Here is a 132644-nt window from a genome sequence, read left to right as displayed (position 1 = left end):
TCGTTTGTGCCTCGTTTGCTGTTCTGCTGGCGTTTCGTTCAAACATTTAAACGCATTCCACACACACGACGATTGGACTCATTTGTCTTTTGGCGTCGTCCGAACATCACAGCAAACGAGGACGATCGGTAACGAAAAATAGAAAAACATTCCCCCTCCAACCCTCTTTGCTAATTACTACGTGATTGTGATATAAAATATACACAGGCAAACAAAAAAAAAAAAAAAAAAAAAAAAAAAAAGCTTTTTGTTTTGCGATTTTTCATTTCATTTCGTTTGTACGTTGTCACTGACCTTCCTTTGATGATCGGCCAATTTCACGTTAGCCTCTTTTTTATTATTCATTTTTTTTTTCATCATGTCCCACACTTGATTCTCCTTGTTACCTTTGCTGTATAGCCAATTGAAGGTGGGTCGAACGCAGATTTGTACATAGTTGATTTTGAAAGAGGCCGAAATCAAAAGAAACAGCGACACATTTTTTTTTGAAAAATACAAAAAGAATTTTTCATCACAGATTCAAAAACTCTTTTAAACTGAGGCTCGACAAAAGCTCCCGTTTCCAATAAACACACATTAGATCTCATTTGAAATCAAAATGAGACGCAAAAAGACATGTTTGGGCACGTCCAACAGTTGGCGTCATCTTTCCTAATGGGCCAGGGACTTTTATCATTCCCCTTTTCTTTTCTTTTTTTTCGAAATCATCCAATTTGAACCGGCTCCGCTTTGTACCTCATCATTGCTCAAACCGTTTTCCACTTCACCCCCTTCGTCTTTTCATCAGTTTAAACATTTCGCCAACGTCCCAACGTCCGAGGACCTAAAGAAAAAAAGAAAAAGCGGTTCCATTTGACTTGCGTTAATACGATCGAGTTCACGAGATAATCGGATGTGTTAACGACATTCGTCCATGACGAGACGTAATACACGAAAAAAAAAAAATAATGAAATAACGTGAAGAGCATCGAGAACGAGCGGCCATGCCGCGTGACTTCCTTTTTTTGTTGTTGTTGTACGGTGGACATCCGCGTCTGAGTCTTTTTCATCAAGTTTATAGTTGCCACTGTTGTACATAAAAAAGAGAGAGAGAGAGAGATGACAACCGCCACTTTGTCAGCTTTAAAAAAAGATGAAAAAAAAAAAAAAAACTATTATCATCATCGTCATCAAACTTTTTGGCTTTTCAATTTCCCTTTTGTCCGCTGTCTGTTGCCTTTAAAATATAAAACTATAAAAAGCCGTGAATAGAAAGAAATTCACGGGCTCCTCTTTTCTTCGTGATTAAGTAAAATTCTAGTCAATCGTAATTTCTATTTATCGGCCTTCAATCGATAGACACGTTTTTTTTTTGTTTTTTGTTTTAATCGAATACGATGGGAGGGAGAGGGGAGAAGAAAGATAATTTTTAATCCTCACACATCTTTTATGTATCCAATCTCTTATGAAAAGCTTATACACATTTAGCTGCTGGCCATTGTATGTGTAAAATATATATTTTAAAGAAAAAGAGTAGTCGACCATTTTTCTCTATGAAACAAAAAACCCCGAAAAAATTACATCAACACACCCCCAACTGGGAAGGAGATGCCATCACCGTTCTTATTTTTATTCAAATTTTTCTGCTTGCTGAAAAAAAAAAGCTCCCCCCCCCCTCCCTTCTCACAAAAAAAAAAAAAAAATAGATATGATGAAGTGTAATGGATCCAACAGGTAGCCGAATCAGACGAGGAATAGCTGCCCCTTCTATCTCCTTATTGTTGTTATGTGAGTGAAGGATATATATATTTATAATATATAAAAGGAGATGAAAAAAAAAGAAAGAAAGAAGGGGCCTCTTTTGTTTTCTTTCATATAGACCCAACTAGCTACCGCATCAGAAGCTGATGGCCCTTTCACTGTGTGTCCTGATAGCCTCTTTTGCTTTTTTTTTTTTTTTTGTGTGTGTGTGTTTCATTTTTGCTACCAAAAAAAAAAAAAAAAAAAAATGAATAATTTCTTTGGGGGTTGTTTTAAAAGGAGGCAGACAGGAGCCATCCAGTAGCCCCTATATATCGGATCGGTCGAAAAAGGGAAACAAAAAAAAAATAAATAAATAAATAAAAAATCAAAAGAGGAGGAAAGAAAAAAAAAGAGAAGTTGTGTGATTTGCATAGTTGCACGCGAGATGATGGATCACTTTTTATTTCTTCCAACTTCCACCTTGTCCGTGCTGCTTTGTGACTGTAGACATAACACGCGCAAGCCGCCCAGACGACACCTGAGGGGTGGCGATGATGACGAGCTAAAGGCAACCTTTTTTTTTTTTTTTTTATTCGAATTTTTTTTTTATTTTTAAAGAAAATTCGATAACAAAATGGTCGGCAGCTGTTGACGGCCTTTGGTCATCACGTTTTTACAATCCAACAGGACACACATATCTAACTAAGACAAAAAGCCCCTCAAAGTATTTCTTTTTTATAGAACGTTTAATTTCTTATCACGTATAAAAATAACGAACAAGCTTCATGACTCAATGTCACCTGACTTTATAATAAAAAAAAAAAAAAGAAGGAGAAATGATTATTTCGGAGAATGAGGTGAAAAATACATAATTAAACTGAAAATGATGGGGGGGGAAGGAGAGCTGGCCTATATGGCATGTATAGTGCCGACACGAAAATGATGGAGGGAAAGTTTGTAGTTGCTCGTTGTGATGAGATGACAGCGGGAGGTACTGTATAAAAAGAAAAAAAAAACCGGTGGCTTTCAAACGATGTGCTTTAAATAAAAAAAAAAAATTTAGAAAAATATTTACTTCTTTTGATTACGATGGTCCTATATTCTTCCTTAGTTAAGAGATTGACTGCGTATAAGGGGGGCCAATGAAACTTTTGTTTTCTTTTTTTTTTTTTCTAAACCGCCTTTTTTTTTTTTTTTAAACTATACACAAAAATTGTGTGCATATATAAACACCCAATTCAGCGGCCAAAAAAAGAGAAGCGGCAGTTTGACCCCTGCCTCTCTATCGGCGTTTGAACCCCGCGGGAACAAAAACAATCGAAATTTATAGTACATATATATATATATATTTTTTTTAACCGCTAAAAAGACATTATTCTAATTACAGGTTGGCTAATGGGCCATATCTCGGTCTCTCCGAAAAGCAAAAAATAAAAATGAAAAGCGGATATGTTTAACTTATTATGTATGTAATACCTCAGTTTTTATTATGCTTTGCACTCTATATTTTCCTATGGGGGGGGGGGGGGGGGGGTAAGACAAAAAGGAAAAGAAAAGATGTGTATGTGTGCGTATAGAAGAGCCGCTCCTATTAGAGAGTGAACATCCATGAGAAAGAAAAAAAAAACGCATGGAATAATTGCAAGTTCTCGTCATTAACGCGATAATGAATGTATCGTATCCTCCAATCATTTGCGTTTGTAAATCGGCTGTCTGTTTGAATTCAAATTTCTATTGTTTAAATTGCCTTTTGTTCGATCCGTTTGGCGCTAAATATACACAGTTTAAATCAACGTCTTATTTTTGAGTGGGGAGGGGGGGGGCTTTCAATTGTTTAAGGAACCTTTTATCTAGTTACCTGAGGCGATTTCGATAAAAGTCTATTTCAAGCTTGTTATAGGCACAAGAAATTTAGATTCAAAAAAAAAAAAAGCCCCCGACTTTCCTTTCGGAGGCCTACATTAGATATACATAAATCTCTGAAGAGCTAAACGTTTTGTGTATGTTGTTATCTAGTCTGAAGACGATTCATTACAAACAGAGAAGGGGGGGGGAACGAAAATAGAAGAAGTTAATTGCCTTTGAAAAAAAACTCTTGTTTTCTTGTCTCGTTCTTAATGCGCAGGTTTCTTTCCGTTCACGAATCGAGTTCATTTAGTGGGGCATCGGGTTCAAACGCCAGATGACTACCAAAAAATCGAATCCTAGCAATATACACGTTCACCCTCCCAAATGTTTTACGGTTTAAAAATAGGGGATGGGAGAGGGAGCTCTTGTGAACCGCAATCAAGAACAGCAGGTGCGATATCTCGTTATTGTGCAGTGCGCATCGACATCCGGTCCAAAAAAAAAAAAAAAAAAAAAAAAAATTAATACAATGAATTTCAAAGAAACTAAAATGGGAAGAGCCAAAATTTTTGGCCCCCTTTCAATCCCCCCCCCCCCCCTCTCTGTTTCCTCGTTTACATCGTATAACGAAAAGAACTGCTGTTATTATAACAGACGTCAGGCAATCTATACCGGATCGGTTCAGTATTAAATGCTTTTGGGTTCGCTCATCAACGAAAACAAGTCACACAAACACAAAAACGAACAATTTTTTTTTTTCGTTTGAAAACGAACCTCCCCCCCCCCCCTCATCCTGTTATGTGTCTATTATTACCGTAATTGGTCAGAAGCTGCCCAAGGTTTTTAAGGCCAATTAAAAAAAGACATGATCCATCAGTTTACAAAAAAATAAAATAAAAATAAAATAAATAAATACTCTTGACTAAAACTCTAATAGTTTATAATAAACCTGGGTCCATGAAAATAAAACATTTTGAAAAATCTTTTGTGTTTCTTAAATTCAGACGCGTCAAACGACAACAGGCGGCTCGGACGTGTATCGACGTAGGACAAAAAAAAAACAGAAAGGAATGAGAAACTGAAAAAAGAAAAGGTCCTTTTCTTTTTTTTTTTTTTTTATGTACGTACATAACATCGCCGACAAAAAGGCTTATACCGACAAGCGGTAGCATCACGCTGCGACAGCGATTACACGTTGAAACTAAACGGAGTATATAACATAAAAAAGAAAAAGAAAAAGAAATGGTAAAGAAAGGAGACAATTAGCTGGGCGGCAATGAGGTATATATATACGAACCTACAAAGAAGACAATCTTATTATGTATACACAAAAATGGTGGATATTTTCTTTTATTTTATTTATTAATTTTTTTTTTTTCTTGCTAGTCATTTTCATTTATCACGCTATTATATGCGAGTGAAGTGCTGAACTGCAATTGAAAATACGTGCCGTAGCAGTTTGGCCATCAATTCGTGCACACAAGAAAAAGGGGACAAATCTTTCTCGTTTAAATGTTGTATAAAGTCGATTGTGCTGGCTGCCCTTTTTTTTATTTTTTCTCTCCTTTTAATCATCTCGGATATTTAAATTTTTAAACAAGAAAAAGAGGGGAAAAAAAAAAGAAAAAATGGCTCTATGAATGTTTGAATGGAGCCGTGCTGAGAGATTCACGACCGGTAGGCTGCCACATAAGACTCCCTGCTGATCTTTATATACATGTGATGTATAAAGGATCATCTAAAGAAAAAATACAGATTTGTTTTGTTTTGTTTTGTTTTGTTTTTTTTTTTTTTTTCAAAAAATAAAGAGCGACTGGGGCACTGAAAGAAAAAGGTTAAACAACACCAAAATATTGATATGAAAATGGGTACCATTTCGACGCACGTTGCATTTTCATTGTAAACTGGTGAGTTAAAAATAAGGCGATTGCCAATACGCAAATCTACGCAACTACGGCCGATAAAAAAAAAAAAAAAAAAAAAAAAAATGGAGCATTTCCGTCTCGGATACAAACGATTGATCGTTTGCTATCCATTTGCAATTGAAAAACGACGTGCAGTTCGATGGACGAAGTAAACAAACAAACAAAAAGGGAACCTTTTGAAATTTCTATTTTGCGCTGATTGCGTTAGCGATCCGCAATTACACCCTTGATTGCAGCAAACGTTATTGATGTGTAATGCTGTCCATAAGGGTCTTTATACAGATTGTTGTTTCTCAATTAAATTATGGGGCGTTTCCGACTTTCTAAGCTCGTGCCATAGACAATTGACGTCTAAATATACACACACATACACACTAATCGAACGTTGATGCAATTCCATGGAAATTAGTCGTGAATCAGGGGCTATTAATAAAGCACACGCAAATATATATATATATCCTTTTATGTCCATCTATAAATACTTTTTTATCCGCGTTTACCTCTTTATTTTCATACCTTTTTTTTTCCCCTCTTCTTTCCTGTTATACATATCTATAAATACCAAACGTCGTTAGTTCATTTAAGGTATAAAAAACAAAAACTAAGTGAAACTGTTTTGGCCAAAACAAAAAAAAAAAAAAAAAGGACAATTTTTTCCTACTCAATTTAATCGCACGCTTTTAGATTTAGAGCACACAAAAAATGCATTTAACGATGAATACATATTTATAAAAGTGATACACATTCATGCGAACTCCCCCCCCCCTCTCTCTCTCTCTCTCTCATAGAGAAAGAGAAAAACAATAGCTGTTTTACACTTGGAATAAATAAATAGATCCCCAATAAGGTAGAAAACGATCGACAGAAATTTAAAAACAACAACACACACACACACACACACACACCATCTATATATAAATACATATCGGAATAAAAGAAGTGAGTGGGGGGGGGGGGGGGAACGAGTTTTGTATTCCTTTTTTTTTTTTTTATCGATTGCGAAAGCTCAGCGTTGCGTTGCGAGAACAAGTCGACTGTTTTGTTTTTTTGGTTCGCTCATTGAAATTCGTTGCTACAGTTGGCGCAGCACGCGTCTTTAATTTTCGTTCGCCCTTTATGTCGATCGACCTTTTTGCTTTTGTTTTTTTTTTTTTCTTAGGAGGAGCTTTTACATTCTTTGATCGGCGAAAAACGATTGCCAACAGGACTCAAAATTCTTTAAAAAATAAATATAAATAAATAAATAAATAAGGGAACACTTTGCCGCCGCCGCGGACACATCACCAAACTTTATTTTGTTTTGTTTTTTTCTATTCCGCTGTTTTTTTTTTTTGAAATATATAAAAGCCGATGCCGCTTCTATTGGTTTTTCGTTCGGCAAGTTGACTAATGACCATCCGTCAGCCATGACTACACGTAGAAATGTAAGAGACGTGCCTCTTTTAAGAAGCCATTCAATAAACAGATACAAAAAAATATAAATAACGGCAAGAGAGAGAGAAGGACGGCCGCTTTATTATCTTATAGACTCCAAATACAAAGACACACACACGCGTGCCTCCGTCTTTTCGCTGGTCAGTCGGTGAATAACCTGAGGTTATTTAGAGGCCAGCAACCGTTTTGAAAAAAAAAAAAAAAAAAAAAACTCAAATTCGGTCTTCAGTTTGCCTTTTGAAAATTCTTTTCCTTGTCGGGTCGGGGCTTATATAGGAGGAAAAAACAAAATGGATAGGCCGCGCACAAATGATATACATCAATGAAAATGGCCGATGGAAGCATGGATACATCCATGTCCTCTATTATATATGTATTGTGTATAAAGCTACTGGGCAAAAGAGCACGCCATCTTCAGCGTTTGTGATCGCTCCAGCAGTCCGATAGGACCCCAACGTCATAGGGCCGACAGGTCTTTCGATTTGATGTCAACCCTGTCTGGACGTGCAATATTCAAAGCACGAAGGAAGCGCGTTGGCATTCGACGCCTACGAGGGGAATAGAATAAAAAAAAAATAATATTTTTCGTGAAATCAACTGTGTTACACGTTTTAAAAAAAACGTGAAGTGAATTATCCGGCATGAAATTAGATATAGGCAAATGCTAGGCCAATTTTATGCGCGACTCACTTTCAAAATAAGCCGGGCAAGATAAAGAAAAAACAAAACAAACAAGTGTCGTAATCGCTTGTTAAGAAAGTAACCTATTTTAAATGTATATATATATATACACATACGTACTTTCCCATGTATAAAGAAAAAAATAAATAAATAAATAAAGGTCTAATATTTAATGGTAATGGAGCACCGGTGGCGAATCCGGTGGTTTCTCGTATAGACCCAATGACCGAACAGCTCAACGTGAACGTGAATTTTATTTATCTCAAAAAGTACATCTACTCTTGCATGTCGGTTATATTTATATATGTATATATAATCGAATTTTAATTTTTTTTTTTTTTCACTAGCCCAGTTCTTTTTTTTTTTTTTCTCTTCTATAAAACTGCTCTTAAAAGAAAATACAAATACAATTTTTTTTATAGTTTTCTCGTTGGGACGACAAAGGTTTTCCTTTTTCTATAGCGAAATGCTTTTATTGGCTATTTTCTTATAGACAATATTGCCACCAACAGAGGCTGCTCTAAACAGAGCAATAAACTATAATAGAAAAACAAACACGAAAGTTGTTTTCTTTTTATGTACGAAAAACAAAAATGGGTGACATAAAAATCGAATAGGAAAGAGGCTCATTTTTTATGGAAGCTCGTGTGTAAAAAATAAAAAAAAAATATTAAAAAATATTGTTTTTAAAATATTGGATCGATCTGTAATAGCCAATGACGTGTAGACAAAAAGCGAGTGCCATTTTTTAAAAGGGGCAAGACCGACGTGAAACGCGTAACACAATCTGAATATGTTCCAGCCACAACAGTTGAGGGCCTTGAAATGTAGGTTATATACGCACGCGTCTCATTCGCTTCTCCAATTGGAATTGACAGCTCATCGTGTTGCCTTCATTATCGGTGTGAGAAAGTAAAAGCGGTGGTGAGTCACGTTACGTCACACGTTCCGCGACACACACACACACCTGCGCCAAGCAAAATTAAAAAAGCTGTCTCAATATGTGTTTTACACCATTTATGGTCGTGTAATATCGTCGAATCATTTTGCACCGCAGCATTTTGATGCCAATATCGAAAATCCGATAAATTGACCACAATGCTTTTAATTATTTATTTTTTTTTTTTTTCGGTTAGACGTTAACACTGCCAACCGATAAACACACACAGACATTCACGAACTTTTGAGACGTGAAACGCCCGAGGATGTTTTCAAGCATTTCACATCGTCTCGTCTTGCACTTTCATTTCTCACCTATAAATCAGCTGTCCAGTTAACGTGCGATGCTCTAATGTACGTAAGCACAAGTTTTTTTGTTTTTTTTTTATTAAATAAAAATACATTTTTTTTAACTATCTCCCCTCCTTGTTTTTATTTGAAATTCCCATTGAATTTCACATGAACGCCCGTTTAAACTTTGACGCGCGGAAATGGGCCATTAGCTCCGTTCTATCTCAAATACACACACACAGAAAGAAAGAAAACCTGGCGGCTTATTTAACTCTTTTTATATTCACAACAATTTCCCAAGTTCTTCTTTTCTTTTTCTTTTTAAACCCCTCCCAGGGCTTTTTTGCTTTGAAAAAAAAAAACCCAAAAAAAAACAAAAACAAGAGAGACCGCGCTTCTATATACGCGTTCACTTTAAAAAACAAAACAAGAAGCTCCATCCTGTTATCTCTGTGAAGGGGCTCCTTTTATTTTAAAGGCGAGGGATGCCGCAACGCAGGTGAATTATTTTTTTTAAACGGGTAGTCCAATTAATAGCGTGAGATTTTCTTTATTTTTTTTTTTTTCTTTTCCCTAAAAAAATCTTTTGTTGCATTTCAACGCAACGGGAAGCTGAGAAAAAAAAAATGGGGAAACCGGAAAACGTCATTGAACGGTTAATGCAAAAGGTTTGAACTTTAGAAAGACGAGGGGGGGGGGAGGCGAGAAAAAATAAATGAGAGAGACAGAAAGGCAGGGGGGGGGGGTTGTTTTCTAAATGGAAGGAGACAGTAACGTCTCAGCAGGGAGAAGCTTCCGCTTATTTTTCAGGTGTTTTTTTTCTTTTCGAGAAAAAAAATCAAAAACGTTAGAAGGGAGGGGGGGGGGGGAGAGTAAGGACGTGATTTTGCTTCTGGCATTTCTAAATGTATACGTTTCTACGTAGTTCTCTCTCAACAAGTTGATTCACCATTCGTGCCTTATACGTGATATTACCATTCGTTACACACCTGCCGATCAATAATTCAATGAAACGCATTATAAGCCGACGGATTTAATAGCAGATGATCTTAACAGTCATACAGATCGAGCGGCTAAAAATGAAACGTAGTTTGACAAACAACAATAAACATCCGGTGGATGGGGGGGGGGGGGGTGGATTTTTCTGCGTGTGAATCAGCTGTGAACAAGAAAGCGAACGGTTTATGGAGCTGTTTGTGCGTGATGTGTATACGTGACGAGATAATGACAATGGCCGACCTGAAATGTGGAGTAAATACTTATAATAACACAAAACGATAGTTATATACTATAACATAACAATGACACACACAAAACTTGCAAGTTGTAAGTATAGAGCCCACCAAGTTGGGGAGGGGGGGGGATACACTAGAAAATGAAGGTGAGCACAGGAAATATCAGCCCCCTCCTTTTCTTTTTTTTTTTTTTTTGACGTAATCACCTACAAAACAGCAGCCGCTTTTTTTCTTTTCTACTTATCCCCTTCCATAAAGGGCTTATTCAATCTGAACGTCATTTCATTTTTCAATACAAAAAAAAATAATAAATAAATAAATAATAACAGAAGAAGATGGAATTAAACAAAGCGTCGAATCAAATGAGCATATCTTATATACGATCCATCATTTTCAACCAACGTCTGGGATCGGCTCTAAAGGGGCCACCGCACTCATCATCTTCTTCAATCTTCCCTTATTTTGTTTTTCAATTACCTTTTTTTTTTGTATTGTTTTGAAAATTACATTTGGGCTTTTGGAACGTTGGCGGTTTGTTGTGTGCCCCCGCGCGCGTGCGCGCTCACCGTCAAATACAAGAAAGCGAGAAATTCATTGGATTGGATGGATGGATTTCTTATTTGCTCGTCACCGCCGTTTCTTTTCGGTGAATGGCCCATCGCGTACGTGGAAACGAGGTAGAAGAAAACAATGGGAATGAATGATTACACACAGCCAACTGAGAAGAATGTTACCTTCTTTAACAATTGATTTTTCATAAATAATTCAATGTATTTATAACTCGAATCTGCGTCGTTTTGCTGAATTTTCAAATTTCAAACTCGAATCCACACCGAAATTGGACAATAAAGTTCTTATTTTTCCCTTATGTTCGTTACACATAGACGTCGAGTTCACATTCTTTTGCGGTAGTTTACTTGTATACATAAACGTCTTCCGCTGATGGTTAACGGGGGGAAAAAAAAATTAGACTAGTTAGTTAGAGAGCTACTTGGGAAAACACGTGACTCAATCTAACCAAATGTAACCAAACAACAGGGAGAGAACATGCAGCTCTCTCGAAAGCCGAATGGAACGTCTGCTTTGCCATGTGTAATGAACGTTGCACACACACACACACACACACACACACACACACACACAGCGCGTTTGTTTTGAAGGCCATGCAGTAAAGGCTAACACACACCTGTTACATCCACTCTCATATAACATGCTGCCGCACCAATCAAAGACCCTAAACCAAGCAAACTCATTAAGTCGTAATTAGATCCATTAGTTTTTTTTTTTCTTTTCTTGGTTAAATGTAACCAAACACGCCGCTCTGGTCGTCTTCTTTTTTTTTTTAAAGAAATACATAAAATAATTTTTAAAAATAAAAAAGTTCCTTTTTTGAGGAGGGCAAAAACGTTGTAGACGTGCTCACTTATGTATCGGGCGCTATAGTTAAACGCTAGTTTTGTAAAACGAGGACACAAGCGGCCGACCGTTTAACGTTTTAAAAAGAAGAACCGCCAAAAACACACACAAAAAAAAAAAAATGCGAGGAAGAGAGAAATAAAAATATAAGAAAAAAAAAAAAATAATAATAAGCCAATGAGAGTATGAAATGGGTTTAGTGCATTAGGAGTTTATCATTTAAACGAAAAAGCAAAAAAAACAAAAAAAACAAGCCAAAATAAAAGCAGTCTAAACAGGATGCTTGATATGTTTGAGCATTTATTACACTTGCTTTTTATATTCGGAGCAATAAAAAATTGTTCTTTCTTTTTTTCTTTTTTTGCTGCTTCCTCTCCTTATATAGTGAGCTGATAAACTATTTCACAAGTGGCCATTATTCAAACACGCACCCTCAATCTATAAAAAACTCAAAAACAAAAACTTTGTCACGCTAAATACATCGACCAGTCAGAGGCCCGTGCACACATTTTCTTACATCACATAGAACCCCAATTTTATTTTATTTTTTTAATACATCGAGAGAGCGGTCGGAACTTAATCGGCTGGAAACTTGTAATTCATAAAAAAAAAAAAAAAAAAAAAAAAAACTCGGTCCGGAAATTTCGGTGCTTACCAGTTTATTCTTTTTATTTTGTTTCTTTTTTTTTTTCATTCCTAAATAAAAGTAAAAATCCCACGCCCGTATTTTATAATAGCTTCTGAAAAAAAAAAAGGGAGCCGCCGCTTCTCGATGTTTTTTTTTCTCCTTTTAAAAAAAATCACGTTTAAAAAATGACGTCATCTATTTGAACAATGAAAACAAGGATAGAGAAAGAGAGAGAGAGAGAGAGAGCTTCTTCCTGTCTTCATCTTGCTTTCTCCAGTACACGGCCGTTTTCACGGCAGACATAATTTTCGAGTCGATTGCCCGCCCAATCGAACGTTAAGCGGCTTCTCGGTATGTACCCCAAAAAGAGCCGGGTTCGGCGATGAAAATTATTACATTTTTCAAATGGGCTTCGTGAAATTAACGGTAAATAGACACAAGACGGAGAAGAGAGGAGGAAGGGGGGGGGGGTAGAATAAAATGAGAATTAACGGTGGGAACTTTGAAACCTACTTATAATACGCTCGTTCAACACACTTGACTCTTTACAATAACCATTAAACAACATTATTATTATTATCAAGAGATTGCTATAAATTTGCTTTACTTAAAAAGATAAAAAAAAAAAAGAAAAAAGAAGGAGGGGTAATTTAAAAACCAAAAAAAAAAAAAAAAAACATGGAACGATGTCAGCATAAATTTGTTTTTGCTCCGAAATTTTTTTTTATATTTTTTCTTCAACGGGGTTGATGGCTGTGGATAGCTGTTAAAGAGACTGTCTCATTCCAACAGGGCCAAATAATGATAATGGCTCGCTGCTGTTCTCATAGACACAAGTCATTTAAAGAACAGAATGAATTTATAGAGAGGCACACACGCACAATGGCTTTTCCGCACTTCAACAGCAGTCCACAAAAAAAAAAAATATATATGTATATATCTATACACACAAGGAGATTACATTATACACTAAATCTTTTTGACCTAATGACTCTCTTTCTTTAAGGAAGAAGACAGTTGCATTGTATGTACACATATAAGTGTCACGGCTTTAGAAAACAAATAAGAACTTCAACGTGTTTGCGTATATGCGGATATATAGTGATGGCCCCATAAATAAGCATATTTCCCTATTCTGTCTATATCCATAAGAAAAAGAGCTTGAGGCTCTTATCTCTCAAATTCTTTTCTTTGTTGTCAGCTCTTTTTCAAGTTATTAAGTGGAAGGTTATATGGTTTATTTAATACATTTTTTTGTCTCTCTCTCTCTCTCTCTCTTTCTCTCTCTGTCTTGTGGTTGCAAATGAAATAGGCTCGATGGATCTCGCAGGTATAAGATATAAAAACAGGCAGCCACCCAACAAAAAAAAAAAAAAAATGGAAGGAGCGGCGCGGCCGAGCGGAACACACGATGATACGAGGCTTACTACCGCACTACTCGAAAGCAATTAAGTCCTTATCAAAAGAAACAAGAAAAAACAATTCTTTAAAGAGAGAAAGGTGTTTCTTGTTTGTCTCTCCGATTTTGACCCAAAAAAAAAATAAAAAAAAATACGAAATGAAATGAAAACACACGCGACAAAACAGCCCCCAAAAAGAAAAAAAAAAAAAAGCTTCTGTGTGTGTCGCATAGTGGGAAAAGTCAGTTCAATCATCTCACTCATCAGCGTTTCATATCTACGAATACAACAGGCTCCGTGTTTTGTCAACGGGATTTTTTGTTTGAAGAAAAGGAGGAGGGGGACCCGATTGTGTGTATAAAGCAAATCTTAAATTTTTTTTAATATTTTTCCCCTATTGTTGCAGGCCTATGAATTGTATACAGATTGACACGATGCTAATCGGCTCGAGCTGATGGTTTGAGAAGAAGATGGTCGCCAGCTTTTATTTCAACGCCTCTCTCTCTCTCTCTCTCTCTCTCTCTCTCCTCTTTGTTTTCTCTCTCTCGCATTTAAAACATCTTGTTCTTTCTTTTTCTTTTTCTATATACACACGTCTTAAATGAAGACGAAGAGCCGGTGACACGTTCGTGACGCAGATTAGAGTCGACCAAGAAGAAGAACGAGGAAAAAGGAAGACACCCTTCAGTTGTACCTGTATTTTCAAATTGAATTTTAGAGAGAAATGAGTTTTTTTTTTTGTTGTTGTTGTTGTTGTTGATCGCTCAGCTGCTTTAGTTGAAAGAGAATACAGTAGTCGGAGGGCAAAAACAAACCTATGGGGTCAGCTGGAACAGTCAATCCCAGTAGCAAAACAACGTTTCAAAATCTGACTCGTTTTGTGGTTTTGAACTTTCTTCTTCAGGTCTGTTGTTTTTTTGTTTTTTTTTCGATGTAGACGCTCCGTTGGCTAATCATTGAATTAAATCACTTTGATAATCACACAACTGAAACCGTTTCTCTGTCCCATTTTTTTTTTTTTTTGGGTTTTTTGTTCGCCCTCCACTAATTATTAATAAGTCCAAAATTGGATCTTCCAGGAGTTGGTTTGTCAAATGCGCAGTTTTGCCCTGTCCATAAGTTTAAAAAAATGATTTCAAAAACTCAGAACTGGATTTTTCTGTTTTGTTCTCATTTTTTTTTTTCTCTCTCTCTTGAAAGATTAGAAAAAAAGAAAAAAAAAATCTCTCAAAAAATTGAAACAAGCAGTTGAGAAACTAGCATGATGATGAACGCTCCAACTGGAAGGAAATTATCGCAGAGTTAGATCGTATAAATCATTGCGGTCAAGTGACCGTTTGCTGGGCTTCTCACTGATATAAGTCTATATGGCTCTATCCTTATATACACACACACACACACACACACACACACACGCATATTAATTCCCCATCCCCCCCCCCCCCCCCCTTTTTTTTTTCTTCTTCTCTATTCTTTCGCTCGGCTAACTCTTCAGCTGAGTTTGGATGGCGTGCCGAGGCAACGAGCCGTGCGAGATGAATGGCAACCAGTTAACGCACACATGCTGCCTCTATCTTTTTTATTTTTGAAGAAGAAAAAAGGAGAGCCAAAAGGAAAAAAAAAAAAAAAAATAATAATAAAAGGTAGCTATGAACCAAACTGGTTCTCATCGCCCTTAAATGGATAGGACACACACACACAGAGGAATCTATTTTTTTTTTTTTTTTTTTGATTTAATCAGGAGATTTTAGAAATAAAAGAAGAAAACGAAAAGAGAGAGAAAGAACAAGAGACACTCAAACGGCCCCCTTCTTTATTTGGGAACACGGACACGTGGTATATATAGAAACCAGTAGCCGTGTATTTCGATGTCCGATAACGTCACGAATCGAGTCCCCTCTTTTTTGTTCTCTTTTAACCTTTCCCCACACAATTTTAAATATTTTTTCATTATTTTTCAATAGAACTGGAATGTTGGGACGATGAAGGCAACGTTCAAACCATCATCACGCGATATGGAAAGGAGAGACTTGCAAAGTCGAATTTTTAAAAAAACAAACGACGAGCTATAGAATATACAGAAATGACACACACACACACACACACACGGCGATACAATCATCGTCTTGTACGCGTCTCGTTTTATTTATTTTGTGTTTTGTTTCGTTTTTCGAATAAGCGTAAATGGAAACCTGCCGCTTGGCTGGTGCCAACAGCAGCTAAAAGAGCATAGAGAATTTTGTACGTATTTATAATATATACACACACCTATTACTCACGAACGAGAAGGAGGAGCGTCCCTTTTCTTTTGCCCTGGCATTTCCAAAAAGCAAAAAACGGCAGCTTTTATGTACAAACCGTTTCTTGAAGAAAAGGATGGGCGGCAACGGATGATGGAAAGACCAGAAGGGGGGGGGGGGGGGGAGAAGCAAATAATATAAAAATGAGAGAATATAAATTTTTGTTTTTGAAATTATATATTTATTTATATTACACCACAACCCCCCTCCCCTGGAAAAAAAAAAAAAAGAATATTGAAAAAGAACCTTGATGGAAAGCCGCAGCATATTGTAACGAAAACGTGACCGTCATGCTAATGAAAGCTGATCGCATATAAAGACAGCAAAAGAAATTCATCATCATTATGGAACAAGAAGAAGAATGAGAATATAACAAAAAAAAAAAAAAAAAATATTTGAGTTTTAAAAAAATAAAAATGAAAGAATTTGAATACACCAGGAGGTTTGCCCCCCCCCCTCTTCGTTTATGTGTGTGTGTGTAGTTAAGCCTCCTATACACAGAGACCAACGAGATTGCCTATCTTTTCTAAAACGGCACTAAACTATTCATTTGTCACACAGGGAGGAGTGGGGGAGAAAAAAAAAAAAAAAAAGGTCCTTTTTAGCAAGTCAAATGTAAAGACGAGCTGCTTTTTGCCCTCTACCAATTACGTCAAATCGCCATCGGTATCAATCAATGGCCAACTGATGCGGAAAATGTTTTGCCTTTTTTTTTCTTTTTTCCCGAACGATTGCCATCTTCTTTGTATTTTTCATGAGATAGTTATAAGCGTGGGAAAATAACGAGACAGTATAACGAGAAGGGGGATTCTAAAGTGGGGACCCCCTTCTTCTTCCTAATTTTTGTTGTTGAGGGGGTTTGCATGTCGTGACTCGTGGGGTCAACCGCTACCCCCCCCCAAACATGTCGCCATTTCCGTCCGTGCTCCCATCTAGATTTCTCAGCTATATCCCCCAACTTTCCGTCTTCGGACACCTAATCTCTCCCCCCCCCCCCCTCCTACCTATGTTTCTAACTTGACGTTCACTCCATTCTGTTCCATGTTAACTGTTAAAAAATCAAAAAAAAAAAAAAAAATCTTACATATAAACACGGACCATCGTCAATTGGCTTCCCTGGTGGCGACGATCAACGTTAACGGATACGATTTCACATTTGCGCCCCGGCTGGTGGACAGCCAAAAACGAAATGGATCCCCTGAAATGAACAAGGGTATTATATAAAGGATGAGGGGGGAGGGGGGGGAGGGGTGCATTTTGAATCAGTGATGGTGGTCCTTGTGTATATATATATATATACCCCTTCTATAATTTTGTGACCAGAAGAGATCGTATGACTTTTTCTAAAGCTGCACGCAGCTCTGCTATTAGATAACAAATGGATAGATTTCCGCGGTTGACTTGTGTCTATGTGTGTGTATACGCGTACACAACAAACTCGTAGGGTGGTCCCGCCAACAGCGGCGGGTTCTGATTTTTTTTTTTTTTTTTTATTATGCATATACGTGTGTTTCTTATTTGTGACAATCCCCCCACCCCCCCTCTGTGATACGTGTTCCCTCCCAACTGTTATCATTTCAACGTCTTCTTTCTTCAATACATTTTTATTTTTCGGCATTCGAATTATCAGGTGAGGACGTAACAATGGGCGTATGGGTTTTTGTTTAAAATGTTTAAAATGAAATCTCGAGTCTCGAATTATATTCGTGACAGGTTGTGTTACGCAATAAACAAGGATACAATTCCAGACTATTTTTCACGAATTATAGAATATGTTTTTTTTTTTTATAATTTAAAGATAAGTGGTCATTCTTGTTTGTTTTTCTCACCTTAAAAGAATTATTAAGGGGGGGGGGGGGGGTACAAGAACTCTCTTCTTTTGTTTCACGCGTTTGGGTGACCGAGATTGCGAAACGTCACGCGCCTCGTTTGAAAATATGCCGCGCTCAATCTGAAAAAAACAAAAACAAATGCGCCGATGAATGGCGGACGGCGGTCCGTTTTTCCTATATGTAACTTGTAACGACTTGTGAGAATATGCGCATCACACCAACTACCAACGCGTTACGCCATTTTAAACATTCGGGGAAAAAAAAAGAAAGAAAAAGAAGTTTAGGAGAAATGGCTCGTCGACACAGTGCGGACATAATCGTCGTAAAAACGAGGCCACATTTATACCGACAAAAAAAAAAAAATAAATGTGCTCCCCGGTGCCCATAATTTTTTTTTTACTTCACATGGATATTTAAAAAAAAGCTTCTTTCAAAAGAGAAATATAAGAATACAAATGTTGTCTGTTTCGAACCGAAAATGCATACTGGCATGAAGTCATAAGGAACAATGGCGCATGGCGATGAGTTGCGGCATTTTCATTTCTTTCCGACGCAAAAAAGTGGGGAAAATGTGTTTGTTCAAGACGTTCTGTGTGCTGTGCTGTGTGTGTGCGTCTAAGTCTAATATAATCTATTCATCGTTTTTTTTTTACACCGTTTATTATTTCCGCTACGCCGCCGAGTATTAGAAGCGCATACGTGTGACGTCATGTATCCCTTATAAAACATACCCATGAGATATATAATTGTTCGGCATTTAAAAAAAAAAAAAAAAAGCAGATGTTGCACCGATATAATAAAAAAAAAAAAAAAGAGGCAATCAAAATTTCATTGAAAAATGAAACGTTTGCCTTCTTATTTTTATAAAGCGGGAAAAATAAAAGAGAAAAGAAATTGGACCCCATACTGAGCTGAGGCTTACGTAATGAAGACTTAAAACCTATTACAGCAGATACTCTTAATGATGTGGTACGAGATATTTATCGAAGCGAATATACAGAGAGCCGACACAAAATGAGACAAAAAGGCCCATGTAATCGAAGGGACTTTGTAATCGTATATAACAAAACAGCACACAGCATTGAGTTGTTGCCTGCAGGGCGAAAGTTGGACCTGTTTTTTATTGGTTTCTGACAGGTTTTTGCCGAAAAAAAAAAACGAAAACAGTTGTGCTGAATGTTTGACTATTATATGTTTCTGCTGACTTGTGTTTATGCTTTGAAAATGTGAGTTTAAAAGGCCGGCGGAGGAGGGGTTGAATAGAAATGTATGGCAGCCACAAATGAGTTACAGTCTGATCTAATTTCCTTATTGCTGATGTCATTGACGTCCAGGTGAATAGAACGTCGTTCATAGACGTTTTTCTCTCTTCGGAAACGACTTTGAAAAAAAACAAACAAAAAAACCAAACATAAACTGAAAGGTATTCAGCTTTTTTTTTCTTTGAGGCTTGTCTCTCTCTCTCTCTCTCTCCTGGACGCTAATTGCTCGTTTCATTACATCCTAATTAAGGTAGACATGAAACGGCGAGAAAAACAACAACAAACGAGCAGAAGGCCCGACAGGTAAAAACAGTTGCCCTTGGCAGATGACAATATCTCTCGTTGAGAAAAAAAAAATCATAAAAAACATGCGTTATGACTGTACTTTGAAGAATTCGAAAATAAATATTTAAAAAAAAAAAAGGCTCGTAAAGATTACGGGAAGCCGTTTAGAAAGAAACAGCTCCCAGTCCTATAACGAATGGATTGCTGGTTTTCAGGCCTATACAGCAGAATCGATGTTACTAAGGCGGAGGAAATATATAAACTATAGAAGGCAAAAAACGGAAATGGATCATCAACAATGTATACGTTAATAAACGTACAACATTCCAATTGAAAAAAAAAAAAAACAGAAGGAGAGCCATTTTTGTTGTTGTTGTTGTTGTTTGTCAAACGGAAGGAATGAAATGTTTCCAAGACAAAAAAGAAATGAAACAAGACATTGACTGCTTCATAAGTTCCCAACTATTTCCGGCCCGCATATATACAGGTATATGTATATATATATATATATATATATATATATATATATATATACACATAACAACAACGACACATACACAAAAAAAAATAAATAACACTAGTAAGAATAGTGTCCATAGCAAAGCGAGCCCAGCGTGGCATGACACGCTCGGCTTACTCTGTGTTACACACATACCGAGTTTCTGCTGATGTCTAAAATTTCTTATCAATTTTTGTCGATCACATTTTTATTAAGTCCTCGTATGTATACATCAAATAAGAAAAAAAAAATAAAAATAAAAAGGCATCCCTCTATTTGCCATCATATATAACCACCTGTCTTTTCTTTATATACGCTCTGCTTATTTTCGGGGCACACACGACCAACATTGTGCCCTGTGTACACACTGAATGACGTTTTCCAATATTTGATCAGTTCGATATTTTTTTTTCTCTTTTATCGAACAAAATAAGCATCCCCCCCCCTTTTTCTTTTGATATTGTGTTTATATCAGTCGTTCTTAGTTATTCCCGTTTTTCTTTTTTGTTTTATTGCTGTGTATGTACGATGACAGATAAACCTGGTGGAAACGGCCGAAGCAGGTGCGATTAACATCGGAACGTACGGTCTCTTGGTTGGCCGCATTCAAATTGAAACGAATGATTCATTTTTTTTTTTCGAAAAGAAAAGACGAGGGCAAGAGAGTCTAAAAAAAAAAAAAACAACCGCAATTCGGATCAAAGAAATTTAAAAAAAAAAAAAAAAAAAAAACGAAGTTTATTCCGGGTGGTTTAGTAACACGATATCTTCGTTTACATACATAGACACTGTTATGTCCTTCTTATTTTATTTTATTTTATTTTTTTTTTGGCATTAGGTATATAACAATGTACTGTGCTCGTTTCTTATCATATAACCCGAAGACAACAACAACAAACCCCCGAAAAAAAAAAAAAAAAAGAAGAGGGGAAGACAAGCTGATTGTAACTTCCCACGGAGCTGCTAACTACAAGGAGACACTTGGCGAGGGATAAGAGAGATGCACACCAAAAACCCAAGTTTGGCGCTGAAAAAAAGTTGGCTGTGGCTTTGTTTTGTATTTTTCTTATGAAAAAAAGAAAACAACAGGAAGATGTGTTCAGCTAAAAAAAAAAAAAAAAAAATGAAGAAAAAAAAAAAAAAACGAGGCAACCGATTAAGGATGATTGCTACCTCCATCGTCGTTCTTCTTCTCCCAGCTCGCACACATAGTTTGCTTAATATACCCAGCAAACGTCTTCTTATGTACACAACAAAAGCCCCTCTTTTGAATAATAAGCCTTAAAAGAGAAGAAGAAGAAGAAGAAGAAGAAAAAGTGTTTTTTTTTAAGAGAAATCAGAGAAGTAACAAGGGAGGTCTGATGGTGCGTAGGCGCTCTCTAGTTACAAGGTTTTTTTTTTTTTTTTTTTTTTTTTTTACTGACACCGTCACATTAAAAGCCACACTCTCCTTGTCTGTGCGTCTGTCTGTGTGTGTGTGTGTGCCACCAAAAAACCACCGACCACATCATCTCTATATGCAAACACCTGGAGAAGGGAGGCCAAGTAATGAAGGAGGAATAAAGGGGGGTTGCATTTTTTGTTTTGTTTTTTTTAAACCCTTTTTTTCTTTTTTAGCTTTCTTGAAAAACAGATAATTTTACACGCCCCCGTAATGACTGAAAAGTCTCAAGTTGTACGCAAATCCTCTTTCCAATGGTTTCTTTTATATCTTTTTTTTTTTCACTTTCTACTATTTTTTTTTTTTTTTTTTTGCGAATGTGGGGGGTGGGGAGAGATTTTCTTAGAACCATTTTTTTTTTTTTGTTTTGTTTTCGCCGCGGTTGTTTGATTTCAGTGTTCCTTATCGGCTTTTCTATTGCGGGTGGAAGGGGGGGACCCGCTCATTTTTTTTGCTTATCTTTCACTTAATGGGTGCGCGTATATACGAGAATTGTACCTGACGAATGATTGCAGGTTTCACACGGCTGTGTGAACAAGCTAAAAAGCGAAAGAAAAAAAAAAAAAAAAGGAAAAGAAACAGGGTGGTCATCATCTCAGTCTGGCGCTGCGGCAATAACAAACACAACGGTGAGACGAAAGTCCCATTTTGTGTTCGAGTCATTACCATCATAGAGTTTAGTTTGTTTCTATTTCTTTCTCAGTGTGTGTGTGTGTGGGTGTGTGTATACGTGGCGCTATAAGAAGCCCACACATCTGTCGGAGAAAGTGTCAATGATGTTTTAAACGTCTATGTCGGCGCCGGAAAAGGCTAACAAGATGCCGACTCTTTCATTTTTTCATTTAGATTTCTGGCTTATTCTTTTTAATTGCCACCTTTTTTTTTTTTTTTTTTTTGATGGGATGTTAAAAGAAAAAAAAAAACAACTTGAAATAATAAGGTATAGGCTCAGCAGACTGTCTCACTGTGTACAAATGTTTAATAGAATTTCACTATAAAATAAAAAATAAAAAAAGCGCGCTTGTGAAATTCAATTTTATAACTCTGATGATTACGCATTGAATTTAATCAATTCAATGCAGTAAAGATTGCGTTCGCATTTCGTGACTGTAATAATTAGATGAAATATTCGTCTTTGGAAATAACGGGAATGTCAGATCTAATACACCATTCGCATATTTAACAAAAAAAAATTGCGACAGCATAACTTTGTCTCGTTTCGCAAGCATTTCGGGACTGGCGTCTTCCTGTCCAAGTTGCAAAAAAACTGCCGAAAAAAAAAAAAAAAAAAAAAAATCAAACGTCAACACATCGCACCTGTCCACATTCCCCCGTCTCCGAATAAAAAAAAAGCAAAAATAAATCGATTGAAAAGACTTGGAAAGAAAAAAAGATTTACAGCTCCATCGAGTTGCCATTTGAATATTAAATCTTAATAAGGTTTATTTATTCTTTGTATGTACGTGTATATACTGGTGTGTTTGTTGCCACCCGTCGATACAATAACAAAACGAATTAAAAAAAAAAAAAAAAAAAAAAAAAAAGGAGGAAAACAAACAAAACAAAAAATGGGAATTTAAAAAAAAAAGAAATTAAAGGCGAGCCATTCTGGCGAATCGTTATAAATGAAGTGCATCAGCCTCAGCTCTTGTTTGCTGGAAGTTGTAAAGCGATTAAGTTCTTTTTTTTTTTCTTTTTACACCGCACCTTCAGAGAGTCGCTGTTGCGCTCACTTGTTATTTCAACGACTCCTTTGTGCGGTCCTATTTCGATTCCATTAGTTTTATAAGTACTATACGACTATAATTCCATTATACGACATCTCTTTCTAACTAACCCCCCCCCCTCAACGTCTGTATACTCTTTGCAAGCTCTCTATTGTCATCAATTAAGAGTTTGGTTTTCCCTTTTTCTTTTTTTTTTTTTAATGGAGATGGACGACCCTGGGTGGGATTAGTATTTCCTTTTTTTTTTTTTCACTTTAATTTGAAGAGGAAAAAAAAAATTGTAGTGTGTTTACTTGAGTTGTTGTTCTTCTTTCTATATACGTAGAGAGCGTTACACTAGATTAGTTCCTAATGGCCGGAAATGAGGGCACTCGCACCACAATAGAGAGGGAAGTTTGTGTGGGCGCAAAGGAACGTTTTCAGGTGAATCAGCGATGGGAGTTTTGTGTTTTTTTTTTTTTCCTTTAAAGGGAATTACAAAAACGCGTTTCCGAGTTGAAACATCCACCCCCATCTGGTTTTGAAAGAAGAGGGGTGGGGGGACGTATTTAAAGGGGTCTGTATACAAAAGCAATTAGAAGCAGCTCGAGTTTGATATCGAATTGATTTCTTAAATAAACGACTCAAAGTGATGGGTCAAGAGATGAAGAAAAGAGTTTTATTTGTCCCAGTGTGTGTCATGTCAAGCGTTAACTGGATATAATCTCACGATCGACTGCCGAATAATAACTGTGTCCTCGGCACCGAAATGCACACACACACACACACACAGACCACCAAGCCATCTGATTTAAACGGTTGTGCGCCGCTAAGCGTTCGTGTAAACTCGTCTGCGGTCTCTGGTCTAAAGTGGATTTTCAGAGGAAATCAAAGAACGAAACATTTCGGACGGCCGCACACTTCCCGTATACACATTAAAAAAAAAAAAAAAAAAAAAAAAAAGAAAACGAAGTGTGTTTAAACTATAATAACTCTTCCGAGTACTAGACGTGCATCGTATATATCAAACAGCTAGTTAACCTATACAAGTTGTTTTCCATTTTCCCTCGTTTTTTGATTTTGATTCGATTTTTGTCCTGTTTCGTTTTTGTTTTTAAAATAGATCTTTTCTCCTTATGCCACTTGCGTTCGATTTATGATAATGAAACAGCGGCCATTAGAATCTTCCAAAGCGTGACTGAAGCCCTAGCAAAAGGAAGTTTATCGTTTATAAGAGAGAAAAAAAAAAAAGAAATACACGATTGCGCGTTGGAAAGGGGGGCCTTAAGTCTTACGTAAGCGGATGTGACGAGCAAATGGAAGCCAACACACAGCACACATTCAAACGTACATGTATAAAGAAAAGCTATATCGATAAATCTCTGTCTACCGATGTCAAGTCCTTATTGTTTTTTTTTTCTTTTTCTACCTAATCCGAATGGGTTTGTGTGTGTGTGTGTGTGTGGCGATTCTGCCTTTTTGCCTGTTTGTCCGGAAACCGACTCTTATTTTTCTGGCTCTTTTTTTTTTTTTTTTTTTTTTACGTGATGAATCTCTTCCAATGTTTTCTCTCGTTGGCCCATTTTGCCCTTTTAGAGAAGCCAAAGAGGCCATTCAGTTGGAATTGAGAGTTCTCATTTGGCTTTGATCGACAGCAACAATAACGGCGATAGGCATTCGAAGATGAATGGCAGACGATTCGAATCACGCCTTGTAAGGTCACGACACATCCTCCATGGCCTCGCGTCGTTCCCGCTTACAACACTGAACGACGTGATGATCGACCGTCCTCCATTTCGAGCCAAACGATGAGGTGGCTATAAGGTTAACCAAAATCTTTTCCCCCTTTTTTTTTTGTTTGTTTCTTCAACTATGTAATATGTAAATATTTCTCTTTAATCTTTTATTTTTATCGTCTGCTCTCAAATGTTCCTCGCACACAACAGGCTGCTGCTCTCCTTTGAACAGACAGACAAACAAACCATTTAAAGCCGAGTCACGGCCAGTGTAAACTGCTTCTGGCCCGCACATGCACGCAGCCATCATCCAACTCATTCCTATACATAAAGTATATCCAATAATAATAAAAGCCAAGCGAACTTTATAGTACATATAGAACTCACTGAAAGTTTAAGTGATCAAGGTGCATGGCATTTTCTTTTTTCTTTTTTTTTTTTTTTTTTAGACCTATAGACCTTTTGGAGCTGAGGTCGGTTGTACTCATGATTGGCTATCAAAGAAACGAAACGATGGCCGCAAACACTAAAAGGCTGAATGGCCGAGGACCAATTACTCGGAGAGCAAAATCATGTTCGCTCTCATTAAAGTAAACAAGAGAGCAAACAAACAAACGTCTTCTCTCTCTCTTTACTTTTTTTTTTCCTCAAGCTCTTGCCAACCGTAAAGAAAGCCACCCCAATTCAAAAAAGGACCTGTAAGTGGGTGCGATCAGCGTATAAGAAAAGAGGCAATGACCATCGCACGCGATATGTCACACCGATGGCTACATTCGTACAATAGACGAAGGGGGCAGGCCACGCTACGAACCATCGGGGGCAACGATGATGGCGACGTCGCTTCGATACAATTTGTTTTCTTTCTTTCTTTTTTTTTTTTGAAAAATATATTTTCATCCTTAAAAGTGCTGGAGCTGACCAAAAGAGCGTAGGACGCAATTTGTGTTGACAGGCCGTGTTGCATGGCTGGACGCCGTCGTTACGCTGACCGATTGCGGCGAGGTCATCAACCATTCCGGAAATGAAAACGGTGAAAGACGCATTTCGGATATACAGAGATCACAATCAGAAATATAGTTTACAGTCGACTCGTGTGCTTTTTATATGGCGATGAGTGTTCCATTAATCATTCATTTTTTTTTTTTTTCAAGGTGCATGATAATCAATTGTAACGTGAATATTTTGCAATGATCTTTAAACTGCGATAAATAGTTTTCGTTTGAAAGCTTTTCGTGGCGCCCGCTTGCGCCATCGATGTCTATCGACCGAACGTGACGAAAATGAACGAAAATAATTGTGCGCAGCTTTGATTTTTTTTTCTTATAAGAAAAAGGTTATATAAGCGGCCTTGGCCAAAGATAAAAAAAAATGACCAAAGGTCTAGATCGATCGATCATATCAAACATTATAGACTAACTCACGCATTGGTTAACCTTCGTGAATTCCTTCCTGACTGAACTATAAGAACCGGATCGGGTCAGCGACAAAAAAAGCGTAACAAAAAAAAAAACAAAAAAAAAAACCCGGCCATTTAAAATGAAATGAAGAAATGAATAACCAAATGAGAAGTACAAAGAAATAAAGACAAACAAATAAATCAAAAAGGAAAAAAAAAAAAGAGAGAGACAATGGTTGATAAAATCGAGTGATTTCGATCAATTGATGCGAACGAACAAAGTCAAATTGAAAAAAATATAACAATAATAAAACAGAAATAAAACGAATTGAGAGAAACCGGACAAGACCGGTGAAACATAATAGGAGTTTTTCATAATAACAATGTATTATATAGAAGAAAAAAATAAATAAATGAATAAAAACAAAACATAAAGGAATCAAACGAGCGAGAACACGTGTAGGGAGCAGGTATATAATAAGAAGGAGAACGCGGCGAAAAGCAATCGGCCGGATCAGGTTTGAGTTGAATATAAAAAAAAAAAAAAAAAATAAGAATGACGTTCAGTCACGGTCCTTCCTCGCCGCTTCCTCAACTTTTCCAATCGTGCCCATCTCCTACCAGTTTGACTATTTGATTATTATTGGCATGTCGTTGATGGATGATTGGAGAGCTGCGACTCACTCGATTTCCAAGGGCACGCTGCGTTTTAACGTAGGAAATAAAAATGAGCCAACAAAACTGACTCGTTTGCTATGTTATCGTATTATTTATTTTTAGTTTTTCTTTTTTTTTTTTTTTTTGAGGAAGATGTAGTTTTGAGAAAAAACGTCTATCAGCGCCATCTGGCTCATATTGCGTGACCGGTTGATGTGTATGTGTATCGAAACGCAGGCACGAACGGGGTCGAACAAACACCTTGAAACACGAACCAATATCAAGTCAAAAACGAGAGGGGAAATGTGTCGTTGGAACGGACATCATCAAAATAAAAAAGGGAGACAAAAGAAAATGAGGATAAAGAAGACGGAATCGATTGGCATTCTTCGTGTATCGCATCGGGCCGTTTTGTCCGAGCTCAGCGGCGATGGAATGTCATCATCTTCTTTATTTGATCTACGATTCCATTTTCTTCTACTATTTATTTTTTGTATTCAGTTCCCATTTGCTACTGGAATCGAAGTTCCCTTAATTTATTCCTACACCGTCTGATGGCATGCAACGGACCGGAATCGTTTGACGTTGCCAGCGATAGACAACTGAACTGTCTGTCTTTTGTCAGAACGGCTATCAAAGCCAACCTATTAGAGGAGTTTGTTTTGTTATGGGAGAAGAATATTTACCTATTATGAAATCAGGTCAACATGCTCTTCACATTCCCCAAAAATCGAATCAAATAGTATATAAATGTGATGAAATATGATCATCCCAGACGATTGAATGAAATCTGGACGGCAGCCCGATTGAAAGTGAACGATCCAATAGATTGTTTGATTAATTTTTTTTTTAAATTCCACCAGAGATTGATGAACCATTAAAAAGAAAAAAACAAGATTAAAAGAAACGCCGCAAATGAAGAAATGAAGGGGGGGGGGGAGAATTCAACGAGAAGGAACAAAAAAAGAATGGGCGGGGCTGGATTTGAACGTTGGTGCCGCTTGTATATACAGGTATATAACAGACACACAGGTAGGATCCAAGCAGAGCGACAGCAAACGTAGGGGGGAGGGGGGGGGGACGATAGAAACAAATTTCTACCAGATGGTGTCAGTTACTTGTCGGTATTGTATTTCGCCCTCAATCCCCCCCCGCCTCTCTTTCCCCCTTCTGTTATTATTTTAAACAAAAAGAAAAAAAAAAGATTCATATATGCGGCCTATAGGCGACAGCTTGAACTCCACCCCCGCACCATCTTCGAATCCTGCTTTAAGCCTACAAAAGAGAAGAAAAAAAAAAAAAAGGGCATAACATAAGAAACAAAGACAACCTAGAAAATAAGGACCCCCCCTTTAGGTTATCTGTGTAAAGGTGTCAGGTGTGTGTAAGGTCGACCGCTTCACACTCAGAGTCAGTCTGTTCTATCTTTTCCCAATTTTATTTCTTTCTTTTTTTTCTCTTGTCTTTTTTTATCCCTCCTTCTTCTCTTTCTTGTTCCTGTTAATCTAATCATCATTAGTGAAACAAAACCCTCCCAAGTCGACTCTCGCATTCGAGGGCTGTAGTAGCATTATATTAACATATGCATTACACAACCACTGGCTGACTCGTTTTGAAAACTCGTCCCTCAAAAAACGGAAAAAGCAAGTTGAGGACAGAATCAGCGCATCTAACGGCGTATACCAGGAAAAGAGAATGGACACCTTGAAATGTCACATGAATTACGCATTTTTCAGTTCAATGAAAACTCAAAAGAACAAGAAGGTCTCAATTTCTATTTCTATTGTTTTAAATATAGACGAAAGGAAACGATCGCAATTACACGGTGGTAACGATCGAAATCATTTGCATACCAAATGCCTCCGTCAATGAACAAAATAAACTAAATGCAAGCAGAGTTTCCAGGAAACAGTCAATTCAAAATGAATCTACACTCGGACAAAAAGAGAAAATACTTATAAAGAAAGGAGAATTCCCCTTTTTTATTTTATTTTTTTTTTTGTTTCTCTTTCAAATGTGACAACCATTTTGGACTGTTTCAATGTTTTCTTCTATGTTCTATACAATACAGAAAGGCGGATGACACAAAGAACGGGGAGAAGGAACGGCAGAGGTACAACGTGAGCATATTAAAGGCTCCCGAAAAAGTCTCGCGGTGTTATTGTCTAAAAAAGAATGAACCGTTTTTATTTTCTTTTTCTTTTGAATGAAAAATAAAAATAAAAAAAAAATAGAAGGAAAGACAAGAAGGCAAAAGAAGAAAAGAAGAGAACAAGCCTCGGACACCGCCATTTGCCGGTTGTTATCGGGAATAATGGATTTGTGTCCGAGGCCATTAACAATGTCAGTCCGTCATTAATAGACGATGAATAAGGGTTCGGCGGGAGCGAGCGCAAACACACAGAGAGAGGGAGAAAAAAAAAAAAAATCAGTAGGAAACAACAACGACGAAACGTCGACAACTTGGGAGCAGGAAGAAAAAGTGGTTACAACACAAGAAAAGAGAGCTAGCTGCTGCCGTTTGAGAGAAGAAAAATCTAGCCGATTTGAATACTTGTTTTCATCGCGACATGTCGCGAGCCCCTGCCAAACCAGTTCTCCTTTTCGATTTTCGTTTTATTTTGTTTTATTTGTTTTTCCTCTACTTCTTCTTCTTCGAGGGGGACGTGCGTTTCGACGTCTCTCTGTGTGTGTGTGTGTGTGTGTGTAACTTGATTTATAGACAACCATCTCTTCGCTCATTTCTCTCCAACGAGGAAATAATCATAAGATAAAAGAGAGACAAACAAAAAAATATTTTACACAAACCCAACCAAAAAAAAAGGTAAGACAGTCTGCTTCATTTCTTTTTATTTTATTTTATTTTTTCGTTATTATCGACTTGACTTGTCTCATCGCACAGTTGTGTCCACCATTCTTCTTTGATCCCCCCCCCTCCTTTTTGTAACAGGTATTTGTAACGATTGCCCCCAACTATCAAAGCTCCCACGGCGACCCTTTCGGTCCCCGCCTCTTCACAAACAACTCACAAAGTAGTTACCTCATTTTTTTTTTTTTTTTTAAAGAAGACACAGAAGAAAAAAGAATGGAGATAGTATGGCGTGAGAGAGAGAGAGAGAAAGAGAGAATGATAGTTCATTCAAAGAACAATTGTCGGGGCCGAGAGAAAAGAAAAACTGTTTCAAGAATGGGGTCTACTCTTTTTTTTTTTTTTTTTTGAATGATTTGACGTGTTGGAGAATAGATACGAAAAAAAAAAAAAATCAAGTAGAGAAGTTACATAAATAAAATTTAAAAAAAGCCAAAGAGTGTAAGAAGAAGAAGTCATGCTGCTGGGAAGTTTGCGGCTCGGGCCCTCTCCTTGTGAAACAGAAACAAATGCGCTAACGTTTCGGAGTGCGGGGTGGGGGGGGGGGGGGGGGGGGGGGTGGACAGATACTCGACGTGTAACACCTTGTGGAAGCGTGGACAGGGCGGAACGAAAGGTAGAGGGCCGCAATCGGACCACTTATTGACTTTTTGGAATGGCCCAAAACACATTTACGTGTGAGGGGAGCCCAATCGCAACTTGGGGTTTACCACCTAATCCACCTGTGCGCAACTCGGACACACAGCTATTGTTAACGAGAAGGAAAACATCAGCCATTCTCACCTGTCTTATTCCATTTTCCTCTGTCATCGCCATTTTTGCCTTTTTACGCTGGGGCCCGCCATCTGGGCCGTTGCGTCGGTGTGAGCTACCAAAACGAGCATCGCTTTCTTGTCGGCATTGTCGTCACACAAACGCTTGAAAAAAGAAAAAAAACAAAAAACGGAAGGCCTTTTCTTTTGTGGTGGCTTATTATATCGAGGCCTCAAAACCCTTTTTTTTTAAGTTTAAGAACCGGGAGCCCCACCGGAACGTATATACCAAAGGGCTCTTTCGGTTTGTTTTCACACATCCATCATCAAACGCTATGCGTATATATATACTTGGGTTCTCTTTTTCTCTCTCTCTTTTTTCTTTTTTTTTTTTTTTTGTTTTTCTTCTTGATTATTTCGTGTTCAGTGAAGGTGTGTCTCCTTTAGGTGTGTATATAAATGCGTTTTCCCAACTAATCAGCATCGCGTGTTTTGTTAGCTCCTGGAATCCTGCAAGCACGGTCGTGTAATAATAATAATGGCGACCATAATAACAATCATGGTTTTTTATATAAATAACAAAAGAATTCTTGATTTTTTTTCTTTTCTTTTCGTATAAACTCTCACCGAGGGGAAAAGAAACAAACAACTGGCAACCAGATTTTGTTGTTGTTCATCCCAAATATCAAACCATTTGAGTTCTAATCTACTTTTTCTTGTTTTTTTTTTTTTTTTTTGCTTGTTATCGAATCGATCGCAACGCATTCAACACGCAACGAACAAGGGGCGTCATTTTTCCTTCGTTTTTAACCTCTTTTAAATTCACGGTAGGAGAAGAAAAGAAAACAAATGTATGTCCGTATCACCACCTACCGAATTCTTTCGTGAAACGATCCCCCCCATCAAAGAACAAAAAATATATAAGAATTTAAAGTTTCAAAGAAAGAAAAAACGAGAAGGGGGTCTCCCAGTATTTCGTTGTGTCCGGATGTTTGAAAGAGCCAAGTCACGGATCGAATCCGACACACCAACACATCAAAAGTTGCAATCGAAATGAAGTGGAATTAGAATCAGTAAGTCGTTATTTTAAACAGAGGCGCGTACCGAATTCCAGGGCTTCCAAACAAAACAAAAATAGGAAAAGAATTCATGTCCAACTGTGTGCGTTTCGTGCGCTACTCGGCCATAATGAATATGATCAGACCACAAGAGAAAAAAAAAAGAAGCGGAGAAAAACCAACAGACACGCTCCCTTCCACCCACCACACGCCGACAGTATATAAAAACAAAACCACCTGCTGGCGAGCTCGTTGATAAATCAAAAGAAAAGATGATGATCAGATTCCAAAACGGCAGCAAAACAAAAACAAGCGGCAGCCAACAGGGAACTTATGTCTGCCTCTTTCTCTCTCTTTATCCTATACGTCTTATAAAACATAACGAGCCGTTGGGGGTTGGGGGGAGGGAAAAAAAAAAAAGGAAAGGCTAACGTGCTTAAACCAACTGCTACTCCCGCGTTCCCGTCCTTAGCTACCGCCGATTTCTTTATACGTACAATCTAACACACCAAGACACCCATCTTCGCTGGCCACAACAGACGCACAACACGCACCAGGCGACGTGGAATGTTGGGACCGTTCGCCCCCGATGTTTGTTTTCAAAACCAGATAGCCCTGGAACGGAGCATTAAACTGTCGATCGCCGATGTTTGCCGGTGTAAAATACTAAGAACAATTCAAAAGCGAAGAAGAAAAGATATATATATATATATACGCAAACCCCCCGGATGGCAAAGCATCTTCACATTTCATGTGTTTTCTTTTTTTTTTTTTTCTTTTGTTTTTATCGGAGGAAACAAAAAGATAGCCAGTTGTGTTCCATCTATCGACATAACAGTTAAAATAAAACACAAAAAAAGAAAGAAAAAAGAGTGAAACGAGAGAGCGCACACGCCGGATACCACCCGTTGTGGGATAGTTTGAAGAGACGCGGGACGTGGGCTGCTGGTATCCTCCCTCGTTTCTCATTTTCTTATCCGCATGAATATAAAAATAAAACCGAGTATCGAGAGCTCTCTCGCTTAACCACCTAATCGCGGGCTGTATATCTTTCCACCATATTTGGCTTTTTCAACTGTTTGTCTTCCAGCATTTTCTCTCTATCCAGAAAAATGGGCAAAAAATAAAGAAAATATTTCAAAGAAAAGAAACGCCATTTACAATTTTTTTTTAGAACAAAACTTCGCTAGCAAAAGAAGTCGATGTAAATCGTCTGTTGTTGTTGTTTTGTCTAAGGAGAAATAGAATGAGAACTGTAAAGGAAGGGAAACGTTATTACATCGCTCGCATTTCACATTCAGGCACGCAAACCATTCGGCCACAAAAAAGAGAAAGAAAAAAAAAAGAAAAAGAGATGGTTGATTCATCGCTGCCGCCATTGCTGCCGCCGTCTTATCGCCGCCTTATCGAGATTCGAAATAATAACACGGGCGAAAAGGACATCAGCAAAGAAGTAAGAACCCAATGGATTGGAAAACATTTTTAGACGACATAACAGGACCTTCTGTTGTCGCCAAGCTACGTCCCTTTTTCAAAAGGGAACAGCGATTGATCAATCTATCCAATTCCAACTGGTCATATCAATAAAGTTAACTCGATCGAAACTTGTTTTTTTTTTTTATATTTTCATTTTTTTTTTATGTTAGATAAAACAGACAAAAAAGAAAATGAAAATAAGCTTTTTGATACTACAACAACTTGGCAACAATTATATCCCGACCTGCTCTCGCGTTTTTTAGCTTTTTTTTTTTCATTGCCGACCGAAAAGACTTATATATCTCATTTAAAGAAATCTAGTAATTTGGTCATGTAGTAACTCTCGTGACCATTCCCTTAAATTCGGAGCTGGTAATGGTCATGTCGACAGGCAATTATTTTCTTCGGGGCTCATCAAGAAAAACGGACGGCTGGTCGACCTCGCTCCCAAGTTGAACGGGCTCCCTCGCAGCAGGCAGAGGCAGGCGGGACTGGCGTTTGTAAGAATATATACCACTGGTCAAAAACAACGAAATTAAAAAAGGGAGAGGCTCATGTGATCAGTTTGTCAAGCCAAATCGGCTGACAAAGTGGCTTAGACGGAATGCTCAATTAACACCGCTTCCACCGTGCGCTCATCAAACGGGTCAACGAATGCATCCCAAATGTTTTCTAAACGCAAGAAGCCTATTTATTATTATAGTTGGCCTTTTATTTGTCTATTAAAATCTTTTTTTATTTTTCATCCCCATTACTTTGATGATAAAAGGGGTTTAAGAGAGCACTTCACTGCGTATGCAGCGAATGACTGATGAACAAAGACCTTGTTGCCATCTCTCATATATGTTTTGTTTGGTTTCGTTATGTGAGTTGACATTGTCATGGCAGAATGGCGAACAGTGCGCACCTGACCAATTTCTAACGTGCGCAACGGCACACGTACACCGATACTGCAACTGATTGCGTACGAATCAAAAAGAAAACTATGAATATTTTTTGGTGGATGTGTTCCAGTTCTCATCGGTCTGCTGTTGTATCTAATCCGGTCCAATGGAGCCCATCAGCGTCGAGCGAGAATGGAAACCCCAACCAAAAAAGGGCAAAAAATGGAAAACAAACACAAGAAAATCTAATTGTATATACATCGTATGTATAGATAATTGTGTTCGGTAGCTGAGAGCTTTGAAGGGGAACATTCCAATGACTCGAGGCGTGTTCGGCGCATGTTTCTGTCGAAAAAAATGAAGGGAAATTCGGGATGAAGTGAGCAAGCGTCCGACCGACCGAGTGACAATCTCATAGCGGGCCAGCACACACATAACGCATAATTGATTCGTCAGCGTCTCTCTCACGGAGGGAAAAGAGAAAGAAGACGGACAGCCAGAGACAGACAGGGAGAAGTGAGAGCGGGAGACGGACTCGACCACCAACACGTTAGTGAGATGTAAAGCGATAATAATAATAATAATAATAAAACGAATCAAAAATTCACTACACGAGAGTGGCAATTCAATTTCAACATTTTTTTGGGGTGAACATGAACAACCATATTATTATTTTTTTTAAATTTAACTACCGGATTGAGGTAAAAAAAAAATATATGTTTTTAAAGCCATCTTTAGAATGTTGCCTAGCCGAACAGAGTGAGTAATACGAGATGGCGTCTTAGCCGCTCGATTGAATCGCTTTTGATGTGAACATTGTCTTGGAAATGAAACACCAAACGCGCCGGTCCAGCGAACCGTCTGGTTACAGCAACGTTAGTAAAGAAATCAGGAATTTTGATGGTTTTTTGCTTATCGCTACTTTTTCCTTTTTGCTTCGAAACACAAAAAAAAAAACAAAAAAAAACAAAACAAAACGGCTTATCTCACTTTAAATTGAGGACTCAACAATATTCATCCATTCGAACAAGATGTTAATCACACTCTATAAAAAATCGTGGCGATTCGGTACTTTTTAGTTGTTAACCTGACTGTTATCACTTACCTGTTCCTTTTCTCATAAGAGAAAGCAAAAATCGTACGTAATATGGACTGAACAAAATGATTCATTAATGAGCCTTTACTTCTTCTCCATATCCTATATGTGAGTACGTGTCAGATTTGCGCGTGACGAACATTGCAGCAATTGAAACACTAATGCGTTCATAACAATAAGTTACAAAAGAAAAACAATGAGAGCACGACAGGTACAAAATGCGTTTCTTTTGTTTATTGTAAAACAATTCTACAAAAAAAAAAAAAAAAATGAAAGGATGACTTTTGAATTGATCAAAAAATGCGGGACAAAATGCAAGCTCTAGATTCGATTGCGTATACACACTTTGCCGCGTTCGTGCAAAGCTGCCAGCTGTGTTTCCGAGTAAACAAAATAGACGGAACACAAGTTGCCTAGTTGAAACTAATAATCTAGATTCCTATTTGCTATTGTTCGTTGTTGTTTTTTTTTTTTGTTTTGTTTTGTTTGTCTTCCTTTCTTGAACTACAAATAACGAATCCATTTTGAAAGAACGCGGCGGGCACGAGCGAGGCACCTGCTGAGATCTGACCAGACATCGTTCACGCTTCATCTCGTTCTCATTCTCTAAACAACAACAACAGCAACAAAAAAAAATAAATAAATAAATATACGGTAGTTATTTTTCTTGTCTGGACCGCTGCTGGATTATCATAAAGATCCAATGGTAAGCTGTTTGGGGCCAGGCATCCAGTTTAAATTCAAACAGACGCGCTTGGAATCGGAATCAACACGAAAGGTCATCATTCCGATCCATCCATTCGTCACTAAGCGGGAGATTTTCGTCGGTATAACTCTCACAACCTCGCGCTAACCTTAACATCGTAAAAAAAAAAAAGGTGCTGTGTGTGTGTGTTGCCGGAATGAAACTCTTTTGTCGCCCCCGGAGAGGAAATTCAAATAGCTATTGCGCATAGCTATATACTCAGCTATTGTTACGATTGTTACGAACAAAAAAAAAAAAGAAGAAGAAAAGACACCGGCGGGTATGTAACTCCCTTTTTGCTTCTTTGGGTACCTTCAAGTACACATCTTTTCTATCTGTTATCACTTCTCGTTTTTTTTTTAATTTCTCCTTTGGGCGCTTGTTTAAATGGCGACACCTGCGCACAACAAACCCCCACCAATGGTCCATTATCTTTTATTTTTTTTCTTTTTCTCTCTTGCTTGAGAGTTATTTTGACCACAAGGTGTCCGACAGTCTTTTGTCATTGGAATGGAACACAAAAGGCTTCAATCTGTTCTTTCGTTTTTCTTACATTGACCATCAGGCACAAACCCTTACAAAACATTCTGTTGTTCTGCGTTTCTTTCCTTTTAAGTGGACTAAAAATAGCTGACGAAAGCGGTGAAAGATGAGGATAAAGGAAAGGAAGAAAACACGCAAATTCTATCAACGCGTGAGGATGAAACATAATGACCACTTTACCTTACGCTGCAGGATACCGCTTTTCAGTGTCACGAAATTCCTTGAAGATGGCCGTCCGATCCTGACAATAGAAAAACAAAAAAACAGAAGAGAGAAGCTTATTATTAAAAATAAAAGGATACTTCTTCACACACATTAGCAACCGTCGGAACGCCCAGTCTTTTGGATTCGGGATCGTAAAAGAAAGAAAAACTACATCAAAACTGGCCGTCATTAGCACTCAAATGGTAATCGGTGGCGAATTGCCACATAATTCCAGGTATGACGTGAATCATAAAGACTCTTGGCCGGCAGTTATATACAGAAAAGGCGAGAAATGCTCGTGTATTTTTTTCGGGATTTAAATTTATCTCTCACGAACCGTCCCCCAAAGGGGTGTGCACGCCACCTATCGAGGGAACGAGGTTATCTTATGAATAGATATATATTTATAAAAAAAAAGAACAAACGAAAGAACTGGTCTGACGTACCTTCTGGTTTATATCGCCCTACAGTTTGTAAAAACTGATTGGAGTCCGACCTTCGAGTGGGCAACACCTGTGGTATTTTCGAGGGAAAAACGAGAGAAATAAACAACAATAAAAAAAGAAAAAAAAAACCATCAATGACTCAATCGATCCCACGGTAATTCCGCACACATACACACACACACACAATTTCCCTAATGGTCAATTAAAAGCGCCGCCGTCGCCTTTGGACTAGCGAAACCGCCGAGTTTTTTGCGTTGAATTTGTGTGAGGTAATACGTTCAACTAGAGAAAGAAACGTAAGGAAAATCTGTGGGCACGAGAAAACAGTAACTTACCTGGATAAAACGTTTAGTGTTGTAGCCTGCGAAATCTAGCGTCACCGCATTAAAAAAAAAATCCGCACTTTCTATTCTGAGGATGTGTCAAAAGACAAGATATGAAAACTAGCGAAATGTAAAAAGTTTGAAGGTTGCTCGTCAAGCGAAGCCAGCCGTAACTGATCATACACTTCCACAGGATGAAAGCTGATATTCCTCACCAGCCGGAGTTCTTGTGCTTCCGTTTTCGGGCAATATGTACGCCGGACGGAATTGGACTAGCAAAGAAAAGAGAGCGATTATCATCCAAGGTTCGTATTAACTTCTGAAGGATGTGAACCTCTATATCTTTGATGCAATTATCCGTTGTAAGATAGTTGTCTCCATTTTCAGGATTTACAGTTCCAGCTGCTGGTACACCACTTTCTGGATGAGTTCGTTAGGTGGCAGCAGAAGCTCAACTTACTATTTAAAATTTTTTTGAATATATTGCGCGATTCACGGTGTTTGCGAAATTTTTGATAGCCAAAATATGGTAAGATAGGAAAATGTGTGTAGTGCCATAAACATGGCTGTGATATAACCAATATGATAGCGGTTACTCCAAAAACTGCATAGCTAAGAGGAAAACTAATACGTCAGTCGATTTCAGCGTAAAATTTTGAGTATAATGCTTGCTTTTTTATTGCATTCCAGGAGATGTCATATTTTCATGATTTTGACAAAAATGAGAAGGCTATAGCCATCCCACTTTTTCATTTTTGACAAAATTTTAAATCTAGTTAAAAATAAATGTTCTCGATTCCAAATTGAACGTGAGTCATGAAAATTCAATTCGTTTTTAAGTTGGCCAACTGTTTTTGAAAAAAAAAACGCAAAAAACTCACAACGTAAGGCGCGCCAGTGCGCTCCAGCGTTACCGCGATGCAAAACAAAATTGTTGGAAAAAAATTGCAAATTCACTGCACCTGCACCCCACGGTTCATTCACGGTTTGTTTGCTTTTTTGCACCGGGTTGGGATTATTGTATCGGATAATGTAGTTCTGCTTTCATTGGTTTCATGCCAAGTATTAAGTTGATGCCGTTTTACTAACACTTACTACTTCTAAAATTAAAATAAAAAAAAAATTTTTGTATGTTTGCATGATCTTTTTTTAAAGTATGGTTTAGTAACTTGAATAATATATGAATCAAATAATAATCGCGTGCGATCGGGTTGCTAACCAAGATTTGACAACCCGCTAAATGGTGATGGGGCAGTAACCCTTCCACCCTGACCAATTGGCAAGAATGAGCAACCCGCTGAACAAGAAACCGGTTCGAGCGCTACGGGTGTGGGGCTCATCGGTCTTCCAGTTTTTCTCAACGGATTGGATGTATGGCAACGCTGTCTCACAAACATGTCTGCACATGAGTCCTCACCTCAGTTTTTGCCGAGTGCAGAAAGCTATGCAAACCAAGGATACCGGTACATATTTGCAAATTTCATGTTAACGATTCTTTATTTGACATTTAATTCACCTTTGATTGTTTTAGAATATTAAAGACTTGAAGTGAACGCGAAGATGTGGCAGAATCAAACTCCATTCACGAGGAACTGCCGCAGGATTAAAATGGTTGTGGGATATAGTTCAGCATGTAATCATAAAATACCAATATGTAAAGCCTTGAGCACAGAAAACAACGGAGTCTTAGAAATTCTCCTTGATCGCGAAATTCAGACCAGAACCGTGAGTTGCATTTCATTCAATTCAGCATTAAAAAAAATATTCAGTAGTTTTGTTCAACTGCAAGTGATATGCATTAATGTAGAATCTACACTAATGATGATCGATATTAATGATCTACACTGTAGATTATCGCTTGAGATGACAGAGAAGTGATTCAGAGAACATTTTTACGTCCATGTAGTTTTCGTCTACAAGCTGGAAATGTTCTTTTTTATATATACAAACTGACTAGAGTAAAAAAGTTGTTAAATGAACTGGGGATGTGAATGTTGGAAAGTGAGACATATTGTCATAAATTAAAAATTAATGCTCAGTGAAAAAAGATATTAGTAAGTAAGATATTAGCATTCCAGGAGATGTCATATTTTCATGATTTTGACAAAAATGAGAAGGCTTCCCACTTTTTCATTTTTGACAAAATTTTAAATCTAGTTAAAAATAGATGTTCTCGATTCTAAATTGAACGTGAATCATGAAAATTCAATTCGTTTTTACGTTGGCCAACTGTTTTTGAAAAAAAAAACGCAAAAAACTCACAACGTAAGGCGCGCCAGTGCGCTCCAGCGTTACCGTGATGCAAAACAAAATTGTTGGTAAATTACCTTTATTTCAAAAGCAGCTAACTTGACAAGAAAACAAATGGATTTTTCTGAATCAGCGTAAAATTTGGGTTGTACTGCGGGATTTTCATGGAATTCCACGTCATTTCGTTTTTTGACCGATTTTGACAAAAGTGGGAAGGCTATTGCCTTCTCACTTTTTCATTTTTTGCCAAAATTTAGATTTGATTTAAAATGGATGATTCTGATTCAAAATTGAACGAGAATCACTAAAATTAAGTTAGTTTTTGCGTTACGCTTATAGTTTTCTCAATAAACGGAAAAAACGGAGTGATAAATGCTGGCGCGCCAGCAGCATGTTAATTCCATTTATTACAAAAACGGCTAGTTTGACGAGAACATAAATATTTTTGCTGAAATCAGCGTTTTGTTTTTAGTTAAGCTAAATCAAATTAAATGTCAAAATTACAACACTGAATTTCTATAATAATCAAAATTAAGTACTTCAAGTTACTTTTATCAAAATCGGCCAAAAAACGAAATCACGTGGAATTCCATAAAAATCATGCGGTACAACCCAAATTTAAGGCTGATTCAGCAAAATCCTTTCGTTTTCTTGTCAAGTTAGCCGTTTTTGAAATAAACGTAATTTATCAACCATTTTTGCTAGCGCTTTAGCATACTGGCGCGATAGCGTGGACATTAAAAAAAACAGCGCTTTGACGAGAAAACGAATAATTTTGCTGAAATAAGCATTTAATTTCGAATATAAAGCGTAATTTTATTGTAGAATTGGAAGAGGTTAACCTTTTTCATGACTTGAAAATAAGCCCGACAAAATAAACTTATGGCAATCCGTTTTACATAAAAAAAAAAATGGCGGAAAAAAAAATCGCACTTTTTTCTTTTTTTTTCCGACACGTAGCCATCTACCGCTCAAACTCGTTATTACTGGCGTAAGCAATTTCAGTCCATTGGATGCCATTCGCATTTAGTTCAGTAGCGTGAATGGAGAGAATAACGCGTGGCTGGAGGAACAATTGAAAAATGATAAGATAATACAACAAAATGATGGTAAGTGTAAACATTATTATATTTGTTTTCAATTATTAATTATTGTTTATTAGATCAAATTATGAAGCTGCAGGCCCAATTATTGGAACAATACAAAATATTAGATAACAGCAAAGCTAAGGATGGTAAGGCCTAATACGTAATGATTCTATTTATTTGCTTTTATTCATTCGTGTTTTGTAGCTCAAATTTTGAGTCTACAAGCTCAGCTAGGGGAAAAGAACAAATTGGAACGGAACAGTTTCCAAACAGTGAAGGAGGTTTTTCCAAACTCATCCCTAACTGAACATGAGGATGAATTGGCATTAACCAAATAAGTATAGAATTTTAACAAACAATTATTTATTGTTTAGTTATTCAGTCCACCACCTGACAGTGTGTTAAATTTAAATTCTGTTAGTGCTGCACAAAAAGAATGGTTAGTTATAAGCCCATGCAGTGAAGGAAGTGAACAATTGTGGGACCGTATTTGGGCCGAAAATGGGTGTGGTACGGAAACCAAGATATGGGACAAGTTCAACATGAAACATGGATTAGGTACTTTTTGGTTTTATGTCTATTGAAAAAGTATTTTTAATGCTATTCTTTTGCATTCACAGAATTTAATTGGGGATCAAATCAAGTCTGGAAGTGTTACAGGATGGAAGAGTCAGCCTACAGATGAAAAAACACAGAGTGCATTACCATTAAGGTATGAGGTAAAGTAATAGAGTATGCACATTGTCTAATGAGAAGTACCATCTTGTGTTAATAAATCCAGTACAACAGCAATCCTTTATAGCTCTGTCACAGCTAGAAACCTCAAATAATTCTGCTTCTCTGTCTAAAGAACAACTTGTCCTTTACGTTCAGAGTGTTGGGGAAACTGGATACTTAAATGGCCCTAAAGATGTTTTAATTTTGCTGCCATTGCAGAGATGAACATCATACATGGACTCTTTAGGTATGAAAAGATTTTTCTTCAAATAATTTTGAATTTATGACGAAGAATTTCTCCTCTTTTTTGCAAACCATGTGTAACCTACCAAAAAAAATTTATCCAATAGGAAAGGATTTTCATGTACTGGGAACACAACTGTCAACAATGCAACATTGTACAGGTGCTAGTTTATCATTCAAGAGCCTTATACAATGATGTTAATCTGCAATTTGTATGTCCTTCCCCAAGCTTCCACCAGAAGTTGAATCTATGAGTCATGTAAGTTACATGATCAACAGTTGATATGTTTAACGGTGTTGTTTTTCTTTTCTCAATATAGGTTAATAGTAACATTGGATCTGAAAAAATTCTTGGTTGGGGCAAGACACTGAATAAATTGTATTGATTGGATGGATGACATGACATTTCTATACTTAATTCGGATTCCCCAGACGGTATTTGATATTAAAAAAATTGAAGTGCATATCTGGGCTCCCTTCTTTTCTGAAGCCCCGTTTCCCCTTGACTCGTAATAAGCCCGTAGGGGGTCATGCCCCTACTGTACGGTATATATAAAAACAACATATACCGAGGTTTGGAGGGCTCTGGCCGGAAAGGGGACGTGGGGTGCCGCTTAGTCCGATGATGTGTTCACGGAGGGCGATGTGGCTACCCACAAATCCGAACTAAAGGTTAATCGCTCCTGTAAAAATGTTCCAAATCTTCAGCTCTTCTTCCGGCTTCTCTTAGCCAATCACCGGGTAATCTCCCCGGTGGGTCAACAAGGCAGTGTCTCCCCCTGCCTGGGTTGACGGCAACTTTTGAAAGGACTATTGTGCCTTTTTAAAGTTGCAAAAATAGTTCTGTCACAGCTAGAAGCCTCAAATAATTCTGCTTCTGTTGCTAAAGAACAACTTGTCCATAACGTTCAGAGTGTTGGTGAAGCTGGGTACTTAAATGGCCCTAAAGATGTTTCATTTCATTGGCATTGCAGCGATGAACATCATACATGGACTTTTCAGGTATGAAAGTAATTTTCTTGAAAATTTTTTAAATTATGATAAAGCATTTCTCCTGCTTTTTGCCAACAATGTCTAATCTAAAAAAAAAGAAATTTATCTTATAGGAAAGGATTTTCAGCATACTGGGAACACAACTATCAACAATCCAACATTCTACGGATGTTATTTGATCATTCAAGAGCCTTATACAATGATTGTCATCTACAATTTGTATGGCCTTTCCCAAGCTTCTGTCAGAAGTTGAATCTATGAGTCATGTAAGTCACATGAGCAACAATTGAGGTGCTTAATGGTGTTGTTTTTCTTTTCTCAGTGTAGGTTAATAGTAACATTGGATCTGAAAATTTCTTGGTTGGGGCATGACACTGAATAAATTGTAATGATTGGATGGATGACATGATATTTGTATACTTCATTCGGATTCCCGAGACGGTATTTGATATTAAAAAAATTAAAGTGCATATCTGGGCTCCCTTCCTTTCCGAAGCCCCGTTTCCCCTTGACTCGTAATAAGCCCGTAGGGGGTCATGCCCCTACTGTACGGTATATATAAAAACAACATATACCGAGGTTTGGAGGGCTCTGGCCGGAAAGGGGACGTGGGGTGCCGCTTCGTCCGATGATGTGTTCACGGAGGGTGATGTGGCTGCCCACAAATCCGAACTAAAGGTTAATCGCTCCTGTAAAAATGTTCCAAATCTTCAGCTCTTCTTCCGGCTTCTCTTAGCCAATCACCGGGTAATCTCCCCGGTGGGTCAACAAGGCAGTGTCTCCCCCTGCCTGGGTTGACAGCAACTTTTGAAAGGGCTATTGTGCCTTTTTAAAGTTGCAAAAATAATTGTAATGTGCAGAGAATTGTCAATAAAATTTTTTTTTTATAAAAAATTTTTTGCAAAATTCGTTTCTTTCATTGTCTGTATTCGCTGTGTTCACACGTTACACTTTTTATATTTAGCTTGCTTAATTCACCTTTATTGTTTTTGTCACCTTTGATGGTAAGCATTGTTTCCATTGTTTTATCGTTTTTCTGTATTATATCTGTATTTATCTAGTATTATTTATTACACTCTTTGAATTCTTCAACTTAGATTCAAGGAACAATCTGGATATTTTATGAAGTAATTTTGTATTTTGTTTTACTCGTATGGGAACCGATCCCCAGACATTCAGCGTGTAACGCCGATGCTCTAACATTGAGCCACGAGATATATCTAAATATTTTATTATCGCATATCATATGTTATCGTCTAGGATGTTTATGCAGTCTTTCACAACTATATGTTTATCTTTCTATTGTTTCCATAAGGTTCTTAGCTCTGTGGTAGAGCTCTTATCTGCGATACCTGTTACCCTGGGTTCAAACCCTCAGTAGATGTTTAAAAATGAAGTAGAATAATGTAGAAGAGTATATTGCAGAATTGCATCTCAGTTTTATTCTAAGTGTAAATGCAAGTCCACAAGTGACTAGAAAAAAAAGCCATCTTAAAATCATATGATTCGTGGCTCATTGGTAGAGCATCGGCGAGGTATGCCGAACATCCAGGGTTCGATCCCTGTATAATAATAGAATGCTTACAGATAAACTATAAACCAATACCCGTCACCTTACCATTAAATGTGACAAAAAAAAAATTGATAAATGCAATGTGTGAACAAAGCTAACACAGACAATGAAAGAAACGAATTTTGCAAAAAATATTTTATAAAAAAAAATTTTATTGACAATTCTCTGCACATTACAATTATTTTTGCAACTTTAAAAAGGCACAATAGCCCTTTCAAAAGTTGCCGTCAACCCAGGCAGGGGGAGACACTGCCTTGTTGACCCACCGGGGAGATTACCCGGTGATTGGCTAAGAGAAGCCGGAAGAAGAGCTGAAGATTTGGAACATTTTTACAGGAGCGATTAACCTTTAGTTCGGATTTGTGGGTAGCCACATCGCCCTCCGTGAACACATCATCGGACTAAGCGGCACCCCACGTCCCCTTTCCGGCCAGAGCCCTCCAAACCTCGGTATATGTTGTTTTTATATATACCGTACAGTAGGGGCATGACCCCCTACGGGCTTATTACGAGTCAAGGGGAAACGGGGCTTCAGAAAAGAAGGGAGCCCAGATATGCACTTCAATTTTTTTAATATCAAATACCGTCTGGGGAATCCGAATTAAGTATAGAAATGTCATGTCATCCATCCAATCAATACAATTTATTCAGTGTCTTGCCCCAACCAAGAATTTTTTCAGATCCAATGTTACTATTAACCTATATTGAGAAAAGAAAAACAACACCGTTAAACATATCAACTGTTGATCATGTAACTTACATGACTCATAGATTCAACTTCTGGAAGCTTGGGGAAGGACATACAAATTGCAGATTAACATCATTGTATAAGGCTCTTGAATGATAAACTAGCACCTGTACAATGTTGCATTGTTGACAGTTGTGTTCCCAGTACATGAAAATCCTTTCCTATTGGATAAATTTTTTTTTTGGTAGGTTACACATGGTTTGCAAAAAAGAGGAGAAATTCTTCGTCATAAATTCAAAATTATTTGAAGAAAAATCCTTTCATACCTAAAGAGTCCATGTATGATGTTCATCTCTGCAATGGCAGCAAAATTAAAACATCTTTAGGGCCATTTAAGTACCCAGTTTCCCCAACACTCTGAACGTAAAGGACAAGATGTTCTTTAGACAGAGAAGCAGAATTATTTGAGGTTTCTAGCTGTGACAGAGCTATAAAGGATTGCTGTTGTACTGGATTTATTAACACAAGATGGTACTTCTCATTAGACAATGTGCATACTCTATTACTTTACCTCATACCTTAATGGTAATGCACTCTCAGTGTTTTTTCATCTGTAGGCTGACTCTTCCATCCTGTAACACTTCCAGACTTGATTTGATCCCCAATTAAATTCTGTGAATGCAAAATAATAGCATTAAAAATACTTTTTCAATAGACATAAAACCAAAAAGTACCTAATCCATGTTTCATGTTGAACTTGTCCCATATCTTGGTTTCCGTACCACACCCATTTTCGGCCCAAATACGGTCCCACAATTGTTCACTTCCTTCACTGCATGGGCTTATTACTAACCATTCTTTTTGTGCAGCACTAACAGAATTTAAATTTAACACACTGTCAGGTGGTGGACTGAATAACTAAACAATAAATAATTGTTTGTTAAAATTCTATACTTATTTGGTTAATGCCAATTCATCCTCATGTTCAGTTAGGGATGAGTTTGGAAAAACCTCCTTCACTGTTTGGAAACTGTTCCGTTCCAATTTGTTCTTTTCCCCTAGCTGAGCTTGTAGACTCAAACTTTGAGCTACAAAACACAAATGAATAAAAGCAAATAAATAGAATCATTATGTATTAGGCCTTACCATCCTTAGCTTTGCTGTTATCTAATATTTTGTGCTGTTGCAATAATTGAGCCTCCAGGTCCATAATTTGATCTAATAAACAATAAGTAATAATTCAAAACAAATATAATAATGTTTATACTTACCATCCTTTTGTTGTATTATCTTATCCATTTTTCAACTGTTCCTCCAGACACGCGTTATTTTCCATCCACGCTACTGAACTAACTGCGAATGGCATCCAATGGACTGAAATTGCCTACGCCAGTAATAACGAGTCTGAGCGGTAGATGGCTACGTGTCGGAAAAAAAGAAATAAGTGCGGATTTTTTTTTTCCCGACATTTTTTTTTCTTTTTTTATGTAAAACGGATTGCCATATAAACTCGACAAACTAAGCCCGACAAAATAAGCCCGACAAAATAAGGCCTGCAAAATAAGCTCGACTTTTCGACGAAGTTTAACAATCGTTGGCGCGCCAGTACGGTACAGCGCACTCTTTACTTTTTAGTAATATAGTTTTATTCATTTATTTAGGGAAACTTTCGTGGTAGTCGCTTCCAAATCTGTCGACTTTTTGGGTTTATACAAAACACCAACCTATATAGATAACTATACATGATTTATATTCAAAATTTAACAAGGTTCACGAAAAACGACTTAGTTTTTATCTGGGATCAATCAACAGAAAATGAGCCATTTTTTTCTGAAATCAGTCTTGTATTTTTTGCATAACGTGTCATTTTTTTTTTACATATCGTAGTTCTTAAGCTTTCGACATAATAAAGTACGGTAAGGCAGGATTCCTTCTTAAACTAGGGCAATGCCAAAAACAACCAGGAAACAAAACTGATACACATTTCACGGGAAATTGCCTTATTTTTTCCGGTTTTTCTTCATCCGCTTTAGTGAAATGACAATGGCAAACATTGGTAGTAATCTTGAAGCCTTCTTAAACCATCCTTGACACCAGAGAAAACTAAAAAAATGTAGACATTGTAAAACCTGATAAAATAGAGAAACTACTTTAGATGCTAGTCCATGCTTTTCCCCTTCAGAGTGCGGAAGTATGATGCCTTGCTAGCTTACCTGATGCGTCACAAGCTGATATAAAGACCTAGACCATCAGTTTGGCACGAAATAGTACAGCGGATTCCCTTCTCCAGTAAGGTTCGATATGACTGACCTTAACCATTTTCATTCTTAATTCTTACCGTAGGACACTTACTCCTTACATATTTTAATTCTGAAACAGAATCTCATTTCTTTTTCCTTTTTGATCTTTTCTTAATCCCATTTTTTGGTGTAGGCTTTGGGCATTTGTTGAAGAATGACTATCCATGCTGGAAATTCACCGCTTTTCATTCAAGGCGCAAACTGGGGCATTGAAAATACAATTGAAGTTCCAGTTGATTCTGTGCTTGGCGATCCGGCGTTCGTCTACGTCAACGTGTTTTCCTTGATTTTTCGAGTTGTGGTTCAGCTGGAAAGGCTTTTCGTAAAGAAAAAAACCCGCTCCTCTAGGTAACAAATTCTTTTACTATATGTACAAACCTTCATTTCGTTAGTGCGCGTTGGTTTCATAAACCATTGACGGTCCGAATTGCTATCGTAATTCAATTTCTTACGTTCTTTTAACCGCACATTTGTAGAAAGATCGGTGAAGATCAACACACCATCTTCAAATTACTAGAGAAATCATTGCAGACCACTGGAATCGATGGTAGGGCTTGTCTCCTGAGAGCTATTTGTGAGATGCAGCAAGTCCCGTTTAATCACTACTCGATTATGGGAGAAATTCTGACCGCCCTTTTGACGTAAATAAGATTTTTTTAAATTATTATTGGAAATTCTAATAAAGCAATTTTTATTTTATTTTTACCTGAGCAGACCTAAACGGGCTGCTGGAAACCTGATGCAAGAGTATTTAGAAGCGGAAAAGCTGGGTCAAGCGGATGCGGAATTTTGCATAACAAACTATTCGGGATGTCCAGTATCGCTTTTCAAGATGATGCGCGCGTATAGTACACCAGAAGACAAGCCGCGCAACCATCATCACGCAAAAGATGCCAAAGAAGAGGGAACGTTTCTTGAAGCAGAAGCATCGGACGTGGACCCGGGTGGAATAGACGATGACAATCCGCGGAATGGTATCTCTAATTTTAGAGTCGACATGTTTTAAAATCAATGCGGCATTATATGATCAATTTAAATCAACAAGAAAAAAGCTGAGTGACAAAAAACAGCTACTGTCTATTTATAACTGTTAAGTTTCCTTATTTATTGTCAAATACATTTACCGTCTCACCTTTTTGCGTGTGAAAATTACCGAGAGGAAGTTTTGGAAATAAAACAATACATAATCCACAATCTCACGATAACTATTGACCTTTAATTGAGAGAGAAAATAATCCACGTTGTGTAGATGATTGAGAATTGGTTATGCAATAAAGACAAAATTCACCCCTACACAATCAATTTCCTGACTTTTTAATTTAAATTTTTTTTTTTTGCTTGAAACGTTCCATACGCTTACGCTCGAAAAGTCTATACCAAATGCTACATGTTTTGGAGAAGAAATATAGTTACCGGTAAATCAGTTTCATCCGGAAATCTCGATTTGCCTTTTTTTTTTTCCAGTCATCGGGAATTCTTTCCGCATCGGTTTTTGTCCATGTAAAAAGGTAGTTCACCTTTTCCCTTTACGAAAATAAGCATTAATCTAGCCCAAACAACCACTGAGTTCACGGTGTCTTGAAAAATGGGAAGTGATACAGACACTCACGTAATTTTTCAATGTTAACATTCAGAAGTCCTCGTGATCCACGCAGGTGTAGCATTTGCCTATACACACTCGCTGTTATTTAGGAGAAGACCAAACAGGTATTAGTTAGCAAATGAATTAATCTAACAGGATCGGAAAATTAGTATTTTACGACAGTATGACAGAATACCGTTATTATTAGACGGTGAGTCTTCTCCGTGATACCGCACATATTTCGGATGCTAAAAACATAACGAGAAGTAATCATCTAGCCTTTGGTTGGTTCTCACCAGTACAGAAAGTCACGTAAGTCATGTACAGTAGTTTTTTTTTTTAAGTTTAATCTATAGCGTTCAACGAACTCTTATATGCACATTAGGACATGGCGTGTACACGACATGTATTAATGGCATGCGAATAAAACTATTTGTTGAAATGATTGTCGATTCAGCGATACTTTAGCTTCCAATTAAGATTGACGCATCGTTTACTACGAAAGTAAAGAAAACCACTTGCCTGTAGGTAATAAGATGTCTACTTCCTGAAGGTTATAAAGCTAGGGCAACTTCCGACTTTGCGAACAGTCGTTTGAGAGCATCAGAGGTAACAGCATCAGTGTCAGTCGGGGCTGTGATTTAACGCAAACTAGGCGACAAAGGTAGTTGCATTCCTCCACACCGAAATTATACATTATTGCGTCCTATCCATCCATTAAAAAAAAAAAAAAATCGAGAAGAGTAAATACATATGGTATTATTTGTTATGGTTGTGATTAGAAATGGCTGCACGCAACGCACTTTTAGCGCGGCCCCAATGGGTTATCGCTAACCAGCTGACAATGCCGCTAATAACAGTAGCCGACAACGGGGCAAGATCTGTCCGCGGACTTGTTGCGGCGACCGTTCAGTTCACGATTTTTCTCGACACTCTATTTACGGAGAAAGTTCTACAGGAGCAGGGAAGGTACGATTGACATCGCCAAGCTTATCACTAGTAATTTGATTTTAGCTGTTTTGCTAATTAATATGTTAATCATTGAAAAACAGGAGTAAAGAACGGGACCAATTTCAAATCTACAAAAGTATAGAGGGGGCCTTACAGGTAGCAGGAATGGATGGTAAAGCCTGTCTTCTGCGCACCATTTGTGAGATACAACAAAACCAACTGGAACAATTTACATTGGCAGGCGAATTCGCTACTTTACTTCTAACGTAATTTCGAATTTCCTAAGCCAATACTACGCACAGAACATGCAAACAATCTGTCGTTCTAATTTGTACTGTCTAACTGTTTTTGTCTAACCAGTCCCAGAAAAGGAGAAACGGGATTTACCGGGTTCCTTCACGATTATTTAGTGGCCGAGAAGGTTGGCAGATCGCTCAATCAGTCCTGCAGTGATTCGTTTCCACGTTGCCCGTTGTCACTTTTCGAATACTTCCGTTCGTATGGGACCAGCAGTGCGGCCAATGACGCAACTAATCATGATGATGTTCTTAATCCGAGTTCCATCTCCGAAGATGCTCAGCCGTTAAGGCATAGCTCATCTGATACGAGAGACGATAACGGAGCTAACCGTAAAATGAAAATGAAAGTAGAAAACGACGCAACGTCTGTCCGGAAGAAGCACCCCTTTAGAATGGGAAATGAAATTTAATCGTCACATTTTTAATTATTTAATGTATAATGAACATACCTGTTTAGAAGAAGCAATTTCCCTTTGGAATGAAAACCCGCATTATTGGGAGTGATGTTTCTAGATTTCGATAAAGCTGAAGATTGCTGCCAAGAAGAGACGACTGCCTGTTTATCGACAAAGTGGAAACGCTACATTTAAACGATGATTTATTTATTACTATAATGTACCCGTTTTGGGTTTATTCAAAAACATTCACACGTGTAAAATACAAACCTGAACCGAAATAGCGTGACGTGGCGCTTTAAAACATTTCTTGTCTTTATGATATGGGTACCCAGTTAAATGCAGAAATCCTTGTAACCGACAATCACGAACCCCGCACCAATATGTCTCGCTGCTTGGATTGATGATCAAGATCGTGATGGATTGGATGTCTGTTAGCCCTCCCAATCACCAATCAATTGGTATCATTGAGAATTATACCAAATCCAAAATCACATAAAACCTAGACGGTAAATATAAATTAGTTTGCATGCGCAATCTGATGAATTGCCATCTTTCTTGTTACGTACATCTGTGAGACAAACAAACAATACTAGGCAATTATACGATTCTTTGCACTGTGAGTACGAAGATCGAGTACAGCATATTCAATAATTTTAAAATGTACCGTTACCAAGAAAATTTTATCCTCATATGATCTCGCAATATTAAAAATCCTGCTTCCTGAATTCGGGTTGACTTAATTAGTATTCGTAGCACGGTAACACCACTTTGTCCAAAGATGGCTGGATGCATCCCACAAACTCAACTCCAGGTCATGTTCTTCCCTGTAAAGCAATTTCGAAGCTCATTAGCATCAGGAAGTAGTTTTGGTTTAGAATGACGTAGCCTCTCCTTCGTAAACATTTTTTAAAAAATCTATCACCTTAAGAAAATACCGAATTTTATACGTCAAAAAATTGTGATGAATTTTTCAAAAGTGCTTACCCATGTTCAAACGCCCTGGAACGGCAGGCACGCAATTCGATTACGGAAGATGCTGTTTTTTATGAAGTCCAGCAATTTCCTGGGGTCACGAGAGGTGTGTCCTTGTCGACGTAAGGCAGATGCCGACCGAACAGTTATAAGGCCGTTCATACTTCCTCCTCTTCACAGTCGTCCGTTAGCTTCATTGCAGGATCGCCTTTGAAGGTAGGCTAAAAGGCCATCACTTTTCTTTCTCGTTTTCGCTGGTCTATTCAAGAAAGTAATGTAAATCCGTACATGATGCCTTTTTCCTAAAAAAAAAATTATAATAATAATTTCATTTAAAAACTAAACAGATGGGTACTCGCACTCCTATATTGCTTCGTCCTCATTGGACTATCAACAATCAGTTGACTCTGCCTTTAGTGGCGGTTGATCCCAACGGTCGAACAGCGATTCGTGGACTCATGCAGATGATTATTCCGATTACCATATTTCTTGATACAATTTTCAGTGATAAAGCTGGTTACACTGCAAGGTAAAAGTGCAAAAGTGACTATTGAAGTTCAGTCAACTACAATCCCAATCCACCCAGCAATGTGGGATTACTAACTGAAGTCCTCTTCGATTAATAAGAATAATGATTCGATTGTTCTGTCACAGGTCATTCGGCAATGAACAGTATCAAATCTACAAATCTGTGGAGGGCATATTACAAACAACAGGAATAGATGGAAAAGCGTGTCTTCTTCGTACCATATGCGAGATGCAAACGAACCCGATTGGAGAGTTTACGGTTGTCGGAGAGATCATAACCATCCTATTAAGGTAAAAATCATTTAATACCTAAACATAGAAGGTATTCGATCCTAATTCCTAGTTAAAATTCAGTCCAAAACGAGGAATCAATGATTTTTTACACGACTACATCGAGGCTGAACATATAGGGCAATCGTCTAACATGACTTGCGCTAGAGAGTTCTCAGACTGCCCCATCTCACTTTACAACCTGTTCCGCTCACGTGGTGATTCAAACGAAATTGAGCTCGATGAAAATGAAGAGAATGAATCTTCGGATATAGACGACAATGAAGAGGCTAGTGAACTACATTTGGAAAACAAGGGCAACCCTTTGGTTGACCATTCTGAAGAAGATGGTTTAACAAGTCGTTTCCTTGTGGAAAAAGATATGCATCACAGTATCCGAAACGGAATTGAACACTAACCATTTAAATTGAGCAATGTTAATATTGACGTCCCCTTCAGTACCGCCTGTGTGTTTACATCTATCGAGAAAAAATGATGACGGGTAAAGGGTTCATTCACATAACTGTTAAAACATTTTTTTTTAAATTGTCAAAACTATTGACTGGCATCAAATCGCTTTTCTATGATGGAATAGTGAAATTCCGGATCGCTAATACGTAAAATGATTTGGGAGCAAGCAACGGCAAAAACATTTAGAGATGAAGGTTAACGTCCAAACCAAGTTAACCTGCCGTCCTAGTAATTTCCGACTGTTGCTGCAAGAGATGACGTTTTAGTTTATGAAAAGCGGCTACCATTATTTATTATTGACCTATTGTAAAACTTGCATGCATGTTATAAAGAAAAATGTATGATTCGTCTTTACATTTGATTGCGTAGCTTCCAATTTCCAATTTTCTTTATCTTGTTACCAAACTTACAAGAAAGGCGCTCAGACCCTAAAACCCCATTTTCTTATTTGACAATTATTCCCTTTAACTGATTTTGACACGATCCTTTGAAAAACACGAAAACCAAAAGAGATTACAAGACTTAAGTTTTGAATATGCTTTGATTTGCCGCAGAAAAAACCTAACACCGCAGTAAAATGCAGAAAACCGTATTTTATTCAGCATGGATTCCGCTTTTCTAAGGCCTCTGCTGTAGTATGGCGGATTTTCATTTTCTTTGCGGGTGCCGGATCTAATCCGCTGGAGAATTCCGATAGCATGGCTTGGCGTTCGTAATGACTCGGCTGGTGCTGTGTTCCATCCGATCTGCCAGATAAAGAAAACGAATATCTTGAGCCGTTCGTACAGAATTGGACAAAGAAGCTTGGAATATCTGATTTGAATGCGTCGTACGACCAATATCTACCCCATACAATAAGTTATAATTTAGTTTTTACTCACCCAAGTGCTGCTGCTCTCTTGAGCATAGACGGATTGCGTTGACGGGCCGTGTTAAACGGCTGAATGCGATCGTTGCGCTGACCCATTCGGCCTGCGGTGTTGATCTGCGCAGGCGGGTCACGAAGAGCGAACGATTTTGCGTAATGACCCAAATGGAGCGACTGGAAATTAAAGACTTCACGGACGTCCTTAGGTAAAGCCGCATATGACCTGACGAATGACACGTAACCTGTCACAAGTACACAATTAGTCTTAGTCCTTTTTTGGCCTAACTTAAACCAGAACTGAAAAAGAAGGGCGGAAAGAAAAAAGAAAAAAAAAACATCTGTTTACCTTTAGTGGCCATTTCATAAAGATTGTAGCTCTCGATAACGCATTCCTCGAAGCTCAGCTGCAGAGAAGTGGCGGCTTGCTCCATCGTTTGTGAGGTCTACCCATTCGCGTGAAATAAAAAACGAAAATGAGATAATATTTTGATTACACACATTTTCATTGAATATTTTTCTTAATATATATGTTCCACCAACAACTTTCGTGACAAATGAAAAAGACTACGTCTATCAAACGTTATCAATATTTACCCTGGCCCATGAACTGGCTAACGTCTTTAAGATGACATCAGGATTCTTTTCAACGACACTGGATGGTCAACCCCACGGAGTAGAAGAGGGCACATAAGGCAAAACGAACGCAGTTAATGTTTGTGCAATATAAAACAAGAGATGAATAAAAATAAAATCAGTAATGAATTACATTGTAGAAATCTATAGTGCATGAATGGAATTCGTTGAATAAAAACAAATTAAAACTTAAGTGTCATCAGCTAACCTGAGTCCCCTTTTGGCCAGATGATGAACAAAGTCCGTTTCAGGTGGGGCTAGGAAGATGATCGCTTGGCCGCACTTGCCTACACGAGCCGTTCGACCCACCCTGTGAACATATTCTTCGGCCGTCACGGGAGGATTATATTGGACGATCCAATCGACCGATGACAAATCCAGGCCACGGGCAGCTACATCCTGTATGAATTAATTTTTGTCAGTGTTTGATGCCAAGTCAAATGGGTAATGATTACAGGAATCCGTGGGTTCCAATCATTAAATATTCGATAAATATTCGCTCTGGGCCTCATTGGTAGAACACACGAGTTTAATTCGCACTGACGTGAATAAAAACACGTGTAAAATATAGATAAATCCATCATTTTTCTTCGATTTCCATTTCTTATCTGTACCAAGAAAATGAACTCTAATAAGCATTTGTTCATTCGCACGCCGCGAAGTATACATCTTTCACTGTCTTTCCCTTTCTCACGAAAAAGATGGGATCAAAATTCAAAGAACTCGAGAGGAAAATGAAAACTCGCTCAACAAACTTCCATGAACAGTCTCTGAGCCGATGTAAGTCGTTTGTTTTACATGGAAATCGAACGACACTGACAAGGATGGAGAAGTTGTTATTACACCGCTCACATTTCGCTTGAAGTAACGCGAATCATTCGTCGACGTTAAGAAAAAGATGAGGCTTCAAACCTACTAATTTTATCGCCATTCCATCCGTAGTTCAAATACAAGAACCAAAAACTAAATAGTTATTACGTTAATGAAGGATTAAATTAACAGCCGATAATGGTTAAGTCGAAAAGCAATTCTTTCTGGCTTCGTTAACGAAAAAAGGACAACTCCTCGACCTCCTTCGAACGATATGTGAGGCGAAGTAGACAAGCATCCATAAGCCCCGTTATACCATAACTTCAAAAGCGCATGTGACCAGGTTGTCAAAGGCAAACCGAAAGACAAAAAGTCTATGGTGGAATCGACAATTACGACCAAGAAGCACCGTTAATCGGTTCATCTGCACGCTCTAACCGCCCGGAAGTTACGGGAAAACCCATTCCATCCCCCAACCCCCCCTCTCCCCCAAACAAAAACAACGTGAAAAACCAAACTAATTTCATTGTTTGTAGGTTTGCTCGGTAGCCAATGGCAGCATTGCGTTGTAAGCGAAAATACATAATGATTTTACAGAATGAAACATTAATGACCACTTACCGTGCACAGAAGGACGCCACTTTCAGTATCCCGAAATTCCTTGAAGATTGCTGTCCGATCCTGGAAATACACAACAGATTAGGAGATAAGAAAATTTATAATTGACAATATAAAAGTAATGCCTTTACACATATTAGCAATGGCAAAACGCCCATCCCGTTGCTTTTGGGGCCAAAAGGCAACGAAACTACACCAAACTGGCCGTAATTGGCACCAAAAAACGGTAACCGGTTGGCCAGCGGCTACTGTTGAGTACCGGACAATTGTACCCCTGACTTATTACGTACAAAAACCGTGAAAATATTCGGGTTTTTCCTTTTAAAATCTTAGTAGCTTGTACGAAAGCGGCATGGACGCCATCTATTCGGGGAACAACGCCTTGTAAATAACGAAAGTGTATATCGTACCTTTTGTGGCATATTTCCGTGTAGTTTACAAAAACTGATTGGAGTTCGATTTTCCCGTTTAGCCAAAACCTGTAAGAAAAACGGAGCGTAAAGGTAAGGCTGCAAGAGAAAAGAAATCATAAAGAACACAGCCATACAAACGCAAATTTTGCAGCGACACCTTTGCGTGCTTAAAAATGTTGTAATGAAACAAAAACTCACCCGGTTGAAAAGCTCAGTGTGGTAATCTACGGAATCTTGCGTCGTCATAAAAATCAGCACTTTCTTTTCTGTGGATATCTGTCAATAAAAAGTAAAAACGCGTGAGAAATTAAGTAATTCCCTTTTATGGGAAACAGTTCTTCACATCTTAATTACTCTTAACTAACCGTGCATTTCCATAGAATGAAAGCCGCCAGCGTCGCCAGTCGTAGTTTTGGAGGTACTATAATATACCACTGTTTCAAATTTGTTGGCGTCACTAACTGATCTTGATTTACGCTTGCGTCTTCCGACAATTTAATATGCTCCGGGTCAGTCAGGGCCAATCCTGCTAGTTTTTCAACGCCTTTACTCAAGGTGGCAGACAGCAGCACAGTTTGTCGTTGTCCTATACTGCCTTCTTTAACGAAATGTTCTTCCACTATGCTGACAATCCTGCAAAAAAAGAAAGTATCAAAACGGAAATAAGGAGTGAATTAGTTTTATCCGATACAAATTGATAAGAATCGTCACGTGCAATACCTGCCCACGTCTTTCTCGTAGCCCATATCAAGAAGTCGATCAGCTTCATCCATGATGAGCCAGTGAAGTCGACCAAGATTAAGATTACGCGTAGACGTTAAATGATCAAGAAGACGACCAGGGGTCGAAATTAAAATGTTCATTCCTTTTCGAATACGTGCTTTTTCGGATTTTTTCTTTTCTCCGCCAATCAAGTACCCTGGCACGACCCATGTAAAGGGCTAAAATATTTTAAAAATGTATATTAACATTAGAATAAGACGGCAAAATGGACTTTTAAAATTATTTCAAGTTAATACCTTTAGAATTTTTACGAACCAAGAGTATGTTTGCAGAACCAGCTCTCTTGTGGGAACAACAACGAGAGCAAACACACCAGAGCTTCTATCAATCTTGGGCGTAATACTCTGTAATTTCTATTTAAACCAGCGTCAGTAAGAAGATAATTTGAAACATTGTAAAATGGTAAGTGTTTTAACGTACCTCTACAATAGGAATGGCGTACGCCAGGGTTTTACCACTTCCCGTCTGAGATTTAACAATTGCGTCTTTCTTGTCGAGAAGAATTGGAATCGTTCTGGACTGTGCTTCAGTCATATGTTTCAAATTCAAATCTTTCTCTAATGTTGCTACCTGTGAAACAAATATTATTTGTGTTTCCATTTAAATGCCAAATGTAGTAGATAATTTCTTACTAAATACTTGTGAATAGTCAAAGCCGAAAAGCTACGAGACGAAAATAAATTTTCTTCTGTACTTTCTACATTATCTTTAGTGACGGTAGGAATCTCCGGGTTTTTAAAGAAAAGTGATGATATGATGCCTGTGTTGTTATAACTACCTGATGATCCCCCTTGTTGTGAAACTGCAGAGTTGTTCTTTTTGTTATTTGACACATTTTTCCTAGTTGCTTTCTTTTGGCTGGTATGCATGACAGTAGGAGTATCCCCTTGTACATTTTCTGCATGTGACAGTTTTTCTGTACTACTGTTATTATTTGATTGGTCATTTTCTGCATGTGATGGTTTCTGTGGTTTACTTTCATTGTTTGACTGATCATTTTTCTTAGAGGTAAGTGGCTGTAAATTTGCTGAAAAACTCTTCAGTTCAGACAAATTTTTCTTTTTAACATGTGTGGCTTTTTTTCGAACAACTACAAATGCTGGTTTCTTCACACCGTCTGCCTTCACTGTCTGTCGAGGCTTAGGTGCAAAGCTTACAAGTGGCTTCTGGTTAGCAACATACTCTTGATGTGACATAGGTTTGGCCTGGTACATAAATGTTTTTATTAATTGTCGAACACGAAAACAGTTGAAACAGTATGATCGTTAACGAATATTTCCAAATGCATGTCAGAGTTACTAACCTTAGGCGCATCTTGGGTTTGTTTGCTACCATCAGTAAGGTTTAAAGTGAAACTACTGCTGTCCATTTTCTAGTGAATTTTTCAATCTAAACGTCAGAGGTGTCAAAAATAAATCCGAATGGGAAAGATCGCTAATGAGAGAGTAGCAAGACTTTTAATATAAACTAAACCAGTGAAATTTTCTCACTTTTCATACTTTTCTTCTGCTACGACAACCCACGTGTTTTGGGACGTTTCGATCATATCGCTATCGCTAGATGGCTCTGTAAAAACGCGCACAAATTCAAAAAGCCTTACCTGGTTTGTTTTCGTTTCGCAACAAAAAGAAAAAAAAAATTTAACCAGACAGAACCAACAAGATGCTTCAACGCTTCGCGTTTTTTTTTACAAGTACTTTGATACTGAAATTTATTAAAAACGAGGAACATCAGAAAATGGGCTTGAAAAGCTATCTGAGGTATCCGATCCTGCAAGTTTTTATTCTTATAGCTTACTTTTTTAGATGAAATTGAAATTTTGGAGATTAATATTTGCTAATGAAACCGATATTTTTGCAAACTTTGGCAGCCACAAGGGCATCGTTTCAGGTAAATGCTGCAACAATTGCAAAAAAGAAGGGTTCTACATTTAAAACGAGTCGTTGCGGTTGCGTGAAGACAAATTTGACATCCAATGTTCTCGGCCCCAAACTTGGAATAAGCAATTATGGACTGGACTATATAAGGTGTTAATTGATGGTGATACCAACGACGCGGTACGTGATAGAAACGCAGTACTAATCGACTGTCTTCCGGCCCACCTCTGGAAAGTGCTTCCTCAGCTAAGGTCTGTACAACCAATCGTTTTCTTATCCTCTCCCTTCTCGAACTCTCCTGCTGTATTCGCTTTCTCTCACGTCGTACATTTGCGATAAAACGATCACAGATACGACACATTAGATAGCCTGTTTTGTTCGCGTACATCCCGATAAGAAGATAGAATCCGGCAAGAATGAAAAGAAAAATCCAAGTGGACCAACCTACCGGAAAGAATGGAGTGCTGCACACCGAACTATCAGCTTTGGTACAATACTTACTTTGCAGACTGAAGCCACCAAAAAGTGAGCGCATAACTTTGGCAATCGTTCCATTTCCTTGGACATTAAAGGCCAACCGAGCTTCACCTCTTTCAGGCTCGATAAACTGGATTTCCTGGAGTTGCTCGTGCATCCATTTCATTGCTTTTTCGCTCAGAAAGAAAAGCAACACTTTCACCATCAATTTAGTGTTGGAAACAAGTTTACAAGACAAGCCGATTGCTTCACTACAAAAGAGGAAGTCTGTCCTGTACCGACGTAAGAAAAAAATGGATTGAATGAGAGCGCGGAAGAGTACGAATAGGAAAAATGCGACCAAGCAAAGGCTGGCAATCCTGCGCCCAAAGAAGATCCACTCAACATCGAAAGAAACATGAGGTATTGTTCCAGAATCAAAGAGCGTGAAGTTAAAATGAAGCCAAGGCTGAACAACTATTGATGCTGTAAGCTTTTCCACCGCTGTTATGAAAGTATGGTAAGCTTGACCGTAGAAAGTATCATCCGGTGAACAATAGGCGACTATGTCAATAGCTCGACAAGCGGAACGAGAGATCTGTTGGCAAAGTTGTTTGGATAAGGTTCGTTGAACTGATCCCGTGTCTTTGGAGGATGGCAGAATTAAACTAGTCAGCCATTGGCCAGCTACATCGAAACCTTGATCTAACTTGGCTAAATCGGTCTGGTCGATGTAAGCAGTACACGAACGGGCGAACAAAATTGGGCAAGTCGAATACCAAGAAGTGGTTACGTTCACACATAATTGACGTAATCGACTAGCTAACATCTTATCGAGTTGCTTAACATTTTTCCCTTTAAAATCCGTTGAAGAGAAAAAGCCTGTCGTCATGTCATCTACTGAATTTCTAATGGAATTAATGAGCTCAGAGTGTCGTCCGTTAAAATCAAAGAGACTGAGAAATGTTTGATAAAACGGGAGCAGTATGACTTTGACGACCAGCAATTTCTCATCAATATAGAGACCAATCAAACAGAAAACATGGATGAGGATAGAAAAACTATTGACTATTAAAGTAAGCATCGGTCCTAGAAAAAGCTGAGTTTCTATTATCAATCTTAGAACTAAATTGAGAAGTGGAATAACTAAATGAATGAAAGTCATAGCACCAAGACCTGGTAACCATGACCGAACGTACAAAGGGCTACCAACGAAAATAGCTACCGCAATTAAGAGCCAAAGAGTGAAAGAGGTGTTGTAGTATAAATGAACAAAGTAGAAAACGCCGGACGTGAGGAATCCCAGAATGGCATTAAAGTACAGTGCACTGAGCTTCCAGCAGTGCAAGTAAAATAACAAAAAACACGATCCTGCTAAGATCGAATACACTCGATGGTTCCATCGTTTTCTTACAGATTGCAAACCACTAATATCCTCTGCTGCATGAACTAATGCCATTCCTATTTCCTCCAGACCGTCTTTGATGCTATCCACGAATTGCTTGACGATCAAAATGCCGTGTTCGAGTAAACTCGTTTCAGATTGAGCGGCTGTAATGTTGGTTTCACATTGTTTCTCGTACAATTTTTCCCTCAAGTTCTCGAAAAAACCTGCCGCCGAAGGAAGTTGTGGACATTCTCGAATTGGCTCGCCTTTGTGCGTGTGCCAAACGTTAAAAGCGTCGCATACGGTTAGAACTTGCTCTGATTTAAAGTTAATTTCTGGTGAGGATGGGGCTACCAACCCGAGACACAGAATAGATACTGCCAACATTGAAGAGGTGACACTCTGTTTGAGAATAACAAATTTTAAAACGATGTCTAGAAAGTTTAGAATTTTGCATACCCAGTTGAGTCCAACCCCGGATGGAAAGCTTAGTTTTATTAACCGGAAGGCTGCGAAAGTGCATGTCGCAATGACATCTGTAGTAACAGAAATGTAGAACGATACGAAAAACTGGTTTTTCAAAATTTTATTTCGTAGCTTGAAACGACGGCCATCAACATAGAATTGCACGGGTTATTTGCTTGGGACAGATTCCGTTGGACGTTTGAAATCCAAGTTTTAGTAGCGTTATTGCTGGAGGCTCTTCGTTTATCAATTGTTCCCATTTTCTCACGTCTAAATCATACGTAAAATCAACTTAATCAAAGCTTTCGCTCACGTCGGTGTTATTCAAAAGAGCAACATCAATTACCGTTATCTGCACATCATGCTATTTAACGACGTCTTTCTTCCCGGAGTACGACCGAATAGCATACGATTTAGCATGAAATTCCTGGATTTCAGAAAGCCTTTGCCATCTGCGTTCAAACTGGAAACCTGACACGCGCGTAAAGTTTGTATAACAGAAAAAGTGTATCGTTTTTTTTTAGGAGAAATTTTCTCCTATTTAAATTTCCCTCCGAAGAAAATGCCGTGGAAAACATTCAGATGGACATGTGATAGCGAGAAAATGACATCAATCACGGAAGCTAAGTTGAAACAGCGTCGAAAAGGTCGGACAAGAAAGAAAGCACACGAGTTAAAAATGTGTTGTGAAAGGAAAAATTTGACTATCACGTATCCGCAAATTAGCTTTCACTCTTCGTAGATCCTGCCGACAAAAAGGATATCGTGAGCAAACGTCGATTCACAAAATGAAGTGGTGATAGATTCGTTTAAATTTATCCTATATGGACATATATTAGTGGGCTTTTAACTGACCCTTTTCTATGCAACGTGAAATCAACTATAGATATACCCCGTGAAGTATATGGTACAAAATGCTTTCTAAGTTGACAGAGTCCCATCTAAGGTGATATTTCCATTTAACTAAAGCTCCGTATATTAATTACAGTTCATTGATACTACTTTAAAACTGTACGCATGCAATATAGCAACCTGTTTAGTGTTTTTGGTTCGAAATTTGAGGGAGTAGAACTAGAAAGGATGCCGTTCTAATCTACATGCCAAAGTAAGAAAAAAGAAACAAGGTATTAGTTGTGTCGACTGTTTGTGGATAAACGACTTTCTCTTAAAATCGAGACACAAAAACTACCGCACTTTTGCTCCTTTCACTTTCACGATAGACACTTAAAAACGACACTCTTTCCAACTAGTGGGTCAACACTCGGTGCTACTCCTAACGCGAACCGGTACACAATTTTTTTTTTTCAAAAACCCAACTTAGCTCTCTTTGCACTTTCAGACACCTGAAAGTTGACTCAGCACGACCAGTATGCGTCGTGTGTGTCGCCAGAGTCGTTGACATTCCACCGAATGAAATCAGCTTTACTTAGCCACTGACTTTTACTCTTTTAAAAGATCAGTGTGAAGGAGACAATCGAGACATTTAGTCGACAACTAGTGGATAAGATGAAGCCATCTGTACCTTTACTACTGATTGCCATAAGTGTGTGCGTTCCGGCCATCCATGCAGCATCAATATCCAGGTAAGATTCACTGGATATATTCTTACGTGAAAAGCTAGTTAACCTCGTTCTCGTGTAGAAAAACCCTCGTAGTCGCAGAACCACTTGGATTCCTGACGAAATTCATTCTAAACAAACGATCCAAGGCGGTAAATGCAGAGAGAAATGATGATGTTCAAACTCTTATTGGCGCAACTAAAAGAGAAAGCGCGATTCTTGAGACACCTATCGTTGCAGCAGCGTCTATACAAATCGAAGTAAAGGCTGATCCGAAACTTGGAGAAGTATTTGAAACCAAAGGAGCTAAAAATAAAATTCAAAGCGCAAGCGAAAAACCGACCGTCGATTCTACAAGTCCAAAGTGAGTCATTAAAACATCATCAAAGAAAAGAATTAAATATGATGTAATAAACCTTATTTCTGGAATAGATCCTCTTCTACCACGGAAGCCCCAACGTGGACCTGGTGGGAGCTGAATAACCCCAAGAAATCTGTCAAAAGCAATACAAGAGATGTCATTAAGTTAACATTCCGCGGTGACGCCCGAAGGGCCACTGCAACCACCCCTGTCGAAGTCGTTGAGACTCCAGCAGAGACAGTGCCCGTTGATGTTGTCGAAACAACCGCTCAAGACAGCGTTATTGCATCGGCCGGAGCAAGTGCTTCCAGCAACGAGGGATCTCCTGTTTCCGTGGCTACCACCTCACAAACTTTTGAGAAAAAGCCTACCATTCACATTATAGCGAGTCCCAAGCACCGCATACTGTACGAGGATAACACACCGGATTATCACGTCACGTTACAAGTGATTAAAGTGGAGATAGATCCTGCTCACATCAAACCAATACCTGATACCGTCGCAATGGATGTCAAACCAGCTGAATTCGCATTCGGTGTAGATGCCTCCGCTACAACCAGTGCGGCCGGTACAGGTGAAGCTTCTTCATTGGGGGCTCAGGCTGGTGCTGTTGCAAGTTCAACTTCAGATACATCGATGGACGGAGGCATTTCTACTGTGGGTGTTACGTCTGGCAACACCCAATTGAATTTATACTCGGGATCATATGGGTCTCAGTCTGGACTAGCTGGAACCGGTGTAACCGGAGTAACCGGAGTAACCGGAGTAACAGGAGTAACCGGGACAACAGGAGGGGCTGGAGGGGCTGGAGGGGCTGGAGGGGCTGGAGGGGCTGGAGGGGCTGGAGGGGCTGGAGGGGCTGGAGGGGCTGGAGGGGCTGGAGGGGCTGGAGGGGCTGGAGGGGCTGGAGGGGCTGGAGGAGCAGGAACAACAGGAACAACAGGAACAACAGGAGCAACAGGAGCAACAGGAGCAACAGGAGCAACAGGAGCAACAGGAGCAACAGGAGCAACAGGAGCAACAGGAGCTGGATTGGATAGCTCAGAAGAGGATGATTGAAGTTCTTCACAGGAATCTCATTTGTTATTTACCGAAGTGTAACGGGGAAATTCAGTTCTTAACTTCCTTAATCGACCAGTGATAAATATCTAATTGCATGTGTTTCAAAATTGTTAGACCGTTTTCATCTCCGTAATGAATCATAAGCCATTTTTTCATTTTACATCGCACAACTACAGATGTTATGTAATACGCTTGATTGTTTCTCTTTACCCCTTGGACAAATGACAGTATATAGCACCAAAACATGGACCTGTTGCGTTAGTGTGAAAATAAATTCTGAAATGGCACGAGAATGTTCTGATGTGTAGCCACACCGATGCATTTCAGCACGTCGTCCACGCTTGTTAACTTATGTGGGCCGTTACAGTTTTCAAACACTTTTTGAACCGCATGAATCTAGTTGTAGATAAAAGACCCAACGACACGTTTGAACACACACAGAAAGGAGATAACCAGCGGGCAATGCAAACACTACAGAAGGGTCTTATTTGCTTGCGTCAAAATGACCATAACGAAAAATCGAATCTGCCAATGTTCCAATCGCTTCAGAGTTTCTACACGATTCACGTACCACTCTTGGCTTTTCTTTCAATTGCACCATAATCTGACGCTGTGACGTCGATATAACAAAAACCCCAAAAAAGCCAATAAAAACTAAACAAATGGAGGAGATTGTTGTAGCTGTTCCGAGCGGAGTATAAAACGGATTTTTCCCCAACCACACGGTTACGTTATTTATGACTGTGTTGATCCAAAACAAATAGCATACTGTAATAAAGGGATACGTAAACTCAATGCCCACTTATGTATCCGTTCAGTTATTTATATTCTACGCTTACGGGCAACGTATTCGGGTCGTGCGAGAACATCGTGTAAGCTCTTCGGTTTTTTTGTGTTAGCATTTTAACGTTGAATTTCTCCCACCAAAGGCAAAGGGAAGGGGCCTCATAAAAACTAATTCCATAAAACGCAGAGTATGTAAACAATCATGCGTTCACCTAAATAAAATTCCTTTACGTGCCTAATGGAACTCGCTAGATTTTAACGTACTGCCGAATTCGATAAGATGTAATTAACATTAACGCGCAAGTAAGCATATTTTCCTGGACTTTTTTTTTATAGGACCGTCTCTGCAAACTTTATACGCCTAATATTCACGGTTATCTTTTACATACATTAGGTTTTGTCTTTCAAGATTTTACCAATAACTCAATGTTTTTAATGTTTTACTTACATCAAAAGATAAAAATAAACGGACAGATTGGCGGCGTATACGTACTAACTGAAAAACATCTCATAAACGCATTAAAAATTCGAGGTATCGTCAGCAAATAAAAGCGGAAAATGATATAAATAATTTTATGGCACTTTCCTTGCGGATTATTTCTGGAATGTTACAAAGATGCTCATCGGCCTCACAGAGTCTTTTACCGGCTATACGCTACATTAGTCATTTAATCAATCAAGACGTTATATCTTTTCAGGGGGGTTAAGCTAGTAGACTATTTTGAATGTTTTGCATTTGAAAATCCAACCTATATGCCGCAAGAAAAGTAGATCCTGTCGACTAGAGTACAAGCAAACAAATAACCGTAATTTCGTTTTCTGTGACACGAGAATTAGGGCATAGAACCTGATAAAAACCAAAAGAAAGATGGAAGTGTGGATACACAATCGAATGTTTGCATCCTACTTGGACAACAATCTTCAGTTGTGTAGCTATCGCATAGAGTAAAAGGCGCCAATAGTGCAAGCAAAATGATCCTACCGTAATTGTCCTCTGACATAGTGGCACCTTGATGAATTGATGAATGTGTCGTGTAACGAGTACAACGATATCTCTTTAATAAATAACTAAGCGGCAAAGTTAATGCAATCTTTATTAGCCTGACAGCTGGAATAAAACTAAATAGGCACGTTCATAACCTCCAACTACTGGCGTGAACGAAAGAAAACTACCTGGGCTCCAATTGGAAGTGGGCGGATATTGGTCAAAAAACAGCTGTAATAGAGGAAGGGGTAGAAATAAACAAAAATATACCTTCGCTAGAATACCTTTTGATTTTTCATTTGGTTACCTTTCCCCTAGTTCTTTTTTTCAAAAATGCGAATGCCGAAGGATAATAAAAGTTTTACACGTGCCATAAAAAAATTTATCAACATGTAGAAGGCGCTGGGTGCTGTACCATCACCCCCAAAAAAACCTAATCAGCTCAAAGGTTTGAAACTTTTTTTTTTATAGACCGGCTATAGGTAAATGTAACAATAACCGAATGTATTGCCTTATGAAACATGTCCTAATGCGTATTTAAACTAACACGATCATATTGCTTCGATTGGTCCGTAAATAGGCAGTACTATCACTTCAACAAGACTCCACCTCTCTGCATCACGAGGCTGTTAACAAACAATAAAAAACAAACTCAATATGATACCGACATTACCATACCGCGTGATGGTTTAAGCCGTACCCGGTGCACGATTGATTAGGTTGTGTAGGTCTACCCTAATATTACGCACCCCGTTGTGCAGTGCGAAACTGTATATAAACAGGGAGATGTTCTGTACATGTTACCAGTCTTTCTGATCCCGTCTAACCCACTGTTTTTGAAAATGAAATTCTTGATTGTTGCAGCAACCCTTTTGGTGGCGAGCGCTTCGGCCAGCGTCCTGAGGGCCAAAGGCCTCAGTGACTGCGGTAATGTCCTATAGCATTTTTGTACCTGGTCTAGCATTTACTTTCAATTAACTTTTTAAAGGCGCTGGTGGTTCGCCTATTTCTTTCGAGGGCCAACTTCTTACCCAAACGGCTCCCGTTGTCGGCAGGATGTTCATGGATTTGACCGTAAGTCATCACAACTATCATTGCATCCTTTTTCTGTTTATGTACATTTATTGAATTCATGTAATAAGTAATTGATAGTAAGATAACGTGAAACTCAAGGCACTTTTCGTATTACAAAAACCTTTCCTAGACTACCACCTTAGTTGATGCCACAGCTGAAGCCAACTTGCAAGTCCGCAAAGTCACCACCCGAATTGCCGACAACTATGAAGTTCCATGCCTGAACGGCATTTCTGGAACCTGGTAAGTCTATTATAGATTGAGATTGAATTCATGCGTCAGAGCCTGAAAAATGCCACTGTGTCAAATGGACGACCATGACTCATTTTCATGTACTGTATTCATTTGTTACCTTGATCACGTAGCACTGTTGAGTTCTGCACGGCCCTTACCACTTACCCAGATGCCGTCTGCACCCTTTTCCCTGCTGACGTGCCCTGCTCCTGCCCTCTTGCTGCCGCTGTCTACGCCAATCCATCCGCTTACGTCACTTTCACCTCCGAATGGCTCGGCATTGAAGGAGGAGTTAACGTAAGATTGAAATAATCAGTTCTATAACAAAGAGCCCGTTTTTAATGATTGGTTTCACAAATAATTTTTGCTCGCGCAGGGTGACTACATCACCCGCACTGAAATCGTTTCCAACCTCGGAACTCCCGAGGAAACCATCTTGGGCTGCCTCCTTTTGGAGTACGCTTTGGTGGCCGTTTAAGCGCAAGCAGACCTACCGTTCATCTTACAAACTGTTCGTGAAATATCGGTGAATTTAGTGTGCCTTGGAAAAATCTTAATGACGAAATAAATCAATAAAGCAAAGTGTAGTGAGAACTTCACATTATTCGCAATTACAATAAGGCTATTGCAAAATACGTGTCATCTTGTGACACATTGTTATGGGGCGTGCAATTAAACCAGCATTCACTAAATGTTTTTGAATCTTGACAACTGTTAGGAGACATCCTATTATTAACTGTTTTGGGTACACATTATTTGGTGGCCATAGCTTCATGTCCATCTGTAGGTGGCTGAGATACTACAACCGTACAGAAACATCATGCACGATTTTATCTGTGCTAAGGGATCAGTTGGATTTTAAAGGTCGACCATGGACGAATGCAATGGTAATTGAAAACTCATGCCAAGCAAACGCGTCTCCATGCTTGATAGGCCTATACGTTCATATTAGTTTGATTGATTTGTAAACAAGAATATTACTGATTTATGGAGGCTTTGTCTCTTTGCCTCACGAGGCTGTTTAACAAATAATAGAAACGAAGTCAACATGATACGGAATGCCACTATACTACGTGACCCATAACGTACAGCCTAATAAGCTGCTGTATCTCGTGATCAGTTGATTAGACTATTGACCAAATCTAGGCACCAAAATTACGTAAAGCAAACCTCCCTATATAAACAAGCGAAGCTCTCTCTATAGGGCACCAGTCGTTCTAAAATCCTTGTCCCCCCCTATATACTAAAAATGAAAATCTTGGTTGTTGCAGCAGCCTGTTTGGTGGCGAGCGTATCGTCCAGTGTTTTGAGAATTAAAGGCCTCACGGACTGTGGTAATTTTTTTCACATTTTTTAAATCTCAACAAATTTATTAAAGGATTCTTAATTAATTGAAAAATACCCCTTTTAATAATCTATTTCAAGGTGGTGGTGGCGCTCCCATTAAATTCAGTGGAGAAATCCTTACCCAAACGGCTCCTGTTGTCGGCAGGATGTTCATGGATTTAACCGTAAGTTACCGCAATTGCTAATGCATCAATTGCTTCTTTGATATAGCTTTTGCCCACGCAAGAAGTAAATGAAAATTTCAAGGCATTTTGATCTAAAAAATGTTTCTTAGACCACCACTCTGATTGATGCAACAGTCGAAGCCAATTTGACTATGCGCAAAGTCACTACCCGAGTTATCGACAACTATGAAGTTCCGTGCTTGAACGGCATTTCTGGAAGTTGGTAAGTCTTGTTCATATGTGATATGAAAGTTCATGGCCAGAGTATCATATAGCCCTACCTTTCCAATGGAAGACAGAGCTTGGAGTTTTCATTGTTTTTACGTTTCATTTTTGAAATTATGCAGCACCGTTGACTTCTGCTCAGCTCTTACCACTTACCCAGAAGCCGTCTGCACCCTCTTCCCAGCTGACGTGCCCTGCTCATGCCCACTCGCTGCCGCCGTTTACACCAATCCAGCCGCTTACGTCACTTTCACCTCCGAATGGCTCGCTATTGAAGGAGGAGTTAACGTACGACTAAAACAAATTCATTCCATAACACAGAGCTCGTTTTTAACGATGGGTTTCGCACATTATTTTTCCTCGTATAGGGTGATTACAGTACTCGAACTGAAATCATTTCAAACCTTGGAGCTCCCCAGGAAGCCTTGTTGGGCTGTCTCCTGCTGGAGTACGCTTTGGTGGCCGTTTAAGCACACGCAATCGTTCTGCTTACAAACTTTTCGTGAAATGCTTATGAACGTGGTGTATTGGAGCGATTTAAAGATGAAATAAACTGGCTATAACAACGGGTAATGCAGCTCAGAATTGTTACTAATCGCAATAAAATTACGGAAGAGTGGTATTATAGCATTTCAAATACGACACGTTCTCAGAATTTTTTCGAAATCTTGGCATTCATGGCGATACATTTATCTTTATATGTTTGAACAAATATCAAACCATATAAAATAAGGCTAGAAACGGAGAGTGCTAAAGATAAGGTCAAATCGACGGTGCAAGGCATTGATTTCAGACAGCTTGATGGGCGTTGTTTAGTGCGCATAAAATATCACTCTTCCTATGTAAACATACATTGTAAAGGTGAAAGTTTAGTGTATAGAAATTCCTTATAATTATAGGATATTACTACAGTAATTCTGAACATGTATGTAACTGAAAATTCCTCTTGTTCACAATAACAATAATTAACACATGAAATCATTTGGCTCTACGCATTTTCATAGTTTTCTCGTGCGTCAACACACAAACCGTATCGTCCTCCATCAAACAAGATAACATATTGATCTTATTTGTTATTAACCTGCAAATACTGTTGTCAGCCACTTGGATCTATAGGACATTATTTTTCAAATAAAGGCCTAATGCTTGCACGAGCAACGCTGTTGAAATGTTGAAAGCTCCGATATCGATTCTACCTGATGTGACGTCAGCCGATACTATTATCTTTTATGTGGGCTGAGTAAATATAACCGTCAAATTTTTGTGTGCCTGCACCGACTTGAATGATGCCCATAATCTATTAGACTCAGTTGTGCGCGTTTCACTCTGTTGCATCGAAAAATTCATCACACTACATTTCGAATATGAAACGGCCATTTTTGTTAGTCTTATTTGCTGTGCTGGCTACCTCTCCGTTACTGTACTCCCATGTCATAACTGATTGTGGTAAGAGAGAAATAAAGTCATTTAGTAAATAACTTTTTAAATTATTTAGTCCTCTGTGAAATCTTTTTGGACAACAGAACATTACACAACATGTACCTGTTCTTTTATTTCTGTTGTCTTTATTTCTGAAAGGCGGATCTTACGTTGCATTCAGTGAACAATCAAGGGGCAGTGCTGATATAACACAAGTCCCTGGAGGATCAATTCAATTGTTCATAACGGCCGTGTGCATACAACCACTACCTGTGGGCGTGGTGCTCACTAAACTTATCAGACGGGAGGCGGATGATGTCATCGTTCCGTGTCTCGATGGCTTTGCGGGAAGTTGGTACGTTCACAATTAATTAAACTTGATTGCAAAACACATCATAAAACTAATGATTTCTATCGACTTTCAGCCAAGTTGATCTGTGTGATTTCATGATCCATCATCCAGAATTGATCTCGATTCCAGTGGCCGGGTGCCCGATTCCTCCGGCCAACTATATTTTTAATAGTAACCTGATTTTTAACGAACTTTGGCTGGCTGTTAATGGAAACCTGCAGGTATAAGTGATGTTTGCTTTTCGTCTTAAAAATTAGGGTAATGACAGTTTGCATTGATTAATTTCAGAACGCCACGTACAACATGCGATATGAACTAAAAGTAGAGCAAGAAGTTGTCGGCTGTTTTACCGTACCAATCATCCTCACAACTGGTGGCATTTAAAGACACTTGTGATCGTAGATGTTTTCATTGAAACATTGTACGCAATTAAATTGTAATTACACTATCTGTTTTCATTCTTATCGCCCGGCTGTTTGAAATCTGTGATTGCGGCTGTGAAAAAACTCGCGATTCGCGAAGCAGCGCAAATGTTTGTTTAAAACACACCTCTCAACAAGAAATTGATTTACAGATGATATCGTCTTTCATCATATTTTTCAATGTCACCCATGCATACGATTCATGGTCGGGAATTTGTTTACCCTTGTCCGGAATTCGATCCGATCCTCGACGAATTTCCAAGTTCCAAAATATGATGGATTTCGAAGGAGAAAGACTGGGAGAGATTCATGTTAGCCTTCAAGGAGCGGCAGGAATCAGTTGACATGAGAAATCGCTGATAAATGGATCCACGAAATGTAACCGGTGTTCAATTACTACGAGGTACGAATTGGATTGATACGCTTTGCTGTCACACGTATCCGTGAATTTCGTTAAGACCTAGAGGATCATGTCAATCCTGAAATACCAAGAGCTAAAGACATCGACGTTGAAGACTCCGAACTGGGAACGCAATCGGAAAGGATACTGGGTCAATGTTTGGCCACAAAGTCGAACAGAACATCTAAAAATTATTAATGCGCTCTGTGAAATTTGTGAGTTAAAGCATTGGTCTTGCTATACATAAGACGAGTGTGTGGCAATGAAAATGGGTGAGATGTATTACTATAGTTCAATCGTCGGTGGATTTGAAAAGCTTCAAACTGAGTTCATTGCTTTTTCTTTAAGCTCGTAAGGACTGGACTTTTATGGCCACTGCTAAGTCTGTGCGGACTGCACCATAAACACGATAATAATAGTAAATCAAATAAGATGTTGTGTGTTAAATGCTCTTGTAGGATACCGTGACCACATTAATATAGATGCTGTACAAGTGTTCTATTCAGGGTGGATTGTAGGTTGCGTGTTTCGAGTTATAATTGAAGTTAACGATGTCGGTCTCATGTGGTAGTTCCATATCTAATCAAGGTAAGGAAAGTTTGACACTTTAGACAGATCGTTCGAGAAAGGCCTACGTAGGCCACACGTATGGCGTTCAAATGAACGCTAAACAAACAGTAAGTTATACACTTTGATTGATTTGTAAATAGTACTTGTTGGTGGCTTATTAAATTCCATTCCTCTGTGCGTCATAAATTTGTAAAACAAACAGAAAAATAAAGTTCATGTCAACAAAGTATGGGCGTAATCATATTGAGTGGACTAAAACATTAACCGTACCCAGTGAACACGAGATTATAGGCTGTAGAACAAATCTTGGCATTAAATCAGGGCGAAGAAATCGTATAAAAGCAGAGGAAAATTCAGTGTTCATTCGACTGTTGTTTCTGAACTCGTCACGCACCCAATAACAAAAATGAAATTCTTGATTGTTATCGCAGCTGTTATGGTGGCGGGCGTTTCGTCCAGCGTCCTTAGAGCCCAGGGCCTTACCGACTGTTGTAAGTTTTCCGCACTTTAACTATTGAATTCTTTAAATACTAAATTTACTGAACCATTTTTTTTTCTTTGATAATTAACAAACAAGCTGCTGGTGGTGCTCCAATTAAATTTAATGGACGATTGATCACTCAAACGGTTCCCGTTGTTGGCAGGATGTTCATGGATTTAACGGTAAATATCAAAATATAACCTTGTTTGTTTTTTAAATTGTTTATGTCGATGAAATCGACTGGCCAAAATGAAGTGAAAAGGCATATAGTTGTTTAACAGTGATGTTTCTTAGACCACTACCCTGATCAATGCCACAGTCGAAGACAATCTGCAAATCCGCAAAGTCACTACCCGAGTTGCCGACAACTATGAAGTTCCATGCCTGAACGGCATCTCTGGCACCTGGTAAGTCTGTTACAGATTGCGGTTTAATTCATTGGGCTTCCAAAATAATCATTACGTCATGACTAACTTTATGCATTCATTTTTTACTTTATCACGCAGCACCCTTGAGTTCTGCTCGGCCCTTGCCACTTACCCAGATGCCGTCTGCACCCTCTTCCCTGCTGACGTGCCCTGCTCATGCCCCTTCCTTGCCGATGTCTATGTCAATCCGACCGCTTACGTCACTTTCACTTCCGAATGGCTCGCTATTGAAGGAGGAGTTAACGTAAGCCTAAAACACAACAATTCCATAATATAGAGCCCTTTTTTTATGATTGGTTTCGTAAATTTACTCGCGCAGGGTAACTACATTACTCGCACTGAATTCGTTTCCAACATTGGCACTCCCGAGGAAACCGTCGTGGGTTGCCTTCTTTTGGAGTACGCTTTGGCCGCCGTCTAAGCGCAATCAGGACCTATAGTCTTACGTGTTAACTTTTTGTGAAATGTTAGTAAACTTTATGTGAATAGACGAGATTTCAAAGCTCAAAAGCAATCTGTGCAACTTAAATTGTAGTACATATTGTGTTATTTTATTCACTACTATCTTATAGTGATATGTGTCTTTGTATAAGGTGATACGAATATGGCGTGTAACATCGTAGCATATCAAAATTTCACGCCACGACACAAACGTTAGCAAATGCTGTATCCAGAACTATAAAGCGCATCGTTGGCAACGAAAACAACTGCATCCGTTGGTTAAGGATGCATGAAAGTGCGTGTTATTGCACTCAGCGAGACAAACAGTAAAGTCGGGAAAAATAAGATGTATGTTACGCAAGAGAAACGCTATCTTGTTCACGTAGGCCGTGAATGTATTTTAATATTATGCCCTCAGTCATATCATCTGTTTCATGAATAAGGTTTGAAATATTAGTATGCAGTTTTCTACACTCCTCCCCTTTCTAAAAAATGATCACCTATCCTTCACAATTACGCTACTTTTGTCCTTGTGTTATATCTGCAGGTGAAATTTTAGAGTTAAGGAACGGAAAATTGGAACAGAAAGGTCACCCAACCCCGGTCGTTATTCTTGGAATACAACATACAATTTTCTGACCCATTCTCTTCTCAGGCTCCAACGTGTCATTTGTCTTTTGGAACTTTGCTTCATCTTTTTCTTCAATCACGTTGTCCCAGCTGCTACCTCTGATGCCTAAAGCTGAAACCTAAGCCGTTCACTTTCTTTTTCAGGTAGATTCCTTGGAAACAGAGAATCTATCTACCTTCAATTTCCCTCTCCTGTACCGTAGGCAGCACCGAGTCTACACCGACTCCTGTACCGAATGCAATTCGCTGTTCAGCGTGCAATGTCATGCAGAAAACGTATAGATACGCTAAAGCACAAGCCATTTTACTATTCGGAAAAGCGTTCACTGAGTACGATATACTTGCAGCGTAAATGGAATGAAAGAAAGAACCAGGATTTGTGTATCATTTTATCTTTATTGACATCGTTCTCTTAGCCAGATTAAAAAGGACAAGAGGAAATAGAACTATTCAAAACATACTCTATGCCGTTCACGCGACTTATCTGCGTACACAGTTACCTATGCCCATTCTATAAAACGAACTCCATACAACTCGAGATGTGGAACTAGTTTTATGCCTTTAAGAATTACTGTTATAGAAAAATACTGTATCCCCTTATTTTGCTACGCCATGAAACAAAGTAATTCTAGTACAAAAGCTAACAAGCTTTAGTAAACAACCCGTATGCAGTTCGACGTTCGACATTTGTTTGCCGAAGCAATGTCATTGAATCGAACGTTGTTTTCCTATCAGTATACCGCTAAAACCTCCAGGTAAATTAGAACAAACTAACGATAATGCGATAAGAAAACATGGTGGGTTTTTGAGCATAATATTGACGTCAGTGCTTTAAGGTGTATAAAAGGCAAATGTTTTAGTCAATTATTCACTTTGCAATAGCTTATTGTTCAGTTTGTGTTTCCAAACTCTCCCCCAAAAAATGAAATTCTTGATTGTTGCAGCTCTACTGGTGGCCACCGTTTCGGCCAAGTCCGTAAAAATTAACAGCCTCAGCAACTGCGGTAAGTCCATTTCTTAATTTCACACTCGAGAATTTGCTAAAAGTAGAAAAAATAAGAGGAAATTTTAACCGAGGATTAATATCATGCAGGAGGCGCTGGAGCACCAATTCGTTTCTCTGGAACAATTCTCACCGATCCCGTTCCCGTCCCTGGCAATATGAATATGGATTTGACGGTAATTTAAATCGGGAAAGTCATTGCTCTTATAACCATCGAAGTGCAAACCTTTTTTTTTTAAGACTGTTACCACAGTCGCAGCCAGCGCCGCCGATGGTTTGACGCTTCGTAAAGTCACCACACGCACCACCGACAACTTCCAAGTTCCCTGCTTGAATGGCATCGCTGGTACTTGGTAAGTAATCAACACAATTGGCGAATAAGGTCATAAACATTACTCTTTTTTGTTCTTTCTTAATTTTAAAAAGCACCGTTGATTTCTGCACCGCCATCGACACTTACCCAGAATACGTGTGCTCACTGTTCCCCGCTGATGTTCCATGCTCATGCCCCATCGCTGCTGGTACCTACTACGCTCCGGAGGCTTTCGTTACCTTTGATGCCGTTTGGCTCGGCATCGATGGAGGAGTTGCTGTAAGAAACGAATAATTGCGAAACTTATTTTACTAACGATGAGCATACCTTCTAAATAATGCCCTTTTTTTTCTCTTTTGTTCGTCTAGGGTGACTATGCCACTCGCACGGAAATCGTTTCCGCTCTTGGCGCACCCAACGAGCTCGTCTTGGGCTGCATTGACCTAACCTACACCCTGTCTGCTGCCTAAAATATCTTGACCCGTGTGAACTTCTTTTTGACTATTTTCTTACTTTGATTTTTTTTTTTGCTGCGATGTCCATGAAGAACTGAAATAAATAGTAGATCAAACCAGATTTCCCTGCTCAGCTGAATGGTCAAGAACGCATGGGGCGTTAATGGTATAGTTTACAGTAGAAATTGGGAGAAAAATTTCTACTGTTGTGCTCTGTTACACTAATACTGTTATACAAAACGTGTTCTCAGAGAGCTTAGGGTGCTGTGATTAACAAACTCATCGCACAGAGCGTTTGCATCTGTAAGATTATTTAGCTATCCCGCAAAATATCCAGTGCTTATTTCCAATCCTAAAAATCAATATAATTATTATGATTAAATTTATAGTATTGAAGCGTATGTTAAAATACTGCGAAATATTGGTGCAGTGGGAGTGACAATTCGCGCTTATCTCTACAATATGTATACTTGCTTAGGTAATATTATTCTATAAAATGAAATAAGTTTTAATAAAGGTAAATGCATTGTATTAAGAAACATAAATGACAAAAACCAATAAAGTATGTATACGTGAACAATTTTGTATTCCTCCAAAATCTTCAATCTAGCGATGAACAATTGTGCCTTAGATTTGAAATCAACGAGATCCATGAAGATCGAGTTTTATTTTTCTTGAGATAATAAATTTCTGTAATAGATAGAAGAAACGGTACCGAAATGTTGGAGCGCCAGTACGGTACAGCGCAATCGTGCTACAACTAAATATTCAATATTTAAAAAAAAAACAGCTGCTTTGACGGCAAACGAATAATTTTCCTGGAATCATTATTTAATTTTGAATATAACCTATAATTTGTTATAGAATTTCTACCTTTTTCGTCAAATTGTTGGGCTTGAAAATAAGCCCGACTTTTCCACCTTTCTTGTATTTCTCCAAAATCTTCGATTTAGCAATAATTGTGTTGTAGATTCGAAATCAACGAAGTCACGAAAATTTACTTCCTATTTTTCAAAAGATCAGAAATTTGGGAAAATAAACGGAAAAAAACGTAACATATGTTGGCGCGCTAGCACGGTACAGCGCAGCCGTGCACAATACTCAACGGCTCCCGGTGTTCGCGAAGCTTTCAATAGCCTTGGGGGAAAATAATCAAAAGGCATAACCAAAATTGAACTCTGATTTCGAAGGTATTGATTTTCTCATTAAACCAGCCGTTTTTTAAATAAAAGAAAACAAAGCCCATCCAATTCGAGATGTGGAATCAAATTTTATGCATTTAAGAATTACTGTTATAGAAAAATACTGCAGTCCCTTATTTTTTTACTCTAGGAAATAAAGTTATTCTAGTAATGAAAAAGATAACAAGCTCTAGTAAAAAACCCGTATACAGTTCGACGCTCGGCATTTGTTTACCGAAACGATATCACTGAATTGAACGTATTTTTCATATCAGCACACTGGTAAAACCTCCAGGCAAATTAAAACAAACTAACGATAATGCGATTGGAAAACACAATGGGTTTTTTTGCACAATGTTGCGTCAGTGCCTTGGGTGTATAAATAGTCAATAATTCAATCTGCAATAGCTTATTGCTAAGTTCGTATTTCCACACGACGACAAAAGAAAAATGAAATTCTTGATTGTTGCAGCTCTACTGGTGGCCACAGTTTCGGCCAAGTCCGTAAAAATTAACAGCCTCAACAACTGCGGTAAGCGCATTTCTTAATTTCACAATAGAGAACTTGCCAAAGATAAAAAAATAAGAGGAAATCTTAACCAAGGAATAATATCATGCAGGAGGCCCTGCAGCACCAATTACTTTCTCTGGGACAGTCCTCACCGATCCCGTTCCCGTCCCAGGCGTTATGAATATGGATTTGACGGTAATTTAAATCGAGAAAGTCATTGCTCTTATAACAATCGAAGTTCCTACTTTAAACATTTTTTTCACAGACAGTTACCGGTGTAGCAGCCACCGCTGCCGATGGTTTGACGCTTCGTAAAGTCACCACACGCACCACCGACAACTTCCAAGTTCCCTGCTTGAACGGCATCGATGGTACTTGGTAAGTAATCAACACAATTGGCGAATAAGGTCATAAACATTACTCTTTTTGGTTCTTTCTTAATTTTTAAAAAGCACCGTTGATTTCTGCGACGCCATTGCCACTTACCCAGAATACGTGTGCTCGCTGTTCCCCGCTGATGTTCCATGCTCATGCCCCATCGGTGCTGGTACCTACTACGCTCCAGAGGCTTTCGTTACCTTCGATTCCGTATGGCTCGGCATCGATGGAGGAGTTGCTGTAAGAAACAAATAACTACGGAACTTATATTACAAACGATGAGCGTATCTTCTAAATAATGCCCTTGTTTTTCTCTTTTGTTCGTCTAGGGTGACTATGCCACTCGCATGGAAGTCGTTTCCGCACTTGGCGCCCCCAACGAACTCGTCTTGGGTTGCATTGACGTAACCTACACACTGTCTGCTGCCTAAAATGTTTTGACACGTACAAACTTCTTTTGACTATTTTCTTGCATTGTTTTTTTGGCTCCAATGTCAATGAAGGACAGAAATAAATACTAGAGCAAACCAGATGTTCCTTCTCAGAAGAACGCATAGGGCGTAAATGGTATAATTAACAGTAGAAATTCTTTATTGTGCTCTGCTATACGAATACTGCTATAAATAATGTGTTCACAGAGAGCTTAGGGTAGTGTGATGAACAAGTTCATCATACAGAGCTTTCTCATTTGTAAGCTTATTGAGCTATCCAGAAATGCTACAGTTGGCAGTTCAACTGTTCCTTGATTCATTGTTGAACACCAAATTACAGTATTTACTATAAAGTGGTATTAAAGATTAATGTGATCGTGTGGCCCAATGGATAAGGCGTCGGACTTCTATCCAATGATGACATCCGAAAATTGCGGGTTCGAGTCCCGCCACGATTAATTGAACGATTGGTTTGGAGAACGTTGGTAGTTTAATTTAAGTGATTCAAATTCCGTCAAGAAACGTGGAAGGCAGTGAATAGCTGTGGCGAAACGTTAAGAGTAGTAGGAGGTCGAGGGGAAACGCATGAAGTGAAAATAAATTGTTACTTTTGCTAAACGTGTAAACTAAGTTATCTGTCCTTGAGCAAATGCTGCAAAATATCTACCGCCCGATAAGGGACTTGAACCCTTGACCTCAGGATTAAAAGTCCCGCGCTCTACCGACTGAGCTAACCGGGCGTTGAAATCAAGTTTCAACGGCTGATCTAAATTGGCGTTACGGGTACTAGATGCCTCAGGCAAAGTTTCATTGCAAAAAAAAATTTAAGCCACACAAAATAAGCCCGACAAAATAAACCCGAAAAAATAAGCCCGACAAAATAAGCCCGATTTTTTCTATTTATTCTATAATTTAAAAAAACCTAATTTTGCTTTAGAAAATGCATAATTTCGATTCGAAAATTAACGAAAATCAAGTACACTTTTCTTGGCATTTACGAAACGCCGTATTTTTTATTTCATTGATACATACAGTAACTGCTCATGATAAATAAGTATCTAAAATTTCTTAATAAGTCGGTTTGTAGGAAGGAGAGTAGGTTGCCTTAGGCGCTGGCTTGTAGGCAGGCTTGTAGTCGGCGGAGTAGGCCGGTTTGTAGTCTCCTTCGTACTTGACATCAGCGACGTAACCAGAGTAACCGTCGACGTAATAGTTGACGACCTGGCGACGGCCGTCTGGTAGGACGACGTTGTACTGTCCCTTGGTGTTGTCGCCATTTCGGTTCTCGTTGTGACCAAAATCGACGTAAGCATAGTCGTCCTTTACTCCATAGCCAAATTCATATTGAGCCGGAGCCTGCGAGAAATTAGAGCCCGTTTTAGCTGCAAATTTTGATCGTAGTCTCATGTAAAATGAAAAAATATCGACATACGTATTCGTAGTTGTCTTTGTAATCATTAGACTTGGGTGAAGCGGCGGTGGCCACGACGAAAATAGCAAAAAGAAAAACACCAAGCTACAAACATACGAAACAAAGAGTTAAATTAAAGAATAAAGCTTAGTTGTGGAACACAATCTCTAAAGAAATTACTTGCCTGCATGCTGAGTAGTTGAGGTGAAGTTGCCTAGTAGAAGACTGGTGATTTTTGATCAGTATGTCCGTTCTTTATATACGGAGCAATTAGTCTCATAATGGCCATAACAAAAAGAATGCAATGAATGGGCTAGCCTTTCGGTGCTCTGCGTTGAATGATCCCCTTGTAACAGTTTAGTGAGCAGGGAACATAGCCATCCACACCCCATCATAGCTACATCTAGTACATCTATAGACGTGAAACGAATCACTTTCCCTCAGTCCTGAACCGAAGCATAACGAGCCTTGAAACTGTATGCCGTTCATGTTCATGGAACACGACTGGAACACTTAAAGTGTTTTCATATCCCCTTTCGTTTTCCGATCACCTGAGCAAAAGGAAGGTCAAATCATTACGGTAAAAGCGTTTTCTATAAAGGCACTTTCTGCTTTTTTATATTGTCTCCTTTCAGTATTTCTCCCTATCATTTTAACAGTGCAAAACGCAAAAGCCACATTTGGATCAAACTAGGTTAAGGGGAAGCAGTCATGAAGAACCTATATTTTTTCTACAGCAAACATTTTTTATTTCGTTGCCTTCTGATAATTTTTGTTTCAGCATTTGTATGAAAGAATCAAAGGAATTTTCGTTTATGTGTTTCACTAATTTAAGGGTAAAAATCGATTTGATGATTTGACGATTTGAACAATTTGATTTGTTACGCACATGCCGAACAACACAAAAGACAGCACGAAAGCTGTCTGCTACGTGAGTCGATGCGAAAACATGGCAGTCTCCTTCAGTAATTTTTGCTGCCTTCGACGGCTTTTAATGAATTCGACTTCATGTAGTCGAGCACATCTGTCCGGTTTCAAAAGTAATCTATCTCTCGACAAATTATACCCGTCTAGTCGTCTGGACATAACCACAATTCCCAAGGTAAATCATAGAAAAATATGAAATCTCCCTTGTTGTAATTATTCATTAAGGACATCCAAAACTGATTTCTTCATTTCATTAAAAAAACCATAGGCACCAGAAAGCAAAGATGGAAAATTTAGTGGTTACATACCTATGGGTAAGTTGTGATAGATAGGGTGTTTTTCCTTTTCACTATTAATATCACTACCGATCTACTTGTTGTTCAGATGGGGTTTATTCCCCCCCCCCCTCTGTAGTGCATTTAGTTACATGTAGCTATATAACTATATACATTGACTTTCACATTATTATTTCTAAGCAATGCATTTTTGTTCTCACAGACAAAATTCAGGTAAACTATGTCCGTAGTGGTGGACCTGGTGGACAAAATGTCAATTGTGTCTCAACCAAAACTGAGATACGTTTTCATCTAGCCAGTGCTGATTGGATTCCAGAACCTATTCGTGTCAAGCTTGCAGAAAGAGTGAAGAATCAAATTTCCAAAGAAGGTTATTTCATTGTAAAATCTGAAAGAACCAGATCTCAGCAGTTGAATTTGGCTGACACCCTTGACAAGCTCAGAAATTTGATCCACTCTGTAGCACAAAGCCTTGTGGTGCCTGAAATCTCCCAGGAAACACTGGAAAGGCAACGCAGGCTGTAAGTAGGACTGTAATGTAACACGTAATTAATTTTAGCATTTTTATAATCAGATTTAGTCTTCTATGGAAGGTAGATAGAATAAGATCCAAGTTCAAATTTTATGTAATTGTATTGATACCATATTATCAAACGAAACTGAAACGATTATAAAATGCAACGATTATTTCAGGCGCGAAAGGGCAGCACGGGAGCGTCTAAGGGAGAAGCGGGTACATTCGATGACCAAGCAAGGACGCCAAGCACCTACTCTCGATTCGTAAACAATTTTGGTCATACCACTCTTCGACAACAGTAAATACACAAACAGGAAAAGAAAAGCAACAATCCTTAATAATCGGTCTTTCAAATGCACTGTCGAAAACAAATCACTGATTTACGTCGGACGTCGTCTATAGAATTGAAACACAACCAACGCATCCATCACAATCTGCCAACACATCTCTTTTATCTAGCAACTTTAATTTCATTATAAATACCGCCTGTAATCACAACAAAAAAAAACGTACATTTTGAAAATCGGAAAAAAGCTCGGCCTTTAAATTCAAAAGGCAGATTATACTTTATGTGGATAATGGAGTTTTGAGTTCATTCTCAAAGATCGGTACTATCTCCCGCCGCACCTATAGATGTTGCAGAAACGTTGCTCCGGGGCTTGACAGGGGGGACAGGTGGCTGCGGGCGTGGAGCCGGACGGGGAAGAGTTCCTCCAACGTTGACTGGTTGAGCGACAACTTCCTCGTCTCCAGTTAATGCTTCAGATTTGGATGACGATGTATTATTATTATTGTTACTTTCCACGTTTCCGTTTCCGGACGGATGCGATAACCTTTCCGGTTTAGGGGGACGTTCTGGTTTAATCACTTCACCTAGACGTGTTAAAAAAATTAGATGCGATAGGGTAGATTGAGGAAATGCATGTCTACCATGGGGCACAGAAGGGGCTACATCGTCCGAGTCCGCATACTGTATATCCGGATGATCGGAAGAATTGAGCGTCAAACCCGGGTTGCTATTAGTAACTTCTACAATTGAAACTTGCTGTTTGTTAACAGAAAACGAATGAACACGCTCCAATACTGCAGGCCCATGACTTCTAATTTCGTTCGGGTTACAAGCTTCCGGGGATAAATTGGCTGAAGCTGAAGTACTCCCAGCTGAGCCTGTTTTACGATACCACTAAGTTGCAAAAGCATATCTTTTTTTTTTACTCGTAAAATACCGTAAATGGTTTACCTTGTAATTTAATAATCGAAGGCCTTTCTGGTACGCTAGGCTTGGGTTTCTCTGCATCAAATTTGGTCCGATCTAACGGCGTAGGTGGTTGGAATCCTCCGAACATGGAAACAGCATTCGGATGAGGTGTCGGGTTTATGTTGATGACATTGTCGAAAGAAGAAATTCTTTTATGCGAAGGGACATAAGGCTTCCGCAGTTCAACGGTCTCTTCATCGCTTTTGGCAGGTCCAGCATAAGCAGGTATTTGTCTTACGGAACCCTGACGTTTCAAGTCGTTTTCGATTGCTTCGAATCCGATCGGTGCAAGTACATTGGACTGGGATTGACTAGAGAAACTAACGCGCTCAACCATCGGATTCAACGATGGTCGTGGTGCAAGAACGGGTTTCTTCTCAGATACTGGCAATGCGGAAAGACGTTTCGTATCAGGCCCTGTAGGCGGAAGCATGGGCTTATCTGAAGCCACAGAACGTTCGGGCAGAACAGGAGTACTGTCACATATACTTTTTTTTTCTTCTTTCTCTGGTGTCTTCGCATGCGGTAAGGTTTTCGTGTGGGGTGAGTTAGCCTGATTAGGCGGCTCTGGTGCAGGTATTTTCTTCCTCCGGGAAATGGGTCTCGGACTTTCAGCTTTCGCCAAACTAAAAATCGATAGTATGATGTAACAGGCAAACAAAACATTGGAGTTCGATAACCTTACTTGTCATATGCGTAGTTGCTGGGCGTAGGATGCCGCAGTTCAACCAATCCTTCAGTGCTTCCCGTACGCTGATGAGTTCTTTTCACTTCCTTCGAATCGTGCTCATCTGTCGTGAAGAAAAAAATTAGCCCAAGGCTATAAACATAGCTTTAATTTGCTTGAGTTAGAAAGTTACCTCGCTCGACGAAACCTCCATTCGAGGGTGAAGGCGGCTGAAGCAATCCCGAGTACAGGGTTTTCGAATAGGTCACGTAAAAATCAATCTGCAAAGTAGAAAAGCGTCGTTGCAAAGAATGATATTTGTACGTTTTTATAGCGCATTCACCTCTCCAGGAAAGAAACGATCGGCGAACATGATAAGATGTTCAATCACCGCCGCGTGCGTATTGGCCAATGACATGTTCAAGCTTAGGGTATCATTGCTATTGTTCTGCAAAAAAAACGGAGAGTAACAGGAATGAAACACTACTAAATGTACAATCAAATACCGGTGACCAGAGTAGACTGGGGGCCAAAACAATAGCTAAATTCTGCGACGTCATTTTATTATGCTCGTGGCGACGACTAAGTTCATGAAAGAACTTAATCAAATAACGAATGTTGTTCCAACGACTTTCCGGCAATTTATCAATTACCTGAAACACACAAGAAAACGTTTGTGCTTTATTTCAAAGATATAAAAATGAAAGCTGTTTATTTTTAACCTCGCCTAGAGCGTTGAGACGCGTTTCTTGATCGGGGCTCTTGACGGCATTGACCCAGTCATCATACAATGCAAGGGTAAATAATGGATCGGGTAGTTCGCGCAAGTAGGATTTTAAAATCCCCGCAACAATGTGGACATCGTGAAGTTCCAACGCAAATCCAAGATCTGCTAAATTAGCATCGAGGGCAGCCTAAACATTTACACATTTTAGCATTAAACTAATTTCTAAGTGTGACTACTTTAAAAGACATTAGCTTACTCTAAATTTTCTGACTTTGGATGCCCCTCCTGCTATGCGAAATATTCCCTCTTCATCAACTCCGGTTTCATATAATGTGATAACACAAATCTCGATGGGATGTGCAATCGTTCGGCCAGAAACGCGTAGATGTTCCTCCAAATCAAATCCAAACACTCGTTTCTGAATGTGCGCCTTCCACTTACTCTCCAACAATGGAATGTGTTCATCCAATACTTTCAAAGCAGCAAGATGGTAATTGACGTTGAGATTCGGCGAAGTGCAGAATCACCTGCGATTCAAAATTATTACAATTATTATTCTTTTCTAGTTTTAAAAATTTGATCCAATTGATGAATTGTTAAATTTAATCCAATTGTAATATTAAATGACAAAATGAAAACCTTAGCGAAGTCAGATTCCTGGGCCAAAAGAGAGTAAATATCTGCTGCCAGTCCGTCACGATTCATTTCTACTTTTAATTGTGCCTCTTCCAGTTCCTCTTTAATTCCATCCACCTTGGCAACACTTCCTCCACTGATGGCTTGCTTTTGTGCGTTTCGGTACCTTTGAAAAAGACATTTTCAACAAACTGCCTGTGCTTTATTTTGTAAGTCTTGATGTAATTAACCTCGTTCTTGCAGAATCCATATCCAGGATGAGTTTATTTAGGTTACGTCTCGCCTTGGCGATGTTGGCGGCTTCATTTTCAACCTGACTCAGAGGCTCGACAACATTTTTCTCAACATCAACTTCATGGAGAAGCATCTCTGTTCCTATCTTGTTCCCCATTTGGCCACAATCTGTCAGCAAGTCTCTGAGGATGGATTTTTCTCCTATGAATAAATTCAAATAAAGTTTTTGCATTGGATAACTTTTTCATTCAAAATTTAATACCTAAAAGCCCCCCACACTCAATCATAGTGTGTCCAATAGCAGATTCAGGGATCTTCTTCAATCTTTTATCCACCTGTGTCCCTTCATTTTCTGAAATAAACAACCAGAAATTGATCAAATGAAAATTATAGTTTAATGAAAAACCACACTTACTAGAAAGTACACTGTTGATTTTTCTTGACATTGTTCCACATGTTTGTTTGAGCACTTCTACATGTTTTTCAGCTGATTGGACATCTTCGGTCAAGACCTCTGACTGTTCAGCTCTATTTAAAAAAAGCCACTTATCATTTTCATTAGCACACTTGGTTGTTTGTTATGATAAGTAAACTTAGCTATTAGTCCCCTACTTCCTTTAATTAAATTGTCTTCAACAAGATATTTCCTGTTGTTTGACTAAGTAGTAGCTTTTAAACCAAGGAATAAAAATTGGTTGCAACAACAGTTGTATAGCCCAGTTTTAGTATGTTATTGACTTCATAAATAGGGGAAAGTTTATCTGAATTGCTTCACTCATACTCAAACACACATGGTAAAAGGCCATAGAAAAAGATGATAAATTATCCAACAGAGAATTTAGAAGCAAACAAATGTTCTTTGTCTCTTAGGGTTTCTTTTTACCTGGAAACAGTTTGATCCACCAGCTGCTTTACGCGGAAAAAATTTTTCTTCATTTTTAAAGCACTATGTGAAGTTTGCAAAAAGCCAAGCCACTGTGTATCCAAAAGCCTATGCGAAGTAAGTGTCAAATCGACACTTGCTCTCGGCTGATGGCCAGACGCGAAGGCAAGAACATCAAAATTTCTACCTTGTTAGTGCCTCTTTTTACTGACTTTAAAAACACCTTGAGGAGGAGAACGATCGACTGCTTGATAACGAAGCACTAAACTCGGCTCATGTTGCGAGTTTCCCTAATCAGCTCATGCACACACAATCACAATTCAGATATGTACTTCACCAAAATCTGTCTAGCAATAAACTGTTTTCTCGCCCTAACAGGCCAGCCAGCAGCCGATCCCAAATGTCCCTGCCCCCTCTTTGTAATACGGGGTGTTTGAAGACACTTCTCTTCTGTTTCCGGTTTAGCTAGAGATGAAAGGAGAAAGGACCGACTGACTCTTCTCTCGGTTTAGCTTTTTGGTTGCTGTGGCCTGGCTTTAACTGAAACAACAGGATGGAGAAAACTGACTGCTCGTCTATTTTTATTATGTTTACCGCACTATAAAAACTGTTCAACGGCAGTAGATTGGTGAAATGCTTTGCAAATTGTCTTTGAAAAACGTACATTTTTTTTTCGCAAATCGCATTATACTGGTCTCCGATTATTGTAATCTCAAACAAAAACCGATTTTCGCTCAAACAGCGAATCAGGAAACCCAGGCTATTGAAGACTTTATCTCACTAACCATGTTTCCCTCTCAGACTGCCTTCCAACTCAGGAGAGATAATTCGGTGCACATCCGATTAGCAATGTGGTGTATAGCTTCGGCAAAGCACTGCACCCTTGGGTTCACTCTATCGATTTGTGGCAATAGCCACAATTACCACCATAAAGTTTTTCAAGGTTTCCGTCTCCTATTTTTCCTCAACGGATATACATGATCACATGCACTTCTCGGCATCAGCTTCGGACTGTTATTGTACCTACCATACGATCGAGGGCAATGTCTTATATTGCCTTTTAATTTAAGCGAAAGTATTGCGCATTTCGGATCTTGCTATCATTTGTCGTGTGAAAAGCTATGCGCGTCTTGTTGTGTGAAAGTCTATAGCGCCGCCACGGACTCGGTTTCCATTAATGGCAGTCTTTTCGAAAATGTGTACTCGTGTGTAAAGGACCACACACGATTTAAAACCAATTTCCAAATTATGAGAGCTTGTTTACAAATTAACCTGGTATGAAAGTTCAATCTCTGCAATTGATAGTACTTAATTTTTAGCATATTAAATGCTATAAAATTACGAGAATTTTCACCAAAAACTTGACCCAAGTCCCGAATCCAATTCAAAGAAAACAGTACAGGGTGGTGAGTGTACCTGAGGAGTTGCTCCATTCATCTGGTTTAAATTCTTCTACTTAAGATATCCATTTCGCCATAACAAGTACAGCACTTGAGCAATGAGAAATAGAGCTTGAATCTTATCCTGCAGTAGTTGCACCCATCTTCGCATTTTATCGCAGCTGCGCTAAAAGGTAAGTTGGAAAGCATTTAAGTAACACAAACGTTGACTATATTCCAGGAAACCACATCCACTTAGGTTGATAAAGAAGGAGAGGACTTCGTCGTTATATCAGGGATTGCTCCAGTGTCGATAAGGATACTGCGTTTGGCTTCGAAAAAGTCTCGAAACCAGTTTATGTGTTCCTTTTTCTGTGCCACAGTTAAGTAAGGGTTTTTACTCAAACCAACGACGACAAGCTCCATAAAATGGCGCACTGGTCCTCGCCTTGGACACCATGGCTTCAAATGGGGTTCCAAAAATACATGCTCGTGGAATCCGACTTGAGCTTCTTCATCCAAACCTGATCGTCAATAAACTGTTAGTACGTTTTTAAACCATGGTATGCAAAACTCGAATACCTTGCTCATTATCAATAGGGAACTGCCACACTTTTCCTTGCTTGGTCCATTGGATCATTTGCTGGAAACCATTGGCAGGCGGATGTGTAACGGCAAGTTCAAGTTCTTTCTCATACAGCGTATCCCAAGTCGCCAACCCGGAACCTGCCGAAGATTCTTCTATGAAATGCGCTTTACTAAATATCCCACTTGGTTGGGCACCATATATATCTTCAATTTTTCTGCAACCCAAATTGATGTTAGTCTGTGTGAAAATATAGTTTCCTTTAAAAACAAGACAACTTACACTGGAGCTAGCTTGGGTGCTGGAGGTTTGTTTTTTGGCTTCTTGGCATCTACTTTTAAGGTGTTCAATAAACTGTTAAGATCTTCTGTTTTCTGTTTGTTTGGTTTGAATGGCTCTAATCTGGCCCTTTCACTTTCATCTGCTACAGCCTCAAGTTTCTCAATTAGACTGTTTTTCAATGCTTCCTTTTCTCTGCTTAATATATTTGAAACATCTTCCACTGCCTGCAGCATTTCAGGTTCTGTGAAAATCGACTAGATTAGTGTACCACATGCATCATTATATGACAAATTGCAAATATTAAGGAAAAAAAATAACTTACCTATTTTAGTGTTAACGATCTGTCGTTTAACAGGTTTAGCAGGTTTAGCCCTAATTTTTGGTGTTGCTAAAGACAATTTAGATTCCGTAGGATATTCTTTTTGTGTAGTCTAAAAGCAAACTAAATTAAAATCAACCATGTAAACCTAACTTCAACTTAATACCTTGCTCATAGATTCCAACAACATGTTTAATTTAGCTTTAGCTTCTTTTTGTTTAGCTTCTTTCAATTCTGCCTTGTTCTTTTTTTCTGCGACGACTTTCTTCGACTCATCTTGGTCTTCATTCGCGTTCAATGTTCTTGTAAAGCACAAATTTCTAGCTAGTATTTCATTTCTTTTTACGCTGTACAATGAGAAAATTACATGGCATACAAAAGCATTTCTAAACCAAAGAACCAATACAAATTACCTAAAGGCTCGCCGCAATAACATTTTTGTGTTTCGTATGGAAGTCGCCATTGATTTAGGAAACATGCACCATTGTCAAATCTATCCCAATTCTAGGCAAAAACGCATGAGAATTAAATTTTGATTGGTTTAATTTAAATTGATTTTGAACTTTGAAGATTGAAAAGAAACTGATTAAGGAATGAGGAAATATCCAAGAAAACAGGTATGAAGAATCAAGCTCTGAAATACCAACCACAGAACACTCAGGCAGGCATATTATGAAGAGCTGGTTGCCCTATATTATTTTCAAACTAAAAACAACAGTGATTAGCAGATAACAACGTGCATGTCGACAAAGAGTTCTTACTAAAGATGATGTATAGCCAAGCAATGCCCCTACGCTTTTTGTATTTACAGAACAATAGCAGTTGCTTCGACAGTGGATGTGTGTTACATCCTGGGACGAGTGTCCTCTACAGCTAGCTTTAACAAGAAGCATGCTGTTAACGTTTAGTTCCGTTTCGTTAGCACTGTACACCAAGGAAGAGCCAGCGGCTTCACTGCTCCGGTGTTGTGTGATGATGAGATGACTTCTATATCAGTCTCATGCGATGTCGCCATCAGTAAAGTAGCAAAAACCTGTCCCAATCATTCCGTCATAGTAATACAACATATAGAAGCCGTAGAAAGAAACTTAAGAATATCAGTACTTAAATGAAAATTTTCATTCTGTTCACATCACTGCCCATCGTGTGTTAGTTTTACTACATTATGCAAAACGTCTACATAGTGAATCGTGCTGTTCTTTTTGCTGCTCTGCTGGTAACGTACATGTTTTCTTCTTCCAGCTTCATTTCAATTCTTAGGGATGTACCCAAAACCAAGTGCCAATCAAAGATTCCTCTAACGTGACATTGTCAATTTTCGATTTAGCTATTCTTGCCTTCTCTATTGTTGTCCTCGCAATGGAGGATGACTCGACGAAGAGGAAGCTTGGAACGATCAAAGAACGATATGCCCAGTAAGAGAAACGACATTGATTACCAGCCTATTAACCCTCGAATTGTTTTTCTCGGGGTCGGTAAGCCGCAGATAGAGCCAAAAATTAGACACGAAATACCCAATGTCAGACCTTACCGTTACGACCGAACATATTCGCAGCAACAAGCTGTTAACACAGGCCATACTCACGAGGAAGGCGTCGACTATCTGCACGATCCCGATGCGTATTACTCTGATGGCAACCCTGATGATTGTAACGAAGGTTTGTTTGGATTTCGTTAAGCGCAGCTATTTATAAAAATTGTCACAAGTTTCTACCGGCTATATTAGTTACCTTCGATGAAAAGAAGAAGAAGATATGGAAAGCCAGTTTTATTTTGGGTTCAATCGGCCTAGCATTTGGCAAGTTAGGTCTCATTTCATTTTCATCATTCGTGCCGACGGAGGATGCAACGACGACCTCGACCACATCAACAACAACTTCAACGACGACAACCACACCTACAACAACAACGACCCCCACAACGACGACAACACCAACAACAACGACGACACCAACAACAACGACGACACCAACTACAACGACAACATCCACAACGACTACAACTACAACTACGACAACAACCACAACGACTACAACAACAATGATGCCGAGTAAAAAAGAAAGACGTCATTTCAAGAATTAACCACAACTGATTGCATTAATAACAAAACACTTTCCTGTTCCCCGGTAGTGACTTGCTCAACGACATCGACGGCAGCAACTGGAACATACGCAACTATTAGAAATCCTGGGACACAGGTGGAGCAATGTCTCTCCATAACAGTAGCCCCAGGTAGCAGAATTCGACTTGTGTGTACGTCAGTCACCGCTTCAACTGGTACCTACGTCACGGTAATATCTGTTGTATTACGATGAATCAGACAAACTACCCATCACTGCAACCAATAGTGTTAATCTGTTTTTGATTGATTTGTTGCTTTAAGTTTATTATATGCTCTACAGGTCCTAGATTTGAATGGAACAAGCATAATCGCGAATCCGCCAGTCGCAAATCAAGCGTACACTACGGTGGATAACACGATGATTATCAAGTCCCTCGCCAGCAGTTCAAATTCTGATCAGCTATCATGCACCTGGTCAACAGTATAACCTTTCCTATATATACAAATCGTTTTGAAAAGACGGAAATAAAAATGCCATTACGTCTCCTACCTCAGGCTTCACCGTTATAGTTGAACTTATTATTTTAGATTTAGTACGTTTAAGTATAAACTCATATTCCATTAGCATCTGTATGGCTAGACTTGTAACAGATGTCTAATTTCGTTTTTTTTTTCATATGTAATAATAGCTGTAAAAGCCTCGTCCCTATTTGGAATCTACGGTTGGGGTCCTCTTGCAGTGTAACGGTAAGAGTTCCATTTTTCATCCGGATGAGAGGGAATCAAAATAGCCTAGCGTGTCCACTTCCTTGGAATATTGTCGTACTGCATCAACCGGTTGCTTTTGCTTATAAAGACGGAGCACACAAATAACAAAAATGGATAACAACAGGGGGCTAATTCGTTTAATAACGATACATCGGTACGGTATTGTGTGTTAAGAAAACTGATAGTGCACCCAACGCACTCTACCACCTGTGGTTTTCTTTTAAATATCATAGTCCGTATACAGCAAGTACCCGTGCAACTTATTCGAAAGAAACGGACAAAAATTACGAACTCAAAAGAGGTCCAACAACTACATCAAGTGGAAGTGAAAAAAAAAATGAAAACTCATTTGTTATGATTGGCTTGCGGGAAGGCTACGTAAAAATTGCCGCCGGCTGGCGTGAGTCGGTGGGATGGGATTTTTGAACGCTATAATGTAGGATGGAAACGGAGATATAAGCAACTTTTAAGTCCGGAGCATTGCTTATAACGGGTGGGCGACGTAAGCCGACGGGCAGAGATAGTGGGTGCGTTGCAAAATTAAATATTGATTAAATATCTTTAAAAAAAATTAAATAGCGCAAGAACAAAGATTCGAACCCGTGAAATCAAGGATGGTAGCCGCGAGCTATGCCACAGCGTCATACTTCAGTTGCACCTACTATGTACACATAGGCTGCCTACCTGAGTGACACCCAATATAAAATTTGGTTGGGATGTGCGGTCCTGGCACCGTGGTTATCACCCACGCTTTGTAATCTGTTGTATTCTGTCGGCCCCGGGTTCAAGTCCCGACAACGCCAACTTTCCTCCGACTTCCCTCCCACCACCCTCTCCTCCCTCCCGCCCTCCCACATCATCAATCAAGAATCGCAAGATTATTCTTCTCATCGGATTACTCATCGGAGATTCTTCATCTTCATCACAACGGATTACGCAAGATTCTTCATCTTCATCACACCGGATTCGCAAGATTCTTCATCTCATCGGATTACGCAAGATTCTTCATCTTCATCACACCGGATTCGCAAGATTTTTCTCATCAGATTACGCAAGATTCTACATTCTCATCGCTTCGGACATCATTCAAGAAAGAAGAAAAAAGAAGAGCCATGCCTACTATAAAAAGGGGCTAAAAATGGCAGAAAAATAGAAGAGCCATGCCTACTTAAAAAAGGGGCTAAAAATGGCAGAAGAAAAAAAAATTCGATCTGTAGTACCGTTCACTACCTTCGAGATCGACGCACAGGTAGAGAAGGGGTGATCGTAGCTTGTAGGTTGTTCGTAAGTTCTCCCCATGGCCTGAAAGACGGCTCATGGATGCAGGCAGCTTATCATCGGGATATGTGACCCCCTTCAATACCTTTTGTTTTACTTACTGTGTCTAACATCAGTAGGACGTACAGTAGGTAGGTAGACAGGCTAGTTTTTTTTTAAATAAAAATTTAACAATTCTTTTGCTGGGTATGTCTTGAATAAATTCGTGTCAATTCAACGCCAAATTCCGTCCTGGAACGATTGAACTTGGCGACGAACTAACCAATATCCAATGGAATACGCAGCCTTTATATACTCACCCTGTTGCTTAGCTCGTGTTGTAGAACAGGTTTTGATATGCCAGGAATGTCTTCCGCATACAGGAAAGTTGCAATTCCTCAATAACACCCTACCAACTCCCCTATCCGGTTTTTGTTCACGCGTCGATTTCTCGAACGGACGTGCTTCTCAACCTACATACACAGCAAAACAACAGATTAAATCTCCCAAATGATACTGTCGAAAGCGGTTAAGAGGTTAACATGTTTAAATCTGTTTGTACAATATTTCTGACCCTCACATTTATTTCTTTTGGTCAATAGAAGCCATCGGAGGAAAACGCCTCAACAGGTTGAACGAAAGGGCAGTGCACCGTACATTGTTTACTCGAGATGCTACTTGGACATGAAAAAAGGGCGATACACAAGGTGTAAAGACAGCAGCTTCTTTTTATTGACAATCACTGTACACGTGTGAAAGAAACCTCAGGTTAAAGGTATACTATTGAAAGGCAATTTAACAGATGTGTTTTAATGGATGAAATAATATTTTAGAGCTGAAAAGAAGCCATTGAATTCATGCATTTTATACTTGAAAAAGATTATCATTTCGTTTGGAATCTTCAAAAGAAATGCGTGCAGCTAACGGTTGGTAAGGAATGCGGATGAAAAACGTATGGAAATATGTGGCTGTCATCTGTCGATGGGCTGTTATGCAAGGAGAACGTGAGTGGATGCAAGTCGGACATACCAACCTGGTCTGACACCATTCTAGGGGTTCTATAAACCCAAGCGTGAGTTGCGTGACTGATTGTGATGCGGGCCGACGTTGGGGTTCTCAAGGGAATGCCACAATGTCCATTGTGACGTACGCAACTACTATACTGGGAATAGTTGCGCCATTGGCCATGTATTAAATCTTTACTAGGGCAATGCATGTAAGAAAAATTGCATTTCACTTAACTAAAGACAAACTGAATAACAAACATAGTTTAAAAATGTATTATTGGCTATTCTGGAAGCCGTTCCAACAGATAGACACTGCTGTAGATTTTAAAATAAGAAATATTAGCAAGTTTTGAAACCACCGGGCATGCAAAATAGGGAAGAACCCAGTAAAGCAGTCTTAGTTGAATTCACCGTGAAGAATGAGTAACTCGTAAATGTAGAAGTAATTGTATAACGCGCTGAACGTCCCTGCCGTAATAAATAATGCGGTAACTGAATACCGCTTACTTCAACCTCCTTCGATGACAGAATCTCCGGATCCACTGTTCTCCCTAAACTGTTGACCAACGATGAATCCATCCATCTGAGCAGAATCAATAAGAAATTAACTTGTAAATACATTTGACGAAAGCTAACTTACTGCTCCTCTTCGTTCGATAGGTAATTAGGACCTTGTGTAACGCCCAATTCATCATCACCTGCCACGACAGCTTCGTCCATCAGGTGTCTTTTCCTGCGACAGGCCACATTGGCCAACGAGGCGGTGCTGAACGATGAGAGTGGAATGCACGAAGTAATTAACGTCGTCGTTAAAGTAGAATTTAAAATCAAATACGAAGTGGACGTGGAGTACGCAGACGTGCTAATACTGCTCAAATAAGAGTAGAACATTGAAGGGAAAAACAAGTTGGGAAATGATGCGAAAAAACGAGCATTATTAGCCATCATGTCTGTGCTGTCTGATGGCGCCGATGGACGAATGAACGGACGAGTTTTCTGGCGTGAGCTGATTCGTCCGTGATCTCTGACAGGCGTCGGTAGGAATGACGGTGACATTGGATAATAAAATTGATTGACATTCTCGTTGTGGTGATACTGACGCAAATGCGGGACGCTGCCATCCTCTTGACGCCATAAAGGCTCGTCGGCGCTGCTCCAGTTATCGTTATCGGCAATAACATTATCAGCATCGTTGTTCCTAAAATCGATCAGCGTCATGAATTGGCGATTTCTGGATGCCGGACGCAACTCCTGCCATTGAAACGGAGGCTGTCCGTACGAGAGCGATGCAGTAATGCAGCCCGCTATAAAAATCAGGGACAATTTCATCTGAAAACGAAGCACAAAAAAAAATGAATGATAGACGTCTAGTACAAATGCGTGAAGCTGTTACCTTTATATAGTTGCGTTTCCCTCAAATGTGTCAAACGAGTTGGCTTTTTCCTGGTTTATATAGACCCGATACAAGGGTCACTTCAATTACAACCGTGCTGGCCTTTTTCGTCACGTGTGGCCATCATGGAGCAAGGGCATTTTTGTTTGCTCATTTTCAAGAAGGGTGTCATGTTTGCATACGGTACATATCAGCCTCTTAACAGAGTCTAGTTTCCCTTAAAGACCTAGTGTCAAAACTGTATAGCCTACTTACACACGCTAAGGTACATCTCACCTAAATGTGATACGTTAACTCTAACCACCCGAAATAGCAATTTAACATATAGGTAATATGTGTATTGAATAAACTAACGTAACAGAGATAAATAAATCATTTTAAATGACAACAATTCGTCAAATATAAAATACTGACGAAAGGCTTGTCTTTAATTAAGTTTAACAAAGCGTAAACCCGGATGGCAGACAGCTAAGAGCTGCGCTAGAAGCCAAGTTGGTAACAGTGCTGGTACTTGTTTGCACAGACACGGAATATGAAGTTAAAACCGAGGTTGATGTGACCGTCGATGTAAGTTTGCGGACGTAACGGTTGATGGATTTCTCTGTTTGCTTCGTAACGGTTCCGAAAACATCAAGGTCTTGCTCGTTCCAAGATGATGCCAAGATGTCAGTTGGGTTGACGTCTCTGCCTTCTCTAGGTAAAACACCGAACACACTAGCATATGAATAAGAGAATTTTAAATAAACAAGAAGACATTTCAACTGCATTGCTTTAATACTTTTCCTCGCCATAAGGTTTGTTGTGGTCGTAATCACCGATCAGCATATCGGAAACAGCGGCTCTTTTGCGTCGGCAAGCCGTAGTCGCTGAAAACATTGTACTGGTCAAACAGGTGACTACACTTACACCGTTAATGGTTGACGTAGAGGTAGTAAACGTCGTGCTGGTTGCAGTTAAAGACAGCGAACTGAGGATCAGACTGGCCAAATAATTGATGCCACTTAAGCCGAACGCTCTCTGATTTGCATTAGTTCTTGTCCTAATGTTCGGCTCGTCGTGATGCTTTTAAACAAACAAAAGTTAAAAAAAAACAAAGTAAAATCGATCAAAGTTCGAACGTTGTGTATAGTTACCGCTATTAAATTTGGGTAAGGCAAACGTTTCGCTTGGGATGCAAAAATCGGTCCATATGCCCTTACAGGCAGTTGGTTGTAATACGGTGAGCGCCAGGTGGGCAAGGCCCATTGGACATTTTGTTGCCAAGCAACCGAAAAGAAACACATCAGGAAATAAAGAGACAATTTCATTTGACTTTTGTTTAATTTACTAAGAAGAGACAAACAGAAGATCGCTGGCTCTCGACTGATCGAGCACTTCGATGTCTACGTTTGACGATGCTGTTGCTGTCGCTTATATATAGCTAGTGTCAAAAACATTGTAGAACACAAGTGAATCAGAATTCTCACATTATTTTCCGGTGGGAAATTTAGAAAATGTTACAATTCACAGTTGATTGGTTATTTCAACTCATAGGAATTTCTATCACGTCTTTTTTCAATGCCATCCCGTCTGATCTGTATCTTTAATAGTCCAACGTAAACTACGACTAAAATGCACTAAATGCAAAAAGAATTTCTAAAATTCTCGTTAAAATGCATTCAATTTCCTTATATAGCTCCGCATATAACCATTTGCGACGTGAAATTCCTCATCGTCAAACTATCGTCCGTTCCCATCGCATTTATTCTTGATTTCCTTCAAAACGCATCGACAAGAGAATTTTCGATTCGACTTTTGATGAACGCGGCAAAATTCTAAAAGGCTCACGTTTCTCCCAAAAAAACCTGTCTGTGAAAAATGTTTCCAACAATTTGATTCGTTATCTTTTGTTAGATTAAACCAGTGCGATAAGTTTGACACTTGTTTTTCCAACACGAACAAAGCAAAAAACATGACGCTGTTAAATCAAAAATTTTTTTGCGCTCAGTGAAACATGTCAATGTGTTGTGGGCATTTTACCTTCATTAGGGTTTCAATCCGCCAGCATAGAGGTACGCTCGAGTGTATAACGGTTCTCGATCTAGAAATCCGATTTCTCAAAACGATTGTCAATTAAAGGGTAAGACACTTTTGACATTTTGATTGATCAGATATGTGACCTTTTCCTTTTGAATCAACGAATTCCACCGCGTTCACGACCTTTTTTTTTCTCGAGTGAAGACTCTTCATAGAGTTCGTGATAACGGCTGTTCAACTGCCATGGCAAAAAAAAAAGGGGAATACTTCACATTGAATTGAACGTATCGAGAATGTCATAAGACCATCTCAGCTATGTCGTTCTAAAAAGCGTTTCCGTGACGGGCAATAGTCCGAATACCATTTTTTGCTGTTGTACAGTCTGTGGCTTTTGAAATCTTGCCAAATATAAAAGGCAAGTCAGAGGATCTACGAGTCATCACAACGTTAGACGCAACATTCAGGTACAGTCCCTCTTGCTTATAGTTTTGCACTACATTCAAAAATAACTCTATCTTATTTTCATCGTTTTATATTGCGTTTAGAATGAAGATCGCTTTATTTGTATTGAGTTGTCTCATCGCTGTTTCACGCCAGCAAAATGGGTTGTGGTCTCAATACCACCAGCAAACGCCATTTCAATATCATTATGCCTCACCTGCGACTCATAATCTAAGACAATGGGCCAATGTTTACCCTGGATCTTATCCTTATTATGCCACTCAATACTCTCAGCCACAGTATGTGAAATATTTCCCCTTCATGGCTAAACAGAATCCAGGTGTGGTCTTATTCAAATCATTCCCGCAATCGGTAAGTCTTGAATACATTCAGTAACGTTTTCCCTTATTCTTTTTTATAAACGACTGTCTAATTACAGCGTCGCGATGATGAAAATGATGAACCTCTCGTCCGTCATAACAACGAAGAAGAATCCATCGAGGCCAGGATAGCCAGTCCCAAAGGTGGTGTTCAAGAAGGACGGCTGTTTGACAACGCCCTTTTATCTAACTTGCTGTTCGGAAGTGTTGCAACCAGCACAAAATACAGCATCGCAACTACAACGATTATCTCCACATCGGTCATCTCGTGCATTCCCTCAGCGTCGTTCTCTTCTACCACAGCCTGTCGCCGAAGACGTGACGTGTCTGCCATGATGGAACTTTTGAAAGAACATGAAGCTCTCTCGCCATCTACAGTTGAAAGGTACCTATTTCGTTATGTTCCATCTTTCAAATTTAATTACATTGTCTTATTTTTGTATAGGGTGGAGCCATCGGCCGTTCTTCAGCTTGAGTCTCTCAGTGATGTGAACAATGCCAAAGCAGCTCAAGATTCTGTGACTATTGTTTCTTCGTTAGACGATGGGAATAACAGCCGAGCTGCTGGTGCTCGTTTCATCGGTTTGAATGCCCTACTCACTTTAACCACCACTTCGACGTTGACGACGGCTACAATCAGCGTTACCGAATCTAGGAAAACTGTTACTCTAGGAAGTAGTTTGTTGTGTTTACCTTCGGGTATCAAGCTTTGTTAGTGTCCTAACCTTTGTATTTATTATATACGTAGAATAGAGAGAAATGTGAACAACGGGTCTAGTTTTAACAACCACTACTTGTAGCTGTTTTAGCATAATTGTATTGGCCTAATGAATCATGATACACATTTCTCAATCAGCATTGTCGCGTATAAATTTCCTTTGTTCTTCTAAAAAAAATCATGACACAAGTGAACATCATTCCCGATAGCATAATAAAAGATAATGGTGAAGTTTACGACAGTCGTGTCCTCTTCAACCCTTGAAACGAATAGTGGGTTATATACCGAGTGGAAACAAAGTTGGAGGGGGTGAGGAAAAAGAAGATCCACGTGTATGACCAGCTTTTTTTTAAAGGTAGGCGCTTTGTTTGTATACAGACCTTGAGGAACATGTTGACCTTTAAAAAAAGAAAAACATCCCCTGCCCACGTGACCTGCCGGATAGCAACAAAAGAAGTCAGAGGGGGTAAGAAAATAGGGGGGAACTTTCTCTTTTCCTTGTTTCTGTTAAAGGCTTTATCGTTTCCCTCTAACATCAATTCAAACTGCGTTCATTTTTATACGTAGCAACAAGCCGAAAAGAGAAAGCAACCCCCTCCCTTTAACCCCCAAAATGATAAATGATTAGGGAGAGGGGCCAATAAGATTTGACTAGCTCTTTCGGCTCGAATCCACCGAATACTATAAAATCTGGCCTTAAACTCCGCAGATGAACATATCACGACCTTAGACAACAACGTGGTAAGACCCTTATAATTCACGCTCTGAAACTGAAGTCATTTAATTTAAATTTTAACCGCGTTTGGCTACATTAGATGAAGTTGGCATTGCTCGTCTTGGGTTTTTTCGTTTGCGTTAGCAAACAGGAGCGCTACATTTGGCCATTCCCGATCGATCCCAATCACGCCGTTTACAAGCCCTTGTATTACAGCGATGGCCTTCCAGCTGGTTACGATGTCATCAAGAAATCCGACGGAATCCAACAGGTTTTTGATTCAAAATTTCTGTTTAAAAAACGGTTAACATCCGACACATCTAATCACTTGATTGTAAAAAAATTAGGATGTTATTCCGCGCAGTCCAGGATCGTTGCTACCCTTACAGAATCGTTTCTTCGTTAACGCAAACAGCATTTATCTGTTTACAACGACCACAACAATCAAATCAACAGTGACGTCAACAGCCACAACTGCCGCTGTCGTCAAATGCATTCGTAATTTATCATTATTCTCTATTTTTTGAATCTTATTATAGCTAAGCATTGAAATCAGCATCCTCACAATTGTCGGCCACGACCGCTTGCGCACGACGTCGACGTGAGACGGAGGAGAAAGTGCTGATTGGCAATGACGATACGGCCATTAAACCCGATGCACCTAAACCGTACGAAACAAAACATGAATTTTGTGTGGAAATTTCGCATTTTAATTATCAATTTCATGTTTAGATTGGAAACAAGCGTTATGGCTGATGATGTTCCAGCAGATGCGCCATCCGCAACGCTTCCTGACATCGCATCGTCTCAGAGAGAATTGGAATCAAGTGAATTTTCAGATCACCAACAACGAGCCGCGTTCACAACGACAGTGTCGGTTACTTCATTAACAACGACGTTCGTGTTTGTGGCAACGTCCATCACGTCCACCACATCGTTGGGCATTTCCGCTGGTTTGCTCTGCCTCCCATCCGGATTCAGCATTTGCTCTTAATTTAAAACCCATGCAAATTCAATTTTTAATTTAACTTTACTTACTTTCCTATTATTTACTGCTACCTCATCCTTCGTTAATGAAATACAACTGTCTTTTTTTTTGTTTTAAATAACGTTTCGATGGAATTTAAGGACAGGCGTTCGACCACCAGAGACATTTTTTATAAGGATTTGATAGCAGTTTCCCAAATATGGGTTGTTATCGATGACAAGCGAGTTCATTCACCGACCAACTGAAGTCGGTTTAAATTTCACCATCCCTTTGTTGTTATTTTGAAGCCTTTGTTTGTGTAACGGCCCACGTGTTTCGCCTTAACAAAGCGGAGTCCGGCTGAGGACGTTTATCAAGGTCTCGGCTTCTAGAATCAAGGGCATTGACTTGGTAAGTTCATTCGAGAGTTAAATAAAACCAAAAGCCCCCTAGAACGGAAAGTAGTTAAACTTGAAATACAAAAATAGTGTTGTAATTAGATTTTGAAGAAAGCTCATTTTTGTTGTTTTCTTCTGTAATTTTTTTACCCCAATTAGAAAATTACAGCCCCTTTAAACTTCCCTTTAATAGGTGAGCGGAAGGAGGAGGAGAATAAGGGCTAAAAGGGGTGGAGAATAGAACTTGAGCAGGGATGAACGTTATGTATAAATACGGACACCCAAAGAAAACAGAGTTCAACTTCATCCCTCAGACGCGCACAACAAAGGTAAGCTCTTTCCCCATTTTCACTTTAATTAAATTAAATTTCAAAAATTATAGTCTACATGTTTTCGAATAGATGAAACTCTTGTCTGTTCTCCTCTTTTGCTTCGTGAGCGTATCGCATCAAGAAAATAACGTGAGGCCTCCAGTGCCTTACGCTCGCCAATCCCGTGCTCGTTACGTACCTCTTTTTTATTCTAACGGTGTTCCAGCCGGCTACGATTTTATTGACGACAATAAGGTATACATTTGTGTTGTACCTTATTAATTACTGTCATCCATTTTGCATGCCTGGCTAATTATTTTATCCTGTAACAACAACAGGCTGAAGAAATTCTACCTAGAAATAACATCAACGAGACGCCTTTAGGTCGTTTGTTCAACAACATACTGACACCGATCTCTAATTTAATTACGAGGACATCTACGATCACTAGCACTGTTGTATCGACGGTAACCACAGCAACATACACCCATTGTCTACCTACCGAGCAGTTCAAAATAGCTGTACCGGCTACTACAACTGCTACTCCAGCCGTCACTGAGGTGCGTTCCACTGCAGTTTGCGCCCGCCGTCGCCGGGATGTTGCTGAATTTTTAATAAAAGGCGATTCGGATGTCGACATTCATCCCGCTGAACCCCTACCGTGAGTTATATTACGACAGTTATGCATTACGTTGGTTAAATATGTTTTGATGGGAAATTCAGGATTGAGGCTAGTGCCGTGGTTGATACCCCATCAGAAATGAGAGAGATTCAACCGACCCAGGCGGAACTGTTGTCATCCAAGTCGGATGAACTGGTAGAAAATCCCGAAGTGCGGCAAGGACTCAATGCTAACGCGGCCACGAAATTGGTTACTGTGTTCACTACGAGTTACACGTTCGTTCCTAAAACTCTCACAGTGACTGCAACATTGGCCGCAGATGAAGGGCTGCTTTGTCGTCCAGCCGGATACGCCCTTTGTTGAAATTGATATTCATTTGAGCTCAGGATTGTTCTTTGATTTTATTTAAAACATTTTACTTACGAGCATCTGAAATTTTCCCAGTTTTCTATGCCTTTTTCTCAAAATGCATTTCGACTTCATTTTTCCTTCCTTTTTTATTCGTGATGGTGATTAATACACAAGCCTAAGTTATACTTCATTACTTCCTACGTTTGAAAGCAATTCACTACGATAAAGGCCGTTCAATATATAAAACTATATGATACAAGCCTTTAAGAGCATAGGACACATACATAATGAATTGCCATAAAATAATGTACAATAGCAATTTCAAACTTGCAGTGATAAAGACCATGAAATTATACTTGAACTGAACTCGCCATTCGTATAAAGACCAATAATTTTTCTTAAAAAATGATATGGCCATTTTAATTAAACTTTCATGCTATCATAAAAACCATTAAACTTTCTATATACGGAGACAAAAGATTGATTCACGTGTGACCCAAAACAGAGCCAGTTGATATATGCAGCCACGTGTGGTTTGTTGCTATATCTGAAACTTTTGTTAAGAGCCATCGTCAATAGCGAACGATCAAGTAACCCAGAGGAGCCCATAACGTAAGAAGTGAATGAACTTGAACTTCCAGCGTTGGGTGAAGGACGTCCAACCCACCGAGTAAAGAGCAGGTCTATAACCATTGGACAGAAAAAGCAGTTTGGGGGTTGAATAAAAAGAGGGTGAAAGGATCTCTTCGTCTTGCTTTGTCTGATGCTATCAACAAAAGGCTGAAGACACGTAAGAAATTTCTCGAGGAACACGAAAAGGCTGTAGAATACATTAACACATTAAAGGAAAACGAATATCTTTTGAGGCCTATAAAAGAGCAAGAGGGTTGAAGGGGGTAGTTTAGTAACACTCCAGCATTCAACAACTGCACAAGGTAACTTTTTGTGGGGAGTTTTCGTGTTGATTATTTGTGATTTTTAAATTTAATATTTCCTTATGAAAATATTCAGATGAAATTGACGTTGATCTTCCTGACTTGCTTCGTCGGTCTGTCCTACCAACAGCGATACGTATGGCCAATGCCATATGCTCCAAGGGCGCATTTGATGCCTTTGTTCTACGCTGACGGACAGCCAGCAGCTGACGTTGAAATTCTACCTGAAGTCAAGGTAAGATCTTGAAATTTTTTATCCCTAAATTCTTATTCGTCTACATAGCAGAAATAGCATTTGTTTTGCCCTTCGATTCGCTCTTCTAATTTGTTTATATTTCTTGCTTTTATGCACCAAGGAAATCGATAATCAAGCCAAGAACGAACCCGAAATTCAGCAAGACCACGAGAAGGTATTCTTACCATTAGCCTCACCTGTGTTGAATTTCAAACCGTTCACAACGACCACCGTAAGTTGTTGAAGCAACAATTATTTCATCGATGATGAACCCCATGTATTTCTTCTTTCAGACTTTTACCTCAACTTCTGTCTCCGTTGTGTCAACTCCAACGACCGTCAAATGCATCCCTTCAACCAAATTTTCGATTGCGACCGCTGCTAATTTACTTGCGATTCCAGTAGTGACTGAAGTGCGCGCCACGTCAGCTTGTGCCCGTCGCCGTCGCGATCTGGAACACCTTTTAGCCGACGCTGAGTCAGCTAAGGCATCCATTGAACCCGCTCAACCTATCGCGTATGTTTTTCTTTAAAAAATTCAAAACTAAAAAAATGGACATGATTTTTTAAAATTTTGATTAGCCTCGAAGTGTCTGCCATTGAGCCACTGCCCGTTGCTGACGTGAAGGATGCCAGTTTCACCGAACCTGAAATTGAATCTTCGCAATTGATGAATCTGTCACCTGAGGTCGTACAAGAAGATCCCAGCAAAGAAGATAGGGGTTTGCTTAATTTGAGCCTGACGACGACCATATCGGTGACCACAGTAACTACGGTGATCTCTTTCGCTGGCGCTACCGTGAAAAGCACTGCCAATATCGCAGCTGACAATGCGCTGCTATGCCTTCCATCCGGATTTACAGTTTGCTAATAAGATCTACCCACGTTTGCTATGCGTTTTTGTTTTCCAGAAAGCAAGACGATTTTGTCCTCGTAATTATTTTGTTTGCTCCCTTTAATTTATATCGACATGATTAACCGATTACGCTGGTAGTGTGTAATAATCAGTTAGAAATTATCGAAATACATGACTTCCATTAAATTTATACTTTGTTTATAACGTCTGCATTGAATCGACATCTTCTTTACATCATCTGTGTCTTAATAAAAGAAAAACAGACGTTAAACATAACATTTTTTGGGGGCCAATGCAAATTTTGATGTATTTCCTCTAGATATATTTTTGAATCATCTGTATATTTAGCCTGAAAGGAATGTGGGGAATGTAGTCTGATCGCAATGAGTGTACACTTGAGATAAATTCATCGCTCCCGTCTTCAGTGTATAGGGGAACTATGACAATCTGCTTTACAGCTGACGTTACGATTCGTTTGGCCAACGTACCTGCGAAAATACCAAGTATTTTTTCTGTATAGAATTGCTTTTTATATCATCACATTTTGTAAATTTACGAACTGCAACGGCAAGCTCTTCGCATTCAACGATGGTACATTTAAGATAGCGATTGAGGTACTATTAGAAGCTCAACAGCCATCCTTCTGTTTGCGTTTGTATAAAAGACGTGAAAACTCATGGTGAATGTCAGACGTAGCAGCGATTTCATTCAGCAACATCCTTTGGTAAGTTTAGCTGCGCTTATTTGAAATATCAGTTGTTTTTAAAAACATTCATTCCTTCTTTTAGAGAATTAGAGAAGCAAAAATGAAAATTGCATTGGTATTTGTTGTGTGCTTCGTCTCCCTGACTTTGCAGCAGAATGTCTTTTGGTCTTACCCAGGAAGACGCATTCCTTATTACTCCATGTACAACCATAACATCCAAGACGATCTGCCCATTCTTGCTGCCCTCGATCCTGCCGGACACCCACTTTATCCAAACGTACGACTGTAGCATTTTAAATCCTACATTAGATTTATGAGTCTTTGCTTTAGGGATTGATAACCAAAACATTTTAAACATAAACTTTTATAGAACTATGGTGCCCGTGCACAAGGTGGATTGCAGGAACGCACGCTTGAAGAGTCTGATCTTTTCCAACAGCTAGAACCAAAAGCGGAAGGCAGAACATTTGGCCTCAATAACTTGGTGAGCGTCATCTTGAGTTCGCTGTCGCTCTCCAGCACGAGCACAACATACACAACGACCACGTCCACCATCACAGCCGGAACGGTGTTGACGTGTTTTACCAGGACGATGTTCAATTCGACCACAGCTTGCCGGAGAAAGCGAGATGCTTTGCTGATGATTTCCGAAGTGCTGATTGGAGATAGTGACGATGAGGACGAGCCGTTCGGCGACGAACAGTACTTTTCCCATTTTTAATTTTACGTGTCGTCCTACTTTGATTAATTATTGTGTTTCGATTTTGTAGGGAATGGGATGACGAGTTGCCACCTTTGCCGAGAGCAAAAAGAGACGTTGATCCATCCCGTTTAATTGTATCCTCTAAAACTGAAAGCGATGTGCATGTCAACGATGTTGCCCCCAAGCAAACTGAATCATCAGTTAATGGCTATTTCCGTCAAAATCGGGCCATTGTTACATCATCATTGACTTCATATACTGTGTTTTATTCGACCAGCACAAGGATTGTAACGAATATCGCCTCAGCCAGTGGTCTGTCTTGCCTGCCATCAGGATTTACTCTTTGCTAGTTTCAATACCATCACAATGACACGTTATTTATAACCAACAAACCACTTCTAGGCTAAGAGTTTCGGCTAATGTTTCGTTTAATTCATATGAAAACATGTTGTAGGCTATTCTGCAGTAGTTACTTGATTAATACACCATTTCTGCATCTATGGGCATCTTACTCATCATTTTTGTGGCATAGAAAATGCAATTTGAAAAAACAACATGTCTCCTTTGATGGAAGAGTTTTGTAGCCGTAGATGGGACAATTGTACCAATGCCAGTCTATCATATAAGTTATCATTATGATAGCTACCGTATATGATAGCCTTTTTGCGGAGAACAGCTAATGTACACAAAATGCTAACCGCAGTAGTCCGCCTTCCTGTAGTTTAAGTGTGTTAACGTGGAGCTACTCGCTTCTCATGTCAGGTAAAATATAATTAATGACATTAGTTTTACCATGTTCTGCTTTGCTGTGATTATTGGAAAATCCTCTGCTTGCGCCCATACCTATCGGAGAGCTACTCACGATCATTTGGTTGCTCTATCCCTTTAACTTATATTGGCATGATTAATTTGTTACTGTGATACTGAACAACACGTTGCTTATACTGATGATGATAACCTTACTGAAGCTATCGAATAAAGCACTTAATATATAATACCCTCATCAACGTAACGTCTTTTTACATCGCCCATTGTCTTATGAAAGAATGCTTTCAACATGACGCCATAATCAAGTGTGTATCAAATTACGTTTTCATATTTTCCCCTGTGTAAAGTAAAAAAAAATGTTGTTGAACTATGGCTACCTTCTAACATTCGACGCGTACGCTGCACAGCGATTTTTCTAAAGCATATGGTGTACGTATCCTACTGGAAAGCAATTTCAGCGATGTATTTTATGACCGCAACGAGTGCCCGAATACAATACAGATTAAAATTTCGCTGCTACCGAATTCAGCGCATACTTGACGAATAATGACTGTCTCCTGTATACAATACATGTTTTGGTTCGTTTCACGAAAACGGAAAATGTGTAGTATTCCTTAAAGTACAATAATTTTGCTTATCGAAGCATTGGAATTCACGAGCTGGGACAGCCACCCTTTGCATTCCTTGATGTGATGTGCCAAAGATAAATATTTCGAACCACTAGAGGCCTAGCAGTTCTTCCTGGTGCGTTTGTATAAAAGACGTAAAGAATCACGGTGAATGTCAGATGTGGCAGCAGTATTCACTCAGCAACATCCATTGGTAAGTTGTCGAGTCTATTTACGTGATGAACGTAAACGTCGTAGTCTATTTAACCTGATGAAAACTACTTCATTATATTGACGCATCTGGTTTTGCCTTGTCTTTTTCTTTCTCTAGAAAATCAAAGAAGCAACATGAAAATTGCATTGGTACTTGTTGTTTGCTTTGTCTCCCTGACTTTGCAACAGAACGCCTTTTGGTCTTACCCAGGAAGACGCATTCCTTATTATTCCATGTTCAATAATCAGGACGATTTGCCCATTGTCGCTGCCCTCGATCCTGCCGGACATCAACCATATCCAAATGTACTAGACTCTTTTAATCTTCATAGCTTTAGTGATGCAAACATTTCACTGTGAGCATACGTCTTGAAATCGTGCAAAAAATAGAACTACGGAAGACAAACGGAGGATGGAATAGAACAGCGGACGCTTGAAGGATCCAATCTCTACGAAAGGCTGAAGTCGAGAGCGGAAGCCAGAACGTTCGGCCTAAATTACTTGGTTAGCGTTATCTTGAGTTCGCTGACCGTCTCCACTACGAGCACGACATACACAACGACTACGTCCACCATCACAGCCGGAACAGTGATCACCTGTTTTACCAGGACGATGTTCAATTCGACCACAGCTTGCCGGAGAAAGCGAGATGCTTTGCTGATGATTTCTGAAGTGCTGATTGGAGATAGTGACGATCAAGACGAACCACTCGGCGATGAAGAGTAATTTTTTTCAATTTCTTATTGTAATTGTTATGTTATGCGTTGATTAATCCTCGTTATGGTTTTCAGCGAATGGGATGGTGAGTTGGAGCCTTTGCCGAGAGAAAAAAGAGACGTTGATCCAGCCCTTTTAATTACATCCTCTAAAACTGAAAGCGATCTGCATGTCAATGATGTTGCTCCCAAACAAACCGAATCATCAGTTGATGGCTACTTCCGCCAAAATCGGGCCATCGTCACATCGTCATTGACTTCATATACGGTGTCCTATTCGACCAGCACTAGGACTGTAACGAATATCGCCTCAGCAAGTGGTCTGTCTTGCTTGCCATCGGGATTCACCCTTTGCTAATTTTGACTATCATAACGTTACTCTATTTATAACCAACGAAACACATTTAGGCTAATAATTTCGGCTGGTTTCCTTTCATTAAGGCGAAAGCCTAGACTATTCTGCTGTAGTTACTTGATTAATACACCATTTCTGCATCTATGGACATCTTACTTATCATATTGTTAAGAAGTTGGCACAAAAGGAAATCACACTAAGCGTGAGTAAAAATGTCTGTGGAAGCAACAACACGCTTTCCATTACACCTTGTTTAAATTTCCTGTTCACGATTCTCACCCTGGCCAACTGAAACTTGCGCACCAATATTCAATAATGATTACTGAGACGGAAACTGACACTCTCTATGAACGACTATCACAGTTTTTCACAAACGTTTCAAACGAGATTTCAATGCACGAATTAAAAAAAGCCAATGACGTAGCTAAACTTTGAATATACAGTAGCTCACTCTGTCTGCAGCCTCCGTATATCTGAAATGGAGTGGCAATGGCAGCAAAGAAAACCAAAAATGCGAATAATTTATTATATAACCTTGTAGAGTAGTTACCAACGCAAGTTCCTCCTAGCTAGTAGTACAACCTCCTAGTAGTTTAGCAAATTATAGCTTATAGCCAACAACAAGTTCTTGAGGAGGGCTATAGCTTGCTTCCAGCCATCAGCATCAACCAAGGCTGTCTATCAAAGAAACACTTATCGTCAATGCCTTCCATAGTATCGTCTAATGTTAGAATGCCAATAAAACTTAAGCATTGATTTCATGCGCAACGAAGGAAATGCTAAGCGAAACAACACGGAGTAATGAGAAGTCATGTTGAAAGGCCCAAATGTTCCAGTTGCGCACGGGATGACGCAGTTTAAAATACTACGCTGAGGTTGCTTCTGAAATGTGCACCATCACATTGAAAATCAAATTTTTTTTATCAGCTAACATAAAAAAAAAACAGGTCGAATCGCTGCAAAACTTTTGTTATATAATGCGCAATAGAAACTCGTAAGACGTTAAAATGCCGCCAGAGAGCGTTCAACAAGAATTAAATTGATTCCGCGCAAACTATATTATGCTATCCAACTGATCGGCGTTCAACAAGAATGAAATTGATTCCGCGTAAACTATATTGTGCTATCCAACTGGTCGTCATCGTTATCATTATTTCACGATGAATATCATATATTATGCAAACTAAATATTATTTTTGAACTAATTAGTATTTTGAACAAGATGCGAAATTTATAGAAGTTTGCGTAAACGCAGAATTAAACCTGATCATGTTTGATTGAAATTTTGAAAATTAAATAAAATCATACCAAATTTCAAACAGTCGGCCGGCGATTCTAGTTCGATACATGATAAGCAAATGCAAATGGAAATGGAAAACGAGAAAAAATTCAAAGTTTTTTCTGCGATAGCCAAACGTAAGAAAAATCTCAAAATGGAAAAGTCCTTTACAAAATTCGCTGTATGGATAGCGTACGTTATCGGCATCGATCTAGAGGAAGACGTTAGTCTCGAAAATCCTCATATCGACACTACAGCCCTGGCACCTGACTATGATTCCCAGCTTCAGTCTACAGGACCATTACTACCCTTGTACTTCCCCTCAACGGTAGCACCAGTCCGTCCAGAAAGTCAGCTGAGCAAGCACTGCATTATCGAAATGCCAGATGATGTGGAACCGGAAGCCAAATCGGCCTCACATGCCTGTTACGACCCAATGCCGAAAGGCGGCGGTAACTCAGGCATCGACGCTAACTGGAACGGTCCACCAGCACCCGACTTTGAGCCTCGGCTTAAGCCTTTCAGACCTGTACCAGCGTATGGTAAGACCCTGTACGTCCCAGCAATGGTAGCACCAGTCCGTCCAGAAAGTCAGCTGAGCAAGCACTGCATTATCGAAATGCCAGATGATGTGGAACCGGAAGACAAATCGGCCTCGTATGTCCGTTACGACCCAATGCCGCAAGGCGGCGGTCAATCGGACATCGACGCTTACTGGAACCGGCTCCCACCGCCTGGCTTTGTGCCGCCAGCCCCTTACAGCCCGCCTGTCTCGCACGTTGCCGCACTGCCATCAGTGCGTTACAAAGATGAGGTAAACACAGGGGTGCTCATCGACTTGTCCGATGTGACGGAAGCGGACTCTTATGTCCGCTACGACCCACAAGGATTCTCTAATTCTGGCATTGAGGCTTATCGGAACCGGCCGCCCCCGGTTAACTTTACTCCCCCCCCACCCTTCTGGCCGCCCGTCTCGTATGTGCCCCCCCCAATAGAAGCACCCCAGCCTGAACAACCTTGCTGGCCGCCCGTCTCGCACGTGCCACCTCAGGCGCAAGAGATTTCTTATTACGATGAACAACCGGCCAATCAGTGCCAGGCTTTTGAACGTGAACAACCACGACCCCGGTGGGTCAAGTAAATTCTTTTTCCCTCAACACGAAGTTAAATTCAACTTTGCAGTTATGTAACTTGAATTTATTTCCGCCGTTTAGCGAAATGTGTTTGTTATTCTCCCCCTCACTGTTCTGTCAGTGGAATATTTCATCTTTTTGGCCCGCAAAAAATCCGAAAACATGTAACGACGTTTATGCCGTGTTGTACTTTGACTCAATTGAATGGCGAACCCGTACACGGAGTTATTCATTGTCGCAAGTTTGATTCTTCCATTCACTTTCTGTTCTAATTGTCTTCTTCCGGCAAGCTTGTTTGCATGAGCAAGAGAATAACGGTATAGCACTTATATTCCTTAAAAGTGCTTGCGAAGATTCTCTGCCATGTTTACGACTGTTGGAAAGGAGTGATAGAAGAAGAATGTGTTGGTTGTTTTCATTTTCGCGACCGTGACAAGACTACCTCTACGAGGGATTTTATCCTTAAATGAGTCGTTCAATTTCAGCGGAGTAACACACGAGAAAACGTCGGTCAAGTTTTAGGATAAAATTTTGGTTCCAAATTTGTTTTGTATTTTTTTTTTGTTTATTTCATCAATAAATGGATTCTGCTCCATAATAACCTGTGTTTTTAAAAATTTTTCAAATAGTATTAAGATAACAATCGACCGAAATCGAGTTACAGTTCAAGTTCCAGCATTAAACACTTGGTCAATGATGTATTCATTTTTACTGGTTAGCAGGAGAATCGAAAGACATTATTCAATAAAGCTTTAAATATTAGAAAAAGTTATGTCATAAAAAATGAGAAAATCATCCTTGAACTGTGGACTTACATATGAATCAAAGGAGGGGGGGGGAGAAAGTGAATAACAAACGAGCCACGGGTTTCAAATTGCAATTAGTTAAAAATTTAGTTAGATGTCATAATCCCTCGCGCCATTTACCCTAAACTGAGACTGTTTGCAACCTTGAAAAACTAATTAACTCAAGTTGCTTCAGGCCAACAGGTGACTTGTGGGTTCAAAGTGGACATATAAAAGCGAGACGTAATGCTACATGTCATACGCAGATCAACTTTTACCTCCATCCACCAAACTACTATATTTCGACATGAAGGTAAGGCAGTTCATTTTAAATTTATCAGTGTGTTAAATTTTTAAGATGAATTTTAACAATTTTTCTGTTGGAATTAGTCTGTACTTGTTACCTTGTCAATGCTGAGCTTGTTGGTTGTGTGCGATGCTTGGTTTCTCAATCTGAAATCTGATAAATATGAGAAGCTGGCCAAAGTGACACCAGCACCGAACAAACGAAAGGTGATTCTCGTAGCCAAGAAGGTGTACGTGCCGATGTATGCCTCCGATGACACTGCTTCATCAGACATGTCCGGCCGTTTGTTGCCCGTCTCTCCTGTACTGGCCAGTTCTGGAGCGGTGATGGGAGGACAACAGCAATCGCTTGACTATTCTTCGATGTATTATCAACCTCCAGTTGTTGCATATGCCATGTCCGGTCCAGCCTCAGGTGATGTATCAGCAGCCTACACAGCTCCATCAGCCTATGCTGCCCCAGTTCCAGTACCTGCCAATGTAGAAGCAGCTATGCAACCTTATGCCTTCTACACTGGGGGGTATGGTGCTGCTGGCCCACAATACGTGCAGTATGGTAGTGCAGCATCAGCACCCGAGGTAATATTAATTGTCTTAATTTCTGGAACGTAATTACCATTTTTCTGTTTTACGGAGAAAGACCTGGATGATGCAGTATCCAGGTGGTGAGATTGTTCCAGCTGGACCTTATCCTCCAACAGGAACCGACAGCGACGCAGTGACACAGGAAGTTACTGCCTCAGTGCAGCCAAGTGAAGCATACCCAAGTGTTTGACCGCATTGATTGCAATATTGTTTTTACCTGATTTTTATTGTATTTTAATTTATGTGACTTATGTAACGGACAAGATCGATGTGCTCTATGACCACGAATAAAAACGCTATGATTGCATTGGATTTCTGCTTCGTGACAAATATCGGCATGATTTACTCCTTGACTAGTACTAAACGGGCAAATCGAACTTACCTGTGCCACCAGACATGAAGGGAATGATTAATTTAAAATAATTATATAAGGCAATGGACCACTATCAAATGCCCAATATATTTCGAACGTTTATCTTCCATATTTACTGTGATGTAGGATTGACGTGCGCGCAGTAATGAATGATTCTGAACTTTCTCTTCTGTTGTGTTGCTTCATTGCGGAAAATAAATCTCCTCCAAACGGTTGAGAAAATTTTTAAAAAACGAACGAGCAATTTTGTGACTGGAGTACATATTCATTCAAACTTGCAATTTCACTATCCACATGAAAACTAAGGCTTATGCAATATGGGAGAAAAAACGGTAACCAACTAGCATGGTTTCTGAACAGCTTTTGTTTTATTGGATGTGGCAAATCTATCCTATGTTTAATAGTTTTACTCATTCTTTCAGGGCCCTTTTACAATGCAAAAATAAAACTTCGCGTATCCATTCCTTCTACATACTTACTTTCTCTTTATGTCCGCTAGAATTGCAAAGTGTGAAATAGCTGCGCGGTTGACCATAGCAACGCTCGGAGTATTGACGTGTTTTTTAAATAGCAATATCATTAATGGCCACCATGAAAACAAATGATGGAATCGCTAGGGGCGAGGGAAGTTGAAGGATTCTAGTGAGCGTGTTTGGTGAAAGTCTAACCTTTCTATTATTGCAGGGGTATTTAACTAGGACGCAGATGCTGCTTGACGACTTAATTTTTCCGCTTTCATTTTCGAAACTACGCAACAGTTTCCCTCACGGCCAATAGGTGGTCTAGAAATTTTTAATCAGCTGTTGAACTTCAAAACAACAGTCGACGATAAGTTTTTAGGGGGCGTTTCAGCGTCGAAGAGAAACTAGAGAAAGATTTGCTGCGTTTCAGAAGTTTTCACTAGTTGAAGCGTGTCATTCGAAGAAGATGAACAATCGTCATCTTCCCTGTATGTTGTTAAGCCTTAGCTTACTTTTGATTTCTGCCCAATCTGCAGAACTTATCCAAGAGAACGAATCAACAACAGCCTATGTGGTGTTTGATGAAAATAATGAAGAATTTGTGATTGTTAACAACCAGCCACCTCGCGACAAATACGTTGCTGGGGCAAAGTTCACAAACTCCATTAACCAAACAGGGTATGTTCTATTTTACATGTATAAGAATGTAGGGTATCTTATTGTTAATTACTCTGTTGCAGATGGGCAAATTTTGAGGTCTGGGCCAATGGGAACTTTCCAGATACTATGCAGTCTAAGGCAGCTGGCTTCCTAGAAGGCTATCTTACCCATGAGCTTATCTATTTCTCGTACTTGAATACCCTTCAAGATTATTGTCAGGGGCGAGATGCCTACTGTAGCAAGCTACGTACTTTTTTAACTACAAATACAAAATGGGTTAACAAGATGTACAAAAAACTGAGAAACACAAGCCCATTCTGGCATCAGGTATTAGTCACCCACAGCCTATTTAGTTATTTTATTTTGTAAATAATTGTTTTAAATTTCACGCCAATCTAAATTGCACAAAATGCAATTCTTTAGGTTGGTTTATTCTATGAGCAAATGGAAGGAATGGCAACTGGTTGGGAAAAAGCCGCAGTTAATACTGGCCATTCAATGGGAAGCTATGGATTTCTGTAAGTTAACATTAATATAGCAAATGTTTTAATATTTTTCATATATAAATCTTTTCTATCTTCATTCAAAGTTGGTTCAATATCTTTGGAGATATGGAAGAGTTTGAACAAATGTTTGTCCCTCGACAAGTGAACAAGGATTGGCGACTTAATAAAGTTGGTCGACGTCATATGGTTGCGTCATGCTCTGCCTTAATCAAAGTGCTTCCCGAAACATCAGACATCTACACTTCCCACGTTACATGGAACGGTTACGAATCGATGATCAGAATTTTGAAGAAATACAGTCTGGAAGTACATCAAACGGCCGACGAAGACTCGGCACTTATTCCAGGCCATTCCATGTCGTTTTCTTCTTACCCCGGCCTGTTATACTCAGGAGACGATTTCACCGTCATTTCTTCTGGCCTCGTTTCAATGGAAACTACCATTGGAAATAACAGTAAACATTTTCATGATTATGCATATTACACAGATACTGATACATAATAATGATAATTTTTTTCATTCTTTCAGATGAAGAGCTATTCAAGTACATCAAACCCACCGGACAAGTTCTTGAAGGAGTTCGGTCCATGGTCGCAAATCGCCTTGCTTCAACTGGTATTAGAGCCTTTTAACTTAAAGTAATGTAGTGCCTTGACCATTTCATTATTGATGATAAAGGCAAAGAATGGACCGACGTTTTTGGTCGCCACAACAGCGGCACATACAACAATCAATGGATGATTGTCGATTACAAGCTCTTCAAACCGGGCAAACCTCTTCGTGACGGTCTCTTCTGGGTTCTTGAACAGTTACCGACGCTAATCGAATCTCGCGATATGACCGACGTTTTGAGAGCCCAAGCTTTCTGGCCATCCTACAACAGCCCGTACTTTCCGTCGATCTTCAATCTGTCTGGTGTACCAGCACTCGTTGAACAATACGGTGATTGGTTCTCTTACGACAAAACTCCTCGTGCTTTAATTTTCAAACGTGACGAATCCAAAGTCACCGATATGGATTCAATGATAAGGATGGTGAGTTTCCTCTTACGTTCTATTTTGGGAAAGTACTACCACTAAACCTGTCTTTTTTTATTTAGATGAGATACAACGATTACCGCAATGACCCGCTTTCTCGCTGCGACAAATGCGATCCGAAATATTCTGGAGAAAACGCCATCTCGGCTCGTAACGATCTGAATCCTGCTAACGGCACTTATCCTTTCCATGCGTTGAGCCACCGTTCTCACGGTGCTACTGACTGCAAGGTTACCTCACATCAACTCATGTCTTCATTGGACTTTATTGCGGTTGGCGGACCGACCTACGACTCTCTACCGGCGTTTAGATGGAGCGAATCTGATTTTACTAACTTGTCCCACGTTGGCCATCCTGATCTTTGGAAATTTCAACCAGTTCAGACCAAGTGGACTCTCTAAAACATTGTATCTCGAACTTCAAATGTAAACCACGATGTCTTATTTCTGAGATACTCATTGTTTTTCCCCTTTATCCTTGCGTTCTGGACTTTAAAACATTTTTGTTGTGATCTGCGATTTGCCCGTTTGACGAATTCTATTTACGGAAAGTGTTTACACGTCGCCGTAGAGTTTCGCCAATCAAAATTAAACACGAGTCACTTGATCAGCGGAAAGACCTTTATTTTTTTTCTTTTAACAAAAGGAAAGAAATTGATGCCATATGTGGAATTAGTTGATCTTACGCTGTTTGTGCCCAATGAACTTTGCGCATCCGTTCTGATGCTCGTTATTACTAGTGTAACGCTAGAGGGGCATGTAAGCAGATGCGTCTCCGTTATGGTCTAATCGGGATTCCCTAGACCGGAGAACTATGAGGGCTCTTGAGATGGTGATCACGCGGATGGCACGGACGCTACCGAATGTTCTAGTCGACAGCGAAAGAAATCCGAGATGGTTTCACACTGTAAGCTCTTTCTGACAAAATGATGCGTCCTTTTCACTTGGCCGGCTCAATTGCCATCCTCTTTGCTATTATTGGGCGCATTAATGAATACCATACGCCGCGAGCGAGTACAAGAATAGAAAAGAGTAAGGCCGATAACAAGGCCGAACAGATAATTAAAGGCCGCTATATATAGCGGCCGAATTTCGTATTTTCGGCCGAAAAAGGCATAGTGAGGGAGAGAAAGGGAAGGAATGCTAAGTGAAGGCACATATCCAATTTTTTTTTGTATTCTTTTCGCCCGTTGGCGATGTAATTGGAGAGGGAGGGGGTCGGTCGTACGATTTGACGTCACGGAGTACAGAGTTGTTAGAAGTGCTGGATTGGACGAAACCAGAGGCCGGTTCGGTAGCCTGAAGGGCAGACCCGTGTATTCGAGTGAAGGATCCTTCAGGGGGAAATCTGTTTGAATATGGTGCCATTTGACGTCAGCAAATCTGACGACTCCTATTGGAGCTCCATCTGCTGTGGATTGCTCCGTTTACCTGGTTATCCCCTGCGGAGATCTCTCCTTTTTCATTTGAGATCATTATTTTCATCGTAGTGGTGGACCGGCTTGAGCCATTGGAGCGGCAGTCTCGTCTGGCGCTTTCAACTCGAACATTCTATCTGTTCCGTCCAAACCGAAACTCAAAAATTATGGCTAAGATTGCGCGCATTTTGGCTATTGTTTTTTTCGCTCTTTGTACGACGATCGGGTTGGAAGCTGCCAGATTGAGCGAAACCGAAGTGGATCCGGTGATGCCCAATTTTTACGCTTTTGACGTGCTCGAAGATGGTGAGGTGGAGCGCCGGTTTTCATTCAATGGCATTGCGCTCAAGGAAACGGCTGCAGTCTTCACGCTCAACGGGACCAAGTAAATAATCTTTCGTTTTCATATTCATTTAACGTTACATTATACTAACTATGGCTCACTTGTTGACAAACAGAGAAGGAGCTGTGCTCCGCCAAATGACTGACGGACGTCATTTGATTCAGCTGATATACGACGCTGACCTGTCACTGCAAGATTGCGAATACATCACAGATACAGAGACGGCTCTTGCCTTCCAAGAGAAACTAACTAACGAATATCGGCAGTTATCATCCATCGGTCACAACACTACCATTCGCATTATCGAGAAACGGTCAGACCTGCCGGAAGATCTTGCACGATCAACTGTTTACCGTCGAATGAAAGCGGAATGCCGCCAGCTTCACTCACGTATGCGCAAGGCTGCCCGTCAATCTGAGGATCAGTCATCTGTCAGGTACGAGAGTAGATGAGTTAACCCATCCGTCCTTGCTTCCAGCGTTTCTTGGGAATCGTAAACCAGATTCATCTACCTGAGTTCTACTCAAATCTACTTCTTGTATATTGTCTTACATTGTAATTTTAACTTTGTGGTTTATCTTACTAACTGGGTTTCTCTCTTTTTCCCCTCTGATGGATCACTACTTTTCGTTTTACAAATTTCAGTCTTTTTTCCTCCCTCTTTTCATTGCTTTTGGACTTGGAAATGTACAAAGAGGGTTAGCATAAGATTTAAACATTTTATGGAGGGACGGGGAGAAGGGCATCGTTTTGAAATATCATTGGTTTTGGAGTCAACACCTTGCGTTATTACAAACGCAGCAGGAGGAAACGCGATATCATGATGATGCCTGGAACGATTTGGTGCGGATCCGGGCATCGTGCCACCCAGTACAAGGATTTGGGAGCAGAACAGGCCGTCGACCGCTGCTGCCGCCGTCATGATCACTGCCCGGAGACAATCAAGAGTAAGAAATCCAAGTACGACATCACCAACAACCGACCGATCACGATATCTGCGTGCGACTGCGATGAGAGGTGAAGTACGAACTGCACGAGTGCAGTACTTGGGACTGTATAGTCTAATTTTAGGCAATTTATTTTAGCGTTACAGTTGTTGTTTGGGAAACTATTCAAGCGGTGTACAAAAGTCTTCTCGAAAATGTTACAGAAACAAAAGGCATGCACGTCTTTCCACCACTAAACACAATTTAGTCTCAGCTTTTTTCTTTTAAAAACAAATCCTCTTTCATAGCCCGTTTTCCAGCTGTCAGATGTCTTTAATCTGAGACTTGTTTCGGCTTCTCTCATTCGTTACTGTCCCTTAGTCTTTTTGTTTTCGTTTTTCTCGGGGAATTCTATTCTTGATTAACACACACACTCCAAGTTGTCTTGCGTCTTCCGGCTATTCGAAACCTTCTTTACAACAACCATCTCAACATAACAGCAAAAAAAAACAAAAGATCCCCTCACAATGCAGTTGAATCAGCAAAATGCGAACCTCGAACCTCCTTTTGCGTATTTGTAGGAGAAGGCGTGAAGCAGATGATCTCTACATAGTTCCCCACACGAAATGGTGCGGTAAAGGTAATCGGGCCGATGGACCATCTAACCTGGGCGGCTATGCAGCAGCGGACAGGTGCTGTCGCCAGCACGACATGCAGTGTCCCCAACACATCACGGCCTGGTCCGAGAAATTTGGTCTGTACAATAGCCGGCCTTATACGGCCATGCATTGCACTTGCGACGACAGGTAAATTCCCTCCCCCTGCCCTCCTGCCTTCAATTGTTTTGGATGTCGAAAGGATGCGTAAAGTTCCGTTATAGAGATGGTTAAAGAAAGCGAAATTAGAAAGGGGTTCGCCAAGGACGTAGGAGATATTGGAGAGACCAATTTGAAATTGCAGAGAATTTATGCAAGGCCAGTTCGATCCATCTTTGTCGTAAATGTTTGAAGGTATAGGGTTAAGTATGCAGTTCTGTCAGTTCGTATACAACGCCCAGAAATCATGTAGGATTTGGTGCGTTAGGGACCGTTAGCATGAAAATGGGAACGGGCCACAGTATGCTGACCTTCTTGGCCGATATCGCCTTGCCTTCAGCGGTCCAGCCGAACTTTCATTCCGTTTTTCTTGGCACTTATTTGGAACGTTTGATTGCCTTCAGACGAAATTACAGGCTTTTTAGTCGCCTCAGCCAGGAATCTAACAACATTTTTGTTTATTTTTTTATAAAATTAGATTCCGTTCCTGTTTAAAGCAAGCTAACACGGCTGCCTCCAACTTGGTAGGCAAACTGTTCTTCAACATCATTCAAATCAAGTAAATATTATTGAATAAGAAATCATTGACGATGGCGCATCATAACTCTATTTGCCTTTATTACAGGTGTTTTGTGCTCAAACCAGAGAAAGTTTGCAAGAAAAGCTCGTGGTGGGGGAAATGTACACAGAATGAATGGAGAAAAAGAGCTCACCTCCGCGATCCCATTCCGTATTGAAATAAGCTTTTGTTCTTGTAATGCTTCTTAAAAAATACGATTAGGATTATCGATAAGAGCTCAGATTCTTTCTGCCCACAAACGAGAGAGAAAACCAGTGTCGTTTTTTGTTTGTTTATCAACAGCATTAGTCGTGCCAGTCAGGAAAACTATTTTCCTTTGTTCGTTTTTGCTTGCTTCATTCCTCGCCAGTCTACCCTTCACGACACGAAACGAAATTCTTTGGTCTGTAAAGCATCTACGTCCAATTTGTTGTTGATATTATCGCCGATCTGAAAAAGATTTCGCATTTAACGTAGCAGAAGATATTTTTTCTTCTAATCTACTTTTGTGTAAATGTCCCTATACCGCGTCCGTGCATATTATACGTGCGTGCATGCTCTCTTATCTAGAAGCCGATTTCGGAAATTCAAACGAATTATTTGAGTTGTTTCTATTAACTCAATTTGCCTTGCCAATTGCATCCTATGAGTGTTCCAGTGTGGCCAAATAAACATGTCGTGTAACGTTTTGCGCAACGATGTGGCAATAGAATATTAATTTCTAGTGTTTTTTTACTGTGTTGGATTGCCATGAACCACGAAAAACGATTGACTATTTCCTGTTAAATTAATGTGATGATTGGACCACAAGTAGGTCATTTCGCCATGGACGGCAAGGCTACACATATCGCAAAATTGCTGTGTAAACAGCTCCTTCCTCCTCCGCCCCCTTTTCCCAAAATAAAACTATCCATCTATTTTCATAATACGTAAAGATCGAGGTTAAATTCACTGAAAAAGTGTTGTCGTGAGTGAAGACATCCGCGATTCCCTATCGAGTAGTCTTGAACGTAAGCATTTTAACCTTGACATTACTTTAATAAATAGAATGGCGATACAGAAGCTTGGCCTTCATTGTGATTGTTATTTGTTTACTGTTGATTCTCAACTGCACACATGCTTGGAATTAGTGTTAAAAACGCATGTACCACTGAGCCACAAGCGAAAACGCAATTTGTATGAGCTTGAAAATAAGCCCGACATAAAAATAAGCCCGACAAACAAACAAGCCCAACAACAAAAATAAGCCCAACTTTTCCACCAATTTTGTAATTTTTTTTACATTTAATTTAACAATGAGTAGGCGTGCTTTAGATTCAATATCAACGAAAATCATGGAAATTAACTTTATATTTTTCAGGAGATTTGAGATTTCTAAAATAAAAAGATAAAACGGTGCGCTAGTACGTTCTGGCGTTGATGTTCTACATCACATTTATTAGGATTATTTCAAAAGCAGTTGATTTGAGGAAAAAACGAATCATTTTTTTCCGAATCAGCATTAAATTATGAAAATATCTTGTGACTTTCAACGTATTCCAAGGGTTTTCGATTTTTGGATGATTTTGACAAAAGTGAGAAGGCTATAGCCTTCCTACTTTTTCAATTTTGGCCGATGTTAGTTTTTTACGAATAACTCAAAAACTATAAGGCCAATAACAAAAAAACATGATATTCGTAATCAGCGATGAATTCTGAATCGATGTAATCTAATTTTAATTAAATCTGGAATTTGACGAAATTTGAAAAAGTGAGAAGGCTATAGCCTTCCTACTTTTTCAATTTTGGCCGATGTTAGTTTTTTACGAATAACTCAAAAACTATAAAGCCAATAACAAAAAAAACATGATATTCGTAATCAGCGATGAATTCTTAAACGATATAACCTAATTTTAATTAAATCTGGAATTTGACGAAATTGGAAAAAGTGAGAAGGCTATAGCCTTCCTACTTTTTCAATTTTGGCCGATGTTAGTTTTTTACGAATAACTCAGAAACTATAAGGACAATGTCAAAATAAATATGATATTCGTAATCAGCGATGATTTCTGAATCGATATAACTTAATTTTAATTAAATCTGCAATTTGACGAAATTGGAAAAAGTGAGAAGGCCTTCCTACTTTTTCAATTTTTGCCGATGTTAGTTTTTTACGAATAACTCAAAAACTATAAGGCCAATGTCAAAATCAATATGATATTCGTAATCAGAGATGAATTCTGAAACGATATAACCTAATTTTAATTAAATCTGCAATTTGACGAAATTGGAAAAAGTGAGAAGGCTATAGCCTTCCTACTTTTTCAATTTTGGCCGATGTTAGTTTTTACGATTATTTAAAAAAAACAATAAGGCCAATGCAAAATAAATATGATATTCGTAATCAGCGATCAATTTTGAATCGATATAACCTAATTTTAATTAAATCTGCAATTTGACGAAATTGGAAAAAGTGAGAAGGCTATAGCCTTCCTACTTTTTCAATTTTGGCCGATGTTAGTTTTCTACGATTATTTAAAAAACAATAAGGCCAATTTCAAAATCAATATGATATTCGTAATCAGCGATGAATTCTGAAACGATATAACCTTATTTTTAATTAAATCTGGAATTTGACGAAATTGGAAAAAGTGAGAAGGCTATAGCCTTCCTACTTTTTCAATTTTGGCCGATGTTAGTTTTTTACGAATAACTCAAAAACTATAAGGACAATGTCAAAATCAATATGATATTCGTAATCAGCGATAAATTCTGAATCGATATAACCTAATTTTAATTAAATCTGCAATTTGACGAAATTGGAAAAAGTGAGAAGGCTATAGCCTTCCTACTTTTTCAATTTTGGCCAATGTTAGTTTTCTACGATTATTTCAAAAACAATAAGGCCAATGCCAAAATAAATATGATATTCGTAATCAGCGATAAATTTTGAATCGATATAACCTAATTTTAATTAAATCTGCAATTTGACGAAATGGAAAAAGTGAGAAGGCTATAGCCTTCCTACTTTTTCAATTTTGGCCGATGTTAGTTTTTTACGAATAACTCAGAAACTATAAGGACAATGTCAAAATAAATATGATATTCGTAATCAGCGATGATTTCTGAAACGATATAACCTCATTTTTAATTAAATCTGGAATTTGACGAAATTGGAAAAAGTGAGAAGGCTATAGCCTTCCTACTTTTTCAATTTTGGCCGATGCTAGTTTTTTACGAATAATTCAAAAACTATAAGGCCAATGTAAAAAAAAACATGATATTCGTAATCAGCGATGAATTTTGAATCGATATAATCTAATTTTAATTAAATCTGGAATTTGACGAAATTGGAAAAAGTGAGAAGGCTATAGCCTTCCTACTTTTTCAATTTTGGCCGATGTTAGTTTTTTATAGCCTTCCTACGAATAACTCAAAAACTATAAGGACAATGTCAAAATCAATATGATATTCGTAATCAGCGATAAATTCTGAATCGATATAACCTAATTTTAATTAAATCTGGAATTTGACGAAATTGGAAAAAGTGAGAAGGCTATAGCCTTCCTACTTTTTCAATTTTGCCTTCGAATAACTCAAAAACTTTTTCAATTTATTCGTAATCAGCCAATGTTAGTTTCCTACGATTATTTCGAATTTCAAAAAACAATAAGGCCAATGCCAAAATAAATATGATATTCGTAATCAGCGATAAATTTTGAATCGATATAACCTAATTTTAATTAAATCTGCAATTTGACGAAATTGGAAAAAGTGAGAAGGCTATAGCCTTCCTACTTTTTCAATTTTGGCCGATGTTAGTTTTTTACGAAAAACTCAAAAACTATAAGGCCAATATCAAAATCAATATGATATTCGTAATCAGCGATGAATTCTGATTCGATATAACCTTATTTTTAATTAAATCTGGAATTTGACGAAATTGGAAAAAGTGAGAAGGCTATAGCCTTCCTACTTTTTCAATTTTGACCGATGCTAGTTTTTTACGAATAATTCAAAAACTATAAGGCCAATGTAAAAAAAAACATGATATTCGTAATCAGCGATGAATTTTGAATCGATATAATCTAATTTTAATTAAATCTGGAATTTGACGAAATTGGAAAAAGTGAGAAGGCTATAGCCTTCCTACTTTTTCAATTTTGGCCGATGTTAGTTTTTTACGAATAACTCAAAAACTATAAGGACAATGTCAAAATCAATATGATATTCGTAATCAGCGATAAATTCTGAATCGATATAACCTAATTTTAATTAAATCTGGAATTTGACGAAATTGGAAAAAGTGAGAAGGCTATAGCCTTCCTACTTTTTCAATTTTGGCCAATGTTAGTTTCCTACGATTATTTCAAAAACAATAAGGCCAATGCCAAAATAAATATGATATTCGTAATCAGCGATAAATTTTGAATCGATATAACCTAATTTTAATTAAATCTGCAATTTGACGAAATGGAAAAAGTGAGAAGGCTATAGCCTTCCTACTTTTTCAATTTTGGCCGATGTTAGTTTTTTACGAATAACTCAAAAACTATAAGGACAATGTCAAAATCAATATAATATTCGTAATCAGCGATAAATTCTGAATCGATATAACCTAATTTTAATTAAATCTGGAATTTGACGAAATTGGAAAAAGTGACGAACGAATAACTCAAAAACTATAAGGCCAATATCAAAATCAATATGATATTCGTAATCAGCGATGAATTCTGAAACGATATAACCTTATTTTTAATTAAATCTGGAATTTGACGAAATTGGAAAAAGTGAGAAGGCTATAGCCTTCCTACTTTTTCAATTTTGACCGATGCTAGTTTTTTACGAATAATTCAAAAACTATAAGGCCAATGTAAAAAAAAACATGATATTCGTAATCAGCGATGAATTTTGAATCGATATAATCTAATTTTAATTAAATCTGGAATTTGACGAAATTGGAAAAAGTGAGAAGGCTATAGCCTTCCTACTTTTTCAATTTTGGCCGATGTTAGTTTTTTACGAATAACTCAAAAACTATAAGGACAATGTCAAAATCAATATGATATTCGTAATCAGCGATAAATTCTGAATCGATATAATCTAATTTTAATTAAATCTGGAATTTGACGAAATTGGAAAAAGTGAGAAGGCTATATAGCCTTCCTACTTTTTCAATTTTGGCCGATGTTAGTTTTTTACGAATAACTCAAAAACTATAAGGCCAATGTCAAAATCAATATGATATTCGTAATCAAAGATGAATTCTGAAACGATATAATCTTATTTTTAATTAAATCTGGAATTTGACGAAATTGAAAAAAGTGAGAAGGCTATTGCCTTCCAACTTTTTCAATTTTGGCCGATGCTAGTTTTTTACGAATAATTCAATAACTAGAAGGCCAATGTAAAAAAAACATGATATTCGTAATCAGCGATGAATTCTGAATCGATGTAACCTAATTTTAATTAAATCTGGAATTTGACGATACTTGAAAAAGTGAGAAGGCTATAGCCTTCCTACTTTTTTAATTTTGGCTGATGTTAGTTTTTTACGATTAATTCAAAAACTATAAGGCTAATGTCAAAATTAACATGATATTCGTAATCAGCGATGAATTTTGAATCGATGTAATCTAATTTAATTAAATCTGGAATTTCACGAAATTTGAAAAAGTGAGAAGGCATGTATGCGCAATGTAGTAGAAATATTTTGGTGTATTTCCAAAATGGTTGACTTAATGAAAGAAAATAACGATTTTAGCGAAATAAGCATTCAATTTTGAGTACAGTGTGATATTCAATCAATTGTGATGAGTGCAGATTTTTGCAGAAAAAATATTTAGCCTTTTTACGTTTAATTTAAAAATCATAAGGACAATTGAAAGACAAATATGATTTCCTTGATAAGCATTCAATTCTGAATCGAAATCATGGATTTTAAGCGATGTTTAAAATTTAGCCAAAAATAAAAAAAGTGGGAAGACTATAGCCTAGAATCAGCCAAAAATCGAAAGCTCTTGGAATACGTTGAAAGTCACAAGATATACTTAGAAATTAATGCTGATTCAGAAAAAATGATTCGTTTTTACCTCAAGTCAACTGTTTTTGAAATAATCCTAATAAATGGGACGTAGAACATCAGCGCCGGAACGTACTAGCGCACAACTAAGTTAATCCGTTTTTTTCATTTATTTTTCAAGCCACAAGTTTTACGTAAAAATAAACTCGATTTCGTGATTCTCGTTTGCTTTTCAATCGAAATATTGTATTTCTAAGGATATTTAAATTTTAGCGAGAAATGAAAAAGTGAGAAGGCTATGGCCTTCTCACTAATCCACAAAAATCAATATCCCTTGGAATTCAATGTAAACCACACTCTATAATCGAAATTGAACGCCGATTTCAATAATGTGATTGTTTTTCCTGGATAATGAGCCGTTTTTGAAATATATGGGATTATAGTTGTGTATCCCGCTAGCGGTGTAATTTGGTGGCGCACAAATTTGCTACCCAAATTTTTATGTTTATTTACTTTTCCCATATCTAATTGTGAAATATGAAAAAGCGTGAAATTTTCTTAAAATCTGCACACAAAAAATATGTATTTCTATAAAGTACCGTTGATGGACGTAGCATTATATCACATTTTGTATCAGTACTACATAAAATAATAAATCAATCAGTCTTGCTCCAGCTCTACTTGCCAGAAGGTAACACGGTATGAAAAAAATTACAAGTCGGAAAGCGGATGAAATTTTGTCATTCTTGTTCCCCCATCAGCCTAAAATCAGGCAGAGTCCTAGAATCAGGCAGTACGTCCTTGTGTACGCCTCACGAAATATGCTGTTCCATAAGGTATGTTTGAACTTGCCGCCACTAAGAGAGAGAACCTAAAGACTATCGTTGTAAAAACACAGATATTTTACTGTTGCTACGAAAGATGTCGTTGCAGTACAGTTTTTACCTTCATGCAACGGTAACCTTTCGTAGCAATAGATTTAACGAAATGCATACCAAATTTGGATACAACGTGAAAAGAATACATATGCTTATGTAAAAGCTTTCTCTTGCAAAAAAAACACCGTTTTTGCTCACTACCAAGCCTATTTTCCATTGCTACGACATCGATGACGTAAAATGCGAATCCATCACGAACGCGTGACGATTTTAACTCCGTGTAAACGTGTAATTCTTCATTTAAAAAAATAAAATAGCAAATGAAAGTCAGATCCGTATGACTAGGGCTTCGTGGTTAGCATGCAAATTTTAATCGTCAATCTCCATTGTGACATTTTCCCAACTCACAAGCCTTACCGTACGCGCACTGTCGTTCTCTGTGCAAGCACACCATACATTATTACTCATGGCAGTTCTGTAGTAAAGCCTAGACACACCCTTTAATGTACAAACCTTAAACAAAAGGCAGCAGTGTAAAATAGTCCGTGCGTGTTGGCATTCTAATGAGACTCGACATCCGACTGCTGCTTCGACCTTCTTCCGCTCATCCATTCCGACAGCGCTTTCAAACTAACTCTCATCAGCGTCAGTTTATCGCCAAGGCTTTTGACAGATGCCGTGCAAAAGCAATAGATGACAAGGCTCTCATAGTGGCAAGCGTACAGAGCTACCCTTTAACTTCCAGGAAAATGTTAACGTAAAAACTGAAAGGTTCGTTCGAGTGCTGAAGTAGGATCACATTTCACAGTGTGCGTAACGTTTCCATTGAAAAGAAAGGCAAAATTGTTGCCTACTAGCTTTTAATTATTACTTAGTTTCTTATTAATAATTTAATGAATTTATGCGCTTGTAAGTTTGACGGCACCTAAAAAGGAAAAGTGAATATTCGTGTATAACGTATCCGCGTCTGTGATTGACCTCTTGCAAGTTTTGGATCCATCAACCTGACATCGAAGCGTGACGATCAACAATGACCACATCGAACATCAAAAAAGAAAACACACAAATGAGAAGAAGAAAAGAAAAAATCCTCGTCTTTAACTAGCAGAGGCACAACTTCACGGACCGCGCGTTTCGGTGCCGCCTCGCCGCACATTTGACAGAAACTCTATTAACTGACCGCATAATGCATCCTTACCGCCCATTTCGAACACGCCATATCTCTTCCTGGTGCTTCATATCAGCGCACTGATGGATGGCATCACCTGGCAAGGCCGATTGATTCCATTGGCAACGACACGCAGGCTGCAGATCGAAACACACGGATGTCTTATGTAAGTCGATAGGGAAACAGTAAGACCCCAGGCTCACCCGAACTGAAAATAAATAAAAACAAAAATGCAAAATTTAGAGAGAAACAAAAAAATGGAAATACGATTAGGAGCAATCCTGTATCAGGAAAACAGAAGAGAATCAACTATGCCGCGCTAATATCGCATATGGAACAACAGTCGGAAACATAAGAGAAATAGAACAAGAAGGCTTCTTGTGGCATCAGTATAACTGTTTGCGAGGCTGAAGCTTGTTCCATCTGATGCGAAGCCTTTTATTCCAGTAACTTCTTTTGCGTTTTCTTTTTTTTTTAGGATTGTTGTAGAGACACACCGACTGCCTCCCTAAGCACGTTTGTTTCTTTTCTTCTGCACACTTCGAGTTTTTAACAAGACCATCTTGCATTGAAAATGATGTGTTGAATCTTTGCTTTTACTTCCTACGCATCATCCCTTGCGCTTCCGCAAACCGTTAAACGCAGACAATCATCACGGAAGCAAAACCAGGTGGATGTTATGCGCATTGCTATTGAAAAATATGTATTACGCAACATTGGGGGATCAATTTGCGGGAATTCCATATCGGATGGGTGCAAGACCTTTCAACTCCGTGTGGGCGACATAGCACTGCAGCCAGCGTGAAACGTAATTCCGTTAAAGTTCGCTTGAAGGTGTCCCGTGTTACATTCATCTTTTCCTGAACATGATATTATATTTCTGGAACAGATTGACCCCGTCCGTTGCATATAAGGATTCAAACCTAGGGAGATTACGGGTTTCCTCCCACCACGTTATTCTTTTTCCAACAGAGAGATTTACATTTGTAAATCCATTCGATTTCTTTTTTCGAAAAGGGAGACCTACAGTACTTTAATTGGATTCCGAAGGAACGCATTATGACATTGGGTGGAAGGGGATTTATCGATATAAACCATTACCAAGAGAGTCTCTCGCTATATCGTCGTACGATGATGGCCAGATTAAACTTATGGTAGGTCATTTCCGACCCAGCCTGGCTATTACATCTACACGTCCATCAAATTCTATGGCTGCTGTATCGAACGCTTGGCATACAGTGGCATGTGAGACCCAGTTTTAGCCATAGGATGACACACAAACAAACAAAAATATATAAATCTTCATCAAAGTCTATGGAACGTGATTCGGAAGTGAGTTCATTTCCTGGCATACACACCGTTTACTGTGCTAGCGTGTTTCTAGATATCAGCCAATGCTCGTGATTTTTCGATAAAAAACCAACCCTCCGATGTCCCGTGCTGCTTGTGAGCCCGTAATGCACGTGGGGATAGAGATCGGTTAACGTTCATTCATCTTTCATGATGAGGGCAGTGCACGAGAGGCGGCATATAGACACCGACAATAGTTTCTCTCCCCAATGGCGTCGGCGTTCACAGTGCTGAAGATGCATATCTTCTTTGTATTGGGCAACCCCTCTGGTGTGTCTGCATGTTACGAGAAATAATACGAACAGACTGTGTGTCTGTCCGTACACAGCGAGGAGGGAGTAGGGTCCTTATGGCAATTCCCTTCAGAATGGATCGTAACACAAAAACAAGGTGGGGCGGGTTCGATCCTTCAATGCCCGATATTTCCCCATCTCTCAAGCCTCGCATGACTACTGCTTTCATCGGCCGAAGGCCTTCTCTATATGCACAAGCAGCATTGTATAAGAACCGGGGATAGGTTATAGAGACGAACTATAGATCGATGGAAAGTTGGGGAAGTAATTCAGTTACGACCACCACGGAAACCTTATATACATGAGAGTAATATTGGCCGCTGTTAGGATCCACGGGGAAATCTCATCCCCCTCCTCAACTGCTCATATGGAACCCAAGCCACTTATATAGCTGATACTTTTCTCGCTTTCGTCATTTCTCACAGCCCCCCCCCCCCCCCTAAAGAAAGGGTCTTCCCCTCTTTGGCCGCATTGTATAAGCAAGGGTGGTATATATAACATGTTCCCTTAACACAAAAATTCGCTTATATTTTTATCAGAGAGAAAAGTCAGTTACGTTGACTAATAGCCAACAGACTGCTGTCGCAAATGCGTAATAAGATTGGGCTTTAGAATAAACAACACAAAACAGACGGAGCACACATAAGCCAACAAAAATAAAAAGAGTTTTCTTTATGTGTGATGTAATGGCTCGGGACCTCCATTTCGGCTCTTTGATTTATGCGCAACCTGGGTAGCATTTGCTAGTATTTTTTGCATCAAAGGAAGAGAAATTTCAATCATCATAAAAATGCAGATGACATTAAAACCTATTGAACTATTAAACTATAGCATATCTATAGGGATTTTAATAGTCAAGACCCAAACACCAGTGTGGCAAATAAGGAAGTTAACGAACGTCTTTTGATTACTTTTCCCTTTTCCTTTATTCTTTTCGGCTGCTAATGTCCCCTCAGAAAAACAAATGTTAAAAGAATCTCCGAGTCTAAGAAATCTTAAAGGCATCAAGCCACGGAAGGAGAGTCAAGAGACATGGCAACACGAATAAACAACACGCGTGCCTGTTGATAACTATCGTTCGTTTCTTTTGAAATGTTTTCTTTGACTTGTTCTTTCTATTTTTATATCCGGGCGTGACTTGTTTACTTGGCTAACGTACCAACGTGTGGCCAATCCTCTTTCTCTTTGCTTCATATTATTACGTGATTGACCTCAACTGTCTTGGCTTTTTTTTTTCCAAAGTACCATTTTGCTTGATGTGGATATGGATTTCTTTTGTCCTCCTCCCAAAGCTATCAGCACTCCTTTCTACTACGTTCACCCAATTACGAACATCGCCCAGACAGCTGCCAGACAATAGTCCCGACCACTCTTTACAAATTAACCTAAAATACAGGCGAAAAAAAGGAAAGTCACGTTCTTTTTTTTTTTCGAATTGTTGGCAGTTTTCTCGTTCACGCAATGCGCACATATATTTCTTAATCGATCGTATGAGTTACTCAACCGATGAAAAAATAACGAGACTATCATTCCCAATTAATTTTTTTTTCATTCTTATCTAGTAGAGACTCGTATAGACCTCTCGTTTTAACGATTCACAGGGGCAGGGCTCTCTTTCCTCGACGTTTGCGCAAAAGTTCCGCCTTTAGGTCACTAAAATGATACGAGTAGCAAGAAATGAAAAGAGAAAGTGAGGAAGATAAGGACAAAGGCAAGATGAAAACGAAACAAGGGACTTTGATACGAGAGAAAATGTATGGATTAAAAACAGACAAAGACGCCCTGCCGTGAGCGATGATTGGGCCGTACCATTGGAAATCTACCTGTGGCCAAAAATAAAAAAGATGAAACCGAGCGCAACAATTGCCGTTAGAAACTCCCCAAAACAAAGGGGAAAAAAATGGTGTCGGACGTTGTCGGGACCGACAAGAGAACCGACGACAAATACGATAATCACAAGAAACACGGGAAAGATCAAAGATCACCTCGAATTCATTCAGTTTAGTCATCATCTTCCACATTGTTTTTTTGCTTTTGATTTCATTTTTTTATTTTCTCATGTTTTTTTTTCCTTCTCCGTGATTTCACATCGTTTTTCATCGTATTTTCCATTTCGTTCCGTCTTCTTTTTTATTTTTCCTCCTCGCTCTTTTTTTTCTCCCCTTTTTCACTTGATAATTTATTTGTTTCCATTTCCATTTTCTCCGCTGCTAACAACGTAGAAGAGCGTGAGCGCAAAGACTGAACGAAATACTGTCAGGGCTGTAGAGTCGGCGATAAAAGCCGTTGGAACTTTTCCTCCTGTTTGTTTTTTTCATCCATCCATTCATATTAAAAAAAAACTAGAAAAACTTTGCTTCCTATCGGCAAAAAGCAGCCAGTGACAACGGCCTTTTGCATACAAGAGTGTGTAAAATAGCCTCATCGTGTGTTCGTCGCGTTCGTTTACACACTCTGTTGTCTCTGCCTAGGGTCGTAAATAATATCCAGAAGGGCATAGCCAATGTGATGTACGGTGAGAGAGTCCCGCGTTTGAATTATTGATCTCTCCGGATCCTTGGCACTAACCAAAAAAAAGTCCTTTTCCTACCCGTTTCTTACGAAACCTTTCGGTCTCGCAGACTAACGAGGCATCGATTTAATAGCACTGGGAGCTGACTGCTAGAATCCCGAAGTTTTTAAGTGACGATTTCAAGTTTAAATATTTAAAAAAAAAAAAGCATTCAAGAAATATTCCCTTCTTTTGTCTTGGTCCTTTTTCTTTTTGTTTTAAAAGTTTGTATTCTAACCCCCCCGGAATCCCCGTCGTGTTTACAATACGAAGCTCCACACAACCATCGTTTCGTCCTGGAAGCAATTTTCCTCCAGCTCTCTGTTTTGTAATAATAATAAAAGTGATACTAAGAATGAGCCGAGACAATGAATTGAAGAAGAAAAAAAGGAAGCTAAATTATGAATGCATATGAGCGCAGAAAGGACGATGCATTTTTTAAAGGAAAAGCTTATCCCATTTTTTTACTGGGTTCCTGTTTTGGTCTTTTTCATTTCTCACCTTTTCTTTATTGCTATTTTCTTTGGCTGTCGACTGTATCTTTTGTTTCTCTCTTTTATTTCTTAGTTCTTTTCAAGGGCGTTGTTCCGAGTTTGAATCGATGATTTTCACGACACCACAAACAATCCGCAACACCAATGGCTTACAAAAGAAAGACGAATACATTCAAATAAATTAAAGCCTCCAAGATTGGCTACTCTTTCCATCTAGGGCTGTAGAGTGTGAAATAATCCTCGAGTATTAGATACAGATCCGCGTGACGGATGTAGCGTCAAATTACAATCTAATTACAAAGAAAGCGTCGTCCCCGCCTCACTCCATAGCTCCTGGCTTTGTCTGTCGTTTGATCCTTTACACACGCCTCTTTCTTATTCTTCTTCCTCTTTGCCTGATTTATCAAGCTCTTCCCCCCTTTTTTTTTAAATCCATCTATTCGTGTCAGACCCCCATTTTTGTCTCTTACCTAACAACTGGGTGATATCTCACTGTCTATCCTGGAAATCACGAAATTCAACTTGTCAACATCAATACAAGTGATTGTGTTACATTTGTACAAAAGATAACCGCAATCGAATCAATCCCCGATCGCAATCTCCACGTCCCTCAATTCTACTAACCTTTAGAATATAATGCAGTTGTCCGATCCTCTTCAATCCCGCAAATGCCATCCACATCTTGTTATTCAATGCTTCGGGAAGTTGCACACCGAGTCCACGACGAAGATGTTCCAGCTTGAACGAGTCGTTTGTAATCGGCCTTGTGTTACACTAACCCTTCAACACGGTGCATCGAACTTGTCGATCGAAATTCGATTACTCAGACTCACGCGTGTCTGTGTATAGTTCTTCTTTTACATGTCCACACAGATCGGTTATCACACCGTCTTTTCACGTCCCGGTCATTGCTTCTGCCCCTCGAAAAAGAGAAACGACATAACCCTCTCTGCTGCCACGTGTCTTTTTTAGGGCGTTAACGGGGATCCACCCATTGTTTATACACGAATAACATAGAGGCCCGTAACCCTTTCTTTTTTTCTCATGTTTTTCTTTTTTCTTTATTATTTTATTCTTATTATTCAGAGGTCGGTAGGGGGTGCGCAGTGACGGGTGGACCCTTTTTCCTCGTAGGATTTCGACACCTTGGGTTGTCTTTGAAGGCTCCCGTTCCCTTTCAAACTCCACCCTAAATATATACGCACCCCTCTTCTGCATTCGTAATGT

General features: G+C 39.0%; 25 protein-coding genes, 2 long non-coding RNA genes and 2 other non-coding genes across 34 annotated transcripts; 21 read left to right on the top strand and 8 right to left on the bottom strand.

Moving 5' to 3' along the window:
* The first annotated feature begins 40440 nt into the window (after nt 1-40440).
* LOC132088355 (uncharacterized) lies at nt 40441-40864 on the top strand. Its single transcript, XR_009421852.1, has 3 exons — nt 40441-40513; nt 40572-40705; nt 40789-40864. It is a non-coding gene; the product is annotated as an uncharacterized LOC132088355 (long non-coding RNA).
* Nucleotides 40865-45096: 4232 nt separating this feature from the next.
* On the bottom strand, nt 45097-45916 carry LOC130700818 (uncharacterized). The gene is made up of 5 exons (XR_009003887.2): nt 45853-45916; nt 45728-45799; nt 45536-45669; nt 45316-45452; nt 45097-45253 (listed from the first exon to the last, which is right to left on the bottom strand). It is a non-coding gene; the product is annotated as an uncharacterized LOC130700818 (long non-coding RNA).
* A 1071-nt stretch (nt 45917-46987) lies between these two features.
* LOC130700817 (uncharacterized) lies at nt 46988-48016 on the top strand. The gene is made up of 3 exons (XM_057522804.2): nt 46988-47229; nt 47358-47522; nt 47596-48016. Exons 1-3 carry the CDS (start codon nt 47036-47038, stop codon nt 47885-47887), a joined length of 651 nt encoding a protein of 216 aa, XP_057378787.1. The 5' UTR covers nt 46988-47035; the 3' UTR covers nt 47888-48016.
* Nucleotides 48017-49245: 1229 nt separating this feature from the next.
* Nucleotides 49246-50389, top strand: LOC130700814 (uncharacterized). Its single transcript, XM_057522801.1, has 3 exons — nt 49246-49432; nt 49516-49680; nt 49775-50389. Exons 1-3 carry the CDS (start codon nt 49248-49250, stop codon nt 50121-50123), a joined length of 699 nt encoding a protein of 232 aa, XP_057378784.1. The 5' UTR covers nt 49246-49247; the 3' UTR covers nt 50124-50389.
* A 1041-nt stretch (nt 50390-51430) lies between these two features.
* On the top strand, nt 51431-52697 carry LOC130700815 (uncharacterized). Its single transcript, XM_057522802.2, has 3 exons — nt 51431-51612; nt 51738-51902; nt 51966-52697. Exons 1-3 carry the CDS (start codon nt 51431-51433, stop codon nt 52297-52299), a joined length of 681 nt encoding a protein of 226 aa, XP_057378785.1. The 3' UTR covers nt 52300-52697.
* Nucleotides 52698-52878: 181 nt separating this feature from the next.
* Nucleotides 52879-57948, bottom strand: LOC130700811 (probable ATP-dependent RNA helicase DDX31). Of its 2 annotated transcripts, XM_057522798.2 has the most exons (15): nt 57781-57948; nt 57437-57682; nt 57110-57385; nt 56898-57047; nt 56714-56830; nt 56415-56635; nt 56060-56327; nt 55893-55970; nt 55692-55760; nt 55285-55344; nt 54062-54252; nt 53815-53872; nt 53567-53663; nt 53234-53462; nt 52879-53098 (listed from the first exon to the last, which is right to left on the bottom strand). In XM_057522798.2, the coding sequence occupies exons 1-15, from the start codon at nt 57844-57846 to the stop codon at nt 52951-52953; spliced, it is 2274 nt and encodes a 757-aa protein (XP_057378781.1). In that variant the 5' UTR covers nt 57847-57948; the 3' UTR covers nt 52879-52950. The 2 variants fall into 2 exon arrangements, with proteins under 2 accessions (XP_057378781.1, XP_057378780.1); XM_057522797.2 differs by having other exon boundaries at nt 57110-57682; nt 57781-57947.
* A 3989-nt stretch (nt 57949-61937) lies between these two features.
* LOC130700846 (mucin-19-like) lies at nt 61938-63641 on the top strand. The gene is made up of 3 exons (XM_057522830.2): nt 61938-62245; nt 62304-62585; nt 62654-63641. Exons 1-3 carry the CDS (start codon nt 62169-62171, stop codon nt 63639-63641), a joined length of 1347 nt encoding a protein of 448 aa, XP_057378813.1. The 5' UTR covers nt 61938-62168.
* A 2544-nt stretch (nt 63642-66185) lies between these two features.
* On the top strand, nt 66186-67305 carry LOC130700820 (uncharacterized). The gene is made up of 5 exons (XM_057522808.2): nt 66186-66342; nt 66404-66489; nt 66620-66732; nt 66855-67020; nt 67100-67305. Exons 1-5 carry the CDS (start codon nt 66213-66215, stop codon nt 67199-67201), a joined length of 597 nt encoding a protein of 198 aa, XP_057378791.1. The 5' UTR covers nt 66186-66212; the 3' UTR covers nt 67202-67305.
* A 610-nt stretch (nt 67306-67915) lies between these two features.
* Nucleotides 67916-69027, top strand: LOC130700825 (uncharacterized). Its single transcript, XM_057522814.2, has 5 exons — nt 67916-68057; nt 68149-68234; nt 68345-68457; nt 68582-68747; nt 68828-69027. The coding sequence occupies exons 1-5, from the start codon at nt 67973-67975 to the stop codon at nt 68927-68929; spliced, it is 552 nt and encodes a 183-aa protein (XP_057378797.1). The 5' UTR covers nt 67916-67972; the 3' UTR covers nt 68930-69027.
* A 737-nt stretch (nt 69028-69764) lies between these two features.
* On the top strand, nt 69765-70694 carry LOC130700826 (uncharacterized). Its single transcript, XM_057522815.1, has 4 exons — nt 69765-69905; nt 70038-70233; nt 70304-70451; nt 70519-70694. Exons 1-4 carry the CDS (start codon nt 69824-69826, stop codon nt 70612-70614), a joined length of 522 nt encoding a protein of 173 aa, XP_057378798.1. The 5' UTR covers nt 69765-69823; the 3' UTR covers nt 70615-70694.
* Nucleotides 70695-71966: 1272 nt separating this feature from the next.
* Nucleotides 71967-73041, top strand: LOC130700756 (uncharacterized). The gene is made up of 5 exons (XM_057522738.2): nt 71967-72113; nt 72200-72285; nt 72398-72510; nt 72610-72775; nt 72851-73041. The coding sequence occupies exons 1-5, from the start codon at nt 72029-72031 to the stop codon at nt 72950-72952; spliced, it is 552 nt and encodes a 183-aa protein (XP_057378721.1). The 5' UTR covers nt 71967-72028; the 3' UTR covers nt 72953-73041.
* A 1407-nt stretch (nt 73042-74448) lies between these two features.
* Nucleotides 74449-75489, top strand: LOC130700758 (ganglioside GM2 activator-like). Its single transcript, XM_057522739.2, has 5 exons — nt 74449-74606; nt 74696-74781; nt 74846-74958; nt 75032-75197; nt 75287-75489. Exons 1-5 carry the CDS (start codon nt 74525-74527, stop codon nt 75386-75388), a joined length of 549 nt encoding a protein of 182 aa, XP_057378722.1. The 5' UTR covers nt 74449-74524; the 3' UTR covers nt 75389-75489.
* A 1474-nt stretch (nt 75490-76963) lies between these two features.
* On the top strand, nt 76964-77935 carry LOC130700759 (ganglioside GM2 activator-like). Its single transcript, XM_057522740.2, has 5 exons — nt 76964-77086; nt 77175-77260; nt 77331-77443; nt 77518-77683; nt 77773-77935. The coding sequence occupies exons 1-5, from the start codon at nt 77005-77007 to the stop codon at nt 77872-77874; spliced, it is 549 nt and encodes a 182-aa protein (XP_057378723.1). The 5' UTR covers nt 76964-77004; the 3' UTR covers nt 77875-77935.
* Nucleotides 77936-78247: 312 nt separating this feature from the next.
* On the top strand, nt 78248-78332 carry Trnar-ucu (transfer RNA arginine (anticodon UCU)). The gene is given in 2 exon segments: nt 78248-78284; nt 78297-78332. It is a non-coding gene; the product is annotated as a tRNA-Arg (tRNA).
* Nucleotides 78333-78541: 209 nt separating this feature from the next.
* Nucleotides 78542-78614, bottom strand: Trnak-uuu (transfer RNA lysine (anticodon UUU)). The gene has a single exon. It is a non-coding gene; the product is annotated as a tRNA-Lys (tRNA).
* Nucleotides 78615-78851: 237 nt separating this feature from the next.
* On the bottom strand, nt 78852-79545 carry LOC130700762 (pro-resilin-like). The gene is made up of 3 exons (XM_057522743.2): nt 79470-79545; nt 79307-79390; nt 78852-79230 (listed from the first exon to the last, which is right to left on the bottom strand). The coding sequence occupies exons 1-3, from the start codon at nt 79473-79475 to the stop codon at nt 78943-78945; spliced, it is 378 nt and encodes a 125-aa protein (XP_057378726.1). The 5' UTR covers nt 79476-79545; the 3' UTR covers nt 78852-78942.
* Nucleotides 79546-80191: 646 nt separating this feature from the next.
* LOC130700755 (large ribosomal subunit protein mL62-like) lies at nt 80192-81349 on the top strand. Its single transcript, XM_057522737.2, has 4 exons — nt 80192-80387; nt 80481-80526; nt 80711-81029; nt 81202-81349. The coding sequence occupies exons 1-4, from the start codon at nt 80235-80237 to the stop codon at nt 81290-81292; spliced, it is 609 nt and encodes a 202-aa protein (XP_057378720.1). The 5' UTR covers nt 80192-80234; the 3' UTR covers nt 81293-81349.
* A 151-nt stretch (nt 81350-81500) lies between these two features.
* LOC130700764 (rho GTPase-activating protein 44-like) lies at nt 81501-85844 on the bottom strand. The gene is given in 15 exon segments (XM_057522745.2): nt 81501-81898; nt 81956-82192; nt 82266-82909; nt 82969-83074; nt 83144-83231; nt 83294-83398; nt 83457-83603; nt 83673-83864; nt 83934-84170; nt 84172-84204; nt 84317-84479; nt 84544-84748; nt 84810-84899; nt 84963-85075; nt 85431-85844. Coding segments are annotated over 15 exon segments (2688 nt in total). The 5' UTR covers nt 85484-85844; the 3' UTR covers nt 81501-81623.
* Nucleotides 85845-87018: 1174 nt separating this feature from the next.
* On the bottom strand, nt 87019-88514 carry LOC130700744 (small ribosomal subunit protein mS31). The gene is made up of 6 exons (XM_057522726.2): nt 88410-88514; nt 88163-88343; nt 88000-88108; nt 87678-87918; nt 87392-87612; nt 87019-87333 (listed from the first exon to the last, which is right to left on the bottom strand). Exons 1-6 carry the CDS (start codon nt 88472-88474, stop codon nt 87065-87067), a joined length of 1086 nt encoding a protein of 361 aa, XP_057378709.1. The 5' UTR covers nt 88475-88514; the 3' UTR covers nt 87019-87064.
* A 4833-nt stretch (nt 88515-93347) lies between these two features.
* On the bottom strand, nt 93348-94572 carry LOC130700745 (uncharacterized). Its single transcript, XM_057522727.2, has 3 exons — nt 94484-94572; nt 93731-94419; nt 93348-93673 (listed from the first exon to the last, which is right to left on the bottom strand). The coding sequence occupies exons 2-3, from the start codon at nt 94417-94419 to the stop codon at nt 93430-93432; spliced, it is 933 nt and encodes a 310-aa protein (XP_057378710.1). The 5' UTR covers nt 94484-94572; the 3' UTR covers nt 93348-93429.
* A 337-nt stretch (nt 94573-94909) lies between these two features.
* Nucleotides 94910-95832, bottom strand: LOC130700752 (uncharacterized). Its single transcript, XM_057522734.2, has 3 exons — nt 95617-95832; nt 95262-95545; nt 94910-95197 (listed from the first exon to the last, which is right to left on the bottom strand). Exons 1-3 carry the CDS (start codon nt 95788-95790, stop codon nt 94921-94923), a joined length of 735 nt encoding a protein of 244 aa, XP_057378717.1. The 5' UTR covers nt 95791-95832; the 3' UTR covers nt 94910-94920.
* A 1213-nt stretch (nt 95833-97045) lies between these two features.
* On the top strand, nt 97046-98036 carry LOC130700747 (uncharacterized). Its single transcript, XM_057522728.2, has 3 exons — nt 97046-97312; nt 97380-97705; nt 97766-98036. The coding sequence occupies exons 1-3, from the start codon at nt 97046-97048 to the stop codon at nt 98034-98036; spliced, it is 864 nt and encodes a 287-aa protein (XP_057378711.1).
* A 609-nt stretch (nt 98037-98645) lies between these two features.
* On the top strand, nt 98646-99862 carry LOC130700753 (uncharacterized). The gene is made up of 5 exons (XM_057522735.2): nt 98646-98779; nt 98854-99024; nt 99101-99251; nt 99310-99421; nt 99486-99862. The coding sequence occupies exons 2-5, from the start codon at nt 98854-98856 to the stop codon at nt 99745-99747; spliced, it is 696 nt and encodes a 231-aa protein (XP_057378718.1). The 5' UTR covers nt 98646-98779; the 3' UTR covers nt 99748-99862.
* Nucleotides 99863-100357: 495 nt separating this feature from the next.
* On the top strand, nt 100358-101587 carry LOC130700748 (uncharacterized). The gene is made up of 4 exons (XM_057522729.1): nt 100358-100447; nt 100520-100684; nt 100768-101090; nt 101153-101587. Exons 1-4 carry the CDS (start codon nt 100373-100375, stop codon nt 101412-101414), a joined length of 825 nt encoding a protein of 274 aa, XP_057378712.1. The 5' UTR covers nt 100358-100372; the 3' UTR covers nt 101415-101587.
* A 594-nt stretch (nt 101588-102181) lies between these two features.
* Nucleotides 102182-103618, top strand: LOC130700751 (uncharacterized). The gene is made up of 5 exons (XM_057522733.2): nt 102182-102337; nt 102414-102572; nt 102694-102804; nt 102866-103089; nt 103155-103618. The coding sequence occupies exons 2-5, from the start codon at nt 102414-102416 to the stop codon at nt 103441-103443; spliced, it is 783 nt and encodes a 260-aa protein (XP_057378716.1). The 5' UTR covers nt 102182-102337; the 3' UTR covers nt 103444-103618.
* Nucleotides 103619-104229: 611 nt separating this feature from the next.
* On the top strand, nt 104230-107558 carry LOC130700749 (uncharacterized). Of its 3 annotated transcripts, none has more exons than XM_059497090.1 (3): nt 104230-104411; nt 104505-104836; nt 107218-107558. In XM_059497090.1, exons 1-3 carry the CDS (start codon nt 104235-104237, stop codon nt 107498-107500), a joined length of 792 nt encoding a protein of 263 aa, XP_059353073.1. In that variant the 5' UTR covers nt 104230-104234; the 3' UTR covers nt 107501-107558. The 3 variants fall into 3 exon arrangements, with proteins under 3 accessions (XP_059353073.1, XP_057378713.1, XP_057378715.1); XM_057522730.1 differs by lacking the exon at nt 107218-107558 and adding an exon at nt 104905-105337; XM_057522732.2 differs by lacking the exons at nt 104230-104411; nt 104505-104836 and adding exons at nt 106538-106732; nt 106817-107148 and having other exon boundaries at nt 107218-107553.
* Nucleotides 107559-110848: 3290 nt separating this feature from the next.
* On the top strand, nt 110849-111887 carry LOC130700754 (uncharacterized). The gene is made up of 3 exons (XM_057522736.2): nt 110849-111007; nt 111085-111579; nt 111641-111887. Exons 1-3 carry the CDS (start codon nt 110948-110950, stop codon nt 111773-111775), a joined length of 690 nt encoding a protein of 229 aa, XP_057378719.1. The 5' UTR covers nt 110849-110947; the 3' UTR covers nt 111776-111887.
* An 897-nt stretch (nt 111888-112784) lies between these two features.
* On the top strand, nt 112785-115063 carry LOC130700739 (putative phospholipase B-like 2). Its single transcript, XM_057522718.2, has 7 exons — nt 112785-113097; nt 113160-113406; nt 113503-113597; nt 113669-114039; nt 114114-114200; nt 114264-114619; nt 114685-115063. The coding sequence occupies exons 1-7, from the start codon at nt 112886-112888 to the stop codon at nt 115021-115023; spliced, it is 1707 nt and encodes a 568-aa protein (XP_057378701.1). The 5' UTR covers nt 112785-112885; the 3' UTR covers nt 115024-115063.
* Nucleotides 115064-116092: 1029 nt separating this feature from the next.
* Nucleotides 116093-119394, top strand: LOC130700741 (group 3 secretory phospholipase A2-like). Of its 3 annotated transcripts, XM_057522721.2 has the most exons (6): nt 116093-116424; nt 116498-116818; nt 117184-117399; nt 117890-118114; nt 118602-118682; nt 118749-119394. In XM_057522721.2, exons 1-6 carry the CDS (start codon nt 116207-116209, stop codon nt 118858-118860), a joined length of 1173 nt encoding a protein of 390 aa, XP_057378704.1. In that variant the 5' UTR covers nt 116093-116206; the 3' UTR covers nt 118861-119394. The 3 variants fall into 3 exon arrangements, with proteins under 3 accessions (XP_057378704.1, XP_057378706.1, XP_057378705.1); XM_057522723.2 differs by lacking the exon at nt 117890-118114 and having other exon boundaries at nt 116099-116424; XM_057522722.2 differs by lacking the exon at nt 117184-117399 and having other exon boundaries at nt 116105-116424.
* Nucleotides 119395-132644: the final 13250 nt, after the last annotated feature.

This window comes from Daphnia carinata, chromosome 9 (genome assembly GCF_022539665.2).
Source record: "Daphnia carinata strain CSIRO-1 chromosome 9, CSIRO_AGI_Dcar_HiC_V3, whole genome shotgun sequence".
NCBI classification, from domain to species: domain Eukaryota; kingdom Metazoa; phylum Arthropoda; class Branchiopoda; order Diplostraca; family Daphniidae; genus Daphnia; species Daphnia carinata.
This window is presented reverse-complemented; position numbering and strand designations above follow the sequence as displayed.

What these genes read in the sequence shown, in the direction of transcription:
- LOC130700817 (XM_057522804.2), top strand. Translation starts at nt 47,036, where the DNA reads ATGACTATCCATGCTGGAAATTCACCGCTTTTCATTCAAGGCGCAAAC. An exon ending in AAAAAAACCCGCTCCTCTAG is followed by an intron (nt 47,230 to 47,357) that starts GTAACAAATTCT and finishes GCACATTTGTAG; the next exon opens with AAAGATCGGTGAAGATCAAC. An exon ending in ATTCTGACCGCCCTTTTGAC is followed by an intron (nt 47,523 to 47,595) that starts GTAAATAAGATT and finishes TTACCTGAGCAG; the next exon opens with ACCTAAACGGGCTGCTGGAA.
- LOC130700814 (XM_057522801.1), top strand. Translation starts at nt 49,248, where the DNA reads ATGGCTGCACGCAACGCACTTTTAGCGCGGCCCCAATGGGTTATCGCT. An exon ending in GTTCTACAGGAGCAGGGAAG is followed by an intron (nt 49,433 to 49,515) that starts GTACGATTGACA and finishes ATTGAAAAACAG; the next exon opens with GAGTAAAGAACGGGACCAAT. An exon ending in TTCGCTACTTTACTTCTAAC is followed by an intron (nt 49,681 to 49,774) that starts GTAATTTCGAAT and finishes TTGTCTAACCAG; the next exon opens with TCCCAGAAAAGGAGAAACGG.
- LOC130700815 (XM_057522802.2), top strand. Translation starts at nt 51,431, where the DNA reads ATGGGTACTCGCACTCCTATATTGCTTCGTCCTCATTGGACTATCAAC. An exon ending in AAAGCTGGTTACACTGCAAG is followed by an intron (nt 51,613 to 51,737) that starts GTAAAAGTGCAA and finishes GTTCTGTCACAG; the next exon opens with GTCATTCGGCAATGAACAGT. An exon ending in ATCATAACCATCCTATTAAG is followed by an intron (nt 51,903 to 51,965) that starts GTAAAAATCATT and finishes GTTAAAATTCAG; the next exon opens with TCCAAAACGAGGAATCAATG.
- LOC130700811 (XM_057522797.2), bottom strand. Translation starts at nt 57,846, where the DNA reads ATGGACAGCAGTAGTTTCACTTTAAACCTTACTGATGGTAGCAAACAA. An exon ending in ACACTGAGCTTTTCAACCGG is followed by an intron (nt 55,761 to 55,892) that starts GTGAGTTTTTGT and finishes TTTTTCTTACAG; the next exon opens with GTTTTGGCTAAACGGGAAAA. An exon ending in ACGGAAATATGCCACAAAAG is followed by an intron (nt 55,345 to 55,691) that starts GTACGATATACA and finishes GTGTATTTCCAG; the next exon opens with GATCGGACAGCAATCTTCAA.
- LOC130700846 (XM_057522830.2), top strand. Translation starts at nt 62,169, where the DNA reads ATGAAGCCATCTGTACCTTTACTACTGATTGCCATAAGTGTGTGCGTT. An exon ending in CATGCAGCATCAATATCCAG is followed by an intron (nt 62,246 to 62,303) that starts GTAAGATTCACT and finishes GTTCTCGTGTAG; the next exon opens with AAAAACCCTCGTAGTCGCAG. An exon ending in GTCGATTCTACAAGTCCAAA is followed by an intron (nt 62,586 to 62,653) that starts GTGAGTCATTAA and finishes TTTCTGGAATAG; the next exon opens with ATCCTCTTCTACCACGGAAG.
- LOC130700820 (XM_057522808.2), top strand. Translation starts at nt 66,213, where the DNA reads ATGTTACCAGTCTTTCTGATCCCGTCTAACCCACTGTTTTTGAAAATG. An exon ending in AACGGCATTTCTGGAACCTG is followed by an intron (nt 66,733 to 66,854) that starts GTAAGTCTATTA and finishes TTGATCACGTAG; the next exon opens with CACTGTTGAGTTCTGCACGG. An exon ending in GCATTGAAGGAGGAGTTAAC is followed by an intron (nt 67,021 to 67,099) that starts GTAAGATTGAAA and finishes TTGCTCGCGCAG; the next exon opens with GGTGACTACATCACCCGCAC.
- LOC130700825 (XM_057522814.2), top strand. Translation starts at nt 67,973, where the DNA reads ATGAAAATCTTGGTTGTTGCAGCAGCCTGTTTGGTGGCGAGCGTATCG. An exon ending in GGATGTTCATGGATTTAACC is followed by an intron (nt 68,235 to 68,344) that starts GTAAGTTACCGC and finishes AATGTTTCTTAG; the next exon opens with ACCACCACTCTGATTGATGC. An exon ending in CTATTGAAGGAGGAGTTAAC is followed by an intron (nt 68,748 to 68,827) that starts GTACGACTAAAA and finishes TTCCTCGTATAG; the next exon opens with GGTGATTACAGTACTCGAAC.
- LOC130700826 (XM_057522815.1), top strand. Translation starts at nt 69,824, where the DNA reads ATGAAACGGCCATTTTTGTTAGTCTTATTTGCTGTGCTGGCTACCTCT. An exon ending in CCATGTCATAACTGATTGTG is followed by an intron (nt 69,906 to 70,037) that starts GTAAGAGAGAAA and finishes TATTTCTGAAAG; the next exon opens with GCGGATCTTACGTTGCATTC. An exon ending in CTGTTAATGGAAACCTGCAG is followed by an intron (nt 70,452 to 70,518) that starts GTATAAGTGATG and finishes GATTAATTTCAG; the next exon opens with AACGCCACGTACAACATGCG.
- LOC130700756 (XM_057522738.2), top strand. Translation starts at nt 72,029, where the DNA reads ATGAAATTCTTGATTGTTATCGCAGCTGTTATGGTGGCGGGCGTTTCG. An exon ending in GGATGTTCATGGATTTAACG is followed by an intron (nt 72,286 to 72,397) that starts GTAAATATCAAA and finishes GATGTTTCTTAG; the next exon opens with ACCACTACCCTGATCAATGC. An exon ending in AACGGCATCTCTGGCACCTG is followed by an intron (nt 72,511 to 72,609) that starts GTAAGTCTGTTA and finishes TTTATCACGCAG; the next exon opens with CACCCTTGAGTTCTGCTCGG.
- LOC130700758 (XM_057522739.2), top strand. Translation starts at nt 74,525, where the DNA reads ATGAAATTCTTGATTGTTGCAGCTCTACTGGTGGCCACCGTTTCGGCC. An exon ending in ATATGAATATGGATTTGACG is followed by an intron (nt 74,782 to 74,845) that starts GTAATTTAAATC and finishes TTTTTTTTTAAG; the next exon opens with ACTGTTACCACAGTCGCAGC. An exon ending in AATGGCATCGCTGGTACTTG is followed by an intron (nt 74,959 to 75,031) that starts GTAAGTAATCAA and finishes AATTTTAAAAAG; the next exon opens with CACCGTTGATTTCTGCACCG.
- LOC130700759 (XM_057522740.2), top strand. Translation starts at nt 77,005, where the DNA reads ATGAAATTCTTGATTGTTGCAGCTCTACTGGTGGCCACAGTTTCGGCC. An exon ending in TTATGAATATGGATTTGACG is followed by an intron (nt 77,261 to 77,330) that starts GTAATTTAAATC and finishes TTTTTTTCACAG; the next exon opens with ACAGTTACCGGTGTAGCAGC. An exon ending in AACGGCATCGATGGTACTTG is followed by an intron (nt 77,444 to 77,517) that starts GTAAGTAATCAA and finishes ATTTTTAAAAAG; the next exon opens with CACCGTTGATTTCTGCGACG.
- LOC130700762 (XM_057522743.2), bottom strand. An exon ending in ACAAAGACAACTACGAATAC is followed by an intron (nt 79,231 to 79,306) that starts GTATGTCGATAT and finishes AATTTCTCGCAG; the next exon opens with GCTCCGGCTCAATATGAATT.
- LOC130700755 (XM_057522737.2), top strand. Translation starts at nt 80,235, where the DNA reads ATGGCAGTCTCCTTCAGTAATTTTTGCTGCCTTCGACGGCTTTTAATG. An exon ending in ACATAACCACAATTCCCAAG is followed by an intron (nt 80,388 to 80,480) that starts GTAAATCATAGA and finishes AAAAAACCATAG; the next exon opens with GCACCAGAAAGCAAAGATGG. An exon ending in TAGTGGTTACATACCTATGG is followed by an intron (nt 80,527 to 80,710) that starts GTAAGTTGTGAT and finishes TTGTTCTCACAG; the next exon opens with ACAAAATTCAGGTAAACTAT.
- LOC130700744 (XM_057522726.2), bottom strand. Translation starts at nt 88,474, where the DNA reads ATGTTTCCTAAATCAATGGCGACTTCCATACGAAACACAAAAATGTTA. An exon ending in TGTTGGAATCTATGAGCAAG is followed by an intron (nt 88,109 to 88,162) that starts GTATTAAGTTGA and finishes GTTTGCTTTTAG; the next exon opens with ACTACACAAAAAGAATATCC. An exon ending in GATCGTTAACACTAAAATAG is followed by an intron (nt 87,919 to 87,999) that starts GTAAGTTATTTT and finishes CGATTTTCACAG; the next exon opens with AACCTGAAATGCTGCAGGCA.
- LOC130700745 (XM_057522727.2), bottom strand. Translation starts at nt 94,419, where the DNA reads ATGAAATTGTCCCTGATTTTTATAGCGGGCTGCATTACTGCATCGCTC. An exon ending in CTATCGAACGAAGAGGAGCA is followed by an intron (nt 93,674 to 93,730) that starts GTAAGTTAGCTT and finishes GATTCTGCTCAG; the next exon opens with ATGGATGGATTCATCGTTGG.
- LOC130700752 (XM_057522734.2), bottom strand. Translation starts at nt 95,790, where the DNA reads ATGAAATTGTCTCTTTATTTCCTGATGTGTTTCTTTTCGGTTGCTTGG. An exon ending in CTTACCCAAATTTAATAGCG is followed by an intron (nt 95,546 to 95,616) that starts GTAACTATACAC and finishes TTTGTTTAAAAG; the next exon opens with CATCACGACGAGCCGAACAT. An exon ending in AAACCTTATGGCGAGGAAAA is followed by an intron (nt 95,198 to 95,261) that starts GTATTAAAGCAA and finishes TTCATATGCTAG; the next exon opens with TGTGTTCGGTGTTTTACCTA.
- LOC130700747 (XM_057522728.2), top strand. Translation starts at nt 97,046, where the DNA reads ATGAAGATCGCTTTATTTGTATTGAGTTGTCTCATCGCTGTTTCACGC. An exon ending in TCAAATCATTCCCGCAATCG is followed by an intron (nt 97,313 to 97,379) that starts GTAAGTCTTGAA and finishes GTCTAATTACAG; the next exon opens with CGTCGCGATGATGAAAATGA. An exon ending in TCGCCATCTACAGTTGAAAG is followed by an intron (nt 97,706 to 97,765) that starts GTACCTATTTCG and finishes ATTTTTGTATAG; the next exon opens with GGTGGAGCCATCGGCCGTTC.
- LOC130700753 (XM_057522735.2), top strand. Translation starts at nt 98,854, where the DNA reads ATGAAGTTGGCATTGCTCGTCTTGGGTTTTTTCGTTTGCGTTAGCAAA. An exon ending in AATCCGACGGAATCCAACAG is followed by an intron (nt 99,025 to 99,100) that starts GTTTTTGATTCA and finishes TAAAAAAATTAG; the next exon opens with GATGTTATTCCGCGCAGTCC. An exon ending in CGCTGTCGTCAAATGCATTC is followed by an intron (nt 99,252 to 99,309) that starts GTAATTTATCAT and finishes CATTGAAATCAG; the next exon opens with CATCCTCACAATTGTCGGCC.
- LOC130700748 (XM_057522729.1), top strand. Translation starts at nt 100,373, where the DNA reads ATGAACGTTATGTATAAATACGGACACCCAAAGAAAACAGAGTTCAAC. An exon ending in ATTTTATTGACGACAATAAG is followed by an intron (nt 100,685 to 100,767) that starts GTATACATTTGT and finishes TAACAACAACAG; the next exon opens with GCTGAAGAAATTCTACCTAG. An exon ending in CATCCCGCTGAACCCCTACC is followed by an intron (nt 101,091 to 101,152) that starts GTGAGTTATATT and finishes TGGGAAATTCAG; the next exon opens with GATTGAGGCTAGTGCCGTGG.
- LOC130700751 (XM_057522733.2), top strand. Translation starts at nt 102,414, where the DNA reads ATGAAATTGACGTTGATCTTCCTGACTTGCTTCGTCGGTCTGTCCTAC. An exon ending in AACCGTTCACAACGACCACC is followed by an intron (nt 102,805 to 102,865) that starts GTAAGTTGTTGA and finishes TTCTTCTTTCAG; the next exon opens with ACTTTTACCTCAACTTCTGT. An exon ending in GAACCCGCTCAACCTATCGC is followed by an intron (nt 103,090 to 103,154) that starts GTATGTTTTTCT and finishes AATTTTGATTAG; the next exon opens with CCTCGAAGTGTCTGCCATTG.
- LOC130700749 (XM_059497090.1), top strand. Translation starts at nt 104,235, where the DNA reads ATGAAAATTGCATTGGTATTTGTTGTGTGCTTCGTCTCCCTGACTTTG. An exon ending in GACACCCACTTTATCCAAAC is followed by an intron (nt 104,412 to 104,504) that starts GTACGACTGTAG and finishes AAACTTTTATAG; the next exon opens with AACTATGGTGCCCGTGCACA. An exon ending in GAGCCGTTCGGCGACGAACA is followed by an intron (nt 104,837 to 107,217) that starts GTACTTTTCCCA and finishes TATGGTTTTCAG; the next exon opens with CGAATGGGATGGTGAGTTGG.
- LOC130700754 (XM_057522736.2), top strand. Translation starts at nt 110,948, where the DNA reads ATGTCATACGCAGATCAACTTTTACCTCCATCCACCAAACTACTATAT. An exon ending in TACTATATTTCGACATGAAG is followed by an intron (nt 111,008 to 111,084) that starts GTAAGGCAGTTC and finishes TGTTGGAATTAG; the next exon opens with TCTGTACTTGTTACCTTGTC. An exon ending in GTGCAGCATCAGCACCCGAG is followed by an intron (nt 111,580 to 111,640) that starts GTAATATTAATT and finishes TTACGGAGAAAG; the next exon opens with ACCTGGATGATGCAGTATCC.
- LOC130700739 (XM_057522718.2), top strand. Translation starts at nt 112,886, where the DNA reads ATGAACAATCGTCATCTTCCCTGTATGTTGTTAAGCCTTAGCTTACTT. An exon ending in AACTCCATTAACCAAACAGG is followed by an intron (nt 113,098 to 113,159) that starts GTATGTTCTATT and finishes ACTCTGTTGCAG; the next exon opens with ATGGGCAAATTTTGAGGTCT. An exon ending in TGGATTCAATGATAAGGATG is followed by an intron (nt 114,620 to 114,684) that starts GTGAGTTTCCTC and finishes TTTTTTATTTAG; the next exon opens with ATGAGATACAACGATTACCG.
- LOC130700741 (XM_057522721.2), top strand. Translation starts at nt 116,207, where the DNA reads ATGGCTAAGATTGCGCGCATTTTGGCTATTGTTTTTTTCGCTCTTTGT. An exon ending in TTCACGCTCAACGGGACCAA is followed by an intron (nt 116,425 to 116,497) that starts GTAAATAATCTT and finishes GTTGACAAACAG; the next exon opens with AGAAGGAGCTGTGCTCCGCC. An exon ending in GCGTGCGACTGCGATGAGAG is followed by an intron (nt 117,400 to 117,889) that starts GTGAAGTACGAA and finishes GCGTATTTGTAG; the next exon opens with GAGAAGGCGTGAAGCAGATG.